The sequence below is a fragment of the Sceloporus undulatus genome, chromosome 5 (genome assembly GCF_019175285.1).
Source record: "Sceloporus undulatus isolate JIND9_A2432 ecotype Alabama chromosome 5, SceUnd_v1.1, whole genome shotgun sequence".
Classification (NCBI taxonomy): domain Eukaryota; kingdom Metazoa; phylum Chordata; class Lepidosauria; order Squamata; family Phrynosomatidae; genus Sceloporus; species Sceloporus undulatus.
In genome coordinates, this window is record NC_056526.1 from 45,150,255 (window position 1) to 45,294,433 (window position 144,179).

General features: G+C 39.4%; 2 protein-coding genes across 9 annotated transcripts; one reads left to right on the forward strand and one right to left on the reverse strand.

The window, feature by feature from the left end:
* Positions 1 to 11,156: 11,156 nt before the first annotated feature.
* Positions 11,157 to 40,016, forward strand: CEP83 (centrosomal protein 83). 5 transcript variants are annotated; one of them, XM_042470024.1, is made up of 18 exons: positions 11,157 to 11,292; positions 12,496 to 12,556; positions 12,860 to 12,991; positions 16,589 to 16,852; positions 17,778 to 17,928; positions 20,091 to 20,183; positions 20,880 to 21,011; positions 21,885 to 22,136; positions 24,492 to 24,623; positions 26,984 to 27,098; positions 28,446 to 28,590; positions 29,221 to 29,370; positions 31,683 to 31,758; positions 32,611 to 32,768; positions 35,794 to 35,923; positions 37,956 to 38,059; positions 38,254 to 38,431; positions 39,232 to 40,016. In XM_042470024.1, the coding sequence occupies exons 4-18, from the start codon at positions 16,701 to 16,703 to the stop codon at positions 39,421 to 39,423; spliced, it is 2,160 nt and encodes a 719-aa protein (XP_042325958.1). In that variant the 5' UTR covers positions 11,157 to 11,292; positions 12,496 to 12,556; positions 12,860 to 12,991; positions 16,589 to 16,700; the 3' UTR covers positions 39,424 to 40,016. The 5 variants fall into 5 exon arrangements, with proteins under 5 accessions (XP_042325958.1, XP_042325961.1, XP_042325960.1 ...); XM_042470027.1 differs by having other exon boundaries at positions 16,696 to 16,852; XM_042470025.1 differs by having other exon boundaries at positions 11,168 to 11,392.
* A 2,614-nt stretch (positions 40,017 to 42,630) lies between these two features.
* Positions 42,631 to 105,939, reverse strand: PLXNC1 (plexin C1). 4 transcript variants are annotated; one of them, XM_042469754.1, is made up of 31 exons: positions 104,724 to 105,938; positions 100,323 to 100,451; positions 99,301 to 99,435; positions 97,075 to 97,175; positions 94,261 to 94,375; positions 91,959 to 92,109; positions 87,442 to 87,517; positions 84,456 to 84,540; positions 84,297 to 84,356; positions 79,064 to 79,200; positions 77,166 to 77,345; positions 74,188 to 74,275; positions 71,067 to 71,273; positions 70,781 to 70,969; positions 66,491 to 66,587; positions 65,119 to 65,220; positions 63,377 to 63,480; positions 61,334 to 61,381; positions 59,473 to 59,597; positions 57,536 to 57,734; positions 56,606 to 56,752; positions 54,678 to 54,855; positions 53,102 to 53,205; positions 49,752 to 49,806; positions 49,049 to 49,089; positions 48,832 to 48,939; positions 47,602 to 47,765; positions 46,994 to 47,141; positions 44,943 to 45,083; positions 44,722 to 44,796; positions 42,631 to 44,086 (listed from the first exon to the last, which is right to left on the reverse strand). In XM_042469754.1, the coding sequence occupies exons 1-31, from the start codon at positions 105,855 to 105,857 to the stop codon at positions 43,964 to 43,966; spliced, it is 4,746 nt and encodes a 1,581-aa protein (XP_042325688.1). In that variant the 5' UTR covers positions 105,858 to 105,938; the 3' UTR covers positions 42,631 to 43,963. The 4 variants fall into 4 exon arrangements, with proteins under 4 accessions (XP_042325688.1, XP_042325689.1, XP_042325690.1 ...); XM_042469755.1 differs by lacking the exon at positions 44,722 to 44,796 and having other exon boundaries at positions 104,724 to 105,939; XM_042469756.1 differs by lacking the exons at positions 97,075 to 97,175; positions 100,323 to 100,451; positions 104,724 to 105,938 and having other exon boundaries at positions 99,301 to 99,426.
* Positions 105,940 to 144,179: the final 38,240 nt, after the last annotated feature.

Consider the following 144,179-nt stretch of genomic DNA (forward strand, 5'->3'; position numbering starts at 1 on the left):
TTGTCCAAGTAGCTGCAGCCAATCCTGGATTCTGGGTAGATGTGTCGAGTGAAGAGAGAGGTTCACACAGACTATTTGAAGAACCAAAGGGCTCAAACAGACAAACCAAAATAAAGCTGCTTAGGGTCACTTTGGAAATGTGCTGTTTAAATGACACATCTGAAGAGGCCAGAAGCTGCGCCAAAGCTGCACTCCAGTCCTTAGGACAAGAGCGTGGCTTTAGCATGGCTTTCAGCCTCTTAGGATGCATGCATCATTTAAACAGCATACCTCCAAAGTGACCCAAAGCAGCTTTAGTTTGGCCTGTGTGTTTGGGCCCAAACTAAAAAAAAAAAAGCCACTGTTCTGTCTCCTAATTAAGACTGTGCTCATTTGTAATATGTTAGAACTTTTTCCCACTTAGATTGATTTTGCATTTACTTTGTGATGTCCTAGTATCTTTATAATGTTTGTGTTTCCAAATGTTGCATGTGTTTGCACTCATATACTGTTTTGATATGTATATGTACACATGTACTCAAGACTTGAAAGTGCTACTTTTGCAGCATCTCTTGATGAACAATAGCTGATTGATTGACTTGTCAGTTATGTAACTTTATCATCTTCTTTGGGTTTTGGCCTTTTAAGGTGTCTTACTCATGGAACTCAATGGTGCTTTCACTTTATCAGATCCTCAATTATAGTTGTTATTGTGCTTCGCTACTGAACATGTTTATACACAGTTTTGACACATCAGGCAACCACAGTTTAAATTTTAAATACAAGTCACTTATTTTAATAGGTATGTCATTTAGCTGCTTCCTAGGAAAAGAACTTTCACAGAAAGCATTGTCATACCAATATGTCTGCCTTGTTTTAAATGAAATTTGACTGTAGATGAGAATGTGCAAAGTAGAACTAAGCAGATAGCATGTTTACATATAACTTAATTCTGCATTAAACAAGATTATTTTTGTCAGGAAAAATGTTCCAAAATTCCTGAAATACTTTAGAAACCTTTCATGACATACAAATGACTGTACAAATCCAGATTTAGATTTAATTGTAGTTTATGGATTTTGGAGACACTGTACATACTGTTAGCATGATGACTGGTTGAACTGTCTTGTAAATTTTTAATTTATTACATATTTGGTGAATTAAGTTGTATTCCAACTATCCTTCTTTTCCTTCTTGTCTCTTGTTTTTTAAGTAATGGCTCTCAAGCACTGTAGGGAAAGTCTGTTTAAAAGTCTACTGAACAGTTCATTTGCACTGAATGGAAAATGTGTCTCTGTGAATGTAACATAAATTGTAACCATACCACTTTCATTGTGTGTGGCATTGTGAAAATATAAATGTATTTGCATATTTTACTGTATCCTGTACATTTCATACAGTCATGACTGTCCCAAGGAACAACCAATTTTTTAAAAATAAATTTTATAAATTTAGTTGGTATTATGTTGAGTTTTTAAAAAGTACATCCTGAACAGTTCGATTCACCAATAATGATTGGACAGCGTCCCCTACACTCCTCAGTTTATAAATACATTTTCATAATAGCAGTATTAGACCAAATGAAAGGGAGGTTAAAATCTGCAGGAGGAGTTAGTATAATGTAATTGGGTAGAAATTCTGTGCACACTAATTTGTGAGTAAGGCCTGTTAACTTCCTGGTCACTTCTGAACAAGATTGTGTATTTAAAAATGAAATACAACCGCCTCTCCGTTTTCTCAGGGATCCGTTCCAGACCCACCCACCCCTTGCAAAAAGGAAAAATCACCAATATTCCAGCCCCATTGGCTTGAATGGCAGCGCACACTCTATTTTGTCCCTCTCCGTTTGCCCCCCCACAAATGGGAGAAGGATGTGGATTTCAAGTTTGCAAAAATGGAGGGGTGACTGTATACTATATAAGATTGAGCTGAAGGACAACTGGTGGCCCTCGAGATGTTGTTGGACTACAATTCCTGGCAGCCTTAGCCAACATGGACAATTACGAGGGACTATAGGACTTGCAGAAAGCCTGTGTGTTGTAGTAATTTGAGCATAAAACTATGACTTTCGGAACCAGGATCCGAATCTGCATTCTGCCTTGGAAGCCTACTGGATGACTTTGGGCAAGTCACACTCTCTTAGTCTCAGAGGAATGCAAGGTCAAACTCCCTCTGAGGAATTCTTGTCAAGAAAACCCCATAATAGGCTTGTTTTAGGGTTGCCTCAAGTTGGAAACGACTTGAAGTCACACAACAACAGTCCAACAACATCTGAAGATTCTTCAAGTTGCTCACTTTTACCTATTTTGGATGCCATAGACTATTTAATATTCCAGGAATACCGTGTTTCAGTGTACTACGTTTTTCAGAGTCTGCAGATGAGATAAATATATATCACATTTTATGTGAACAAAAGGATCATAGTTAGGGATGCCAGTTCAGGATCTCCCCAAGGTCTGAGGTTTTCAGGCCAAGATCTAGGAACAGCTGGTCATTAAGCATTATGCATCAAGTACCAACCACAATTGCTCACAGCTTGTCATTCAAATATACACACAAACATACATAGAGAGAAGATATGTTCCCTTTTGGAAGTTAAAGAAATCTTAACTAAAGTGTTTGTTTCCAGATCAAGGTGAAATGAGTGGTATGTTCTTTCTAAATTTGATTTTCCTGTACCTTCTTCTGAAATATAGCCTACAACGCCTGGTATTTGTTGGCTATTTCCCATCCAGGTAACCAGGGTTCACCCTGATTAGCTTCCAAGATTGTGGAGGGGGGGGAATCTCATGCCCTGTGTGTGTGGATGTACACAAACACACACATGCATACAGTCAGAGTCTGCAAGTTACAGCCAGAAATCATTACACCTTGCAAATTATAGCAAGCTGATGCTCCCCTAATTTCATTGGAGCTTTGCACAGAGCCCATTCCTCTCGCCTGCATCTGAGACTTCCTAAAATGAGAAATGGTAACTATGGGATCAAGTAGATGGGGAGGAAAAATCAGCCCAAAGCTGCTTTTTCAGAGAACACAGTTATTATCCACTAACCGCACCACCCGCTCCCAAGGCAGCTGGTGTGTGCATGTCATGACTGAATCGTGCAGCATCAAGCTGTGCCCTTGGGTACTTTTAAAAAACTTTTTCTCCGCCATCCCTGTGCACCATCACAGGTACATGCTGCTGGCGACTTCCATCCCATTGAATGGCCATCACTTTGAACCTCCGTATAGCCACATGTGCAGCCCTCCACTGGGACAGGGCATTGGATCAGAGCTATGGCCATGAAGACACTAGCAAGGTACAGTCATGCCCTGCCCTCACCCCATGTCCCCGATTGGTTTGTCTGGTTTGCTGATGTTGTGTTGATATCCATTAGAGTTATCATATTTTTGCATCTTTCCATTACTGCCTCCACCTCTGGGGTACGGTTACTCTGTCCTTTTTAAATGCGCACCTGAATCGGTGCATTTATATGCAGGGGTTAAGATAGATCAGGCATTAGTGAGTTTATATGTAGGGTTGAAAGTGCGCACCTTCCAGGATGGAATGGAAAAATTCAGCTTCTTTTTAGTCCAGCTTCCCCCCCCCCCCCCATCCCTTAGAGTGACTTGGGGACATTCAATGTGACAAATGGGTAAAATTAAACTTAGCATCATAATTTTACCTCTTCATTACCAATACCTTTATACATACACACACTGTTCATATAACTAAGACATGGTAGGTAAATATGCTTGACTACAGCTTTTAAATTAACTGATGGCCAGGTAGAAAGTTCAAATTAAATTTTACATTTCCTGTGATGTTCATGTCATTTGTGAAGAGGTATGCTCTTTCCAAATTGCATCATTAGCTCTCAACCTATCATTTTTCACACATTCACATTTGAAATTGATGCTTCCCTACTATTTTAATCTTTCTCACAGCATTTGATCATTATTAATCTGAAGCAATAGGAGGTGATAATTAAAAGTGCTTTTGTAATTTTGGCATGGAGTTTTTAAACAAGTTCTCAAAGCAGTTTCAGCAACCATGAAAAATGTGCCAGTGGATTCTGCTGCTTCAGGAAAAGACCCGAAGATAGGATCCCAGTAGCTAAATCAAAACTGTAATCACAACAAAAACAGAAAAACAGTATCCTAACCTGAGAATTTTTAGAACTGTTTGGCTGAAACATTTTTCTGTTCATTTAAATCCATGTACCTCTGTGGAGAGCTTTGGTATACAGAACAATTATAAAGTAATTTGCTGAATACAGAGATATCGAATAACAAGATAGGGAAAGACATGGCACAGGAAGCTGTCTGGTCAATTTCTAGTGAATCACCTAGTGTAAGCAAAGTACAATAAAATCCAAAACCCACACAACAGTGATACCTTTATTGGCCAACTAAAATGAACAAAATACAAAATGCAAGCTTTCGATGGTCCATTTGCTTCTTCATCAGGCAAAAGTGTTAAAAATCAAACAGGAGAAAGAAAGGGGAAAAAATGACAATTTAGCAGTTACTGTAAACCACAGGTACTATGCCTCATTCCTTCTGACGGCTGCTGTGTCAGCATCAGCCACAGGTTGCAATAGTTGGTTTTCAGACCATAACCTGTGTTGCTTCTCTGCAGCTAGGAAACAGGACTCTTGGCTGACTCAACACAGCTGTGGGTAAGTGACTTCTCCCCTTATACCCATTCCCAGTTTAAAGATCATAAGAGACTTAGCAGAATTCAGAGATATAGTCGTGTTAGTCTGTAGAATCAGTATGTAGAGAGATTTTGTAGCACCTGTGAGACTAAATGAAAGAAAGAAGTTGGCAGCATGAGCTTTCGTAGACTTCAGTCTACTTCCTTAGATGCATATAGTAAGAATTTGTAGTAAATAGAACCCATGCATTCTATGCCGACTTAATGAAAAAAGACAAAGATGTTTATAAATGGACGTGATTTATATTAGTGCAAAACAGAAACTCCTTGTTTGAAGCAGCATACTTTCAATGGCATCAGAATCATGATGCCACCATTACAAAGTTGATGAGCTTTATTGTTAATAAGACTTATTTATAGAGTACTGTAGAGTTTGCACAGTGCTTTACATAGGTGCTTTCTGCACCGGCATTTGGGACGTCCAGAGGACGTCCTATTTTAAAAAAGGGGCGTCTCTTATAGACGCCCCTGTGCCTAATACGGACTCCGTCCGTACAAGATGGCACCGGCCCTTCTACATGGCCGGCGCCATCTTTGCGTATCGGACGCATCGCGTCCGTACGCATCGCGTCCCTTGTGACATAGCGAGTGCGCCCCTGGCGCCTCGCTACGTCGCAAACGCGACTGAAAAAGAAGCTCCATTTTGGAGCTTCTTTTTCTGTCTGCACGGGAGCCGCGCCGTGTGGAGGCTCCGGCTCCCCTGCAGACTAACCGGCGGCGGCGGCAGACCGCCGCAAAGCGGCGGTTTGTATCCCGCCATAGTAAGGATCAAATAAAATCAGGAAAAGAATAAATTTAAAAAACCCTTGCCAAGCAGCATACAATCTAAAACAACAACATTACATGATTAAAATATCTCTAAAATAATACTAACTAGTAGATAATAAAGACAAAGTTTTACAAAGGCTTTACTGGATGCCTGGCCACTGTGGGATCAGAATACTGAGCTAGGCTGAAACTGGGATGCATGCATCTACCTGGGAAAATAATACAGTTTGTTAGCACTTTAACAGTCATGGCTCCATCCTACAGACTCCTGGAATTTGTAGTTTGGTGAGGCACCAGCACTCTTTAGCAGAAAAGGCTAAAGGCATTGTAAAACTACAAATCCCAGGATACCATAGGGTGGAGGTACAGTACTTAAAGTGGGGTCAAGCTGTATTATTCTAGTGTAAATACACCCTTGGTTTGTCCCACCAAGACACTTCTTATATTTAGGCAAGAACATATAGCCAAAAATACACAGAGAAACACACCAGTCATGCTTTAATCATTAAGGTTCTTAGAGTATACACTCTTTCAAAGATTAAAATGTCTGGAACCTTTGAGGTTCTTATATTAAAAAAACAAAGGAAACCATGGCCATCTCAAGACAGGCCAGCCTTAACAGACTTGACATGGATGTAATACTTACAGCAGTTTACGACAAGTTTACTTGCACAGGACAGAAGCAGCGTGGATCTCAAAGGAGGTTTCTTTTTGTGTTGCTAATGGAATTTAATTTTTATTTCACGGGCTTTTCAGCTCTTTATCTAGGAGTGCCCACATAAAGGCCTTTGCCTACATAAATATCTCCCCAAACCATCTTAACTGAGAACAATAACAACATCTTAACATAAAGTAAACCTGTAACTGTTGGAAGATTTTTGCATTCTCTTTCCCTCTCCTTAGATGGATAGGGATTTCCTGCATGCAAACTCTCCTCTCTTTCTCTCTCTCATTCAAACTATGTGACTTACGTCATTCCCCTTTGGGACTAACAGAAATTATCTCAAAGATTTTCTACTGAACAGTTAGTCTTCCTGCTCTCTCAACTTCCTTTGGAAAGATGGGCGAGTTACAAATGGCCCTCAAGGGGCCGTTTTCCCGCCGCCGCCATTCGCTGCGTAGGGAAGCCCCAGCGGCCAGACCGCAAAGCTTCCCTGCGCAGCGAAAAAGGAGCGTCAAAATGGCTCTCCTTTTCGAAACACGGAAGTGGCACCACAAGGGGCGGAGTACGCCCTCGCGGTGTCACTTCTGCCGTGACACGTCTGGACGCACAGCGTCCAAGACGTCAAAATGGCGGCACCCATGTGGATGGGCGCTGCCATTTACGACGCGCTCTGCGCGTACTGGGAGGAAGGGCCGTGAGGAAGGTAAGAACCTTCCTAACCCTAATACGGTCCTTCCTAACCCTAGTACGCGCGGAGCGCGTACTTTATGGCGGTTTGTAACCCGCCATGGTGAGATAAATATTTCTGTTACCTGAACTATTCACTAGCTAGATTAGGATATAGCTTCTATGTAAATATCGATTAAAGCCATTAGTAAATTTTTGGAGATTATCACATTAGGTACAGGGCGTCACTGTCCCATCCTTCCTGCCCGATCGCAGAAAGGACTTTCACAAATAAGTCGCACTTGACCTGGCAGGGAAGTGCGAGTGAAAGTGACCATGCGAATCATTTTCACTCACGAGTATGCTGAAATGTGAGAAACTGATTGCACAAACCACTTTCACATGAAAGTGGGCTGAAAAGTGCTTTCAGCCATCATTTCCAGTCTATTGTAATAATGGAAGAACCTGCAGCTGAAAGCGGTTTTAGCTGAAGCCTGGTAGTGCTTTTCAGCCCACTTTCAGGGATGGGACAAGGACGAGGGAGCGATCCCGTCTCTAGCCCATCCCTGGGTGAAAAACTCCCTTTGTTTTAAACTACAAACTACCTATTTGTTTTTTGGAGTCAGTCTCAGTTCTTAGGAAAGTATAGTTAGACAAAGGCACATTTCTGCTCCCCTGCTAATTTAAAGTTAGAACCTAACAGGCTTGGCTTTGATGTTTTTGATATTCAATATTTTTGTTTCCTTAGCAAAGACTGAAGCCTTAAGAAACTTAAAATACCCTACAGTAACTCAGGTCCAAAACACACTGCAGAAATAATCCAGTTTGAGACTACTTGAACTGCCCTGGGTCAATGCTAAAGATTTCTGGGAACTGTAGTTTTGTGAGACATTTAGCCGCCTTTGGCCCTGTACAGACCGGTCTGAAAGGCTGACCTGGGAGTGGAGTCAGGGTGCCACATCCACATGATACACACCCTGACTCTGCCCTCCAGGGTGCCGTGATACTGCATGTCACTCCACATGGTACGCGGCATCATGGTGCTCCTCTGGTGCTGCGTCTCAACGACGCAGCACCAAAGGAGTGCCATATAGCTGCAGTACAGCGTCTATTGCACCCTTTCCAGGGTGCAAAAAGGAGCTGCTTTTTTCGGCTCCTTTTTGTGTCCTGGAAAGGCAGGATCAGGGCCATGGCGTACAGTTGCCACAGCCCTGATTTTTAACACCTTTGCCTGATGAAGATGCTAGTGGAGCTCTAATAGCTCACAGCATGTATCTGTGCATTTTGGTTGTCTCCATATTTTAAATTGGAATTTTGTAATTGTGCTGGCCAAATGGCTGTAATAAAATTTGTTGTTGTTGTTGTCCCCATAAAGGTATTGTTAGATTTGTGTAGTTTGCTACAGTAATACACTCCAAGTTTATTATATTAGTACTAGATTCACTTCAAGCTTGCAGAGTCGAGTTGAATTTTTGAAATGACCTCTGGATAATGCCAGATTTTCAAATCTTCACTGATGCTTCTGAAAGATCCTTTTCTCCATCATGTACCACACTCTGTAAATAGTGCTTTCTACTGTCATTACAGTGGAGGCATCCATTTTGCTCACACTATCATGTTTGGAAAAAGCATTACCATATGGAGTGACTGGTGCTGTATTTGGAGTTACACTACCCTCTACAGGTATTAGCGCAAACTACAAACTAGTGTTACTAAAACTAGAGAATGGTATGTTATTCAGTGTTTTTGAGATATAAAAACAAACAAAAATTATGTTAAACACTGGCATTTTCCCAATCCATTTGGTTTTTTCTGGCAATAGAGAATTTAGGAAAGTCCTAAGAAGGGATCAACATCTTTTGTTCAAAAACTCTTTAGTTATTGGTTTTCAGTACTTGCAGAAACTGGAAAACATCACCTTTCGCTTAAAGTTTAGGCACATCATTTGCACACCATTTTTTACTTCAGGATCACCCCACATTAAATTCCAGCACACCCTGTGATCAAAAATGTATTAAAGTATTCTGCCAGCAGATGTTGTTCCAGTAAAATTTTGCAACCATTCCTCCCTTAAATTATTTCTTAGATTGTACGCCATAGGCAGGTTTACTCTTTTATATTTATTGTTTTTATGTACAGCACTGTGCAAATCTACAGCGCTATATAAAATAATAATAATAATAATAATAATAATAATAATAATAATAAGCGTTAAGAATCACCTCCTCGTGTTAGACGAAAAAGTCTTTTTCTTTGGGCCATTAGCCAATGTTTTTAGGAACATCCTTTCCTCGCTGGCTCTTCCCCAAACATTCAAGAACTATATGAAGATTCCATTGCATTACCCAAGTGGCTTATTTACACAATTCAATAAAGCGTTGTATGAGACATATATACCTTCTCCATATATATATATATATATATACACACACACACACACATACACATACAGAGAGAGAGAGACTCCTCTTGATAGACTCTTGACTCATTCACACACACACACACACATACACACACACATATATACACACATACATAGATACATATACATACACACATATGCATATGTACAGTATAAATATATACAGACTATCCCTCTACACACACACACACGGGGTGATGAGCATGGCAATCATTCTCATTCATATATTCTAGTTAATTTGTCCGTAGAATATTAATAAATGAGTTAACAGTAATAGCAAATCTAATAGTCATTTTATGAGCAATCTGGGCCTATGTATGTTTATTTAGAAATAGATACAGTGGATTCAGGGTAATTTCCTCCTAGGAAAATTGACATAGGAATCTTATTTTATCTTTTCATGTCCTTCCTGGCAGCTGCAAGGCTGCAATATTGTAATTATGTAAAGGTTGAGCCTCCCTTATCTGAAAGTGTTTTGGATTTAGGTTTTTATTGGATTTCGGAATATTTGTATATGCATAGCGAGGGGTCCTGGTGATGGGGGTGACCAGACACTCTCCTTATCCAGGACATGTCAACATTCCAACCTTCTGCCCAGGAGGAATTTCAAAATGTTCTCCATTTTGAGCATGACCAAGAAGCATTAATTTACATTTATATTAGTGTTTTCAGATTTTATTTGATCTTGTCCCACTTTTTTCCCACTTGAATGTCTGACATTTTGCAGTGTCTTGTCCTCTGTGGTTAGGACATCTGGTTGCCCTGGATGAGACCCAAGTATTGACTACATTGGATTAGGCCTCTGCAGACCAGGGTTCAAATGGTGGCTTGGCTATGGAAACCCACAAGGTGACCTTGAGTGAGTCACACACTCTCAGCCTCAGAGGATGGCATGGCAAACCCCCTCTGATGAAGAAACTTGCCAAGATCGGTTTGCCTTAAGCAAACTTGAAGGAACACAACAACAAAAAATATTTCCTATGTATGGTAAAGCCAACCAGGAAGAGGAGGAGGAAGAGGCAGGCAAACAACAGTTCTACCCAACAGTGGAGACTAGCAGTTCGCTTCAGTTTTGATACTATTCCTTCTCATCTATTTATGTATTTATTCATTAATTCATTCATAAGAATTCAGAAACTGTTCATCCCAAGGCCTTATACACATGGCCTGAAGCTGAAGGTAATGTGAGACACAATAGTTATTAATTTTGTGGCTGGAACAAAGTTTGTGTACTTCAGAAAAGGAAAGGTGTCACTCTCTCAGGTGGCATCCACACTGCATAAATAATCCATTTTGAGCCTGCTTTAACCGCAATGGGTCAAGGCTATGGAACTCTGAGAATGGTAGTTTGTTGAGGCAGGAGGGCAAAGCTCCCAGAATTCCATAGGCTTGAGCTATGGCTGTTAAAGTTTTGGTGCCTTAACAAACTACCATTCCCAGAATCCCATAGCTTTGACCCATGGCCATTAAAGCTCTGATGTCTTAACAAACCATTCCCAGAATTCCATAGCCTTGACCCATGGCAGTTAAAACTCTGGTTCCTCATCAAACTACAGTTCCCAGAATCCCATAGCCTTGAGCTATGACCATTAAAGCTCTGGTGCCTTAACAAACTACAATTCCCAGAATCTCATAGCATTGAGCCATGGCAGTTAAAACGGGCTGAAAACGGATTATTTATGCAGTGAGGACGCAACGTCAACCCCCCCCTCCCGTGTACAATTTCGGGGTGTTTCAGCTTTGAGAACTAGGGATAAAAGGGAGGCTTGTTTATACTGTACACTTTTTATGCTTGTTTATAGGCTTGTTTATACATCTGACATTGAACAGCCTCCTTCACAGAACTGTACAAAGTCTTTGAACTCCTTTCTGAGGTAAAGAGATTGAACCAGAGAAGCCCCGCCCCCTCGCCCGCTATTGGCTCAGCCCTAGGAGGAACAGCAACGGCAGCGCAAGCCCCGCCCCCTCCCAGCGCCTCGCGCCACCCTGGGCCCTGCTCGCGCCTCTTCTCTTCCGCGTTCCCGTGATGCTCTGGGGCCGCCGAAAACCTTGAGCCGAGGTGGGACTGTGCCTCAGGGAGATCATGGCAAGGTAGAGAGGACTCTACGGGTCCCGAGAGGGGTCAGGCGGAGGCGAGCGACGGCGAAAGGGCGGGGCGAGCGGGCTGAGGCGCCATTTTTAAACAGCCCAGGTAACCATGGATCGGTGAGGGATTGAGAGTTACGGGTTAATTGATTCTCACGCGGACCCCGTGACTCGTGTCGGGGCTGGAGGCTTCCCTGCCTGGAGGAGCTCAGCCCTCCCCCTGGCTTTGCGTAGATGCTCCTTTGTGAGTCAGCGGGTGCCGCGGGTTGGCTGGCTCTGGAAGAGGAGAGCTGGGTTCGAATCCTGGTTTGGCCACGGAAACCCACGGGTGACACTCTTTCAGCCTCAGAGGGTGATGGAAAGCCCCATGACACTCGCACAGGCGCCCTCATTTTCCAGGACCTGTCCTCCATTTCAGCCTTATGCCCGGGAGGAATTCTAAAATAGCCTCCATTTGGAGCATGGCGAAGAAGCATTAAGATACACACACACACACACACACATATATATATACATATACATATACATATATAATTGAATTAGCATATATATATGTGTGTGTATTAGTGAAGAAGTATTGAGATATATATATAATTGAAAAAGCATATACTGTACAGGTGTGTATATATATGTATATATATATATATAAGTGAGGAAGCATTCAAATATATATATATTAGTAAAAAGTATTATATATATAGATAAAAAGTACTAATATATATAGATATATACATATATCTTAATGCTTCTTCACTAATATATATACATATATGTGAAGCATTAAGACATATATATATAGTGAAGAAGCATTAAGATATATGTATATATCTATATATATATATATTAGTGACTTTTTAAAGGTTTTGTTTCATCATGCCCTCCCTTTTTTCTTGTCCGTTTTTCCATTGTGGAACATGACTAAGAAACATGAATGTACAGTTATTGTATGAGTGTGGTTTTAGATATTATGTGGCCAGTCATGGCAGTTAAAGTGGTGTCAGACTGCTATATTTCTGCAGTGCAGACACACCCTTGGAGTGTTGACAAATGTCAGGTGACTTTTCTAAGGGGCATAATCTGTATGCTGACACTTTTGTGACAAACAAAAGCTGTACAATGAGCAGTAAGCATAAAGTCAGTCTCTTGTCCTTAATGCTAATTCTACACAATTTTAAAAACTAATCACATATTTCACCTTTCCCTCCCAAGGACCTCAAGGTGGCATACATGACTCTCCTCTCCATTTTTATCCACACAACAGCTTTATGAGGTAGGTTCAACTGGAAGGTTGCCACTGAGCAAAAGCCACCTGGTGAATTTCATTGCTGTGCGTTTGCACCCAGCCCTCCCAGACCTAGCCAACACAAACCACTGGTGGGCAGCCAATTTGGAAGTGTCAGATAGGAATCTTCTTCCCAACCCACTTCAGTTGAATCCATTCTTTGACCTTTCCCCATGAGCTAGATGCTAAGGGGGTCCAATCATACTCCTCATATTGTCCAAAGCACTAGTGGAAAATGCTACCTTTGCTGTGATCCAGCTTCACTTTCTAACCTTTGCCTTCATTTTACAGGGTGACCAAGGTACTTCAGGAGATGCCTGAGTTCTGATCTCCATTGATTGCACTCCATTCCCCTTTCTACATAGGGAAAGGGTGAACCACAAGCTTGGCTAAAGGGTCCTGCTTCACCTCCCTTCTGAGCAGGTGACACTTTGAGGAAGGAATAGTGTGACTCACAAACCTCTGCAGGTTGGATTGGGGAACCCAATGGCTCTCTGAAGCAGGTTATAGGGAGCATATAAGTCCCTTGTTGAAACAGCTCCACTAGCTCCTGTTCCATTTCTGGGCTTATTTCAAAGTGCTGGTTATGACTTTAAAGCCCTAGAACAGGGATTCCCAACCTTATTGACTCACAGAGCCCTTTTTAGAAGCAATCTCTGTGGTTGAGCTCCTAAGAGGCCTACCCTATGTCTTACAAATTAATGGTATTTAGGAGTAGTGTTACTTTTTGTTTCTTGTTCTTTATTTTCATTCAATTTTTATGTCTTTCATTTTCTTGGAGTGGCCACAGAGCACTGGGGAATGCACGCAGAGCACTAAGGGCTCCTCAGAGCAAAGTTTGGGAACTGCTGCTCCAGAGGGTTTGGGTTTAGACTGTCTGCAAGACAGTGGGCCCATACAGACAGGCCAAAATAAAGCTGCTTTGGGTCACATTGGAGGTAAGCTGTTTAAATGATGCATGTGTCCTAAGAATCAGGAAGCCGCGCCAAAGCCACGCTTTTTCTTAGGATGCATGCATCATTTAAACAGCTTACCTCCAATGTGACCCAAAGCAGCTTTATTTGGGTCTGCCTGTGTGGGGCCAGTATTTCCCTGTATGAGCCTACCTTAGCTTTAAGATCTGTGGGGGAGAGCTTTCTCTCCTACCCATCACCATTACAGTCATGGTTGATGAGGACACAGATGAGGGTTTTCTTGGTGGTTCCTCCCAAATTGTGGAACTCCTTTCCCTGAGATGTTGATTGGTCCCCTAATTAGAGAAGTATTTGGGTTTTTTTAGTTTTAGTATGTTGCAACAGAAGGAGATCTTAATGGGAGGTATTGTGTTTCTATTTTATAACATTTTAAATGTTTTTAAAATAGAAGCTGTTTTAATTGTGCTTTATTTTTTGCACTAAGAGTTTTTTAGTTGTGCTTTTAAACGGTTGTACCTACACCGCTTTGAGTCCCATGCTGGGATTAAGGCAGGATATAAATTAAATAAATTCCCTTGTACTACAATTAAATAAATTCCCTTGTACTACACTACAGCATGCTAGAATATTTTTAATTCTAAACTGCAATCATATATGTGCTCATCTGGGAATAAAGCCAACATAGTAAAATATGGCTTACTTCTTAGCTGCTATATACTGTATAAAATTCATGCTACTTCAGATTTATTTCAAAGATATGAGGTGGAGAACTTTCCAAAATGCAAAATTTCCCCAAATACCGTGTTTCTCATGCTATATTTTTCTCTGGAAAATTTTCTACATCTTAGACCCACACGCTTATCCACAGTTGTCTAGGAGCCTGTTGTATTGCAATCAATCTTCCATTGAAACAGAATGTTCAACTAGTTGTACTGAAATCAGATTTTTCTCAACTTGAAATGGAACTGAGTGGGTGAAGCTTGAAGGCATTACTTCGGCAAAAGCAAGCTAAATTTGGGGAGAAATTTTCTATTCTGCTTCTTCAAAAAACAAAACAAACCCCCACACCACTGATTTATTGAGGCATAGGCTTTCACTGACAAACCTTCACTTTTTGTTGAAGGAGTATATGAACGTTTATATTCAATGTGTTAGACTTGGAGGAGCCAGGAAAAGTTTTTTGTAAGCTGTTATTCCGATGTAGCATGTTTGCTGGTCGACTTTGCAGTTACTTACATTTATAGGAATGAACATTCTTATGGTGGCATGCAGGTACAAATAGTTTTACTATATTTAATCTTTGTATATTTCTTAAGGAAAATTGTCCTCTGGTCAGGATTGAACTGTTTGGTTGATTGTCAGTTTGATTGTTGTAAAGCAAATTGCAGGGATTAATGCCATTATGGAGAATGATGTATGTCCTAGAACTCTGTTGTAAAGTGAATCCAAAATGATTTCTTCTCTGCCACTGATGTTATTTCCACCGATATTTAAAAAAACAGATTATTAGACAATACCTTATGGGAATATGTATCTATATTTATAGATAGGTTTTCAAATAAAGTACTGTCTAATAATCTTTATTTTCAAAATCTACGTTTTTTCTCTTTTTGAACATTAATTTACAGTACACTATGTGTGTAAAGTGAAATATTAAGTTGAAAATTATACTTAAAATTGACATCAACGTATTATCTTAATGAATATCTCTGAAGTGTGTTAGAATGTATGGTGTTTCACTCTGCAAAGAAATTGAACTAAAGCTGTTTATGTTGGGGGGGTGTAATAACAAAGAATATGGTGCAATAAGAAAGAAGATGGCCTAATACAGTTGTTAGTCCCAACCAAAGAAAATTTATTGAATCAGTGAAGTTTGTGTAAGTATTCCCATTTGTTCATTAAATGGTGCTACTCTGGTTGGGACTAACAACTGGATTAGGGGAATCGCCCTTACTTCCAATTAGGTGGAGCGCTTTATAAATAAAGGTTAATAATAATAATAATAATAATAATAATAATAATAATAGTAATAATAACACGAAGCAATGACTACCCAGAAAATATCTACTGTAAAGGATATTTGCATGAGAAAATTGGCACCAGGGGCATGCAAACTATCATTCTAGTACTAGAATTTCTATGAAACAACCATGGAGGAATGGTTCTGGAAAGGTCTAGAAAAATGTTTTTCATCTAACTAATAAAAAAGTAGTTATAAAAGCAATTTAAAAAACAGTAATCACATTAAAGAAAATGATTTATGAGGATCCAATATGTATTTTAGGAATTTTCCCACATTTTGTTGCAGTCAAATATTTTAAATATTCTTAACGTTTTAGCTGCATACCTTCTGGATTTTTTTGCTGAACTGTCAGGTTTCTGACAACACTTAGGCCCCTAATTTAAGTGGGCATGCTGAGAGCAGTAGGTGGCGGTGTTGTTTATTTGTTGAACAAAATGCCTGAATTTTAAAAAATGATTACTGAATAGATGTACCTTCTGCTTTTCAAGATAAAAGCCCTCACAAAATGGAAGACAGTTTGCTTTAAAACACGGCATGCAAGGAAAGTTTCTATTTTGAGAAGATTTGAGGCCTTATTGCCTTTTAAAGTGATTCTTTTTGTTGCTCTAGGCAAGTTTAAGCATTTCAGGATGAAGGGAAAGATTTTTTTTTACAATATAGTAAGCTGTAGCTCTCTGCTGCTTCTGTTGATAGGTTAGTTTCAGAGGTAGGAATGGTAAGGAACATGGCTGTTGCACCTATCATTAAATTGGATGCATTTTCATCCAGATGTGGGACAGTTTGACTGGCTTTCACACAGAGCTTCAAAATAAACATTGTCATAGAGGAACAGCTCTGTGTACCAAAGGCGTGGTACAGAAGGAAAGTTCAGGTAATAGGGAGTTATATTCAGTGCTCACAAGTTTATGTATTTTATTTAATGAGATGGTTTTGAGAATGACAACCAACTAAAAATATAATTGTAGCAAAGTTATAAGCTTTGACAAAGAAATTATGAAGTACTTCAGCACAGATAGAAAGAAGAATCTTTTTTTAAACAAGGAATATATGAGCTACTAATTGGGTGCTTTTCTGTTTGTACAGGTAATTTGGCCTCTAGGGATGCCCACAGGAGAGAAAGCAGTCTCTATGACGGTGGTAGGCTTGTGCTGACAGCATTTTTTCCTGATTGTCATCTCATTATCATTCAGTCAGAATGGATACCTTGCCGAATGTCCTTTCTCCAGTGGGTGGAAATGCTGATGTTGCTGGCTCACAGACAGAAGTACAAAAATTGTTAATTGATGAAAGGATACGATGTGAACATCATAAAACTAATTACCAAACACTGAAAGCGGAACATACAAGGTATAGTATGGTTCTTTCTTTCTTTCTTTCTTTCTTTCTTTCTTTCTTTCTTTCTTTTTCACTTGGAGTAAAACCAAGAAAGATTTGCCTGTGCTGTTGTTAACTTTCAGTAATGAAACACCTTCAATACTGAAAGCATGATAGCTATGTAAGTAAATTGGTTGCAGTAATTCTCAGTATTATGAGAAGTGGTGTTTGGTTCACTGTGCTACTGTAAGCTTTTGGGCAATGATTTCCTATCACTTTTGTTTGGTGAAAACAGCCAGATTTATGTCCCAATTAGAGTGGACCCATTGAATGAACTACAGATTAAGTACTAACATCATTCAGCAGTTGATTTCAGTGGCCTGATCTAGCTGGCATTATAAATTGGATTAATGTATTTGAATATTATTTTTCTTGTTTTTTCACTTTGAAGATACAGTCAGCCTTCTATATCCACAAATTCAACCATCTACAGTTTGAAAACATGTTTTAAAAAAATCCAAGTAGTAAAGCTTGATTTTGCCATTGTATATAAGTGACACCATTTTACTAGCCCATTGCAAATAATGAGTCTTGAGCATCCACAAATTTTGGTATCCACGGCATGACCTGGAACCAAATCCAAGTGGATACCAAGGGCCCACCCTACTTATTAGCAGGAAGAGAACAGTAAACCTGGAACTGAATATTACCATGGTTAGTATTTCAATAATATCTCAATTGCCATACTTTCTCCATTTTGTTTCTCTTTCTTCTGTTATCTTCACTATGTTTATCTATTGATGACATGTCCTTGCCCCTGGGAACCCACCCTTTCTCATACTTTGCAAAGTACATGTGTACATGGTGCTATATAGATAGATAGATAGATGTAGATAGATGCGTTGTAGTAGAAAACAAAACAAAATTTGGGTGGGGTTTTTTGTTTGTTTTTTGGCAGGTTACTGGATGAATATACAAAATCACAAAATGAACTCAAACAACTGTTGCACGAAAAACAAACTGTTCATGAAAAATTTCAGTTTCTACTTGCTGAACTCCGAGAGGAACTATTGGGTAAAACTAGAGAAGTAGAGGAATTAAAGATGCAGGTAATTCTTTTGGGAATATCAGATTTCTGAATTAGTGTGTCATGTAAAAATCCCTTCATCCTGTAATTCTTTTGCATTAGTGTGTCATGCAATGTATATAATTCCACTTTATCCCCCATTTTGTCATGTTCTATTGTGCCTGTACTTGTTATTAACATCTTCTTACTATCTAACAAACTGCTTAGGCTCATGCAGGAGTGTGGGTTTAGGCCAATACAAATTTGTCAAGTCGAAGGCTTTCAGGGCCGGCATCCATTGTTTTTTGTGCGGTTTTCAGGCTATGTGGCCATGTTCTAGAAGAGTTTCTTCCTGACATTTCGCCAGCATCTGTGACTGGCATCTTTAGAGAAATCTGAAGATGCCAGCCACAGATCCTGGCAAAACATCAGGAAGAAACTCTTCTAGAACATGGCCACATAGCCTGAAAACCCCACAAAAATCTACAAATTTGTCACTTTTTCTTCTTGGGCATAGAATTCCCACAGTATGCTACAAACCTGTTTCAAATGGGCTTAGTCAAGATTTACTATTTATCATTAAGCATAGATTGCTATTTTAAAGCAAAGCTTAGTCCCATGGAACTAGTTTCATGGGTCTTTGTTAATATAGGCTACAAGGAACTGTTGGTCCATGAGCTAATTTTCTCCAGTTTATATAAATTTCTCAATAAATGTGGAGAGAGATTAAATCAGATAAGAATTATATGCTTCCTAGAAAAGTGCTTCAGGGGTTCTAACACTAATGGTTGAATCCCTTTCTCTGCTCAAGTAGATAGTAGTTGTAATAGGCTATGCAAAAGCTTTGAGAAATATTTCTAGTTCTTGTTGGTCTTAATGCCAATTTAAATTATTGCATGCAGTCACCTTTTTTGAACATTAAAGAGGAATAGTATCAAATTCTTTGTAAATATTTTCTTCATTTTAACAAAGGCCCGTTACAGACCGCCCAAAAGGGGCGGTCTTGGGCCGCTGCCAGTTGCAGCGCAGAGGAGCCGCAGCAGCCAAACCACGCGATTTGTCCGCGCTGCAAAAAAGGAGTGCAGAAATCGCACTCCTTCCAGCAACCCGGAAGAGCCGCCGCAAGTGCCAAAGCGCGCACTCACGATGGCTCTTCCGGGTTTAGACGTCCGGACGCTGCGCGTCCATTACGTCAAGATGGCCATGCCCGTCTGTATAGGGCGCCGCCATCTTGCCGTACGGAATACGCGCGAGGGGCAAGGCGCGTCCGGAAGCGCCGCCCCTCGCGCGTATTCCTGGCGCAACGACGGCACCGCTTAGGCCCGTCTGTAAGGCGCCAAAGTTTATTACCCCACCTTTACATTTGAGGATATTGTAGTTATTTATCGTGTCCTTCTCCCCAGAAGGTCACAGCAGTTGTATTGTTCTCTCTTCCCTCTCACTATGATTTTATTCTATAATCTCCTGTGAGATAGAGTTGGATGACTGGCCCAAAGTTACTCAGTGTGTCTGAACACGGATTTTGAATCTGAGTATCCTGCTTCTACTTCAACATGCTGATTCTCATTATTGATTTTTCTTCAAGCAGAAAGTTTGTGGTGGGAATTGTTTAGTACAATCCATTTGTTCAAAAGTGAGCACCACTTGATTTAGCAAGACTTACTCCCATGAAAGTGTCTTTAGGATTGTAATCTTAGGGGTGAAACACACAGACCGAATGAAGCAGCTTCTAGCTGCTTTGGAAGCATGCCGTTTAGTTGACACATGCTTCCAAAATGTCTAGAAGCCACTCTCTGGTCCTTTGAACTAGAGCAAAAAAAGAGCCAGGATAAACCCACTCCTGATGGTGCTGATCAGCCCCGGGTGCTCAGCCTGCCTTGGGAGCAGGCCATGTGGATAGCGGGGTTCCGACCCACTTCTGGCCTGAACAGACTTGGGCTGCTCTTTTGTGCCCGTTTGCTCCTTCCCTTACTCAGTAACTTCCTTTTGCTCCAGTTAATTTACTCAGTAAAGAAAACCTTGTGTCTGATCAGTGGTTCAAAGAAGGACTCTGTCTCCTTTGTTACTAAGAATGTGTGTAATGTAATGGTGGTAATGAAGTTTTTATTTAGTGATAGCAGGATACGCAGGGTGTCACCTGTTTTCAAATGCATATTTGTTGCAACTGCTGTTCAGTTACTGTGTATTTTTTCCATTGATATGTAGGTAGTAACTCCACAAAAGCTTGAATTATTGAAAGCACAACTACAACAAGACTTAGAAACACCTATGAGAGAGCGCTTTCGAAAGCTGGATGACGTAAGCAGAAAATAAATGACAGAAAATCTGTCCAGACTTTCAGTGTAATGATTTGTTAAAAAACCCTAAACATGAGTTCTTCAGCTCTTCCTCACATGAATTGTTTTTGTGATTTGTTAACTGCCCTTTTAATTTGTCAGTATTTTCTTTGAAATGTAGTGTGTAAATGGAACACAGTATTCTGTACTGGCATGTTATTATATATAGTGTTGTTGGTGCTTGTTTCTGTACTGATACAATGATTCCTGTGGGCTGAAACAAGGGGTTCAGCCTAGTATCCTATGTTGTTAGCTTTTATTTCATAGGAGTTAGAAAAGCTGGGGCAAATCTGCATTAAGAGAAGGGATAGACTTTTTTTGACGCGTGAGTTCAGGCAGTCCAGCTATAACCCATTCAACTGCAGCCACAGGCTTCTCAATGTGGTGCTAGAGCAGTAGCCATGTAAAGTATTGGGCCATTTATATAATTCAGATCTTGGATACTTTCAACAAGAATGTCTGTAATGACATACTGAAGTCATCCACACCTGAGCCATGGTGGAATGACAGTCTGGATCCCAGTTATACAAATAAAAATGAGAGTTTTACTGTTTGTATCCAAAATACTTAATTTGTCCATCTTGTTGGGGGGATGTTTTTATATTCTTTATCCATTTTTGTTCTTCTGTTCATTCACATATATTTTTTTTAAATTTAGGAAGTAGAAAAATACAGAACAGAATATAACAAACTTCGATATGAACATACTTTCCTCAAATCAGAGTTTGAGCATCAGAGAGAAGAGCATGCCCGTATTTTAGAAGAGAATAAATTAAAATATGAATCTGAGGTAATTCATAGCATAAGAAAAGTATTTTAATTTTATTGAATTTTGAAGTTTTACCTTTAAAAATAGCTTTGAATCCAATGATACCAGAAATATTATAATTCATGACTTTGGAATTTTGTTAACTCTCAAAGGAACAGGAAAAAAACCCCAGCATATTCAGCTTACTGTATGATTCTGTACATGTTTACTCAGAAATGAGTCATGCTTTTTACAGCACATACACATCTTGAAATGTTTAAATGGTTTGTTATGTTTTGTTTTATTCCTTTGTTACTGCTGTTGATAACAAAGTGAAAGTATAAAATATTTTGATATAAAAATGCATTGATGTTTCCTGGCTGAAAATCTGTCTTAAATAAGACAAAGATTATCTTATATTCAGTGTCAGAAGGAGGCTGACAAAATAGAGTAGTGTTTTCATTTTGGAACCATTTTTAAATTTTAAAGAGTTCATTAATGTCTCAGGGCTTATCAATTTAATTGGTTTTGTTTCTGATCAGTTGGTTTAACAATATAGTATGTATGGCCTGACTGAATTGGAGTGCTTACACATTGCTTTGTGTGTGATAGATTCTCACTCCTTTAGTCCATGGAATAGGTGTCCCAAATGTGACTTTTATTCTCCACCCACCGTCCGCCTGCACTCTTTGTATACCATGTAGGCTAGTCATCCTTTCGAGTTTGAATGCCTTGCATGGTTGGATGGGAGTGTAGTAAGCATGGATGGATCTCAAATTCCGGCTTGCATTTCCTGAATTGATGCAAATTGGGAGAAGGACTGCATTGAGCCCTGTGGCATTTCTCCATACTTGAGCACTGATCAGTCTCCAGCTGGACTGGATCCATATTTTTTTTATGTTCAACTACTTACAGATAGCAAGACTGGATAAAGATAAAGAAGAATTGCGTAATCAGCTCCTTAGTGTTGATCCTACAAGAGATAACAAACGTGTGGAATCTCTACTAAGAGAGAAGACGCAGCTGCTACAGAAACTAAAAGGATTAGAAGCTGAAGTAGCAGAAATTAGAGCCCAGAGAGAGAATTCTGGTATCCAAGCAGACAATGTTCAGAGATTGCAGGCGCGTCAGCTATCTGAGATGCAAGGAACGATAAGAACCCTTGAGGTAAGAAATTATGTCCTCAGGGCATAAGAAAAGAATGCGTGTCTCTCTCTGTGTGAATATGAATGAACTGGCCATAGACCTGAACTCACATAAGCCATTGGTTCATACTTCACTTTCTCTTTTTAAAGCTTTCTCAGTTTTCTCTCCTGCAATTACACATAAATTTAGTTCCTAACAAAGCGGTACTGAAAATGTACCTTTGCTAATTATTTAGAAGATTTGTTTAATCATAATATTGACAGTAATCATATAGTATAGAATTATGTTAATAAGGTTATTAATACATATGATTTAAATTGAAGTGAGATAATTTTCCAATACTCTGATAAACAAGCATGTTTCTTGAAATAATAAATATATATCTTACTTTGTATCATAAAGTATAAAGTGGGAGGAATTCTACAAGAGAGATCAGCAATAATATATTATAGTGCTGTTTAGACTATTTAGTGCAAGGAAAAATAATATCTAAGGAGAATACAAGAGAACAAAAATGACTTCCCATACTTTCCCCCCTTTCCTTTCTCCTTCCAGTATCACTGACTGCTGTGGTTTCCTTTTTACTTCAGAATATTTATGGCAAGAGTAGGCAGTGTGTGGCCTTCCAAATGTTGTTGACTAACACTCTGATCTAGCCAGCATAGGATGATAAATGCCCCTACCCTAAACAAAGAAGCAAGAGCAAGTTGGTGTTGAACCATATATCAACACATCTATAGGAGTTATGCATCTGTTCAGAGTACCAAAGAGGGGGGAACAGAAACTTTGATATCCCATTCAGATGTAGCAAGTAGAACGGGAGGTACAGGAGGGAAAAGGGACACAAGGAGTCCTTCTTCTGTTGTGCTGTATGCATAGCAAGCAGAGGGGAAAGGATGGGAAACTGAGCTATCCCTAAATAGTGCGGTGAATGTTTTTATTTAAAACCTCACTATATATCTCTGCATGAGTATACCTTCAACTTCTGATTAGTGCCTGTTAACTTATGACAACATTGTGAATTTCATAGGTGTTTCTTAGGAGATAAATACTCAGAAGTGGTTTCCCATTCCTTCCTCTGAAAGAATAGCCTACAGCACCTTGTATTTGATGGTAGTTTTCCTTCCAAGTACTAACCAGGGCTGACCTTGCTTAGCTTCCAAGATCAGATGGGAGCTAATTAGGCAGACTGTATACTTCCTTAATACTTTTCTTATGTACATGTAATAAGATCTTGGACTGAGCAGGCTAGTTCCTTTCTCCATATCCCTTCTTATAAAAAGGGGGCTATTTTCAGCTGTGTGGCTGTATTTGGACATTATGTTAGAACCTAGTTTAGCAGATTTGAACAAACCTGAACAGGCTTTGGATTAATGTCCTCCCCCATTTTCTCTTCCAGTGAGACTGGGAAAAGGGGATCAGAAGTGTTGGTTTTCATTTTCACCTTTTTGTCATTTCTTGCATTAAACCATCTTTACTAGTATCAATTCTTACTTCAGACATAACTAATAACTATGATTAGTTGACAGAGGAAGCAACATTTTTGCTCTTAGTATTGTGGGGAAGGAGGACGAATTTGAACCTAGGAATTATGTACTAAGTACAAAATAATAACTTAATACTGCATAGCACAATAGTATCCAAAATACATAAAGCAGTGATACCTTTATGGAGTCAACCAAAATGCACAATATACATGTTGCAAGAACTGGCTTCATCAGGCAAAGGTGTTAAAAATAATAAAGGGGGGAAAAACCCCTATGAGTTGTACATTTTGTCAAGATGTTGTTCTCAGCTCAGATGGTAAGGAGGGATGTTCATACATGCAAAGCTCCTCCTCCTTCTGGCCATGTAGGTATTATGGGCACATGTGGGTACATGTTGTACCCCACCTTGAACCTTCAGGAGAGGTGGGAAAGAAATAAAAAAAATATTATTATTTTTACTGGGAGACAGAGCATTTCAAAGTTCAGGAAATAAAATTCAAATTCCATTAGCAACACAAAAAGATATTCCCTTTGAGATTCAGTTTGTCTCCATCTTTTGTGAGGCTATAGGTTTGTTAGACAGGGAACATTGAATTTCTCAGGATGCCTCTGTGCTTTTGCAGGAAAACTTTAGATGCTGTTAAGTTAAAACATGGAGAAACTATATACCTTTCCAAAAAAGCATTTCAGTCTAAATTGTATTAATGGGAAATCTTATGATCTGGTGGTACCAAAAAACTTCAACCAGATTTAACTCTAAAAAGGAAATCTAAAAGATACCTATTACAAGAACATATTGATAGCAATCCTTGTGTGCTAAATAGGATTAGGATTACAGTTCAAAAGGCATTTCTCAAGCAATATAAAATTCCTTTTCTTAATTTTTAAGGCAGAAAAACAATCTGTTAAGCTGCTTCTTGAGCGTGTTGAAAAGGAACTGCAGATGAGCAATGAGCAAAATACACTCTTAACAGGCAAGCTGCATAAAGCTGAACGAGAGATCAATGCCTTGACTACTAAAGTAAGTTTTTTATGATGTCTAGACCATATTTTCAGAGATTTTACAGGAAACATTATTGCTAATTGTATTTTTGGAACAAACTATATTCTGTTCTTTCCTTTTATCTTTTCATTATTTAGTATTTGAAAAGCCATATTTGTACGTTCCATTGAGTTTTCTTGAAAACATGCCAACCAATTTGTTCTTTTGATTTCTTTCCTGAAGAATGACACCCACAAGTTACAGTTAATAGTTGTTTTTATTATGAGCAAGATAAACTGCCTTGCGCTGTGTCATAGTCATGGGTTGTTAATTCCTAGATTGTCTAAAGGGTTTCTGGACTGTCCCAATTGTGACAGCAGATGATAGCAAGATAGGGCATGGATTCCATATCTACACCTTTTCAAGGTAATGCTAAAAGAATAACAGTATTGGTACCACTTGCACTCCCCTGCAGAGGATGCTCATAATTTGTGTGCCAGGAAGGCTTCCTGTCTTTTTGACATGTAATGAGCCCAAGGTCTTTAAAGAAGAGACATCTCTGACTGTCTTAAATAATGAACAGGATAGTAAATGGAGAGTTGCTCCTTCAGATGTTTGGATCACAAGCCAGTTAGAGCTTTAAAGGGGAGCACCAGTATCTCGAATTGGGCTCAGAAACAAATAGGCAGCCATTGTTATATGATACTGCCTGGCTGCCCATTTGTTTCTGAGCCCAAGTCAAGAAGCTGGTACTTACCTTTAACTAGCTTGTGACCAAACATGTTACAGTGGGCCCTCGGTATCAGTGGGGGGGATCTATTCTGGATCCCCCTTTGGATATCAAATCCACAGATACTCAACTCCCATTATCCTCTTCCTTGCCCCCGCCTCCTCTTCTCCCCTCGCTGCCACTCTTCCTTCTCATCCTCTTCCCCCCTCTACCTCCACTGCTGCTACCTCACTTCTCCTCTTCCTTCCTTCCTCCTTCTCCCTCTCCTCCCCCCCACTGCCGCCACCTCTTTCTCTACCTCTTTCTTCCTCCTCCTTTGCCGCCCCCCCCCCCCATGTGGGCTTGCTGTCCGTCGATGTTTAAATCTGCGGATGACAAGTCTGCGGATATGGAGTGGATTGTATATGCCTTATATGAATCTGCTTGGCTGTTGTAATTGGCATGTTCTATGCTATCTAAAAAAAGGTGAAGAAATTTGCCAAATCTGCCCATTTTAATTTGAGAATGTGATTGGTATTTCTTCCCACCTCCATCCCAGCATGGCCTTTACTTAAAGAGAAACAACCTCAAAATTACTTTACTAATCAGAGTACTGTAGTGAGAAATGACAGGGTTGTAAATGATTTATTTATTAAACTAATTTCAGATGTAGCTGCTTCTTTAAAAAGAAACATCCAAAGTGCAACAGTAGTTACTTAATCAAAATCTGTCATTCTAAACTTTTTGCAGTTTTCACATGCTAGCAGGTTGTGATTACATTTGACTTTGCAAATGGGATACAAGAGCTTTTCTCTAGCTACTTAGTTCTCACCAACCCTGTAATTACTGTACTGGAAAAGCCTAAACTACATAGTGTTTCAGTTCAGGCAATAATTATCTTTAGTGTTTTGATTTTTCTTTGAAAAGCAGTGGGTTTTTTTAATGAAACAGGCAGATCATTGCATTTAGTTTTAGACTATGTTGGATTTGTAAGGCAGCATTTCTTTTCCAAAGTTAGCAGAGTGACAAAAGAAGATAGATGGTAGCAGTAACTGCCAAATACTGGGCTGATGTTTTAATAGTGTAGTTAAGACTAGCATTTTTCTAGCATAAACACTTGGGTTGTTGAAGTGACAGATTGTCTTGCAGAATGTGTAAACAGAACCGTAGGGAACCACGCAAACTGGGTACATCTGTTTAATTAAAACTGGTGGGCTGAAACTGTCACTAGTTTGGATGCTAAAGCTAACTGAATACAGTCAGACAGCTCCAGCGAATATGATTTTTATATAAAATTGGCCTGCTCTTGCGTGCATATATATGAACGAGTGTGCAAGCAAACCCTGTTTCAAATAGGAAATTCTACACACAAGGTAGCACTTTGTGCAGCATGGGATGACATGTGGTCCTCTCAGGGCCACATGTATCTTAGATCTTGGTTAATGGTGCTTTTAATTTGTATTAGTTGCACACTTGTACAGTGGAAACTAGGCCTGTTCTCATTCATTAACATTTGCTTTAAACGTACCTATGGATTCTCAAAGTATATTTATGCAGAGTCCGTATGGGGATCACACACATATGTCTGATTGGTGGACTGCTCCCAGCAAAATAGGACAATGATTTTGAGAATCCTACCTCTAAAAGAAAGTGGAAGGTATTCCTAAACATCTAAATTTGTTTTCTGTAGGTTGAAGAACTTAGGCATTCACACAAGTTAGAAGTAACAAACATCAAGTTGGAATCAGCAAGAGCTAGGAGTGAGATAGAAAGAGAAAAGAACAAGATTCAAAGTGAAATGGATGGTAACAATTTATTCCTTGATGTTTTGTTAAAGATGCCAGTTTAAAACATTGAAGTTCAACTAATAGTAACAATAAGTATGATCCAGTAAAGTGCTGCCATGCAGCAATTGTATCTGGTGAAAGAAGCAGAGGAAGGAATATTTTCATTATGTCACTGAGAAACTTCTCATGTTAATGCTCTGCATTCAATGTTGTTATTGGTTTTGTCCATATAGTCTCACGACACCCAGCTCTATGTTCATAAAGGCAAACATAATGGGGAGGGCCAGATGATATCAGCAGTTATTCCTGAATTTAGGAGAAACTTCTAGATAACTGAATTTAGGAGAAACTTCTAATGTTTGAATACTTCCTGTGTTTACACTCTGGTGTGGTCTTTTTCTATGGTATGAGGCATATAACAGCATTTTAGCATGAGTGTAGTTGAGTATTTCCTCTTTGCAACTATCATCACAGGAATATGTGGCAATACTTCACCAATGAGAATCAAAATGTTATAAGTATCTGCAATATTATTTATAATTATAGGAATCTACAAATATATGAACATATGTGAATAATTTCAGGACTGATGTGTCTAAGTGTTTTTACCCCTTATGTATATAATACAGCCCAGTCTAAGTTAAAGCAATTTAACTCATACTTTTTCCTCAGGTAATTAGGCTGCAGTCATAGGCAAAAATTACTTGACAGTATACATCACTGAATACTTTTGATATATAATTAAAGTGTTAGGTTCTTAATATTGCCTGAACTGAATTCTAGACTTATTAACTTGAATACAGGTTGAGTATTCCCTTGTCAGGAATTCCGAAATCCAAAATACTCCAAAATCATTCACAAGGGTGGCTGAGAGAGTGATACCTTTGCTTCCTTATGGTGCATTGTACGCAAACTTTTGTTTCATGCACGGTGTTATTAAAAATACCGTATGTATAAAATTATCTTAAGGCTATATGTATAAGGTGTATATGAAAGAAATGAATTTCATGTTTAGACTTGGGTCCCATTTCCATTAGGTAAAGGCAAAATACAAATAATAATAATAATAATAATAATAATAATAATAAACCAAAATCCAAAACACTTCTAGTTCCAAGCATTTTTGATAAGGGAATCTCATCTTATACCTACTAATGGTCATGAGAATCCTCTAAAGCTGTTTTGAAATAAATAGCTGACAAAGACCAGCCAAAGGTGAGCTTTAGAGTAGACAATAAAGTATGGGGTATATAAGTGAGCCTTATGTTTTGTTTTCTCAATTTATACCTAAGGATTTTCAGTTATTTTACATATGCAATATAATTATGAATCCTGGATAGTTACTTTTAAAATATATATGTACAGAATTACGTTCAGATAATGAAATACTTAAGACAACACTTGAGCGGCACAAAGTCCTATTAACAGAAAAGGATCGTGAATTAATACGCAAAGTACAAGCTGCAAAAGAAGAAGAATTCCAGAAACTTGCCTTGTTACAGGAGGAAAAGTAAGTACATTCTTTCCCTTCTTGCTCAGAAATCATAGAATTCTAAGACAATGGTCCAAAACACACTGCAGAAATAATCCAGTTTGAGACCTCTTTAACTGCCCTGGTTCAGTGCTAGAAAATCTGGGGAACTGTAGTTTATTTTGACACCAGATCTCTCTGACAGAAAAGGTTAAATGTCCTGTAAAACTACAGTTCCCAGAATTCCCTAGCATTGAGCCAGGGCAGTTAAAGTGGTCACAAACTAAATTATTTCTGCAGTGTGTTTTGGACCTATGTCACCCAAGCTGATCAGGTGCTCTTTTAGTACAGGAGAAAGATAACGCCAGCCTTCTTTATCCACACATTCTCCATCCATGGATTCAACCAACAATGATTTGAAAATATTCACAAACCCCCCCCCCATTTTATGTAAGAGACGCCATATTACTATGCCTTTATGTATAGTGGGACTTGAGTATCAATGGATTTTGATAACCATGGAGGCTCCTGGAACCAAACTCCAGTGGATACTGAGGGTCCCACTATATACATGCTTTAGTGTGCTGCTGGTAGGGGGTGGGTGGGTGGGTGAACTATAAAATATTTGCATGATATCAGTATGGTTCACAGTTTGAACACTTGTTTCAGGTTAGAACTTGAGACTAAATTGGCAGAACTAGAGAAAGTAAAAGTAGAGCAAGATGCTCAGAGACAATCAGAAAAGGACCAATATGCAGAGAAGCTGTCCACTATGCAGTTAGCAGAGGAGTCTACCAAAAGGGAGATCCAGAATCTTAGGTAATGTATTTTAATTGTATTTAAGAATACACTTCTTCTTTTTAAAAATGTTCATTCTTAAAAAAAAGTTGAGCAAAAGATACAAGTGTGTGTTTAATTAAAAAAATATATTTTTCAGCCTTTTCTGTTCCAATTCAACTAGCTTTCTACATCTGTTTGTAGTACAGAGGTACAGTAATACGTAAACTCAGAGCCTTTGGTAAGCTGGCTTATACACTATAAAGTATTATGAAACTGATATTAAACCACTTTATCACATTTTCCATTATATTTTATTAAAGTTGAGAAAAGTGTGGCTAGCTATCCAACCTGATTTGAAACAAATTTCCATTTCATGGTATTCCATTCTGATCTGGTTCCCTAGCATCGCCCCTGCCTTTTCCTTCAACTTTGTCCCTAGTTTCAACCTGTGAAAAAATTATGTTAAAAGGTTTAAGATCTTGTTGCCAACTTTATTATTTACTTACTTGCTTACTTATTTAACTCAAATGTATGTATCCTGCCCTCTGTCTAAACACCCGAGGGATGCATGCAATAAAATCATCTTTTGATTTTTTTTAATAAATAAACTCAATGATCATTTAATATATTCTGTCCCATGTTCACATCCATCTATACTGCCACATTTTCAGCTAATAGTAAATCAGATGAGCAAGTCATAGGGTATATAAGGGATAGATCAAATAAAAGAAGAGGCTAGAAAATCAAACCTATCACTGCAATTTTTAATGACTTTTTAATATATTCATTTTATACTTGTGACATACATGTCTTTCTGTCTTGTACTTTGTATCTCATATACAAGACAATTACATGCCACTTCCACCATAGCTGCCAGATCCACAATATATATGTCTTGGGTTTTTTTACTTATGTAATAATTGCTTTATTGACCACGTCACCTTTTGTTTGTCCCCTGAATTAGAACTAGCTGGGATATTTCACATATGGCCCCTTTGTAAGCCCACTTGCTAGATGTTCCAAAGACAGGCTGAATTCATTAGCTCATCATCCGTTATTAAAATATTCCATTGCATTCTATGTAGAATCTTATGCTGAATTAATCTTTAAGTTAAAGCTATAAATCTGGAGTGGCAACTGTTAGAGGGGAGGGCCCTGTATTACTCTCCTCAGGAGAATATCACCCATACCAAACATCCTCACAAAAAAAGTTCAAATTGTTTTGCCCTCATGTGTCCCCAGGGGTGTAGAGGCCATTTTCCTTAGGCCATTTAGTCCCAGAAAAGTATTTTTCCCCCTTTCCTTCTTATTTTAAAATAAGGCCTGCTTTCAGTCTCAGGAGCCAAAAATACAACAAAAATCCTCTACAGCTTCTAGAAGCCATTTGGAAGCAAAAAATGGCAAACCCCTGCTGTAAAGGCTGATTTAATATTGGACAAAGCCTCCTTCGATTAGGATCATAGATTCGTAGAGTTGGAAGAGACCACAAGGGCCATCCAGTCCAACCCCCTGCCATGCAGGAACTCTCAGTCAAAGCATCCCCAACAGATGGCCATCCAACTTAATGACCTCCAAGGAAGGAGACTCTACAACACACCGAGGGAGTGTGTTCCACTGTCGAACAGCCCTTACTGTCAGGAAGTTGAGGTGGAATCTTTTTTCCTGTAGCTTGCATCCATTGCTCCGGGTCCTAATCTCTGGAACAGCAGAAAACAAGCTTGTTCCCTCCTCAATATGACATCCCTTCAAATATTTAAACAGGGCTATCATATCACCTCTTAACCTTCTCTTCTCCAGACTAAACATCCCCAGCTCTCTAAGTCGTTCCTCATAGGGCATGGTTTCCAGACCTTTCATCATTTTAGTTGCTCTCCTTTGGACACGCTCCAGTTTCTCAATGTCCTTTTTTAATTGTGGTACCCAGAACTGGACACAGTATTCCAGGTGGGGCTTGACCAAAGCAGAATAGAGTGGCACTATTACTTCCCTAGATCTAGACACTATACTTCTATTGATGCAGCCTAAAATCGCATTGGCCTTGTTAGCTGCTGCGTCGCACCGTTGACTCATGTTCAACTTGTGGTCTAATTGGACTCCTAGATCCCTTTCACATGTAGTCTCATTCAGCCAGGTGTCCCCCATCCTATATCTGTGCATTTCATTTTTCTGCCCCAAGTACAGTACCTTACATTTCTCCATGATGAATTTCATTTTGTTAGCTTTGGCCCAGCTTTGTAGTGTTGGACACGTATTCAATTTGTTAATACACTCTGTATGAGGTACTGTATCAATTTAGTTTGATTTCAGTTTTATAGAAAAGTTTTAAATTTCAATGCTGTCTTGATTTGTAGACTAAAGCTTCAACAGCAAGCTTCAAATGTTGAGGAGCTAGAAAGAGAGAGAAGTGAAAATACAGATCTAAAGCAGGTAATGATTTGGAGTCATGGTCTTCCATTTTCTCAAGATAATTTGTTAGATCATGCTGTGCTGAGTTGCAGCAGCTTATATTGAAACCAGTAGATGCAATATGTACAATTTTATTTGCTTTTTTAAATGCTGGGCTTATCAGTTTTGAATGTGCTTTTCAGGAACCAAAGAAGAGCTTGTTTGTGTCTGGTTGGCCAAAATGGTTCTGGGAAGATTACAGTTAGGAATACAAAGACAGTTTTCCTCCTGAGTTGTTTATCAGCAACAAGTGATGAAGAATATGCTGCCTGTGAAGACAGAAACCTTTTTAGTTACCATGAGAAATAGTTGTTGAGTTGTCCTCTTCTCTTTAGCCCTATTCAGGAGTTCCCTCTAAAACATTCCCCCTTTGCATAAGTGGAAAAAGCAGGAAGAGAGGATTTACTTATATTTTAGTAAGTAAGTAAATAAGTTTTCTGGCCTACCCTACCCTTCAGTGGTGTTGTCCTGCAGTTGGGCATGATTCTGTGTAGCAGGATTCTGGATTCAGTGATGAGCATTCCCCACTGTCCTGGGCTTGGTTCTGCGTGTGTTTACCCTCAATATGTGGAGGGCTGTGGGGCACAAACTAGTGAGAGCATGAGAACAGGATCTTTGTATACTTATGCTTACTTTGAACCTTGTAGAGTTTCCCCTTTTTTTTATTAAGGCACTGACTGTTGACATATTGGCTGTGCACTTGTTCAGACATGTCTGTCCACCTTGAAATCTGACATGATGAAAACAGTTTCTGCATATGCAGTCTCAACTTGATAGACTCTTGAGCCTCATAAAGCCATTAAATCACTTTTGTGAAATATATTTGTTTTCCAGCGCATCCATGACTTGCAGCTCCAAGTGGCTTCACTTTCACAGTCAGAGAATGACTTGGCAGATTCCAATCAGAAACTCAAGGAACTTCTGGAGAGATTAAAACATGAATGTCGGATTGCACGAAGTCAAGCAGAAAGGGCTCAATTAGATTCAGAGAAGTAAGATTTCCTCCTTAATATTCTATTATTATTATTATTATTATTATTATTAAAATTTATAAATAAATTCCCATAAATTTTCTATGTGATGGTAGATCTAAAATACATATTAAGAGTGATTCAGTTTGTTACTTGAAAGTACTGAAAATCATTTTTTTATTTGGTACATGTTCTAGCAGAATTATGAAATGATAATTTAATAACTAGTTTCTCTAGTTTTGTAATGTAGTTCTCTAATTTTTGAACTAGGAAAGCACATTACTCTGTCCTTTTAACGTGTAATTTGTACTATAATGTACTATAACATTAATCCTGATTAAAGATCTCCTACTTTCTCATTTTTCTATGGAATAAGTTCACACAGACATATTCCTGTTAGAACGTCTAGCGATTACTTGCATGTGTATCAGGGGAAAACATGACTCATACTGTACTCGCAAAATATTACTTATTGCCTCTTATATAGTATTTGTTTATCTATCTAGCATATTTTTCCTCTGCCTTTACACTTGAATAGCTCCCAAAATAGTTTAAAATAGGAACAAAGTAATTTGTGGTTTAAGATATTCAAGTAAAAACTGGTTGCAAAACAAAATATGATGGCTGCCCTGCTGACTTCGAGGGGTGTAAGGGACATGACCTGTGCACATTGGATCTTTGCAGCCACACATATTGGGCAGTTATCTTGTTCTTCCACCTGTCTACAAGGCAGATGTTAGAATAAAAATTACCCCCCCCCCCAGACCCGTCAACTTTTTTGCTGTTCTTGCTGAACCAGAGGTGAGCTAAACTGGAAGTATTTCTTGCTGCTTCCTAGGATATCTTTCTCCTTTGATAATGTTGGGAACAATTGGTATGAGAGGGAATCAGAAGATGATCTGGAACATGAAGGACAGTGTGAGGAAACCTGGTTTTCTAGCTCTCTTCTGATAAATTTTGTTTTTCTGGCTTCTCTTCTATTGTGAACAAAATCGTCCTTGAACAAAATCATAATTCATATTCAGCTGTAAGTCATTAAGTGGTCTATATAAATGTGTGGCTCAGCAGCTCTTAGTCATCACTTTCAGGATGATAGCTTGATTAAGTATTTATACTAAGCACTTAAGTATCTTTGACAAGATTTTATTTCTGGTAGTTTTTTTTAATGCCTTTATTGATTTTTTAAAAAGAAACCTGGATAGTGCTTTGTAAGATACAGTATTTGATGCAGTAGTATATACACAGTCCATATTTGCATACAGCCAGTTTTAACTATGGGATGGGTCACATAGGTAGTGTTTCACTTGGGTATTCATAAATTACTTAGAGTGATTTATAATCAAAAGGTATATGCATATGATTCCTTGGAACTTCTTCATTTAATCTTGATGTGTGTGTGTGTGTGTGTATTCTACATGGTTAGATTCACTGTACAGTTGGCCCTCAGTGTCTGTAGATGGCAAGCTCGTGTTGCCCCCAATGGCGGTGCGTATACATGGCTGTGCTGCCATTAGGGACAGCCCCCATAGTCCCATGGCAGCATGTGCACGCACTGCCACAGGACAACGAGGGTATCCCTAATGGCAGTGCGGCCGCATGCACGTGCTGCCATTGGGGGCAACAGAATTTGAGCATCCATGGATTTTGGTATCTCTGAAAGGGAGGGGGGTCGTCTGGAACAGATCCCTCCGCAGATACTGAGGGTTGATTGTATTTGCCACAGAATTAACTTTTGGTGGAGAGATGTCATAGAATTAACTTGGTGACGCATTATTTATGTTTTAGCATATTACTGTAGGAGAAGAACGAAAAATGTGTTAAAAATGTGTGTCACTTTAATTAGATTACATGTCTGGATATTTTATATTTGCTGCTAGTGTTGAAAGGTTTTGAGGATGCTCTCTGACGAATCCCCTCATAACCCCTATAACTGATAATAATGATAGCAGTTGCTTCCCTTCTCTCAGTTGAGTTACTGAGTAAGTGGTGGCAGCAGTAAGGAACATGTCACAACCTGTGGCCTTGGAATGTGTCTAGAGATGCTCAAACCTGAGGTTGATTTTGTTTGCTGCATGGGATACAGTATTTATCTGCTAAGGTGGCTGAGCTGGAATCTCTTGTTACCCAAAAGAGTACAGCTTTCATTTTATACTTGTGGTTTTAATTCATGCTTGGTCTCATAGGCCTACATTCAGCTCTTGAGTTCCAATTGGATTAGACCCATTAAGTCAATGGGAAATTGGTGAGTCAACAAGTCTCATATGAATAGGCTGACATGTTTTACTTTAACATGAGATAAGCCGGCTTCTTCATTGTTTGGGTATTTTGGGCTTACTGGAGCCTTTAATAAATTCCTTTTCTAATGGCATCAGTGTTTGCCACAACCAGGGCTGTGGAGTCAGAATTGCAGAGTCTAAGTTGGAAGCAATTTTGGGTGGAGTCACAGTCAATAGAAATGTCTTGACACTGACTCCAGCTTCAAAATAACAACTTAAAATATTAAATTCCTAGTTTGCGGCATATTTACAGTAATAGGAATTTAGGAAAGTTTTCTTGTTCAGACATTTTAATCAAATAAATATGTTTTATGCTCTATCAGTCTACCAGTAAGTCTGGTGATTCACATCGTGGTGATGAAATGCCTTTTGCTACCATTTCACTACAGTAAATTTGTTATTACTAATTAATATTTTTTTTATATTTATGAAGGAATCAGTCAGAGTTGGGCAGTAAAAAAAAACAGGAGTCAGAGACAAAGGTTTAATGTGCCAACTCCACAACCTTGCCCCAAACACAAATTGTTGGTTGATATTAATACTTGAAATTTTATGCTTAAGAGATTGCTGTTCCCATTGTTCAACACTTTTGCTTAGAAACTATAAGTTACTCTTTCAGACTGTCTGGGCTTCCTCCAACTATTTAAAGCTTACTTATAGCTTAGGTGGGAAGTAAAGTTGGTGATATTACCTGTGGTGATTAACTATATACAGTTTCCCTAGTATGTTGACATGATTTCCAAGGCAACTGTTGCTTCTTTTTCCTTTAGACATTTGGAAGACAAGCGGGTAGAATGGTTAGAAGAAAAACATAAATTTATTCAACGTATTGCAGAAATGGAAGAAAAATATAATCAGACAAAAGAAAAATTGCACAGAGCAGCAATTGCGCAGAAAAAAGTATGTGACTCATAACTTATTCAAAGGAAGCTTTTCATTTTGGGCTATCTGAATTATGCTTTCACCTAAGGGATGGGTGTTTTCAGTGGGTCTGTGATCCATTTGGTCCTGTCTGAGACTCAGAGTGCTGCAGTGCACCACTGCTGTAATTTTAATACTTAGCACTATCAAAATTACAGTAAGAGCAGTAAGAGAAGTGCTTCCACAGGGGTATGTTTCCACTTATAAACAAAGCGTGTGTGTGGGGGGGGGGATATACTTTGTTTAAACAAAAATAGCACTTTCAAAATGAAACCCCACTTTTCTACTGACCACAGTACCAAATTTAGTGGCAAAGTTTACTGTCCTGGGGAGAAACAGAAATGGTTAAGGGGCACATGCTGTGTGTGGGCCATTTGTGGTTTGCTTCCATTCTACACCATGATCTTAACTGCAGCCAACAGAATACGCTTTATCACAGAAATGAAATACTAATTACCCGTTACTAGTACAGCTTAATAATTAAGAGAGAGGCTGTGCAAGAATTAAGAAACAGTATGAACCAAATCATTACCTTCAAATGTAATGTGGATTTTGAGAAAAAAGCCCTGCTACACATTAAAATGATTCATTTAAACTGCTCAAATAAATTCAGAATTAAGTTATTTCCTATATTTTGTAAATTACCAGCTGCTTTCATGTCCTCTCCTGCATATCAAAGAAATGAATGAAACATTTTAAAGAAAGGAAAGCTTTCTCCCGTTATTTGGTAGCATTATAGGCATTGTTGATGTGAATTGCCCAAAACATGCATTCTCTGTTCCAAGCACATATTTTTCAGTAGTGATGTACAGTCGGCCCAATTTTTTCATGGGGAATCCATTCTGGACCCCCCACGAAAATGGAGATTTGCGTATGTTCAAGCCCCATAAGCCTGAATGGGGTGCATGCCTATGAGTGCACACAATGCGCATGCCACGGGGGTGCGCCCCATTGACAATAATAGAGGTCGCTCCTTCTGTGAATATCCATTTTTACTGAATGTGTATGAAAAAATAATAATACTCTGTTTGGGGTATCATATTAAGCCAAGGGGGATGAGTTACCACCGCAAAAGACACTGCACAAATTAATTTCACTTGTGAGTTTTGCAATGTATCTTGATTTTTTTCTATAGTCAAGAAGCTGATTTGTTCAGTATTGTTTCAAGCTGGGCTGATATTAATAAAATGAAATTTGAGACAAATGCAAAATTATACATTTAGATTACAAAAAACCCCAAATGCACAGGTATAGGATGAGCAGTACTACATGTGAAAAGGACCTTGGGATTGCTGTTCATAAATTGAAAATTAGACAACAGTGTGCTACTGCAGCAAACAAGGCAAATGCTACCTTAGCCTGCATTAATAGAGGCATAGTTTCCAAGTGAGGGGAAGCAATCGTCCCAGTATATTCTGTGCAAGCTGGCCCTAATCTGGAGTACTGTATTTAGTTCTGGGATATTTAAAAAGGATATTGATAGGTTGATGTGGGTTCAGAGAAGGGCAACAAAGAAAAAGAGAACAAAATGTATGAAGAGAAGCTGAAGGAGTTGGGCATGTTCAGCTTGGTGAAGAGAAGACTGTTGCAAGGAGGTGGGTGCAGACTTATTCCCTGCTGCTTCAGAGTTCTAATGGTTTTAGGTTACAAGACGGCAGGTTTCAATTGAACATTGAAAGGAACTTCTTGACAGTTCAGCAATGGAGCCATTTCCCTAGAGAAGTGGTGGGGTCTCCTTCTCTGGATTACTTCAAACAGATCCTAGACATGCTGAGGATGTTCCAGGTGGAAATCCTGCATTGAGCAACAGGTTGGATCTGATGGCTTGTAGGGCCCCTTCCAAATCAGTGAATCTTTGATTTTATGATCCTTCATGCTTCTGTGTTGAGTACATGTGGTTGAATTTGGGGGGTTAAAATGCTGTTAGAGCAAATGGAGAAGACAATAAAATTTTGCACAGGAGTCAAATCAGTGTTTCTCTAAGTATATATATGTGCTGTATTATTAACAGAGAAAGACACTTAATGACAATAAGCAGAAGAAATTGCTGAAAAAGATAGAGCTCTTAGAAGCCAAGACAGAAGAACTGGAAACTGAAAACCAGGTGTTAAACAGGTATATGTAGTTATTTTCTGTTTCAGAAATACAATTACTGTCAATATTTTTGAAAGTTAGTATCATTTCCTAAATAATTTGTTGCCCCATTTACTGGTCTTGGTAGCTTTTGCTTGTTTGAGGAAACCAATATTCCATTCTAAAATGTTTTGGTGGAATTTTCCCTGAAATATATCTTTTATTGGTTATTTTAGGCAGAATGTTCCTTTTGAAGAACATATTCGCCTTCAGAAAAGACTAAAGGATTTGCAGCGGAGACATAATGAATTCCGCAGATTAATACTGTTTCCCAGCATTCCAGTGCTGAATCCTGTCAATCTGTTATCATCAACTTTGATTCCTGGACCAGAGGCACCAATTTCCCTTCTGCAAGTAGGTGACCAGTGAATAGACATTACAAAATATACGGTTTCATGTTGTCAAATCACAATATAGATAGTCTTGCAGTAGCAGAGCATTAAAATCTTAGTTAATATGTTTCTGAAAAATACAGATAAGAGAATGTATACAAAAGAATCTACAAAGTAATTAGTGAAATGGAACGGAAAAAGAATTGCAGACCTCTTTATTCTTTTAATAAGTGACGGATTTTAATACTGTAATAGTTTGATTCAATTTTAATGTTCTTTTTTGTATGTATTTCATTGCATTTTTTTTAAATTGAAAGGCGCTTTCAGTCCCAATTTTGGAAAAACCAGGATATTATTATTATTATTATTATTATTATTATTATTATTATTATTATTATCTTATGCTGAGACCTTATTATACTGATATTTGGATACCAGTCTGATTAGTTAACACCTTAGAATTCTATATTCCTTTAGTGAGTCCTTAGGTAGAGTTTAGGTTATCTTTTGGTGTTAAGCTATATGGAAATCTCTATAGCTGGAGTACCTCGTGTGGTAGTACAATATACCAGTAAACTGTAGCCCACAATACATTTTCAGATATTTGCTTGTGCTGCAGATTGTGCCCTGGGAATCAAATAACATCTTCTTTATTCCGCCTGCCTCAATAGCAGAATTTTTGAAATCCAGGAAGATAAAAAGCAACAAGATTGCTTTTTCTATAGTTGATAAATCTATAATATAATTTAAAATGAAAATATTAGTTCTAATGTATATCTACAAACATTTAATGTAATGAATTCTTTCCTCCTTTGGTTCAAGGAGGAACAGCATCAAAGAGAGGTTTCCTTGCTACGCAGGCGTCTGGAAGAACTAGAAACCACACAGAGAAAGCAGTTGCAAGAGTTTGCTTCCTCTACTGACCGTGCTCGGTCAGTAATGAGTAATGATACTAACTCCGACAGAAATAAGCTTGTTGAAGAATATGAACTCCCATCTGGGGATGCCAAATAAAAATTAAAGACTCGGTGTCTGATATTTTCATCCTTTGTCAAACATGCTCACACATGGAAGTGCCTAAATATATATTTTAATCATTTTGTATTCTTTTTCATAAAATATTTTTTTAAGAAATAGCAGATATAATTCAAGTAAAATTACTGTTTTGGGAAAACATTTTATAGTTTTATATTCTAAAAGATAATCATGTTGCACAGAAAGCTTTTTCTAACAAGACCATTCCTGAGCCTTAAGAAAAGACTGGCTGTTTGGAGAAATCCCTGTTTTCCATTTCTTCTCAGTCCTTCATCAATACAGGGACTTTGAGGCTGCCATCATACAGTTAGAAATACTGAAACAATTGGAAACCACCATATGTGGCTACTTGAATTTCAACACTTGATTACAAAGGCAGTGAAATTGCATAATGGCAAGCCATATCATTATATTTGCAAAGAACTTTATTATTTGCACTTTAAATAAATACTATGGGGTATCAAGAGAAAAAGGAATATTTGCTTTTACCTTTACAAAGATAACAGTCTATGTATGTGGTGCAAAACCTTTTCATTTGTGAAGTGATCAAATATATTTATTATATTTTTGTAAAATCTGCTTCCTTGTGTGTTTCATTGAACTACGAATAGCGAGGGAGAGCACTAGTGGGAATGGCTGGATTTTTCTTTATGTCTGGCTTGAATTTGATTGCTATTGTAATAATTTACAAAATTATTTTCTTTTCCATGGTTGTATTTTTGTGAAAGCATATCAGTGTGCTTACAGTAACCTCAACCTTTTTACCATGGAGAAACCTTTGAAATAATTTGTAAGTCTCAGGCGGGTTACAGACGGGCAAAAAGGGGTGTGTTCATGACGTCATGAAGGTGTAGCCTTCAGACGGCTCTTACCTGAATGCCATCATGAACACGCCGCCCGCACGCCCCAAGCGGGAAGAAGCGGCATTAAAAAGGTGCCGCTTTTCCCCACTTTTTTTCTATATACTGCGCAACTGCGCATCTCCGTCTATAAGCTGCTGCACTGGTATGCCTGAATTGTTACGCCGCTAATTTAAGTTGCCCATTTAAAAGCTCCGTGTCTGCTGCATCGCATAAGAAGTCGGGGTCCTGGAACATGCGCAGTTTGCACCGAGGCTCTAATTAGAGTGTCAGATGCCATGCAGATGTGGAAGCTGCAGCACAGCTGCACTCTATTTTAATGCTCGTAACCCTAACCCTAGAGCAACATGTACGCATGCGCTGCTAGAATTGTGGAAAGTTTGGAATTTAAAGTGAACCCCTACACACATTCCTGTGCCATTTTCACCTAACAATAAAAAACCGCTAAAACTTTAAATATTTACATATGTACAAAGGAGGTGATGGGGGATGGCAGGGGGACAGCGGTGGCAGCGGCGACAGCTGTGGCTGTGCATTGCAGATTCAGCAAGAGCGCGGGGACCAAAGGAGAGGAGGCATCCATGATGCTGGTGACACTAGCAACGTGCAAGTGGACAAGGATGCCAACACCAGCTGATCACTAGCTGGCAGGAGACCACCATTGTTCTTGGGTAGGGCGGGGGGAAAAGTTTAAAGGAGCCTGGGCGCTTTAAATGTGCACATACGCTTTCTGCCACTGGTGCTGACTGCCGCAGCTGCGCATCCGCCAGCCGGCAAAAGAAAAAAAAAAAGCCCTGTTTTTGGCTGCCCGTGTGGAAGCTGCCTCTCTCTTTGCAGCGTCCTGCGAGGTGGCGGTATGGAAACTGCGGGCAAGAAACGGCCCCAGGTGAGGCGTCTTCACTACCCCCAGTGTGGAAGCCCCATCCACCTTAGCCATGCCCCAAGGGCAGGCGGTCTGGAGGCTCCGTATTCAGGGGAAGACACCTTCAAGACGTCTTCCCCTGCCTGTCTGTAACCCGCCAAAGTTAACTCCTTCATTTCTAGCTCAAACATGTTTTTTTTAAAAAAATAATGTCTGCTGACACATTCCAGGGACCCCTGGTTGAAATGCCTTTGCAAAGAGTGGGCATACCACTTTTTAACATGTTGGACATCAAGAGTTTTATGTCGAGCACTTACTACCAAAATTCACAACAAACAACTATTACCTTTGAATTTTTACTAGGTATTTTCTCCTAAATCTAATAACCTGTGCTTAATATTGCAGTAGTAGTCTTTGGGATAGAAGAGGTGGCTGATATCTTAAAAGATTTGGATGATTAATAAATTTTTTTGGCCATAATGACTGCCAGTAAAAGTAGCATTTACAAAGAAATGTAAAAAGAGAAGAGAGAGTTAAGTCCACTTTCTTTTATAAGAGGCTTTCCTAATCACTAGGCTTTGGGAAGAAGGGTTTTGACTGAGACAATCACTGTTGCTTCCTCATCCTTTGGTCTTTACGTGGAATGAAAAACGGTTTCTTTTTAAGTATCTTGATTTTCTTTTCTCTCAGTTAACACCTAAAGAGTAATTTGATATGGTTTCATCTGCAAATTGTCACAAATATTGCACTTCACTGTTTCCTCTGGGTTATGCAGCACGCTGTAAATATCAAACCAATCATAGGCAATACATCAATTTGCATTATTGCAGAGACACCCATATTACTTTCTTTGTAAGCTAAAGGAGGTTAATTGGAATGAGCCATTCAGAAAGTCTTAGTCAAACAATTTTGTTGGTTTAAAAAAGGGGTTCTTTTATTTGCCTATTATATATAAAATGCTTACAGTATTAATGATCACTATCCATCCTCTCCAGGGACTTGTAATTATTGGGCTGTGACTACTTGTTGGGAAGTTTGTTAGTCTTGTTATAAGATTCCTAACACATGGTCTCCTCATATGAAATGATGGTGCTACTATTGTTTAGACCAAAGATGGGGAAAGTGTGGCTACTAGGCTACAGACAGGTCGCAAAATTGCTCTGAAGCCCTCTCACATCTTTTTTAAATGGACAATTTATTTAGCCTCCAACCTATGTCTTAACAGCACTTCAGAATATGGTGATTTGATCCCAAGATTCCCACATATCTGCAAAAGTAGGGGGAAAGACCCTTACTTAGTTGAAAACAAAAACAGAAGTGATACAGCATCATTGGATGCACTGGTGCAGTCCCAGGGTGGGGTGCAGGGATGAAAAATGGCTACTGCCTCCTTTGCAGTTGCCCACCCTGGTTTAGAGACTATCAGAGTGTCTCAGAGATTACACAGATGAATTACTCAGACTCTTCTGTTCATTATACATTTATTGTAATTTTGCCATCTCAGATTACTAAAGGAACTGCCCTTGTACTTTCTTCAGAAGAGACAATTTTGCCGCATTACACATTTAATCACCAACTTTTCCAGAAGAAAGATAGAAGGGGAAAACACCAGTATTTTTAAAATACATATTAACAAATCTCTCCAGTTTTTTGGTGTATATTTACAAAGGCTTTTTTTACAAACCATAGACAGACATCGCCAGGCTTCACAATGTGAGCAAGCCCTCTATGTTCCAGTGCTGGAGGCATATATACACCAAATTTGGAAAAAGCAGAAAAATAAAAATAGCTTCAAGATGATTTTATTTTCTTCCTCTTTGCTAAAACCATCTAGATTTGGTAATAGTCCACAAGTTGCCTAATAAGCCAACAGTGTGTCCTAGAGAAAAATGGTAATGGCTTGATCGAGTTTGGCAGACTTGGCTCCTGTGTAACACATACGTACCAGGTAATAGTGCTGTTCTGCCAGGCAAAGTGATGTGGCATGAATCAGGTATAATGTCATATTATATCAAGTACTTGCAAACCTATATATAATTCTTAAGATGGGGATTTTCCCATTTGTGTAGAGTTTCTATTTCAGTTTTATAAAAATTTTGCAAATACCTGTAGGCACAAATCCGTAAAAACAGGAGCACCTCTTCTTTGTTAAAATAAAGTGGAAAAAATATTTGTGTGAGAGCAACACTTTTGAAAACAATTGCCACAGACAGTCAGGAGTGTCTTTTTCCATTGTGTAACAAACTGTTTCACGCCCCCTCTTACAAGTATCCAGGAGCCTGCTACTCATTAAGGCCTTGGCACAGGCTACAAGCAGCAGGAATGTATTTGTGGTTATGATGTAGATCTAATAGCAAAGAACTATGTGATGCATATTGCTGCAGCTCAGTTAGGTCATGGAGACTATTCGACAAACTGGCCTATGTAGCATCACTCTGGAAATGAACTGTGAGCAAGTTGTTTCAGATAGTTTTTTGGCCATGGCTCTTTTGTAAAAATCACAAAGAAATGTGATACCTGTTGTGGTAAAAATATTGTTTGAGTTACTTAATAGCTGGAACCTGGCAAGCAATATCATGCCACCAGCTTATAGTAAAGACGTCCCTTTGGCTGCGTATTTGCAGCAGTGGTGCAGTGTACCAGTCTGTGCTGAACTACTGGAATAAGTCTTTTGACTGAACTGGTTGAATAGCTGCTATGTGCTCCAAGATTCACACTGAGTAGAAATAGACTGGGGACAACACTCTTAATTTGGTGGCCACAACAGTAGCATTTCTTAAGATTCATCCCAGTGCTGTTAGGAATCAGTACATTCTTTAATCCATTTGCAATTTTTCTTTTCTTCAACTAAACTTTTTATATTCAGGAGCTGCTGTTGGGCTTCTTCCAGCCCTCGTTCTTTCTCCAATTTATTCAGTATCTATGGAAACAAAGAAATGTGCTTATTTATTTTAACACGTATTTTCAATGTCAAAGAATAAGCTATGCCTGAACAAACTATTCCCTTCAACACAAGGCTATTTATGCATCTTGTTTTACAAGTCATTATCAATCACAGAACAACACTTCTGCTGTCAACAGCAACCTTAATTAAAAACCACAAATATTTTAATAAATGCAACAGCAGCTGCTTATTGAGAAACAACAAAAGCAGGGAGCTTCTAGTTTAAATGGTCAAAAGAAAATGAGGACTCAATACAGAGAAACTACCCCCACATTAAGGTATCAAAGGCTGAGCAGAAACTTGTACCTGTCAAATGCCATATCACTTATTCCCTAGCTAACCACACATGACCAGATTACACAGCCTGAAACATTTCAGTGTGCAGATTAAACTACAACAATGGAACTTGACAAGAAGATCCAAGATCAGTCATTCACTCAGGTGACTGATAGAATTGGCCGCTGGTTTTTTTAAACAACTTTTATGTCAACACGCTAATTCAAGACAGCCAATGAGTTCAAAGGCTTCACAATCATTGTTTATTATAGATGCCAGCTATTTTGTTTAAGTTAACATGATAAATCAAGGGAAAACAAGAGAAAGAGACTTACTTCATCAAAGTATCTTGCAATGTATTGATAAATTTTCTTCAAGGCCACAGCTTCACTAAATTCATTTTCATGTTTCTAAAGGAGAAAGGAAAAGCAGGCAAAACATATATATATATATATGTTAGTATTAATAACATAAATAGGAATAAATTATAATAATACTGATGGCGGAAGGTTTAATGGGCGAGTTTCAAAGACAGCAACAAAAAACTGAGTTATACCTTTGATTCCTGAGTTAAAAAATCTTCTATTTCTGAAGTGGACAAGGGAGGCAACTCCTTTATTGCTTTATAGAAAGCTTTAACCTCTTCTTTGTAAAGTGGGATATCCTTAGCATAGAGGAGTTTATTTGTTGGTGCTTCCTTTGAAAAAAATAAAAAATAAAGATCTTTTAAATATGTGGCAAAAGTGATTTTTTAAACATTCTATATATTTGCTAAAGTTGCAGGGAAGTTCATAATACCAACCAATATTATTTTTGCAGTAAATTAAGACACAGAATGAAACAGAATAATGACATTAAAAGTATTTAAGTGTGTGGAAAAAATGAAAAAGATCTTCACTTGACACCTGAGAACAAAGTATCTTGAAAGTAGTTTATCACAACTGCGAAAACCCTCTCCTTAGTTCCACCTGCTTTAGTTCAGATGGCAAGGGCACCCATAGGAAGAGAATCTCAGTGTATGGATATCTTAATTCCTCAGATTTTGTCCCCCCGTTTTAAGTTACGGTGCCAAATGGGAAGAAGTCTCCAAAATTAAAACCTAATTTGTCTGTACATTAAAATAATACAATATAGCTATTATATACATCCCAGGCTACAATGTGTAATGCCATGCCCTCTTTGTTATCAACTTCCTGCCTAGAAGTGCTATGCGCGCACGCACACACAGGGTGGACCAAAGGTCATGACCCACAGGTTATTTATTATATAAATTAAATGTTCTAATTGGTTGCTACTTTCTTCCAAACACTTTCTTGCTTGAACATTCCTAAGTAAAAAATTTACCTGATATTTACAAATTTGACTGTGATTGGTCCCTTAGACCATCTAAAATGTCTATGATGCATGATTTTTGGCACACACTTGAGCCACAATATGTGGCTTGTGGATTCTACTCAGCCTCCTGGATCACAACGGGTGTGTGTAACTGAAGTAGTACAACCAAAAGTATGAACCAGTAGGAAGTGAAGCGAAAGCACAAGTGTTGTTACATAGCAATTGCTAGAGTTGTGTCACCAAGGTATTTGTCAGGACCATGTGAACATATGGGGGCCCTTTTAAAAGCAAAAGGGATATGTAGTGCTTGTGTTCATACACAATCTCTAAAATGAATGACAATAAAGACCAACCAGGAAAGTCTGGTACTTGTGAATACTTATTTAACAATAATGCAAAACTTTATTAAACCATAAATTGCATGTGTTTACTACAATAATACAATTTTATTGCAGTAAACACATGCAATTTATAGTTTAGTAAGTTTTTCAGTTATTGTTAAATAACTATTCACATGTACCATACTTTCCTGATTAGTATTTTTGGCCCTTTTTAAAAGCCCATGCAGCTGTCTGTTTGTACAGTTTGGAGCATCTTTGATATTTCCACCACAACCATTTACAGAATCAAAATGGGAAGCTTTTCTGATTTTCATTAGAATTTAAAACTTAAAATCTTTTACAGTTATAATATGTAACCTTTAGCATCTGCTGCTTTATATAAGGCATCCAACTGCAGTGAAAACCTCAGATACCTCAACTTTTCAGAAATTTCCTTTACTGTTTACACCTGTTGTTCCTGTGGTTAAATTTCAAAGTGCATAGCAAGTGCTTCATTTATGTGGTACTTTTTATTCACATTTTCAAGAAAATTTTAAAACAAGAAATTGATCTAATCAAGTGTCACTATGGTGTTACATGGACTATCTCTGGATGCCAGTTAGAGAAAAGGCAAACTGAACATGAACTTGATTTGGTGCTCTACTTTCTCAAAATTCAGCCCAAGAGGCAGGTTTTTTTACCCTATAGGTCACCCTTTTGTGTACATGAAGCTAATCCCACAAGGGAATCTTAGTTGGAGCAGGACATATATTTTCTGTGGAGTTAGAAACCAACTGAAACCAATTGTTTTACTCCAGATCATTCTTGAAGAATGATTAGGAATGGTCTGGAGTAAAACAATTGGCTTCAACAGTAATAGTATTCTGGAGCAGTTAACTAGAAAACATAGTTAAGGGAGAGGACGTTGTAAAACATGAAAATGAAACACTACCTTTCCCAATTGTTGTTCTGATACAGAAAAGGCATCCATAAATGCTTGTGCAATTACTGACAAACAGCCGTCTATATGTGGAGTCTTTTTAATATCAAAAACAAATTGAGGGTTCTTCAATATATTCACCCAGAATCGAAGCGGAAGACTAGTTAGAGATAAAGGAAATAGAAAAGCAAGTTAAACAAGCCTACTCAAAATGTTGGCACTATTCATTGAAGTTGCAGTCTAATAAGTATACCAAACCTCACATAAAAATAATTACAGTGGGTCCTTGGTATCTGCTGGGGTTTGGTTTCAGGATTCCTCATGGGTACCAAAATGTGTGGATGCTCAAGTCCCACTATATACAATGGTGTCGTAAAATGGTGTGCTTTGTAAGAACTGGCAAAAATCAAGATTTGCTTTTTGGAATTTTTATTTTAAAATTTTCATGCCATGAATGGTGGAATCTGTGGAGGCAGAATCAAGGGATACAGAGGCTAACTATCCTCAGTTTATGCTATTATTTTCAGTGTGTTCTGCAATGCTGAACAAGTTGCCAATTTTTGGACTACTCCCAGAACTGAATGCTTATGTTTAAAGTAAAGACATACATAAAAGTATACCTATTCGTTTTCCATATATGAACTACATCAGGATCTGTAATTTTTTTATTTTCAGCCTGAGTATCCAAAAAGTCAAAAAAATATTTGATAGCAATTGGAGCTTTATTGTTAGGTAAAGTCCAAATGCTCCTGAAGAGTTTCTCAACAACTGAGTGAACTGCAACCTGTGAAGGAACAAGATAAGACTGCATTAACGGCATGCAAACAGACAAAAGTTCATTGAGCTATAAGTTAAGAAATAATCTATGGCGCTTTACAGACGAGGCCTTTTGGCCGCCGTCATTATGTGCGAGGGGCGGCGCTTCCTGAAGCACCTTGCCCCTCACATGTAACGAGGGCGTCAAAATGGTGGTGCTCTATACAGATGGCCGCCACCATTTTGATGTGATGCGTCCACACGTCTTGGCGCCCTTGTGATGTCGCAAGGGTGCCATTGGCACCTTGCAGCGTCAGAACTGCGCCGCAAGAAGAACCTGCTTTTTGCGGGTTCTTTTTGCTGCGCGGGGGCCCTCGTGCAGCAAACAAGGGTGGCGGCAGATAGTCTGTAAAACGCTTATGAGTGACATTTTGAACACCAAGATTGAAATCTAGGACTGTCCAATCAGGCCTAACACACACAAAAATGAATCTAGAATTCAGAATGTTATACAGAAAGTATGACAGAATATGTCCCATTATTTCTGCAATTACCACTCTTTGAACCATATTCCCTGTGTGGATAAACATCTTCAATCAAATTGTTGTTGTGTACCTTCAAGTCATTTACAGTTTATGGGAACTCTAAGGCAAATCTATCACAGGGTTTTCTTGGCAAGATTTGCGCTTGCTTTCCTCTGAGGTTGAGAAGAATGTGACTTATCCAAGGTCTCCCACTGGATTTCCGCGGCTGAGCGGAAGTTCGTACCCTGATCTCCAGAGTCGTAGTCCAACGCTCAAACTACGACACCACACTAGCTCTCTGCTTCAATCAATATGACTCTGTATAAAGCATACTATTATTGTCTGTGCCTTGGGTTGATATTTCTGCACCTTTTTTCTCCTATATAAATGAACTGAGAAGCCTCCTGAAACTGCTCCTGTGCCATCAGGAAATAAATGGGCATCTGTAGATGGCTGTGACCTATTGCATTGCTTAGTGTATTCAGTCATAATGTGAAGCAGCTAAACTAGATCAACAAAAAACATGATCCTTTACAAACAAGGGCTTCAATTACCCACCTTAAGACTTACCTTGGTAGACAAGAGCTTGGTGAGATACATTTCCTTCACTTTAAATTTTTGTTTTCCTTTATGTTTTGCACTTTGTGTGTCTTTGGCTGCTTCTGAATCTGGCAGTATCTATTAAAAATATTTACACAAATATTCATGCAGATGCAAGGATTTGCTGTAGGTGGGATGGGGTGGTGGTGTTAAAGAAATTACAAATTGCTATGTACTGGTGACTTACTAGGTGGCAATAGTTATCAGAGTATTCCTCATCTGAACAACCTGTTAAAAGGAAGAAAAATAAAGAAAGGGGTAAAAAAGTAAAGTGAATTAACTTGTTGCCTAGAGAGCAAGAATGCCAGATTCAACTATATTCCCATTTAAGGTACTCAGATATTATAATTCCTTCCAATCAAAATGAACCGTAATGCAGGTTGATCAGTATAACTGGTTTTGCCCCTTCCTTTCTTCAGCTAATTAAGGAGATGTGGATGCTACTTTACCCTGCTCACAAGGTATTAATGCAGTCATTTGTAGGCAGGAGAAAAGCGAGGTTGAAAAATTACCCATAACATACGTTTAAATGTCTAATTACTAATTTTTCCTCTATGAAATTTAATTTGGCCCACATTCAGAGGTAGGATGTCTTTGAATCCCATATGTTGGAGACAAACAGTAAGGGATAGATATTGTCATGAGTTGTACCATGTAAGCTTTGCTTTTAAGTACTGTATCTGACTTCCCACTGCTGGAACAAAATACCCAATGTACTTTATGATCTAATTACTTCTTATCCCATCCTTCTGCTTCTGATTTTATACCAAGCAAGACTGGACAAACATTCCCCATTCATATGAACTTGAACTACAGTTCAGATGGTCCACTGTGAACTAAAATCTCTATGAAACCATGACAGTCAGATACTGTAAAAGCGCTTTCAGTACCTGATATAATTGTTTCTTCCTTCTTGAAGACTTTAATAGTTGCTCCATCTGAAATCTGCAAATGTAGTAAAACAGTTTCTTGTTAAAAATACGCTGTTCTAGAAATACGTGCCTGCAAATTACTCAGTAGCACACAAAAAAGTGTTTACTCAAAATCATATTCAAAACAGTTTATTAGGAAGGATCATATGGTGTTAATAAAATAAAATAAATTTCTAAAGTGAAAATGAGACACATTTATTCGGACACTCCAAAAAGAGCCAGAATTGGCTACAACTTTCAACTAGTACGCCTAGTTGGAAATCCAGGTTTGCTTCATCAATAAGATCTGTTGAAACAGAAATCTTCATGTGCTGCTGCTAAGTTTAGGAATAAAAAAAATGGTATCTGAAATCGGAGACAGATTTTTAAAAAATGAAGTAATAAGAGATGTGAGGTACAAAATCATTTAGCTGGTAGGAAAATACAATATAAATAAATAAAAATAAAGAAGAGGAGGAGGATAGTAATGATAACAATAAACAAGGATCACAGATAAGAATGCAAGGGGGATACTGTATGGGTATAAAAATGAAAGAGGTTAAAAAACTTAACTGTAGCGCAACCAGTTTTTTCCATGACTGATATGGTACTATAGAGTTTGTAGACATTAGCAACATCTAAGAAACATAGGGTGTTTCATTTTTGGCGTAATTTGAATTGTGCACCCTGCCTGTCTGTCCTTAGTTTTAACTAAGTTAACCGTTCATGATTGTGAAAAATTAAGTGTTTTGTTTTTGGCGTGATTTGAGTTGTGCATCCTGCCTGTCTGTCCTTAGTTTTAACTTTGGCCCTGTACAAACAGGCAGGAAGGGGTGGCGAGACACCGCCCCTTTCTGCCCCGGATCGGTGCCTCGGCAAACGCATGCTGCTGCACTGATCCAGCCCCCACAGAGCACAAAAAGGAGCCATTTTTTCTGGCTCCTTTTTGTGCCTGCGAAGAGACACCATAGCCACTGCCGGGCGGCTTGACCACACCCCTTTGGCGTGACACCATTTGGGCAGCCAAAGCAATGTCATCATTGCGCACGCCATCTGAACGGCTGCATGCCAAGATGGCGCCTGGGCAGCGAAGGGTGGGCTCTGAGCATGGGGATACTCAGCCCTCACCCCGTCCGCACGATAGTGCTTTTTGCCTTTCTGTACTGGGCCAAAGTTAACTTTTCATGATTGTGAAGAAACACTGTGCTGGAAGATTTACCAAACATGAACTTTTTTGAAAAATGTGCCTTTGGGCCCAAGGCAGCTTACAAATACTAAAACAAGAAAAAATCTAAAAACATGATAATAAAAATGTTTAAAAACATCTAAATGCATTAAATTTAAATGCCATCAATTCTTTTAAAAGTGTAAAATTTAAAAACATAACAATAAAATTAAAAACAACATATCCACCTGTAAAATAACTCCTTGCAACTAATTATTCGCTAAATGTCTGTTTGAATAGCAAAAATGTTTGAATGTTGGTTTGCTAGCAAAAGGACAGCAGAGGGAGCCAGTCCCATCTCCAGATGAGCATTCTGCAGCAAGACTTTTTTTTCACCAAATTTTGCAATTTAAATATTTAGGGGAAAGAATTAATTGATCATTTTTAAATTTTTAATATTTTTCAAAGTTTCTAAAGCAACCAAGGTTGTTTAGATATTGTAAATATGTCACAATTTAGGAAGCATCCTGGAGATGCCTGACAACACCTTGCTTTCCACTTATATATACTGTGGTTCTTCAGAATGCACTGGTGAACCACATTGTTAATGTCAATGAATAAACCCAAAGCTATTCCAGCTGAGCATGGCAATATTGAGCAGCTGAATACTATGGGTTTTCCAAGTGCCAACACAGCTTGCTCTTCAATGACTGAAATAGGATAGGACACTTGCCAAAACTGGGGAACAGCAGATATGTATTTTAGTGTATGGCAGCCAGCCAAGTGGGAACTGGTTTGCTATTGAGTCACTTTTATAGAAAGCATGTCCCTAGCCAAAAGAATCTTTCAGTTATACCAAATGGGATGAAGTCCAAGAAGTCATAGATTTAGTTCAGCTAATGAGTATGTGGTAGACTGAAACAGGAAACAGCAAAAATGGAAATCAAGGAGAGCATACTAAGCTGCTCTTTACTATCAGACCACTGGCCATTTGAACCAAGTATTGCTTTCTCTGATTAGTAGGTTGATCCAATTCTCAGGCAGATGTTTTTCTCAACCCTGTTGCTGAGATCTTTTTAATTGAAGACAGCAGTGGCTGAAGCTGGAACCCTGCACATACAAAGCGTAAGCTCTTAACACTGAACACTGGGGATTTCCCCAAATGTCAGGAAAAGAGAGAACAGGAAGAGACAAAATAAAAATAGCAAAGAAAAAAAGATAAGAGTGAAGCAAGAAACACAAGGGTAAAGGACAGGTAGTTAGGGAAGAGAATGTTTTATTAGAGAAAATGTCTGATGTCAAGTTAGTAAACAGTATTCATGTGGAAAAGATTCTGTTAATATATTCACTTCTTTGTACTATAAAGTGATGTACTTTATTGAAAAACGGTAAAATGGGGTAAACTATTACACTTTGGCAAGTGTAACCATCTTACATTGCAAGAACATAAATTAAGAGAATGTAGGGATGCTTTTGTCACTTCTAATGAGTGAATAATCACCTGGGAAAGTATTAAATAAGCAGTTTGATAATGGCTGGGCACCTGACTGCAGTAAGTGAATGAAGTAATCCAAAGTTCTAGCAGATGCTCAGTTATTTCTAATGGGAAGTTGCAATTAAGCCTGCAATACTATATACTCTTACTTGTATGTAAATGTGGCTTAACTTGCTCCTGGGTAACATTATTTTAATTGTGTTGCCCAACTGTGTTCTGCTGTTGAAGAAATAAAATCCCACTTTTACTGGAAGCAATGTATGAGTGAGCATTAAAATGCTTAATATTTGGACACATCATCCTAGTTAATATGACTTCACTAAATTTGCCATACAAAGGGTTCCAATTTTTATCTTTTTTATTCAAAAAATACTGTTTATTATAATATTTACAAAATGAAACCTTCATTATACACTACTTTTTATTCAAGTTTGCATGAATAATAAGCTCAGGTGACAATGCTGTCCTATATGGTCCACTTTCTACAGCACAGAAGGGATGAGGCTGGAGGGATTGACACAGGAAGAAAGAAAGGAGAAAGTCCATAATGGATAGAATCTGGTAAACCTAGATTCAACCAAACATGTCTGAGATAGCTTACTATAAGACTCTTCTTTACAAACTAAAATCTTCAATATATCAAAGTGTTTTTTGTTTGTTTGTTGTTACCTCATAATGGCCTATGGTGTTCAGCTTGATAATTCCATCTTCCAGAATCACAGAGGAGCTATCCACATCTAAAAGTTCTTTCATATACACACCTGACTGAAGAGCTGCCAAACAATTGCATGGAAAAAGAATAAACAAGGTATTTTTATTCTGTGCTCAGATTTGTGAAAGGCAAGCATTAAAACAAATGAAACATGTAGTGACTACACACACACCCTTCATGGGGAGGCATATGTCATAACACTTGGGCTCCACAACACAAAGGAGAAACAACCCAGAATTTCACTGCACCAAGGTTTATTGCCTCCAAAGCATTACACAGCCTAAGAATGCTTACTTCCCACCCTGCCTTCCAAGACACAAGCTTATATAACAGAGTAAGTCTTCCTGAGTTACTCCCCTAGGTAACATGCAGGATCACCAGCCTTTAATGCCACCTCAACATCAGCCATCACAGGAAAGGTAAGTCTGTGCAGGATCAACATTGCTTCAGCCTCAAGACTGAGCAGGATTAGGTCCCTGGAGGCTATGCAGATCCAGGCCCTCAGATTACTCACCTATACTGAGACAACAAGTATGACAGAAAGGCCCTTTCACCTGAAGCTCTCATACAAGTAAACCATAAAAATTGCCTGTCTGTTACAATTCTCATAATAGGAAGTGCATTTGTGCACAGCTTGCAGTTATATCCCATTCCTTCACTGTAACATTCATTTTCCATCAATGTCTAAATCAATAAGACTTTGTGCATAGTTAGTAAGCCAATCTAGTGATCTGGCTATTGTTATTGCTGTTATGGTTATTCCCAGTAAAATATTTTGAGCTAGCAACACTGCAACGTAGATTGTGGTGCTGTGCTAACACAGTCTTTCTTTCGCCCATTCCTATTGTTCTTCTTTGTGGAATGTAGCACCCTAACAGAGTGCTTCCTGAGCTATCTGATGTGGGGAATCAGCAATTATTTTTCAAATGTGCCAGGCAACCCTTCCATATTTATGCCCATTTGGCTAAACTGTCCTGGAAACTTAATAGGAACTGGCAGCTGATGCCTCTTGGGCCAGCATTGTTCCCTGGGCCATCACTTTGAATAGCACTGCCTTACCCAATAGCACCAAAAAAAAATTCAGAAAACATCCAGGGGTAGCCATGTTAGCCATACAGCAAATGCAATAAAAAATCCACCAAACAGTGATACCTTTTATTGGCAAGCAAAATGCACAATATACATGCTGCAAGATTTTGAAGCTTCACTGGCTTCTTCATCAGGCATGGTGTTACAAATCAAACAAGAGGGGAAACAAACTGGAGATGTTAGTCATAGGCCTGCATTTTGGTTGGCAAATAAAGGTATCACTGTTTGGTGGATTTTTGAAAGAAATTAGAATTTATGACTTGGCGGTCATTACTCTCAACAGTGCTCGCTGTTCATCTATTAACAACAAATGAAGAAATATTCATTTGTGGCTTGTAAAATTTTTGAATACATTTAAAACAACTGCTGTTTTAAGTATAATTAAAACACAGCAATGACTAATTACAACATAATGGCAAATAAAGGGCAAGAGCAATGGCTTACCAAGGCCCATCTCACTGAGTTGGAGGCCATAAAGAGCGCCATTCTTGTTTAGAAAAGCTTGGAGGATCTTCTCTTTGGCTTGTCCTATGGTGTCACAATCCAAGGCATTAACCTGGATGTTCTGTGTAGTGCCTTCACCTTCGTTTTCTTGGATATTTTCAAAAACAACATTTAATGCCTAAAAGAGTACAATTTTTTAAACTTGAAAACCACAGTTAGACATACTTTTATGCAAAAGATTAGAATGCTCAGGAACAACAACAGAGAAAATTCACATAGGACCTGGTCATGAGTATTATTATACTGCTGTCCTGGGATTTGAGAAATCCATGTTCAAGTCTATCTGAGACATGAAACTCAATGGATGCCTTTTTTCACTCTATCAGTCAATTCTAACTCACAGGGCTGTTGAGAAGAGAGGGAGAGAGCCATGTGTACTGTCTTGAGCTCACTGAAGGAAAGGCAGGGTAGAAATGAGCAAAACAATATACATTTTTACTATTTTCACTTCTACTAACTTCTGAGATAAGACTGTATTTGGGCCAAGGGAAACAGAGTTCAGAACTCACACCCAAGTCAGTTAAAATACAGTTGAGCTTTACAAGGCCTATCCCTTCCCTCTATTCTCCCCCTGCTCATGTGATTTGAAATAACTGGTGGCTAATTTGGTATTCAGCAGTGGGAATTTTAAATTATTTTTAAAAATATATGTTTATTAGAATACATTACTACACTTCATTACTACAACACTGTTTTCATATTTACATTTTACAAATGTTTTGTGCCTTCAAGTTATTTCTGACATGGTGACCGTAAGGCAAACCTATTATGGGGTTTTCTTAGCAAGTTTCTTCCCATCTGGATACTGGCTTTACATTATTCCGCATGTCTTTCAGTTCTGAGCTTCTTCTGATCACCCAACAGAAAAGCTAATTCTTAACCCTTCTTATTATATCACCTCTATATATTCTATAATCTCTTTAATTTTTTTAAAGTATGCGAACTATGAAGTAGGCTGAGATAATTATTTTACAACAAAACTCACTTCTTATCAGTAGCAGAATAGTTGTGCTTTACTTTTTAATGTTGTCATTAAGCCAAAGACCACACTGACCATAGTTAAGTTGTTATCTTTCCAATAAGTTACAAGAAAAGAGGAAGCACAACTCTTTTTTCATCTTCTCTTGCCACACGAAGTGCAAGATATGTTATCAACAAAAACTGTGTGGGCTTATTTCCTGTTCCATCATTACAGATAACAGCAATATTTTCATCTCCCTCTCATTACTCTGTTATATGTGTCTCTCTGAATTGCGACACTGAATCAGAATAATGATGAAAACAGGTTGGGAGCATGAACACTATTTAGGTGAGGTCCATAGTAAGAAAGGGGTGTCTACCTTAGCCTTCCCAATCCTGTTGACCGCCAGCTATTTTGGATTTCAACTACCAACACCCTCAAATAGTACAGAAAACTATAAGGGCAACTGGGAGCTGTAGTTCCAAACATCTGAAGCTAATGAAAAGCTGGTGTGTTTGGGTCTCCTGTCAAAACATTGGGTATGTAAAAGTTGCACATCACCAAATGTAAGTCTAGAAAGTAGAATTAGACAGCCCTTCATTACATTTTCATGTGTTTGTTTTTTTCTGAAACAAGTATTGTTGCCACAATAGGTGTGAATACATTTCTTAAAGAAATGAGTGTGCTGCAGAGGGTTTTTCATACCTTGCATGATGCCATTCTTCATGACTCTCTGAAGCAGAAGTATGTAAACTAAACACATGGATGCAAATTACTTTAGGTTGTAGGTTTTTCTTTAGGTTTTCTTGGCATTATATTTTTAGGCACATAATCCAGAGACTACTGACCATAATATCCAATTCCTTAAGCACAAAGCGAATTGTAGAATGTAAATTTACAAACCTACCACTGTATTAAATTCAGTTACTTGCCACAGTAACCAGTCTTCATTTAGTGTGTACAGGGCCTTGCAAGTTATTACATCCACAGGACCCTTGATCATCCTTTGATTTAGAGTAGTCACAAGCAAATAGAACGGTTCTCCAACTGTTTCCTAAGAAAGTGAGTGAAACAAATATAATGCATGCGTTTTTTCATTTTTCTCTCTGAATTTTTGTGTATTAGAAATTAGTTACTGCAAAGTCAAAGAGAAACTAGATGGAAAAGTGCTAAGAGACACTATTTAATCAATTGTCATGGTCTAATTCTTTTCCAAATGATATTCATATGGAAATCCACACACTAACTGCACCATGTAATTATTTTTCTTACATGTATATGTGCATTACAAACCTGCAGTTAAATGCAGCCTCCAAGCGTGTATACTGTATATCTATTTGAGAATAGACACATGTGCAGTCACTGCAACCTATGACTGACACACAGGTCTTACATTTCCCCTAAGCTGAACTGCCTTCTACATGAAATATGTTGTAGTATTTGAAATAATGGACATCACAGATGCCTCTAGATAGGCAGTTCCTTTCCTCCACCAACTTTGAATCATACCAACACTGGCAACCTGTGGTCCAGGTTGAGGTGGGAACCCTCATTCTATCACAGCAGGATAAGGAGCCCTTGCTCCTCAGAACATGGGGTGCTGAAATGGATTTCTCATTTCTTCAATGAAAGATCTGTAGTTGCTCAGATCCAGGCTTCCCATTTATTTCATGCACTTTATAAAATGGCACCAAAGCTGACTCTGTTGAACTGACTTGAGCAGTCCCAACAGGGAACTCTGCATTCAAACAGATAACTCAGGGAGCTGCTATGAATACGTATCACAAAAATAACCCTACTTCTTCAGTCTTTAGTTCTGAAAGGCTATAATACTTGCCCGAAGAAAACCAGAGAGGCAAACAGACATCCAATTCGTCAGCAGTTTTTCTACTACTGATTCTGTACGTCTTAGCATCAGCTTAGGTTGAGCATTGCTAGACTGGTCCATCAAATCTCTTGTCAAAACTTCCAGAATATCAGTTAAGTAGACAAGGTTTGTTTGTAGTGCAATTGTCAAGAAAGAAGCAAAAAGGCATCTGTTTATGAAAGAATGTATATGTAAATAACAAAAAAGAGGGACTGAAAGTTCCAATAAAACCATCTAATGGCTTCAGTACAACATCTCTCCACAGCATAGCATAAAGATCTGCATGCAGACATACACTAGGTTGAGCCATATACTCCTCTTTCTTACTGTAAAGCTCCAAAGCTACCTTGCACAGCTATTCCATGCTTCATGGTGAAAGAACTAAAGAATGACCCCTTGTTCTAACAGATCTGCAACAAGTCTATTAACTCCATGACTTCAGCAGGTTTTGACTGGATGGATAGCAAGGACCATCCTGCTGTAGAAATGTTGTACCTGTAGCCAGGTACAAAGTGATCAGAGCAGCACTGAGACTGCTGGAAGACACCTTTAGACCTCAGCTTTGCAGTTATTATTGTACATTTGGCTATGGGAGGGTATCCAGATACTTCTTTGATCTTGCCTTCTTGTTGTGAAGCATGGAATGTCATGTGAGGTGGCTTTGGGGCTTTACAGTAAGTTGGGGGGGTATTTGGCCATTGTGCAGAGAGGAATATCAACCCCCACAGCACCTGAAAAAGAACCTCTGCACATGTAAAGGGCACTCAACATATGTAGATGTCACTTACTGAGTCCTAGCCACTGTCCTTACAATACTAGCTTAATTTATATACTTTCAAAGCTATATCTTGCCAGCTGCCACACAAGGTAATGAAGAACTACTTGCTATATATGTAGCACAACTCGATGCTTTCTATAGATAAGGACAGAAGCAAAATGAATTATGTGAGTAATATGAGAGATGCCACAGAAAATACATTCTTAAGGCAGCATGGTATGTACTGAGCATAGACAGTCCATACAAACAAGGTCTTGGGTGTGCAGAGCATGAAAATAGGTCGGAAGCATTACAATGACTATAATGCCTCCAGATACTGTTAGAATGAAGTTTGTGTAATTACTCATTACTGACTATACTGGGCAGGGCTGATGGTGGCTGTTACAGTCCAAGAGCATCTTAGAGGCTGTTAAGTTCCCAGCCTTTTCTATAGACCACTAAACACATGTGTGACCAACACAGCTCCAGTGATAGAAATTTATAGCGGGAACCCACACAAGAGAGAAATTAAGAAAAACAGCATCTATCCTAGGTCACAGAAGGATGCAATGTATATAAACTATGCAGCTAAGGAGAAAACAACATATAGCCATGTCAATCACCTGGACCTTATATGACATTGTGGGAGATGACATAAACCTTTTATTTGATTTATCATTTCAGTATGGGAACACTCCACTCTCACACAAATGTAAGAGCAAGGGCATATTAACTGTCCTTTTCTGACTCAATCTTACCAATTTTAGCACAATATCAGAACTTAGGCGCTTCTTCTGTTCACTGAAGGACTTAAAAGTCTACAAGTATTCATAAAAGGGTAGTAATCTTTGCCTATAAACATGTGAATTTCATTCTACAAAGGAGTACCTTCTAATGTAATTTATTCAGCATTTAGTATCCTAAATTACTGAACAGCTGACATAGGCATTATTTCTATTTTATGTTTTCACTACAACATTTCTGTAATTAACTGAAGGACCAGATACATTTTTTCTATATGCTTATTAAAGGAGAACCAAGTAGCTGTGGTTCTAAGAAAGGGAAAAATAAAAAAAGATACTTCCGTGGGTATATATTGTCACACTTAACCATTTCTATGTCTTGAAAAATATAAATTTTTATATCATACCTGTCTCTTACAGAGAAAGTTTTCTGTTTTTCCAGAGTGTGAATTAGAGTAACAAGGAATTTTTTGTTACAAATTAACTTAGACAATTCTGTAATGCTTTCATCCTTTTGACTTGGACTTCTACTCTGCAATGGTTGAAAAGATATGAATTATATCTCTGTGTGTTTGGCTTTATGGTAGTACACACTTAATTCTTCATTAAAGTTGCAATAATCATAATCAGAAATCTAGATTAAATACTTGGTTATTAATACCAACTCTTGCCCTCTAAATGTTAGGTAGTTTTTCATACCCACTACACTCCTTACCTGGAGGCCTAAGTTAACATCATATGTATTTTTGGTCACCGTGGAGGTTGGTATTCCATTCATCCCATTGCAATGACCAAAGACACCCCTCCAGACTTACCACAGAGCCACTGACCCCTCTCCCATTGTCCTTGCTTCCTTGATGGAGTATAGTAGAAGAATCTGGCTATGCCCCCATTTCCAGGTGTGAAATAATTACACAAGACCTCCAGAAGGCTCCAGCACACCTTGCAGGGTGATACCAGTTCACACTTGGCTATGGGGACATGATCTCCACCAAGCATATTAATGGTTGTGGGATGGAAGAGGGCTTCAGAGGCTTTACACTAGGTCCAGGGAGTGGTACATGGCTCTTCATAGCATAGTTCCACACACAGAAGTACTACACTATGCTGAATTATGCAAGGCTGGAGCTCTTATTTCCTGAATAAGAAACCTGTGATGAAGATTAAAAGTTACTGTATTCTTTTCTTTCTTTAGGTCAACAATTTGCAGACATAAGTATCCTCTTATTTTCTAATATTTAATGCATTTAGATGTTATAATCTTTAGAATAAATGTGTGTGTGTGTGTGTGTGTGTGTGTGCCTTCATGTCACCTGTCAACCTATGGCGACCCCACATTTCAAATGTTTTCTTAGGCAAGCAATCCTCAGATGTGTTTTTTTCCAGTTCCTTCCTCTAAAATATAGCCTAGATCACCTGGAGCCCTGGTTAACTGCCAGTACTGCAGCTACAAGGTTCTGAGTTCAATCCCAGGGGCTCCAAGGTTGACTCAGCCTTCCTTTCTTTCATTGCTTGGTAAAATGGGTACCCAGGTTGTTGGGGCAATTAGCTTACAGATTATAAACAGTTTAGAGAATGCAGAGTTCACTGATAAGCAGTATAGAAATGTTCATACTATTGCTTTGGTATTCATTGGCAGTCTCCCATCCTAGCACTAACCAGGGCTAGCACTGCTTAGCTTCCAAAATAATCACTCTAATAAAATCAACCCAGTTACACTACAATATATCATTGCATCACATCACTCTGGTTAATCATCATTCATCCCCAGCCAGCAAATGTAGTGCTAATAATCACTACATAAAGAAACACTTTTTTTCCTAGAAGAAAACTATTTTTTATATGGCATGGCGTTGCAAGGTTTTTTACATTTAATGAAGGATAAAGACAGTGTTTAAAATACAGACAAAATAGAAAACAGGACCCAGCAGAAAAATTGTGTAGGATGGCACAGTATGTCCAGGATTGTGCCTGTATCTTCACATTTAAAGGCAACAGTATTGAAATGTAAGTGATTTATGTTTCCCATCAAAGACAATTTGCCACCTGTCATCTTAATGAACACAAAACATCTGTATATGTATATCACCTGCTATTCTGTTTATCTGTTGCATCTCTCAATAGTATTGTAATTCAAAGCAAAAAGCAATATAAAATCTCAATAATTTTGACTAGAAACACTATAAATATTACTGTCAAAGTGCTCCTTTCTACTGAAGAGGTTGCCTGACTTTGCAAGACAGGTAAAAGAACATCTAAAATACTTACAAGTAGTGCACTGGAGTCTTCAATAAAAATAAATGGATTGCCTCCAGGCTAAAATAGATTAATAGAAGATTATTTTTACCACTAGATACCTCAGATACTGTAACTTGAAACTAAACAAAATATATTAATTTAAAAAAATAAATGGAGGTAGAAGCATTAGTATTTTGTCACAAATATACCACAAAATTTACAAAGGTCCAAAACACACTGCAGAAATAGTCCAGTTTGATTCTGCTTTATTTGCCCCGGCTCAATGCTAGGGAATCCTTGGAACTGTAGTTTTGTGAGACATTCATCCTTCTCTGTCAGAGAACTCTAGTGCCACAATAAACTACAATTCCCAGGATTCCATAGCACTGAGCCAGGGCAGTTAAAATGGTCTCAAAGTGGATTATTTCTGTAATGTGTTTTGGGCCAATGAGATCTTGTAGCCCATTTGAGACTGAGTCAAAGACGTTGCAGCATAAGCTTTTGTAGTCTCAGGCTACTTCTTCAGATCAGTCTACAAAAGCCTATACTACACCTTCTTTTGTACTATTAGTCACAAAAGTGCTATTGATATTGCAGTTTAACATGGAATTATACCACCACAGAATTTGTCATGCTGTTTTGGACTGCAACCCATTTCATCAGTTACATTTGACAAAATGGTCTAAGTACATGCAAGTTTATTCCAAATAAAACTTGTTTGTCTTTAAGGTGTCACAAAACTCATTGTTATTAATGCAATGAAGATTTGGGAGCAGTCCTGTGTTTAAAGTGCAAATATTTTACAATAAGAATAACTGGGTTGGCCTAAATTGTGTCTGTACGCAGAAGAGAAATGTTAACTCAAGGCACAAATTATTTTTTAAAGGAGGACCTTAGTATACATTTCCCCATATTATTCAAGCTCAGATCATAAGCAAATGGATAGTTGATTTACAGAATACATTTTGTGGTTCACCCTGAATTGATTTTTTAATGGATGTCCGCATCACTTGAGGTAATGTGGTGATATGGTCTTCTCAGATTGTTTCCCCCTGTAGACTGTAGACCAACATGCCCTGAAAAATCTTTGAAGAGTAGATAGAACACAGTTTTGTTGTGTTATGTTGTTCACATGATGAAAACCATGAATATAGCACATACAAAACCCTTTTTTTTAAAAAAAAAAATCAAATTCAACAAATTCAAAACAGAAAATGGAATCAGCAGTTAATGTGAATTCATTCTTATTCATAATATAAAATTATTTGCACAAGATGGGTAGCTGAGCCTGATGTCTACTGTGAATTACATTTAGAGTAGATAAATTCAGTAAACAGTAACTTGGCAAGTCAATACATATGCAAGTTCTATTGATTCAATGAGTCTACTGCTGATGGGATTAACAATGGAATTTAAGCCCTGGTAATTTAGCAGCAGTGAAACAGACTGACCCTTTTTGCTACATAAACATCAACTACACATAATGATGACATGTGGGAAAGAAGTGCTGACATCCTGTTAATGGCACATAATATGCACATGCAGGGCTACATCTACACTGCAGAATTCATGCATTTTGATACTGCTTTATTTGCCATGGCTCAATGTGATGTAATTCTGGGATTTGTAGATTTGTGAGATATTTGGCTATCTCTGTCAGAGAACTCTGATGTTACAATAAACTACAAATCCCAGGATTTCATGGGGCAATTAAAGCAGTGCCAAAGTGTATTAATTCTGGAGTGTGGCAGCAGCCTAAGTTTTCCATATTTATGTTTCCTCCAAGACTTCTGGTTTGCTATTTGCATTTTGTTTTAACCACAAAGAAATAGCTTGGCAGAACCAAGGGCCTAGTGGCACTAGGTTCTCTGGCTTTGGTGCTCCAGGGCACCATAAGAAGGCCTTGTAACTTTATGGATAACTCCAGAGCAATTCCTAACCTCAAATGTTGCAATCAACCAGATGTTCAAGCAATTCCCTTTTAAAGTCATTATTATTAACCGTGTGGAAAAAATAATTAATTGTGTTAACTATTTGGGACATTTCAATTACCAAGAGACTAGCAGTATTTACCTCTGGGAAGAAAGTCCTAAGAACAAAGTGTTTGTAGTCAAGGAAGGGAATCGTTCCAAAATTATTAACCACATCCAGCTTTTCCATCTGTAGTTCAACAAATCCTGCAACCAACAAAGATCCCCTGGAGTGGTAGTTTTTACAATATAGGATTATCTTAATTATAGCTTTCAATATGATTGTGCAAAGCGATTATCAGAGACAGTTCCCAAAGCAGACATTATCTTTACGTTTTTCATGACAAGTGAAACAGATGGTGAATATGCTTTTCAATATCCCATTTTCTTGGATTAAATTGCTATACACAGTGCAATGGCAGCCAAATAAAGTGGACTGATCACAATAGACCGTAGTTGCCGTGAAGTGATGACCAGCTCTATACTGGATACTGTGAGATGGAAGCAGAGGTAAGAACACCTGGGCCAGGTATGTAGCTACTAAATGGCTAGTAGCACACAGCCCAAGTTGATGATGTCAGTGCCTTATGCCCACCTTGGGTGCTGCTGTTGCTGGCTAATTAACACCAGCCTTTCTACATAATGTTAGCAACAGCAATAGCAAAGTACATTTTGTACCACTTAGCAGTGAACTAACACTCCCTAAGCAGTTTACAATGTGTAAGCTAATTGCCTCTAACAAGCTCGGTACTCATTTTAGTGACCTATAGAAGAATGCAAGGCTTCCTAGAGCCTTGCCTGGGACTGAACTCTCTTTGGGGTCCCTTTTGGCTGGGGCCCTGAGACGGTGCCCCGGTTGCCCCAGCCTAACTACAAGCCTGGGCGGCATGAAGCCGCCCATTTCAACACATTGGGGCTGTGGCAACCGCATGCTGATCTGGCCTTTGCGGGGCACAAAAAGGTACCACAAAAAGCGCTTCCATTTTGAACCCTGCAAAGGGTGCAATAACTGCATTGCCACGGCTTGGCGGTACTATTTCGGCATTGTGTCATCTGTACACAGTGCCAGAGGAGCACTGTGATGCTGTGTGGTGCAGTGCATGGTGTCACGCCACCTTGGGGGAGGAGCTGGAGCATGTGTTGTGGAGATGCTACATCCCGACTCTGTCCCCAAGCTAGCCCAAACTGCTGGTCTGAACAACTCCTGAGATACTTCCTACTTTTAGCACCACTACATTGCAACCGCCTAATCTCTGGTCTCTATTCAGTGATAGCATATAATTACTAACACCTTTCCCAGCTCACCGGCCACTACTGACATAACTGGCATCTTATCATACTGGCTGTAATACTTATTTGCTAATAACAATTCAATAGGAAATCTATATTTTATAACTTTGAGAACTACTGTATAGAAAGTAATGGTCCCTCCACATTTGCAGGGATTTCGGGTGAAGGACCCCTGTGAATGTGGAAAAACCGCAAATAAAAGAACATTATTCTTTTTACCTAAGATAACATCTCTCTAGGAATTTCCAGTCCTCCAGTGCAACTCTGATCAACATCTGTCAGAAGTTGGTCATAGAATCATGCTAGAGGACCTACAAATGCCCAGAGAAATGTTTTCTCTAGGAACTTCTAGGTTCAACTCTATGGTCAACTTCTGCTAGTTGTGCTGGAGGACCTAGAGATAACATATTAATTAAAACCACAAACAATCAAATCTGCAAAGTCAAAGCTGCAAATGTGGAGGGCTGACAGTACATGTCTTTAAATGGAATTAAAGACCCCCTCACTTAGGCATGCAAGAGTCAATCCATTTTCCTCGTACATAGGGAAACCCACCTTCACGTATTTCTTTACGAATTTCACATTCCAAAAGCTCCAAGTGTGCACTCAGTTTTCTATTTAACTGCTTGGATTTTCGTTGAGTCACAAGAACTGCAGCTGAAAAATGGTGAGTGCTTTAATTAATCCAGAAATAGGAATAAGCCTTCTACACATTTGTATTCATTTAGCAACAAAAAGTGTCTCAGCACGTATTTACAATCTATATCCATGCCCCTGGTGCCCTTCAGATGTTTTGCACCTCAAATCCCATGAATACTAAATAGTCAGAAAATGTAGCCCAATATATATGTAGCACATGGGGAAGGCTCTGTGTATGAAAAGACATAGGTTGCACCCTAATGCTCCAGAGGGGTGGTAGTTTCACTGAGCTTCATTTAGGGCCAGTAATGGGAATTCTGGAAATCTTCCAATGCCACAGTTGTCATGAGATTTTGGGAGGGACTTGGCCAAATGCCATATTCCCCATGTCCTCTTGACCTGGATTTTGTCAACTCAGAGATTTCATGCTTTGACAGTGATTGATCTATGGCATTGTAATTACATTAAAGTTGCAGCCTTTTAAGAACCCGTAATATACTGTCCAACTGGTGGACTAAGCAAAGTTGAGGAATAGTAAACAGAGCATAATTCAGTACTAGAGGTTATAGTGAAACATGTTGTGAATGTAACTTTATAAAAATATATAAAATAAAACTTTTATTTCTATCCCGCTTTTTGTTAAAACAATCAAAGTGGCTTACAAGAGTTGAAATACATCCATATATACAAAATATCCACCCCCTTAAAAGACAATTAAACAATATAGAATTTAAAATTACATAACAATTAAAACCAATAAAAGTGGCAGAGTCATAGTATATATATGGGGGGGGGGCAATCACCACATGGCCGAGTAGTAAAAAAAATAATTTCCATTGCTCATTCCTCCCACTTCAGCTCTTGCAGTTCCTGAAATCTGAATTAGTACGTTACCCCGAGTTTCAAAGTCAAATATTGCAGGGGAGAGAAAAGCATGAAGGGATGTAATCAATCCCACTGACAGATGCCATTCTGTCAGCAGTATATGGGTCTTCCCTGTTCATGGCAAAGCTGAGTCTACAACACAGCTGCCAGTTGCAAGAGCACTCTTAGAGGTAGCATGTGGGGTAATGGAGCTTCACCTGACAAAGGGGATTATCAACTGGGAGGATGAGGAATTCCCAGGTCTTAGGAGATGGGTGGGGCACCTCCAGATCTTGCATAGGTTGGACTGAGATCACTCCTTTTTCTTGATCTAAGCTCCTCTCCTTCAGTCTACTCTCCTTGACTCTTATTGCATATCCATGCTGCATTTTAGGACACAAAACCAATTTATGCTGTTACTTACCTACAATTACTATAGGGATTATTAAGAAAAGGATGTACAGATATACATAGCCGTGTGTTTCATTTGGGACTTCATGCACAAAGTTTCCCACCTTGACCTAGCAGATTAACAAGAAACCGAATGAGCAAAAGGAACTGTAGACCTTCCACATTTGTAGCAGACTAGTGTCAGTAAATAAACAAACTTGCCTATGAATATAAACAGAAACATCATGTTTTTACTGTTCCCTGAACCAATAGTAATTCACAAAGAGAGAGGCTACTGTTAACAAAAATTAAATTACTAAAAGTGGACTTTGCCAGTACATAATGGAAACTGATATGAACACAAGACTCAAGTAAGGATGGATTCTTGCAGGTGTGAAATGTCCACCAAGTGAGGCTCACTTGTCTCCGACGTTGCTATCTTTTAGAAGTCAAGAACCTCCTATTTATCTGGGATTTAAAATATTAGCTGAGATCTATTTAACTATGTAGCATCTCCCAGTCTACCCACCACCTCTGCTTTGCTGGAAATCAGCTACAGTGAGTGACCGAAGTCTGTTCTCCTGTGGATTGAGACAAAGCAAACTGACATTACCAATCCCTCCCAACAGCAATCTCCAGTGTGACACTCAGAATCCCTGTGGAAATTCCTCTTTGCACTTGAGATTTCTGAAATGAGGGAATGGAAATGTCAGTCTGCTGCACTCCATTGGCAGGTATATTTCAGAGGAAGGAGCTGGCAAAAACACCTCTGACTATTCCTTGCTTAAGGAAATCCAATGAAATTCATGACGCTGCCATAAGTCAACAGATGACTTGATGGCACATACATACACACACATGACTAGAGTCTTAGGTACTTCTCACTACACACACACACACACACACACGAGAGAGAGATTAAGCTTTATGTGTGATCTGACCAGTTACCACTTATGTCTAATCTGCAAATGTAAAACAAACCTAACTGGGGGAAGGGGAAACTGGCAAAATGCTGCTGATCTACTGATTCAACACATTTTTTTAAAAATTAAAAAGCGTTTAATGCCACCATATTCTGTCTAGATGCTTTCTTGCCTGTTAAAATGCTAAACTCCAAATAGGGAAGTGAAGTTATATAATTTATTTGCTAAACCTAAGTTTGTAAATCACATGTATGGTGTGGATGCACAGATCCATTGAGCAGACTTAGGTCCAAAACACACTGTGGAAATAATCCAGTTTGACACCGCTTTAACTGCCCTAGTGTTATTGATTATCGATTATTATTTTAAAACCAGAATTTTAACCAGAAATCAGCAGGGAGACCAAGGAGTCAATTGGAAAGGAAACATAGTTTATTTAGCTGCAGCATTGTTCCCAGAGGACATTCATATTCCAAATTCTGGGACCACGATTCTAAAACGAACCTAGTTTTTATAGTATTTTGAACAAAGGAAACTACAAATCACATTTTCATTGGTTACATTGAATTAAACCCTATATATTCATTGGATATCCTAGGATATGCCTCTATCCCACGTCAATCAATCTTTTATCTATATGTTTTGTTTCAACGTCCCCAAACTGTCTGTGCAGGTCTTTCTTTTGTTTGGGTTAGCAATTCAAATATGGAGCCATTCAAAGTTGTTTACATTCCAAAATTTGTCATGACCTGAATAACAAACTTTGCTCTTATTTCAGCACTATAATTTTTAACTTCTGAGCATAAGTAAAATTCAAAATTTGAACCACTTACCGCACTAGCTCAATGCTAGGCAAAGTTGAGATTTGTAATGTTTGTGAGACAAAATCCAAAGGACAGCTGGGTTCATGTCTGGGTATTTGTCCAGGCATCGTAAATTAATTTATTTTGTACAGGGATTCACAAGTGAATTCTTTCCAACATATTTAATTAATGTTGTACTAGCTCTTTTTCTATATTACTGACTGACTTTACAATACCAGTGAACTGAGCACTGATATTTCATTCTTGTTTCTCCTCACACTACTGTTGTTTTTTCATCCTTTGCTCTATCCTCTCTTCTAGAAAACAAAATGTCATGCAGCTGCATCTGACAAGACCTAAATGGTATTAAATGCAAATGCAAACACACAAACACACACTTGACCTGAAGTCACTATAGGACAAATGCTAAATGTAATCAATTTGAAGTGAAATTGACACCAAACATGAACATATTTACATCCCTCTGAGCACGCTCTCTGAGTTTGCTGTGCCTCGAAGCACAAATTACTGGATTCTATATATAGAAGCAATGCAGGAAAGGAGAAAGCTCACAATGATATCTAACCAAAGACTAAATTGTGTAAGTTCCCCAATCTGAAAGGCAGGGGAACAGAAAAGTAATATTCATTTTGTGTTCTCCACAAATGAAATTGAAACAAATTGGAAAATTCAAAAAAGTATTTTCCTCATATTAATTTCAATTTTTTTGCTTTTAAAATAATTTTGGACCAGATACCTTTCTCCCTATACTAGTTTTTAAACTGTAGCCACTAGTATATGATTCTACTTTAATATATTAACATCTCAGATGAAGATGTTTAAAAGATGGGTATTATTCATTAAATTACAATTGCACCTTACTGGCTTTGCTTGTTGATTTTTTTCTAGCTAGCCTAAGCCCCAGTATTGATAGAGTCCCCCAAATATTCATTAAAATGATCAAACATTGGTACCACCATTATTACAAAATTAAACAATGAAAGCAAGCATGTTTCATGTTTGAAGGATCTTTGGAAGGAAAAACAGAAACAGATTTGGCTTGATAGATTACACTGAAGATGCATGTTCTCTAATGTTCTGCAGCTGCAAAGTCATTTTACAGGGTGTCATGGGCACATATTTTAATTGGGCAGTGGTTCACAATCTGCCCAAATGATCTATTTCTTCACAGAATGAAGTGCTCAGCCTGCAGCCCTCAAGGCCTCAAAAACACCCCCCCAGGAGTCCCCTGGCATGCATATGTGCATGCATACGCATACACACACACACACACACACACACACACACCAGTCATTGCCAAATTCCACACGTCACCAATGTTATGCACATCTTTTTTTTTTATTGTGCTGCTCCTGGAAGTGAAGGTTGAGCAATTTTTGACCAAAAATGGTAATGTAGCCCTACTCTAAGATGTTGCTACACTACAAATTCAACCTAGATAATGAGGAAATCAAAATAGTTAAAGAGTTGACCCCAGAGTCAAATACTGTACTGATCAAAATGGTGACTGCAGTCAAGGAATAAGAAGAAGACTAGGAATAGGGAGGGCAACTATGAAAGAACTAGAAAAGATCCTAAAGAGTAAAGATATACAGTCGCCCCTCCTAATGCACGGATTTGAGATCCGCACCCTTGAAAATACACAGAGGGACAACCTCCACTATTTGCAATGGTGCACACGCCCTTGCCATGCGCACAGAGGTGCACTCCATTCAAGCCTATGAGGCTTGAATAAGTATGAGCCTCTGTTTTCATGGGGGGGGGGGGTCTGGAATGGATCAACCGTGAAAACAGAGGGCCAACTGTATATCTATGAACTAAAGTTAGAATCATCCAGGCCATTGTATTCCCCATCATCATGTACAGATGCAAGAGCTGGTCAGTAAAGAAATCAGAAAGAAAGAAAATCAATCAGGGAGGTCACAGAAATGAATTTGCAGGAATTAAGCTGAACACTGGAGGACAGGGAATCTTGGCGATGTCTCATTCACATGATCACCATGAGTCAGAGTCGACTTGAGGGCAGTTAACAAAAAAGTTTGTCTGGCTTGAATATACAGTAATGCTAAACTGTGATTGCTCAAAAAGGAAAGCAGAAGTTTCTCAGCAATTCACAGCTGTCCTGGAAAAAAGCAGAAGAACGGTAAAAGCCTGGAAGTCTCCTAGGCTTCTTCCATAATTATACTGTAGTTTGTTGTTAACATTTGAAGATCTCTGAAGTGGTCAGAACCTCAGATTTACATACAGAAACTGAAAAGTGCCTCTCAAACCCTACTGAATAAAGAATACATCAGACAAATTCCCCCAGCTTTGAGGAGTTGCAGTAGTTTTGTGGCCTCCAGTTTTTATAGTGCTTTCAGAAGCACCAGCAAACACAGTGTAATTTCTTCATGAGATCCAAAATAGCCTACAGCACTAATGCTACACAATTATAAACCAACTGATCATAATCCTACAGATTGTTTTCCAGACAGACTACACGAAACCTGGCTGGCATATTCACAATATGGAGTGGTCACAACTATGGAATACATTTAAAATACAACTCACATACACAAAAAAATTCATTTTACTTACATAAACTTTCACACTGGATCTATCAATCTTGATACCAGAATTTTTGGCTCTGCTGTGTATAATGCTACGATCCTCAGTGTTTGAAATATTTTGGACAGTGAAAGTTATATTCACCAATTCTTTATTAACCACATGAGACAGAAAAATTTCAATTTCACTTCTTGATATATTTAGTGAATCGTTTTTTTTCTGGAAAGAATGGAAATAATTAGAATGAAACAGAATAAAATACAAAGGAGGACATTTTTAAATGGAGAGATTCGTTTTCTTTTTTAAAAAAACTTACATGTATTTTTAACTCCAAGTCGGGTTCCAAATCTGTTGTCAGTTCATAATGAATAAATTCAGGATCTGGATCATACTGAAGTTTAATACAAGGTACATGCCTCTCTTCAATTGTTAGGACAATAGCAGCCATTTTCATCATTTTTTCAGGTTTAATAGCTGGTGTTGTAAAATTACATTCAACACTATTTGTGTGACATGTAAAGTGCTAAAAAAGGTAAACAATACTAAACTATAAAACATGGTAAAATTTATACAGCAGGCATTAGTAAAATGTACTCAAAATAACTTTAGCTGTGGTTCTATTGATATATATGCTACTCACCTTAGAAGAATTTCAGTTAGTACTTACATTTATTTAGCTCACAAATAAAAATATAAAGCACAATATTTATTTGAACACTTAAGATGAAGTATTACAAATACTCTACCCAAAGTAACTGCATAGGTGCTTCCTATGGAATCCTAAATTTGTAGTTTAGAAGCACTGTTTAAAATTCTCAGCAAGAGAGCTCTAGTACCTCACCAAACTACAAACCTCAGAATTACTAATGATTTACATCTCATTTGGGAGAAAAGCAGGATATATATCAAATAAATAAAAAGGACACAGCCAGGATAAAGTGGAATCATAGCCAACTGCCCAAATATATGACGAGATATTAGATCTGTGCCTTTAAATTTTCGCAATTCCTTTCTTTTCTACAGAATTTAGATATTTTGATATGGATTGTGCATGACCTTATTATATACTTTCCAATGTAATGTAATATAATATAAGTGCCTTCATGCTGCCTGTCAACTTATAATAACCTCATAAGTTCAATAGGGTTTTCTTAGTGAAGGAGTACTTAGAGGTGATTTGTTATTGTCTTCCCTTCTACTGTATATATTTTCTACAGTAGCTACGGAAAGTATTCTATGATTAAAAGATGAATTCCAACGCTAATACTAGATACGTATTTCCTACGTTCAAAAATATAAAGTCTTCCAGGGACTAGCTATGTTCAATTTCTTGTCTTCTTTATATCTGTAATTATAGAGTTCTGTAATTACAGAATTAGAGAACTCTTCCACAACATTGTAAAAGTTCAGTCACAAATGGACAGCAGGGAAAACTGAAGAAGAGCAAACTGTTCCATGCACAGTAGTGTTTTAAAATGGTGGAAATTTGGGACTGCTCCCAAATATAGAGGTAAATTAAACATGTTAAATTGCATACTGTGTGAGGAAACTGTAAAAGGCTATTGATGAAGGTATGTTCTATGGGGGTAGCATGTTGTGTCTGTGGCTACTGCCACACTGCAGAATTAATGCATGACATGACTCCATTCTATGGAATCCTGAGATTTGTAATTTATTGTGTTACCAGAGCACTCTGATAAAAAAAGGCTAAGTATCTCACAAAACTACAAACCCCAGAATCCTGCAGCCATGAACCATGGCAGTTAATGCAGTGTCAAACTGCATTAATTCTTCAGTGCAAATATCGTTTTAAACATTTGTTGGGATGCAAGAACTGTTAGCTATGCTTAGTGATGGTCTCAATATTTCCCCTCTGTCAATTATTCTGCCATAAAGCTGACAGTGATAACTCTTACTAGCATCACAACAACATTATGTAGAGTGTAGACAGTGTTCTGTGTTACGTCACATCCCTGGTAAAATGCCCAAGGTTGCATTAGTGTTCCAGTTCTTGTACTCATAACTTAAGCATTTATATATTGAAGTAGACAGATCCATTAATGTGACTGAAAATACATACTGTGGTATCAGATACACAACATATAACAACTGTGTGTGTTCATTAATAGAAAATATTATCTGTGCCTTTCTATGTATTAAAAAAAACCCGAAGGCATTTGCACCCAACATAAATTAAAGCAATAAACCTAACTATTAATTTCTATAGCAACATACACTTAATTATCATAATTAAAACCATAGGGCATAAACAATAATTAAGCAATGAAGTCTTTATTTACCAGTAGTATCATATAGACGTCAACAGCCATAAGTCCTCATGCTTCTATAACACCTAATAAGGGTGTTCCATAACACCCTTATGCTTCCATAACACCTTGTTTGTTTGTTTTTTACTCTTCATCAAATGGCCAAAAATTAGAAACGCAAGAGAAAGAAATTTCCAAAGCATGGAGCTGTATTAGTGGCAACTAATTAGCAGGAAAAGTGTTAAGAGATTATATTGTTCCTCTTACTGTTTCCCAAATTTTGGTCTACCGGATATTTTGGACTTCAATTCCCAGGAGTCCTAGGAAGTTTGGCTAACAATCAGGAATTCTGGGAGCTGAAGTAAAAAAATAATCATCTAAAAGATCAAAGTTTGGAACCACTGCTCTAGAGCAACTCTCTAGGAAAAAACTGCACTGGCAGCCAAAGGAGTTTGGATAGGTGCATTCTGCCGCTGCAGCCCATTTTTCTTGTGCAAACATGTGTTTTGTTCCCAAATGTTCCCCAAAGCAATTGTCTTGATTTAAAAATGGGGAGGGGATGTGGAATCACATTTGGCTTTATTACACCCCACTCCTATATTAGTGGTTGCCTGTTCTCTTAGTAGTTGGACAAATGCTAACAAAACAACTACTCCAAGGAACAACTAGCATGAGTTATAATGAACTGTGAAAGTACTTTTGTAATAGGCTACAGAATTGTTTGCACAAGAAATAGCAAAATTTCACATGTGTGGACTACAAAACAATTAATCTGTATTTCTAGAAGCTATACAAATTTTACACAAGCAGAGAAATTCCAGAGTACAGAAATCAATAAATAGAAAATCCAATAGTTTCTAGCAATTATGTTATCTATTGGTAGAACTGCAGCCAAAAGAATATTCAGACTCTTGTCTATGTACTAATCAAAACTGAATTTGCAACAAGGGCAGGGAACTTGTGGCCCTGGACTGCAGCTCTCATGATTCCTCATCATTGGTTATGTTAGCTAGAGCTAATGGAAATTTCAGTTCAACATCTAGAAGCCACGAGGTGCCCACACCACAAGCTTTATAAGCACCTTCAATTTGTCTGGCCATTACTTCATTGGGAAAAAAATCAATTTAAATGGAAGATCTGGAAAAACAACAACAAATGGACAACACTTACAATCAAGGTTTGTTCCATCTCATCTACAATAAGAACTGAATCTGTAATATTCAAGTATCTCCCATGTATAATTATGTTGCGTCCTCCACTGCAAAAAAATAAAAATAAAGTAAAAAATAGAATAAAACTGTGGGACAGGAGGTAAAAAGAGTTTTAAAACTGATATTTGTCTGTAAATATTATGAAGTCACTTTTACTAGAGTGAATGTAACATTCTTACTTTCTCAAAATTTGAATGGAAAGCATGAAATGCCAGTATAAAATGATGTAGCAACCTCCAAAGATGGGCTTCAGTATTGAGACTTGTCATACAGAAACAATCCAGCCACTACGATACACTACAGCCACTGAGAAGTGATATCATGGCGCAAGTTAGTAAGTCTTATCTACTCTCTTATCTGCTCTTATCTACTATCAGCACTGACCATCTTCCATCTTTTTTTCTTTCCAATGGGAAAAAAAACTAAGGATAGAAAAGTGGAACAGCTAAACAATCCCTACTGACTGGCAATATTAGGAGCTATCTACCTAGACACACACTCAGGGATTGATCCTCTAAATCTGTTCAGCTCCTTCCAGCCATATTGGGTATACTAAATACAATATGAGAAACGAAAATCAACCATAAATGGGTGGACAGTGCTCCTAACAAGTGGACTTCGTTTTTAGTGCCACTGTTGCTTACTGGGTATTATTATTATTATCCTGTATTTATAAAGAGCTGTAAATACAATCTTTTTAATTAGATGGTTCCCTGCCCTCAGGCTTATAATCTAAAAAGACACGACACAAAAGGAGAAGGGAGTGGTGTTGGGGAAGGGGATCAGGTCCAGCAGTTCTTCTCTACCTCCGAGGCCTGGCCCAAGGCAGATGGACTGGAGGGAGGGCTTAGATTCTTAATGGATAATTAAAATGAGCCATCCTGGGGCAGAGAGGGGCTCACAACAAACATACTGAATAACCAAAAGAAAAACAAATGTATTCTGTGCAGAAAGAAAATATAGCTAGAAAAAGGTGCCAAGCAGGAAAAAAAAGCATCACAGCATACTCAAGAGAATGTGTGAAGAAAATTTTCACAAGTTCAGTGAGTTAGCCAAATTGTGGTGCCTGACATTAAGGACCAGCAACAGAAGTGTGGAAGCAAGGCTGGTGAAGGGAAGCCTTTGTTACTTACTTGGGTGAATATATATGCTGCCCTTTCAATGAAAACACAATATTCAATTATAATTATTTATATCTTCATATATATATATATATTACAGAAATTAAATTTTCTCTCTACTTGCTTACCACTAGTTCTTGAAAGGCAGCCCAAAGAATACAGCTATTCTAGACAGTAGATTGCTACTTTAGAGGGCTTTTAGAAGAAGGGAATTTTACAACTGGCACTTAAGACTTGGCATATATGTGGTACCAAACTTGGAGATAAAATGTTACAAACAACAACATCACCTGTAACATGTTACTTTTAGTTTAACAACTAACAAATTGTTAAGAGAATGCCTACTAATATTTAAGGCCCAAATTCAGTTGCTCAACGGTACTCAAATTTTTACCGTTAGGACCCTCTTTCATCTACATGCAGACATTATGCCTCCCATTTGATGCAGTATATGAATAAAGGTATTTTATTTATTTAGTTTGGGTATTTTCATTCAGACATATGTGTATTCATATTTTAACATTTTATAAGGAAATAACGTTGTTCCAATTATAATGGTTTTATTTAGAGTAAGTTCAATATTTAGCGCAATGGCTATGTACATTTTACACATTAAAAAGTTTAAGAGGAGGAGGAGGAGGGAGGATCAAGGCTTCCGAGTTTCATGCTCCTCCTGGAGGTCTTTCCCCACAGTTTGAGAGCCACTGCTGTTGCTAGTTGCAGTTAGAACAGAGCAACAGAATCAGTTCCATTAAGATAACTAAATTTCCCACTGAATCTACTCTAGTTGGCACTTACAACTGAACTTAGGGCTTAAATGCCTTTATGTATTTATCATTCATCTCCACACTTAGTGCTTTCAGTTGCAAAATAAAAATTGCTTTGAGTCACTAGCAAAGAGTTCTTTCTTATCCAGAGAAAGCCTATGTCCATGAGTCCATGAATCTATTTCCATGCATCTGCTTTAAAATCAGAGGTCTTTGGTTCTAGCAATGAAAATCCTGACAACACAAGGCTGCCCATGGCAACATGTTAGAAATTAACTGGAGCTTTTTAATTTCTGCCACAATTTTATTGTTTCAACAATAAAAATTGACAGCTTGTTTGTTTGGAAGGGATTGCAGCCAATTTAGTCTTCTATTTAATTGCAAGCTTTGTCATAATAATAATAGCAGTTATTGTTAATATTATTTTCTATAACACACTTTTATTGATATACCCCAAGTAGCCAACAAAAAACAACACAGAGGATAATAATAAAATGCAACGCTAAGAAGCAATTAGAAAAAGAAAACAAAGTATTACAGATCATACATTACTCCTGTAAAATCATGATTAAAATCAGGCAACAGCTGTAGTCAAGAGCTAAAATTATACAGAAGGAGCCTGCTAAAATTAAAACTGATTCAAATTCTGGCAAAACAAACACTTAGAAGAGGTCTGACCAGAGGCTAGAAAAGTTACTTTTTTGGACTGCCATCCCCAGTACTCCCATGTTGCATGGACATGTTGGCTAAAGGATTCTGTGAGATGCACGCCATTAAAAAAATCTTCCAAGTCCTGTCCTTGACTGGAAGAATGATTTGGAGCCAGCTACAGTTATGTTTATACTGAATATTTTAATAGGGCACCAAGAACTGTGATTATGGAGGTGATTTTAGTTCAAGGGGTTTGGACAGACAAGAAGCTTGGCATTACGTTAATGAAGGATTGTCTGCTGTTAATAATCTACTGTTTTTGTTAGTTAAATGAATGATTTAACATTAATACATGATTAATTACTTTTTCAAAAGAAATGAAATAATTCAGAAATTACCTCCTCCATGTAATATTTGGAAAGATCTCAGAACACTTTGGGAGAGAGACATAATGTAATGGTACAGGATGTGAGCATTGGAACCCACTTTCCTTTATGCATACGCTCTTGACTTCTTTGCGACTTGGTGGTAAACAGAATTTCATATGTGTGTGATTTAGCACCTTAGTGACAGATATCCTGAAGGAAGAAGAAGGAAATAACCTTAAATCATTTTTAGCAATAGCTATCATTTTGTCCCAAGACAAAATGTATTTATTCAAAAGCAGTTAAAGAGCATTTGTGAACCATGTAGATAGGTTTTAATGATTATTTATGGATTCACAACCCACAATTTATAAAGCCATGAACTTAATCTGTTTGCCCTAAATCTTCTACCATCCTGTGATATAGGAAAGTTAACATGAAAATCTAGGTTTGCATTAAGACAGAGAATTCACTATAGCAGCATCTATAAGATAGGCTTTAAGACAAACCAGAAAAATAAGTCAGAATCCTTGTTTGCCAGCGATGGTATGGCCAGGACAGGAAGCTTTTTGACTAGTCTGTGGAGTTTATCACATGGGAGGAATTTCTCTAAATTTCTAATGAAAAGAAAGTGGGACCAGAATTCATTCATGTGAATTCAGTAGTTCAGCAAATTTATGTGAATGCAAATTGTGTTCAAACTGGCTCCCCATTGCCTGAAAATAGCATGCTATTGCCTGAATTTGCATGTGGTAGTCTATCACGCAATAACATGAAACCCCATGATTGTGTTCAGACTGACTTCCCATTGCCTGAATTTGCGTGTAGTGGGTTCTCACGCAATAACATTAAACCCCATGATTGCGTTTAAATTTACATTGGATTATACTTCCAATTTCCCTTGTCTGATAAACTCCTGAGACAAGAGTGAGAAGAGAATACTGGTGGAAGGAGTGTTTGTTTCCAATCTCCATCAAGAGCTTTCAAAACCACAACTGACAAAGACACTTGAGTAATTGTCCAAACTGGATGTATGGATCTAAGAGTTCAATGAGATCTCATACTGCTAAGGTGGTTTAGAAAGCATTTTAAATAGTCAGTGCGCATTTTGTACAATTTTGCTTTCTTACTCAATTTACAGATGTGGAAAATTCAAAAATCATTTTAAAAGATACATTAGTAGTGAAAATGGAAAAAAAAGAGATTAAACAATATCCATTCTATTGTGGAACAGGATGGCACCTTGAAACAGTTGAAAAACCCACTTTTCTGACACAGGAGCCAGGAGCTCTCTCAATATGTTTCATCTTTTTTCGGGGATCATTTATATTCTATAATATTAATAGGAATCATTAACATTTATTCTCTGATAAATAACCATGCTCATTAACACCAGCATTGTGTAACCCACAAAAATGTGGACCAGCATCCAAATAATGCACCAAATTTCAAATTTGACCCACCAACTCTCTTAGAATGGACTACTGCTGATCCCAAAGAACAAAGATTCATAGAGACAGAAATAAAATATAATGGGAAAATGGTAGATGTCTTGTGTCACTAGTGATCATTATTCACATTATGAATAAAAATATCTGAACCAGAGCTTGTAAAAGTTACTTTCTTGAACTACAATTTCCTCAATTCCCAATTCAGTAGTGGGTAAGCTCTGATCTGAACTTACTCTTCCAAAGATGTTATATGCAAGCTAAGAGCAAAAACATCCATCTTCATCAATCCCATTCCCCTGTTATTTTCAAACTGATACTCTATGGACTATTTTAATAAACAACAGTATCAGACCTAATTGCGAGGTTCAGGCCAATACATACAAGGAAATTTACATCCCCAGTAACCCTCCTGGTTCCAGTACACTTCAATGTAGAGTTGTGTCCTTTTCAAAGATAAAACTATTGTTTGTTGTGACTTACTCATCTGGCTTACAACTACTGGTTCCACTTATTTCCATCAAAATGTTTGATCCTGTGAAGTTTTCTCCTATGACTAGCACTTCACTTTTGCCCAGTGTTGATATCCATGCTGGTTTAATGGAAGTAATGATCATGGGCTATTGGAAACAAAGAAAAACTAGATTTTAAAATCTAGGCTGTAGAATTAAGTAGAATGATGGAATCATACATTTATGAATACTTTTATAACATATATGGCTTGTGATCTGTTATAGGTTAAAGAATTTTTACTACACAATTTTAATTGGTTTCTGCTTGTTTCAGGAAGGAATATAAAAAACTGAGAAGCAAGGAAATACTCGCGGAGCCCTAAGGGCTCCTCAGAGCACAGGTTGGTAACCATTGTATTAGAGTCTATGGCTGGAGCAGCCGCAAACTACTCTCACCATCCCTCATCAACCTTAGTCGCAGTTTAGCATAGCACACGATTTACCATTATCCATGATCCATAGTTAATATTAACCATAGTTACCTTCCCTTTTAAATCAGATATAAAAACTTAGACAGAAACATGAATGGTAGCATTAACATTGTAGTATTGTTAATCATGGGTAGCATCAATATAGATGTAATTAATTAAAAAAACATAATTAAGATAGACAAAAGATGAGAAGGAAAACCCATGCCAGAGACAGTTGAGATGGAAACTGCCAGGAGAAGGGTCCATATTAGCTCTCAAGGAGATATTGGACTGCTGCTCCTACACCCACAAAAAAAAAAAAAAAAAAAAAAAAAAAAAATTGTTTTTTAACCCCTAAATGCACTCTAGGGAACATTTTCACCATGATTTGGGGCCTTTGTGGTAGGCCCAGGAGAGGCCCTTTTTAACAACAACAAATGAGCCACTTCTTGTTTCAGATTGGCCCAGTATGAGCCACATGCCAGGTAGAAATGCCTCCCATAGCCCCCAGAAGACATTTTGGGGCAAAACAGATTTTGGGCATGTTTTCAAATAAAAATAAAAATAAAAATAAAAACATTTGGTTGGTCTATGAGGGGCTTTCAATCCTGGTGGAAATGCTCCTGACATTTCCTAGAGGGCTTTTGTAAGCACTTCAGAGCAAAATTACTTTTTTAAAAAATCTTTTGCTATTTTTGATCTGGGAAGCCACAAAAATGGCCTTGGGCTGTTCTTTGCCTCGTCCTATTCTAAAGGGCAGTCCCTGACCTAGAAACTACAGAAAGCAGAAAATCAAATGTTTATGTCTGCAATTGGTGCTGTCGGTCCAAAAGGAACCAGCGATTTGAGAATGCTGTTTCTTTTTCTTAAATGTCATACCTGTAACACTATACATACAAATGTATTTATTATATGTATTTATTTACTGGCTTTCCTGGCCTAAGTGAATTTGTCAAACTGTTTCTATTGAAGTAATCAAGCTGTTTGCGGGCCTGAACAGAAGGGTCAAAAAGCCGGCATGACGCACACCTCCCAAGATATGCAGAAGATGGGCCAAAGCTGCGCTCAGGTCATTGAAATCCAGCCCAAAAAGGAGTGTGGTTTTTCCACTCCAATTTGAGCCTGTGGCAGAGGGTGGTGAGCTTGGGATCACAGCATGTGGTTGCTCTGGTCCCAAGGCATCTTGGGCAGGGGCAGCTTCAAGCTGCTCTGTCATGCCAGTCTGTTTTAAGTTATATCATATAACTTCTCTCTCTCTATTAGTCAGAACCACAACTTGGAAAACTGACTTTTTAGAGGTACAACTCCCAGAATACCCCAGCTACCCTCAGAAAATAATTATAATCCGAAAAGTAACATGCTGGTTGAGGAATTTTGGAAGCTGCAGTACAAAAAAGGTAACACTTTCTAGCAACATCAATTACATATCAGTGGAAACTGGTAAGTATATGTGTTTTTCAGTGGTCTTCACACACAATAGTTTTACTTTCTTTCCTACCATCTGCTGAACAGCACTGCTTCAGTGTTTCTGCAGTTTTTATTCTCTTCAAGATCACTTAAATTAAATTTCAGTCAAATTTCTCAAAAATGTATACATTTACATCATGCAAGCCCTGTAGCTTTATTTTTATTTATTTTTTAAAATATAATTTAAGAAGCCAATTTTTTAATTTCTCTTTTAAATAACAATAACAATTCTTATTGAAATTATTATTCAAGAATAATATTCAAAGAGCAAAAATAGTCTCATCACGACACCATCATAACCAACAGTCACTGTGGCACAAGAATGTGTGGGCCAAACTCCCTTTCATCAAATACTTGAAATGGCTATATGATGACTACAGAGAAAACAAAGACATACTAATACATTCAATAAAATAGATGGGTTTGTTTTTACAAGCTGAAGACAAGCAATAGAAAAAAGCAGTCGTATTTGCGATACTACTATGAAATGAATGCAAGTTGCAATTTTAATCTCATGTGATTTGATCCCCTAAAATCCTTGAGACCCCCCACCCAAAGTTATTGTTTGTCTTCAGATGTTTATGTAACCTATTTGTGAGTTTATTACTGGTAAGGGTGTGGCTCATTTTGTGCTGGTGAGATTTTCTTGATTTCATTGTATCTTGCATCTACTTATCTGTGCTCTTACACAGAACTGGGACAAACCTACACATATCTTTTGCATCGCTTCCTATCAACAGGCAGAAGGTGTGTGTGCTCTGACAGAAGAGAAGGAAGTGAACAGTTCTGAAGCTGTTACTGCTTTAACCACAATGTTCCAGCAACAGTGACCTCAAAAGTGGGAATCCTCAATCCTACTGTGCCAGGACCTCTTCCTGGACCCCTTCTTCCACCCCCCCAGGCCCTATACTATACTAGGTATGAGTTAAATGGATATTGCTTATTGCAGAGAAAAAACGCCTTATACCGAGACTATCACTCTATGCAGACCAGTATAGTCAATGCTCAGTGCCATGGCTCTCTGAGGTTTCATATGATCCATAGTATTATCTGATTGGTCTCCATCCAAACATTAATCAGATGTGGTCTTCTTTAGCTTGTGAAATCAGATTAAACAGGGTGTTTTCAGAGTGGCATGGTGGGATATGCATATTCCACGCACATAAGGATTGCAAGTAGAGGCCGCACAAAAATAATGTTGTGCTTCCCAAATGTGTGCAATTTGCATGTAAGCTCTAGTATTAAGTAGCCATTTGGTAAACCACAACAATCTATGTGTCTATATTCCAGTTATGTGTATAAGTACTGCTATTCATACAGAGGATGAAGCTAAGGAAGACTGTTCCTTTGGGATCTGAATTCTTCCATGAAGCTGAAGGGAAAGAACTTGAAGTCAGATGATAGGATTCAAACTTTGGCAATAGTTAGCAAAGATATAGAGACCTCAGTCATTTATTATATTGAGTCTCATTTATTCAGTGGCTTTCCCATACGCGTGGCTAAGTTTGGATTCAATCCAATGATTTGTATGTGTGCGGAAGAAAATTCATGTCCCCAAAGATCTCTGGGAGTTAACAGCAATAGAAAGAGATCAAAGTACTTCAAGGAAGTGATAGACTAATAGATTGAAAACTTTTTTGCAAACCAAGCATTACAGGAAAGGAAGTAAATGAATGAAGTGGTGGATGGCCATGTATATGTTTGATTATATTTGTTTGTTACATTAATCTATTATTTGATGTTTGTTTTTATTAGAGAAAAAATGAGTTGTATCTCAATAATAATAATAATAATAATAATAATGAAAAAAACTGCATAATAGATAAAGTTTAGAACTGAATCCAAGAAAACATATATTTTGAGTGTTTCAAAAGGCTATGTTGGCAATTTTATTCTGGAAGTTTTATGATTTTGTACAATAGTCCATATTCCTATTCTACCTAAGTGTATACACATTTAACAAAATGTAATCTGTAAACATTTTGTAATAATAATTTATGGGATTCTTAATTCCATTTGACAATGTATCTCTCTTTCAATTATATAAGAATGTTCATATTCTGAATCCCTTTATTCTGGAATTTCAACTAGAGCTCTCTGAATTTAGAATTAGAACTTCCCTCTAATTAATTATCTCTAGACCCCACAGAAATTAACAGCAACAGGACTGTAGGTACCAAAACTATGAAAATGCCACATACCTGATTAAGATTAATGACTTTTGGAATCTGGATTCTTGATGAATCCTTAAATAACATCCAGACAAATTCTGTCTCAAGTATAGTATGCTAGCTCAAGAATAGTACTTCACCTATATTGTTGTCTACACTCTGTAACTCTCCTGTATTTCATCTATCATTTCTTCCACTTTTATTTTCTTTCCACAAAAAAAGTCTTTTTAAAGGAAACAAATAATGAACAACTACTTTTTAATTGGTTATCCTAGAAGGCTTCCATTTGGAAGCTCCCACAAGAGCATTTCTAACCTTTTAATTCAATTCATATCAGAGACTTAAAATACCCTGTAGTTATACCTTGAGTTGCCTGGATAGTTTGACATTTAGGTTGCTACCATAGTCCAGAATTAACGCAGTTTATCACTGCTTTAACAGCCATCACTCCATCCTATGGAATCCCGGGATTTGTAGTTTGTGGTGGAACCACAGCTCACTGACAGAGAAGGCTAAATCTCTCAAAAAAACTACAAATCCCAGGATCCCATAGTATTGAGCCATGGCAGTTAAAATGCTGTCAAACTGCATTAATTCTGCAGTGTACATGCAGCCTTAGATATAAGTGAAAAAAATCTAAATCTTAAGGCCTAGGATCCCAGGAAGCTTGTAACTGGTCATAATATATTATACTACAATACTGTATAATATCCCATCCCTGATTATTCCTCTTTTTCTCCCATGCTGAAACTTGGATTTTATCTTCTTCTTGGCAGGGACTTGTTGTACTCTATAAAGCATGGAGATTGATGGCACATCATTGAGGACAACATCTACACTATACACCCAAAGGGCTTTATGAACTGCATCCTAATTCCATACAGTTATTCCCATTTGAAACCAAAACAGTGGAAAAATAACTCTGGAGGTTCATAAACCCTATCTCAAATGAAGCAGAATCCCTGAACTGAAATGCAAACTACAGAAGAATTTCCACCTACTTTGGCAGTAGTGAAAGAGATATTGTTGCATTGTAGGCAGCATATGAGTAATAGTCAGCTGAGTAAGATACAGGAGAAAATGTACCACAAACATATATCTTTTCCTATAATTTCTGCTTTTACTGCTTTAAACTGGTATCAGAGTATTTGCTGACCTTTGATCTTTGCAAAGTAACATTCCTACTTGGTGTACTGATAATCTCATCACAGTTAACCTGAAAAAACAAACAAACCACGAAACCATTATTTTAACCCCAAAACACACAGTTAATCAAAAATTTTAAAACTGAATGTAAAAAGCCACAAATGCTTACCTTTCTTTTGCAAGTGTCAGTGGAGACAACACATCTGTTTTCTCTAGCATCCCAGCTGCAGCCAAGCCGCTTACATTCTGAGCATCTAGCAATATATGCAGAGGAAGAGCTAATTAATTAAATTTGCAGGGATTAACAAGGCCCAAGGGAGAAGGGAGTGTCAGCCAAGATAAGAATCTAAAGGAGGGATGGGAATCATGTGGCCCTCCAGATATTGTTGGATAGCATCTCCCAGCATTCCTTATCACTGGCATTTGCTGAATTGAGCTGCTAGGAGTTACAGTCCAACAACATCTCGAAGGGTATGCAATTTCTACCCCTGATCTAATAAAGGAGCAGAAGGAGATACAGTTATACCTTTTCAACAGGTGGCTTACATACCTCACAAGTTTTTTTTAATTAAAGGCATTTGACACGGGAAAGCACAATACTTCATAATGACATTTCTGTTTATTAGACCAAAGGTCCCTAGAGTCCAATATCCTTTCTCCCACAGTGGAGGACTGGAAAGTCCATATGGACTAGGAAGTTCATAAAGAAGACATGAACTCATCTGTTGGGCAAACCTTCTCTTTGTTCAACACCCTCACTGGCACATCTGGTAGGAACATGGGAGAGTGTCTTCTTGCTGGCTTCCCTAGGACGTTATCACACGTAGGTCCTATGTGTTTCCATCCCAAAAATGGTTTAAGTGGTGGCATCCCAGAAAAGCAAGCCCATTTGCTATTGGTTATCACACACAGAGCACAACAAGGGGTTAAAAGCACATTAAAGTGGGTCCAATGTGGATTTGGCTATCAAAAGGAGTCAAACAAATCCCCATTGACAGCGTAGAAATACCTTTTCTGAGCATGCTCAAAACTGTCATTTCCACAAGTGCCCCCCCACATGCTCCAGGGAGGGGAGGGGAGGAGATATGGGGGGATCCTATTTGCCACAGAAACCCCAAAAAGTGTTTCCCTTTGCAAACTCCAAAACCACACACACACACAAGGCATGTCTTCCATCGCCCCACGCCCTGTCCAGGAGGACTTCCAAAATGCCCTCTCTCTCTCTCTTTGCGAAGTCCAAAACAACACACAGGGTCCATAAGCCTGTCTAATTCCATGCCCTCCTTTCCCAGGGCATGTCCTCCATTTCTCCCTCCTGTCCAGGAGGACTTCCAAAATGCCTGCTCTTCCCTTAATTAGTGGAGGAAGCAGCTGGGAAGCCTAAAGAGGGGAGTGTGTGTGTGTATCCCCTTAAGAGATGAGAGGATTCTCCCTCTTTGGCACAGGAAGGTGAACAAAGAGAAAGGGAAATTAAGTCATTTGAGGCTTGCCTTCCACATGGCTGGCATCAGGGACGTAACCAGGATTTTGGGAAAGGGGGGGTCCAGACTAAGTGCCACCATTATAATGGGGCTTGGGTGCAGTGGCGCGGCAGCACACACTATTCATTTTATCTAACGGAAGGGGGGTCCGGACCCCAAGAACCCCCCCCCCTTTGGCTATGTCCCTGCTGGCATGACATGAAGAGAGTCAGTTTGCAGACAAAATGGACATCCAGTAGTTTTGCAAATTTACTTATTTCTTGATTGACCTCACATTCACCCTGTAATTTCGTCTAATTGCATGCAGCATCATGGGAAAAGCAGCTGCAAACTGGTCCCTAAATCCTGGAAGACCCTGCATTGGCCCCACTTCAAAGTTACATTTTTGACCCGTGTGATAACATCCCTAGGCTCTAAAATCCCCTTCCCAGAGAGGTCAGACTGGCACCCTTCCTACTCTTTTCCAAAAAAAAGGTGAAGACCTTTCAGTTTTGGCAAGCCTTTGAGGACTGAGCGTACAAGGCCCGTACCACGTCCTAAACAATATAGTGGACCTTCTAGCTTCTATTTTGTTGTGCTGTTTTTATATAACTGGTATTAATCTCTTGATAGTTTATTTTATCTTTTAACTTCTGTATTTCATTAACTATGTGTTTTTTATATGTTGCAAGCCACCTTTAACCCAAACTGGAAAAAGGCCAGATACAAATATAATAATAAAAATATTACCCAGAATCCTATATCAGCTGCTTAGTTAAGTTTAGTAAACAGCTAATGTAGGATTCCGGCCAATATTATTATTATATTTATTTATTTATTTATATCCTATCTTTAGTTAAGTATACTTAACTAAGCAGCGTCCAGCTCAACTTCTCCAAACCTGATGGAAACATCATCATTGGCAGAATGGATTTCTCTCTCATCATGCTGCCAATGTCTGGTAAAGCAGGTTAAGAGGGAAGGATCATGGCAACAGTGTCAAAATAGTGAATAAGCAATGATCATAAATATGTAATAGTTACAGATGCGCTATTTAGTGACAATTTTGATACTATTGCCATGATCACAACTTCTCCCTCAATCTATTTTGCCAGTCGTCATCTGCATGAAAAGGAGGTCCAGTCTGTCAATGATTGGAGCATGGCTGCATGATATTTCCATCAGGTTTGGGGTCTGAGTGGGCCAGGAGAAATTATTTATTTAAGTATACTCAACTGACTAATCGTTCACTGTGCTTTTAATTTATTTTATATGCTGTGAATTTAATTTTGCTGGATTGCTGGATTGTAATAAAGGTCCAGAGATCCAGTCAGGGTTTGTCACACCTGGAAATGCTAGCGACTGGACCTGGCACTTTCTGCATACATCACATACACACTGCTAAGTAAATCCCTCCTTCCCAATCCCCGCAAAACAACAACACACAGTACAAAATTATATTTATCTGTTCTCTTCCTTCCAAAGAAATCAATTGTTGTTGCTTTTTAAGACAGAAAGGAAAGAGAAATGGTCTCTACAGAGAAGGGAAATTTTTATTATGATGCCATGTAAATGACCAACAAAAAGGGAGACAATTCAGAACAGAAATTAAAACAAACACACACATAGTTCAGAAATCTCCTGAAAAAGGTTTAGAAGTCACACTCTCCCAAATCACTAGTAAGAATATCTTACGTTTTCTGTGATGGGCACGCATTAAATTCAAGCATTTCTGTTAACTGCCAGGAACCAGAGACGACTGATACTCTAACTGGAAAAGAATAACAACAAAACATTTTAATACATGAGTCCTTCTGAGGCAACACAAAATGCATAATTAAGAAACAACTTAAAATGAAAAAAAGTTACACCATGACTAAGGCTGTATTAGTAAATAATGTGCCCTACATGGTCACCCCACTGTGAAAAATGTAATATAATAGGGATACATGATATTCCCTTGTGCCCACTGGGGCCTGATAATGTCGTCCATGGTTTAGTCTTAGAGGTTCTACAACCCATTTTCTTTTTTATGGCCCTAGTTAGTTAATTTTCTTAAGCACTTTTCTTTCTAAGATGGTTGGAACTTATGAATATGCAGAAAATGCTCTGATCTTATCAAAAGAAAGCTGAGAATTCAGGTCTGAGTTGAGAGAAGTTGATTTTTATCTCATGAAACAAATGTCAAACAGTTAAGACAAATTCCCCAATCTAGTGCACACCAGATGGACATGTAAAAACAACAAAATGGGACTCAGGTTTCCTTACACTTTAACCACAAACACTGCCTAGCCACCTCTCTTTCCTCTTGCCACTCACAAGCAGCATACTAAACCACACAGATTCAGAACTAATGTCTTCAAAGCCAGAGAAGTGTAATTTCTTTTCAGCAACCAGCACCACTGTAAGTAAGGCTGCAAATAAATCTGTCGACCATCTGTCTTGGTTGGAATGGAAACTTAAATATCACCACCACTTTTCTTCTCCTCCATCCTGCTATGCCCTAACCAAGGATATGTGTATTTGAGAGAGAATGTACAAATTTATTTGTTTTAGTCAATAAACTCTACACAAATTTAAAAATTGCTGTGGAATCAAGAGGTTGTTTTCTTCCATGATTGTTGGGATATATTAACTACCTGGACAACCAGGCATATTTAAAGAACTTTTTTATCCTGGTGGATGCTTCACATACAACAAAGAGCAAGGCGCATACATACACACACACACACACTCAACTTTATTCCATGCCAGCATTCTCTGAAGCTGCCAGCCACAGATGCTGGTGAAACATCAGGAATAAACTCTTCTAGAACATGGCCACATAGCGTGAAAAACCCACAAAAAACTCACACTTTGACTACAATTAGGGTCAATTTAATGTTACATCCAAAATGTACATCAGGAAGGGCAATTGTTGAAGGTATGAGGTCCACTTCCCTTCTCCTGGTACTCTACAAAGTACATAAGGGACTGCCAAAAATCAGCAAAAATCAGCAAAACAAACAAAAACTGGAAATCTACTTGATTTGCAAAAACTGATATATTTTCATGTTAAATAGTGCAGAAGGGAATGGCTGATATTCATTTAAAAAGTTAATTGCCACTCCTGGAACCTTCTAATTCAGTCTGATTTTGGTGGGCCAGAAAAAGGGCTGACCAGGGAGTCTGTAAGGGTTGCAAGCCACAAAAACATCCTTGAGGCTACATGTTACTCGAGAACCATACATTGCCCACTGCTGTCCTAAACTTTGCTTAACGCTAACTATGGTGTATAGCAGTAAGTCAGAATTGTAAACCATGAATTGAATGTTATTGTTTATTTAGGGAAAGAAACCATGTTGGTTAAGGAAACTTAGGCTAATCACACTTTGTTCAGGTTAAGACATAATAATTAACCAGAGCTGGTTAAAAATGGCTGGGAATGCTTCTGGGGCTCTTTCACACCACACAATTATAGTGCTATATTCTGCTTTAACTAGCAACAACCAATGGAATCCCGTTTGTTGACACACTAAGCCTATCTGGAATTCTAAACACTGCTCCCTAAATTGCAAATCCCAATATTCCATAGGCTGTTGCCATGGCAGTAGAATTACAGTGTTATGAGTGTGTTGTGTGAAAAGGTTCAGACCTCCTTCTCACAGCCACAGCAAAGGAGCAAAAGAAAAGGAGGTGCATAAAAGCCTGATGCTTGTGTTTATATAATGCTAAACTTCAGTTGTGCATTAAATTCTGATAAAGCCTTAACACCTCCAGTTAACACAAACTATGGTTGAACAGTCAACATAAACCAACCCCTAGTTTTTGTTTAGGTACTAATTTTGAAGTGTAGGTACAAGTGACTACTTCTGTGTAATGAAAATTGTCTCCTTATCCCTTAGAATATGGTGGCCTCTGCCTGATTCAGGCCCCTCTCCCTTGGAAATCAGAGTGAGAGCACAACCATAGTTATAGCAACAACAAACATATTTCTCAACATGTTTGCCAGTTTCTAAGGTAAACAGGGGACTAGCTGGGTTTGCAAAAGAGGAACTGCAGGCAGGAGAAGGGTTATGCAACACTTTCCTACCCACCACTTCTCACTAAAAATTTCCCCTGAAATTTCTCCTAAAATAACTTTAGAAGGGAAACATCATGTTGTATTGGTTTCAATGCAAGAAAACTAGTGCAGCCTTCTGTACCTCTCCCATGTCATTTTACCAATAGTAATCCCAGTACTCGCAACTCTAGGCCTAAAGGAAAAGAGAGCTTCCCTGACCAGAAACTTCCCTGAACAGCTCAGAAGCATTTTAACTCCAGTTTAGGAGATATAACAATAGGATTTATTCAAAATAAGCATTTTTTTTAAAATCATGCAATACTATCACATAGCAATGCATAATAAATTATGTATTCATGGATATATCTACTGTAGTAGTAACTGCATGGAGCTTTAAAAGCCAGCTCATCCTAGACAATGACAAAACACCAGCAAAAATAAAGGCAGAAAAGCAAAGAGTTGGAAAAATACCATGACATGATGGAAAGTGGGGTCTGTTCTGTTAAGAAATGTATGTGCTAGTAAACTAAAATGTTCTTAGGGTTGCTAACAAATGATAGGTAAAGTAAAAGAAAGTATAATCACAGCTGCAAGTGAGATAAATAGCAGAACAGAAAATCCTCAAAAGCAAACACTAGTTCATTAAGAAAGAGTTGCTCTGGCAAAAAGAGAGTTTTGCTGTGCCAAGACCAGCATGCTGTTAGCTGCCAGGAACTCAGATTTCTTTAAAGTGGTAGCAGGTGACCCAGACTGCAAGAAATGAACAAGCAATTTTTGGCAATTTTCCTTCCTTCTGAAAAAGGTATGGTAATTGGGATTGAAAGGCTCCAAACATCAGGGTGGCAGAACTGGTAGCAAAACTGGAAGTAAACCAAAATACTGTTTTGGCAAAGAAGTTCCATCTGCCTTCCAGGAATAAACACAGTGTCTTTGTTGACTGTGAAAAAATTTACTTTAACAATCTTCACAACAAATTTTGCTTTGCAACCTCTTCTTTGTGTCTGTTTTACATCCTATTGTCTAAAGAAAAGCTTTCCAGTAAAAGCCAGAATAGTCAGTGTATAGATACACAGAATATGAGATAACATAATCTTGTTCTGAGAAGCCGTTACCCAAAATGCTGGAGTACTGGGAGCCTACTCACAATTGTACTCAATAGGGGAATATATTTAGCTCAGCAGGAAGCAGTAAGAGGGCTTCAGGTAACACTTTAGAAGCTAGAATCTAATTTATGGATAATGATTCCAAATCAATGAACTCCAGACTACAGAATCCACATTAGTTTAGTTTTATTTATAACAACTAAGGAAAATCAACTTTCGAAGAAAATATACACTCACACACATACAAGAATCAACTACTGTAAAAGCAGTAATGGATAGCAAATTGGAGGGTTTAGCAGAAGGCACTTTTGTGACAAAAAGGTGCCAAAACATAGCACATTCCCTTTCTGCACACTTTATTTTAATGTTTATGTAATTTTAATCCTTAACTGTTTAATTCTTTTTAAGGGAGGGAGATACTGTATATATATTGTTGTATTATTTTAATGATGTATGACACTTTGATTGTCTTAACAAAAAGAGGGATATAAATAAAAGTTTTATTATTATTATTATTATTTTATTTGTTATTACCCCATTGTTTCTAAATCGACCCAAAATTCTTTCCCCCCAATGCAAAAACAGGGGAAAAAAACACAAGAAGTACAAACTGGAAGTATATTTCTGGGTAGTTCTGGATCACATCTGTTAGCCAATATTTGGCTGAAATGACTTATTCCAATATCTCTGGAGGGGTCCTGACAGTGCTGACAGAGTTTTCGAAGACCAGATACCAGGGTGGAACAAAGTTTCACAATGGCATTGCCCATTGTGAGACTGGGTGTAATCTGGAGCAGTTACTGAGATCTCAAGACTTTCAAATCTCATGAGACTTGGAAGTGGGATTTGTTGCCCTTATATCGGCCTGACTACATGGTTTCAGCCATTCAATTCACATCATGGTGTCCGGCCTCTGGTCTTGGGTGTAAATGTAGCATTGCAGCCCACTATGAGGGTGGGTGCTAAATTTTCTCAAATCCCACTACAGTTACCTACTCCTGCTCTAAATGTTTGTATATAAAGAAGGACAGAAAAATCTGTCAGGTGACATCACTAATGTAACATACCTTTGTCTATTAGATCTGCAGTCTTTAGCTGACAGGTACAGTTGATGCCTGGATGCTTACAAAGAACTTTGCTTGTCTTTGCATTTATCATTGTACAAGTGGAAAATCCTTCAGAAAGAGCCAAAGAATCTCCACTGGCTGTGACAGAAATCTAAATGAACATGAAAAGTGAAAATGGTAATATTTTTTCAGCTCTAGGTAGACAGTCTGGAGAAAGTTAAAAAAGAATGAATTAAAAGGCAAATATTAATCAGCCACTAAAAAGACTAAATGGGAGAAAAATCAAGTTACAAAATATGATGTGAAATTATTTTGTACCATTCTATTAACAATTTTGTAGGTAGCTGCACAACTCCATTTACTACATCTAAAAATCCTACTACAAAGTACAGCATTTACCTACATTCTCCCTCCCCTTGCTTTCCAACATTAGTTTTTCTCTACATCTGCAACACAAACATAACTTCTGACTGCTTCTGAACACTAATTTCCTCTTCACTGCTATTCCTTTTTCATGTTTCAGGCAGACTGCTCAATTTTATTGTTTTTAAAATGTCTCACTTTTAAGTAGTATTTTTATACACTATATATACGGTATTTTTAAAATTGCCCAAAAAAGTGCAATATAAAGGTTTTCAGCCTGATACAGACAGGCCAAAATAAAGCTGTTTTGAGTCACTTTGCAAGTATGCTGTTTAAATGATACATGCATCCTAAGTTCCAAAGACTGGAGTGCAGCTTTGGTGCAGCTTCCAGACTCTTAGGACGCATGCATCATTGAAACACCATACCTCCAAAGTGACCTGAAGCAGCTTTATTTTGGCCTGTCTGTATAGGGCCATAAATTACTGTAAATTTGTGATATAAATCTCTGGTCTACATTTAGAGATATAAATCTCAGGGCTGTTAGCAACAGGATCTCTTGGAAATCTCTCATTCATAAAGTTACCATGGATTGATGTCTTCTTAATGGCAAAAAACAACAAGTAAATGTATACGCATTTACATAACAGATCTGTTTATCTAGATTAGGATAGGTAATTTGGCACCTTGGATTTTTTTAAAAAAATTAGTTATTAAAGTATTTTTAATCAGAAAATTGGCTTATAAAGAATAAAGAATGGAAAATTCTGGCATGTTTGACTATTGTCTTGTTAATTAAAAAAATTATAGCACAGCTAGCAGCTTTGTTTTGAACCACTCATTTAGGTGCTAAAGAAAAAGGAGAGTTCTGCAAGAATATCTATAGGGCTAGTATCCTGACTTGGCAAGTCAAGCACATCCACACAGCTCTGTGTCATTAAGAATATATTTCCCTACTTTATCATATAGTCACATTCTACTTATTTTTCTCCTCTATTCTTTGTTTCTTTGCATCTCGCACTACCTAACTTGTGACAATTGTAGGAACAAGAGCCGCTGCTCTGAGGTTCAGGGGGCCAATATAGTTTGCTGCTGTAAGAGGCAGACCTGACTCTCTTACAGATTTGTGAGAGCAGTGAAGAGTGGCAGAGAATGGAGAGGCAAGTGTGGCAGCTGTAAGGGTGGATACAGTGGTTTTCTTGGACTAGGAGGCTTAAGAGAGGGAAGCACAGTGCCTGCAAAAATTGCAATGGTTTTGGCAGATCTATTTGGGGTGGCTGAGTACAGGAGAAGACAAGTGAGGAGAGAGGACTAGACAGAAAAACTGTGGTGCTTAAAGTGATGGCACTTTCTATGCAAGCAGGAAACAAAAAGCCCACAAGGGTTACACTGCTCAATTGTGATTTAGGATGGGGTGAAAGGCATTATTAGTAGATGCCATATTTTGCCCACTGTCTTCAACACTGTCTACAGAACTTAGCACAACTTTGCTAAGTAAGGATTTCCTTCAAAGTCCTGACAAAGACATATCAATGATATTGCTGGTATATCGAGATAACTCTTATGTTTCTGTGTGCCTTCAAGTCATTTCCAACTTATGGCACTCCCAAGGTTGCCACAACCTATGATGGGTTTTTCTTCGGAATATTTGTTCAGAGGGAGGTTGCATTTGCCTTCATCTGAGGCTGAGAGAGTGTGACTTGTCCAAGGTCACCAGGTTCACCATGGCTGAGTGGGGATTCAAACCTTGTTCTCTAGAGTTCTAGTCCAATGCTTGAACCACTACACTACTCTGGCTCTCTGAGATAACTCTGTATGAGTTCATTTATTAAAATTATGGATGAATTGGTAACCTAACTACTATCTTTACCTATCCTACCTGTTCTTAATAGCCTTATACTATACATAATTAAATGCAAATAAAATATGTATAACATACCTCACCTCTGTCAGGATTAGATGTGTAGATTTTCAGGCATTTATCAGTTCCATATAAAATGCTTGTCCAATTTAACGACTTCTCTAAAAATGGACATTCTCCTTTTAAAGTACAGCTGAAGAAAATGTGAAATGATGTGTGACAGAAATATAAATAAGTTTGTTTTTCTATACAGAAATTTCCATTAATTTCAATTCACTAGCCAAACTGTGGCTGCTCTGCCTATGTATTTCTTATACTGCCTACTTAACTTTCAGGTAGTATTCTATACATACATAGTCTGGGCAAAGGTAATTCAAAACATTTACAGCTAACTTACTATTTTTCTTTAACCCAGTTATTCCATTATGTCTGCTAGCTATGCATTCTGATTCCATGACCAATTATTTTTTAATTGGAAACAATTCTTTAACAATTCTTGATTCACAGTTTCACAATTCCTGATTTCACAATTCCTGATTCAATCTCAAGTTTGTCACTATGTAGAAGCAATGGGTTTTATATGGGATGGGTATTGTAGTGTTATTGTGATTTTCATGTTTGTAATTTTATATAGTTTTTAGCTGATGTTTTAATTGTTTTATGGCACTATGTTTTTAGAATTGTTATTGTGTGCCGCCTTGGGTCCCTTTCAGGAGAAAGGCAGGATAGAAATAAATTAAATAGATTAAATAAATAAATAAAAAAGAAGACTACTTTGACTGGCAACAATGTTAAAAAAATAAATAAAATGTATTCTTATTGTTATTATTGTTTACCCAAACATGGATGACATTTTGAAACAAAAATGGGGAGAGTTTAAAGACTCCCACTCATGTACAAATAAGCTCCACACTTCATATATATATATATCCCCTAAAGATCTCACTACATATTACATTTTAAATATCAAAGACAAGACAAAAAAACTGTGGTGCTTAAAGTGATGGCACGTTCTATGCAAGCATGAAACAAAAAGCCAACAAGGGTTACACTGCTCAATTGTGATTTAGGATGAGGTGTAAGGCATTATTAGTAGATGCCATATTTTGCTCACTGTCTTCAACTCTGTCTACAGAACTATACAACCTTTTGAAGATATATGACCATCGTCACATTTTACATCTTTCTACATCTGATTCCACTTTAAGCCCACCCCCCACAACAATGCAAACATCTGTGGTTTTAATATCACCCCACCAAAGCATCGGAAGAAATGGACTGAAATCCACAAAAGCTCATGCTAAAATAAATCACTCATTGCTAAAGATGCTGCTCAAATTCCTTCTCTCTTTCTCTCCCCAACATTTCCTTTTTGTGCTGAACCAAAGTAACATACAGTTGGCCCTCCTTACCCACAGATTTTTTTATCCACAGATTCAAGCGTCCACAGCTTGAAAATATTAAAAAATATATAAATTCCAAATAGCAAACCCTGATTTTTGCCATTTTATATCAGGGACACCATTTTTCTATGCCTTTGTATTTATTGGGACTTTAGCAGCCACCAGGAGTCCTGAAACCAAACCCCAGTGGATAACAAGGGCCCAGTGTAGCAATCTCTTTGAAAAGTACTGCATACTGCATGAAGCATTTACCCCTACTCAGGGGCCACATGTTGCCCACTCCAGTTCAAAGAAAATTCTTGTCCCCTTCATTGATTTCACTGATGTTTAGTGCCATATAAACACACAACAGAATTGCAGCATATGGGAGACAGCAGAAGGAACAAATTGAGGAAGGGTCAGCAAGAGGGGTGGGAAGGAGAGAGAGCGTGCCTGCCACCAACTTGAGAGAACTCTTGCTTGTCAGGGTGGGTGGGAATTAAGAGAATGTGTAGGCATTTTAATATTGTTTTTATTTTAGACAGCTAGATAGATGCAGGTTTGCACCACAGATTCCATTCTGTTCAAATTGAAATATTTGTTCAAACTGAACGGATTACTAATTTACTTGGACAAAACGTGCAAATAAATAATTGAAGTCTTTTTCCAGGAGAAGTAAGACATAAAAGAGGAAAGGCCTCCATATAGCACTGGATGAAAGGCTTATATCCTCCAGAGCATAGACCACAAGAAACAGAAGAGCTGCAAATGTGGTGGGGAAGAGTGCTGCATTGACTCCCCCTAAAAACATCCCATTAATATCAAATAAAACTCTAGAGATATAGCTGGTAGACTGCCCAACCATCATCTTTGCACTACTTGGGGGCCAAAATGAGATCAATGACATACTTCACTGGATCATCCTTCTGAACAAGCAAATGAATTTAAGGGTGCAAAATCAGCCTTATGTTCAATAGCATTAGCAAGTAGCAGGTACATTTCTATGCCACTTATCAGTGTGCTTAAGAACTCCCTAAGCGGTTTGGAATGTGTAAACTAATTGCTCCCAATAAGCTGGGTAATCATTTTAGTGACCTAAGGAAGGATGCAAGGCTGAGTGGACCCTGGAGCCCTGCCTGAGATCGAACTCACAACCTTGTGGCTGTGAATGGCTGCAGTACAGGCATTTAACCACTGTGCCACCAGTGCTCTTGCTGATTTCTTTGGGGCCCATGCAGGAGATCTTCACAGTGAATTGGACTCCAGGATTCTGCTTGCCAGCTCTGTGAAAATATTAACATTGACAACTATTTGAGAGAACTTTGTGTTCCCTTTAGCTACTACATTAATAGCAAAAGGCACCTTAGAGAGAGCTGCAGTGAAACATGATCTTAAAGTGACCCAAGGTTTCTTTATGAAAACTCTGAGCACAGTCTTAAGCTATTAGGAATGAAAGATTAATGATAATGAAACATTTATTTGTATGATCCCGATAAGCACAAAGAAATACCTGCTCTTCAAATGGCACCATCCACAGTGTGGGTCCAATGCAGATAAACATTCTTTACAGGAAACATATTTGCTGCAATTTGCAACTTGTATTCTTCTTATCTAAAATCCAGAAACAGATTGTTTTTTTCACATTTTTAATCAACCTTTTCAGGAGGTCAAATAAACCACCACTTCACACCAGTAATATGTGTGGGCATGTGGAAGCAGGAGGACACATTCAGATGTGTTCTCTTACAGAACTGTAACAAACGCATTATGGCATTGTTTGTGTCCTATCATAGAACTTGTGACTAAAATTACCTTATTAATTTATTAAGATTTGTATGCTAAGTCAAGAAACATACTAGTGATCATTTGGGAAATAGGCCTGTACCAATCCTGGATGATAAAAACAAACAGCAGCCCTCTTCTGGCTGTACTTATGTTGTGGTTCCTTCAGAGACAACAGGGTGATAAATGGATTGAAAAGTAATTTGGATGCAGATTCCCAGCCAGCTTCCCTTCATTTCTAAGAAATGTTGTTAAATTGAGTGGTTGTCCTGTTATATTTTAAAACAATAGTCTTTTTGGATACCTGCTGGTTTGATTTTTGGCTTGGAAGGATTTTGCTTGTGGTAATTCATGATGATATCTGACCAGAAAATGTTAAGGGCAACTGCACTCTATTAATCATATTAAATATTTCTAAAGTCTTTGACATCACAGTATACCAATGATAATGCCATAGGAGATTTGATGTGATAGGAGCTATCCGAGAAACATGGCAATGTCTAATACATTCCTGTAGGCTGGGTGGGAGCTGTGCACCCTTCCCCAAACACTGATTGAACTGTAGCTTTCAGAAGTTCTAGACAGCAGAACCAACGGTGAAAAATACTGAGTAGCAGTTCAATAACATTTGGAGCTTCCCACAATTCCTATCCCTAGTGTTGCTGTTCATAGGTAGCCATGGTGGTGCAGTGGTTAAATGCCGATACTGCAGGCACAAGGTTATGAGTTCGGTCCCAGGGGCTCCAAGGTTGACTCAGCCTTCCATCTTTTTGTTGGTTGGTAAAATGAGTACCCAGCTTGTTGGGGGCAATTAGCTTACAGAGTGTAAACTCCTTAGAGTGTTCTGAGTTCACTGATAAGCAGTATAGAAATGTACATGCTATTGCTATTCATTTTGTACCCCTTCAGTTTTAATGAACAACCAAAAGTTATATGAAGACATCTATTTTAAAGCCATCACTATGTGGATACTGTTGTGAACCTAGCCTTTTCTCGTTTTCATCAGCTTGGCCTTAAAAGTCCAATTAGTCACAGAAGACAATGTAATTCTGTTACACAATGGGAAATGGTGTGATAGCTAATCTCTTAAATTACAAAGAGCTAATTAAATCACTTGTAGAGTCTAGATTTTCTTCCTTCCATAAATCTCTCTCTTGATGTTCAAGACCATTTTCTACAGAACAATAGTCACGTCTTGCAATACATTTGGTGGGCTCCAGTTAATCAGAACTTGGTTGTGATAGCCAATTATGAAAGTGTCACGTTTATTGTGTGTGTTTAAAAGTTACTGTATTACAGAAATCTAAAGAATTCTGGTTATTGTGAATGAGACAGCATGCCTCCTGCCTGACCACTACAGCTCAACAAATAGTGGATTTTCCATCTATTTCTTATTGTGATTTCTAATCACAATACATGCCTTGCCTTCAACAAATCAGAAGCCTATCCCATGGCTTTTCCAGAACTTGTGATTCTAGATTTACAGGGGAGAGAAAAGCCACAATGCCAGGTTCAGACATCACAATAAAGAAACCACAGGCAGCAGGGCCATTGTTTATTTTCCGTTCTTGATTCTTGTTGCATACCTCCTGTTTACCTGAATTGCTCATTGATGTGTTGTTATATGCCTTCAAGTAATTTCAGACTTATGGTGACCCTAAGGCAACCCTATAATGGCATCTTCTGATTTATTCAGAGGCGGTATGTCTTTGCCTACCTCTGAGGCTGAGAGAGTGTGATTGGCAAAAGGTCACCCATTAAGTTTTTATGGACAAGCAGAGATTCAAACCACAGTCTCCAGTCCAACATTCAAACCACTATACCATGCTGACTCTCTATGCTGATGAATGCTGCCCATGAATTATATGGCATGGCTACCCCAAAATTTTAGCTTGTCACAACATATCAGGCAGGCATTTGATTCCCCAACGGTGTTAAGTAGTAGTCAGCAAACCTCATTATTAGATGGCAGATAGATGTATTCCTCGTTCACAGGATCAAGTTCAAGTTTGTGAAAAACTGGTGATTCATCTTCTATTTCATATAAAATTTCTGGGCAATTTGACTTCATGTTATCATCAAGAATAACCTAAAAGGACAGGATATAAAAAATTAACTATCACAGACCTGCAAATAGTTATAAAGGGGACAGAAGCTCATCTCTGTTCACAAACATCCACCGTCCTCACTTTTTTCTCCCTAAAGGGCTACTGTTTTATTTATAAGGGTAGAAAGAGCAAGCAAAGCTTTCCATACACATGCTGTGGTACACATATTTGTTTCTTTATCTGCACATATGGATCTTGGTTTGTTTATTCTAGGTTAGAGAGCTTCTAGGACTGTGAAGTGAGAGAAACGGAAGAAAGAAAGAAAATTCTATGTGAAGCTTCCATAGCCTGTGGTTATTGAACTAAAATATTAAGGGTTTTAATTTGTATGTATGCATCTATACAAATACACACATAAGACGCACTAGCAATATAATCACATAGATTTTTATTATTCTTATCATGCTTCCGTCTCTCTCTTCTGCAAAGGGATCTTATAGCCCCTTTGAGACTAACTCAGGGAAAGAAGTTTGCAGCATAAGCTTTTGTAGAATGGGTCTCCATCTTCAATATCATGTGAAATAGATACATAGAAAACTGCAGCGATGCTGTTTGCTGTTTTTTAATCAGACCATTTACTCTTTGAAAAGGCATACATTGTCTCTAAACAACTCTAAAAGTCACAGATGCATAATGCAGAATTCCCTATTTTAATGGAGAAATAGGGAAAACAGCGTATATGTAATCTCTGTGAGTTTCTTTTAATGAACTTAATACAGACTTTGCCTGTTCATTATGAATGATACAGATTTTCTGAGAGGAAAAAAAACAAAGCATATGGTAGCAACTTTTCATGACTTGGATTTATGAACTGATGAAAAGAACAACAGTTCATGTAAGAAAAACAAAAAACAAACCACAATCCTACCTTAAGTAATTGCCCGTTTTGTGTCCCCAAAAACAAAACTGTCTTGTTCAAAACTACAGTGGCATAAACAGACACCAAACCGGAGTGAGTCAGTAAAGTTGAGTTGTTTAATGGCCATGCAATCTCCTCCTGAAAAATCCAACACAGAAACAAACACAATTATGACTATACATCATTAAATGAAATCTGCAAGGTTTAGGAAGGAGAGCCGGCTCTTTAACATCCCAGGCCTCTCACAGCCTCCAGGTGTCCAGCGTGGCCCCTTCCCTTCATCCTCTGAACAGAAGCAGCCCTTTAACACCCCAGGGCCCCCTAATAACATCCTTTCTCCTCTGGCGGCAGAGTTTTATTCTAATTTGTTTAATTTAAATCTTCTTTTGATCTTGCCGGTTTAGCTGTTTAAATTTGTTTTTAATTAGTTCCTGGTTTTATACACCCCTGTTCTATGAAATTTTCAAGCAGTTATCAACAGGTGCTGCAAGCGTGTTTAGCAGATTATATATATATATATATATATATATATATATATATATATTTCATGTATTATTATTAATTTAATTTATATTCTGATTTTCTTCTACACTGAACCCAAGATGACTCTCATATGAATTAAGACAAACTACAGGAACTATAAAGTAACACACAGGTGGTTTTTTTTAAAACCAATCAATTTAGCTGCCATATTAAAATATCAGTTCCTTAAAATAATGTAGCATAATTTAATCAGATTACCAATTTGGGTTGTAGTTTTCTATTTCTAGAGTTCTTCGACACAGTATTGCAAAAAGCACAGCTCATCATTACAAGAATGAATGTAGCCTGTTCCTCATCAAACACAGGGATGGGAAGGAGAATTTCATACATTTTTGCTTTAACTTAAACACAAACTGTCATGTTTTTCTGACTCAGACAAAGCTGGCATGCTTCAGCTGACCATATTTCATTGACACATGAAAGTGCAGTTCATGGAAGAAGAAACTTTCAGCTTCCTCCTTGCAGGTGAATCAGAGCAGAAGAGAGGGAAGCAGTATTACAAACCCAGGAAGTGGCTGGGCTTATTCTTGGCTTAGGATAACACCTGAACATGGCATCATGTACTCACTTGGGTACTCTATGGTTAATATATGATTATTTATTGGCCTGGATATTGAAAAGAACAAGTCACATTATACAAAAAATTTGTGACATGTTATTTATTATCAAGGGAGTCAATAACTTAGTATTAAACTAGATGTATTATTAAGGGAGCCTGTGGTCTGAGTGTTGAGTCCTTGTTTGGACCCAAGGAAACTAAGGTTTGAATTCCCACCCAGCCATAGAAACCCACTTGGTGATTTTGGGCAAGTCACACTCTTTCTGTCTTAGAGCTGCACACCTCAACTAAATAAATCTTGCCAAGAAAACCCTTTGATCGTGTTCCTAAAAGATTTGAAGGCACATTACAACAACCATTTTTACCAAGGCTGCACATGAATGATTAGACCCAAAAAAAAAGATCTAATCTAATATGAAAGTTCTTGTTCAGACCAGTCAAGTAACCCATATAAGCCCACAAATCACCTGATTTAAAGTAAAAAATTATTACAATTTAAAACCCCAAAGAGGTTAAAGAGAAGGTGGCTTAACCTTTGGCTCCTGCAAGAAAACTGATTAGAATATGGGGCAGAGCAGACTGTTCTCTGCAATACAAGGAGGCAGATACCTGCCTACTGTCAGTGGCATCACTGGGGCTGGTGTCACCCAGTGTGGCAACTCATGGTGTTACCCTCATGGACCTCCTCCATGGTGAAGGGCGGTAGTCGTGGGAAATGAGGAGCCCACATGCATGTGCACAATGCCACACAACCCCCACCACCACAGGTTGGATTCTCCATGTCAAGAGCATGCACCAGGTATCAAGAGAAGCCATAATGGTCCTTAATGGTTTCATGTAAAAAAGTAAATTAAAAAACCAACATCTGTGAGCAAGATGGAATTGAGTTGCAAAAGGCCCCAGAGTATCTTTGTGAGATGTAACAGAAAACCACAACTGTGGTTCCTGCTCCAGCATAAATGATCCAATTGTGGTTCATGGTGTTGAAAACAACAAGAGAAGTCCAGAAGAACTCTACACCCTGGAAAAGAAATACAATTTGGGATAAATATTGCTACCCTTTTCTAGGCTAAAGTGCAGATTCTGGAGGACAGACTCCCAAATACCTCAGTGCACCTTGTTTATATTTTGAGCAGATGTCATCTGAGTCATGTCAAGTGGAAGCTTCCTCTTGCTTGCTTGAGAAATAAGGTCAACTAACTTTGGGACACTGAAGAGGCATGTGACGGAGCAGTAGTGCTTTGTAATCATGGCATTTCTCATCTACACAAGCACTTTCTGCGTCGTAGTGATGACACAAATCTTACTGGTTTCAGTGGGGCACACTTTTAAGAAAGCAGGAATTAAAATTCACTGCTAACAGAACTGTTCCACTGTTCTGCCCTGAAAGTCATTTTAGGTAATAGACATTACAGCAGCAAATTGTTCCTTGACTCAAGAGCGGTTGCAGCCATTTACGCTTTAATACTTAATAAAGGATGCGTCTTAATGCACAATTGGCATTCCCCCCCATTTTGTCACATGAGCATAAACCTTAACATACAGTTTTAACTTGAAAAGCCTTCTTTGTACAATTGTTGTGTAACTATTTTGCCACTGCAAACCAAGCTCCTGCTTCCTATTTTGAGCAATGTCACAAGATCTTCTTTTACAAAAGTCCAGCAAGCTGGGTATCATTTCTTGGGAACTCTGTTTTTGAGTCAGCCAACAGTAAGCATTTCAAGGCCTGCTGACTGCAACAAGAAAGTTGAGCATGTCCTAAAATAGTGCTTACTGTTGGCTGTTTTATACCATTTCTGCAGTCATGCTCCTTAAGGATCTAAAAGTTCAATATCTAAGCAAATTTCAGCTTCTTTATAATTTTGAAGGAGTACTAAAAATCAGACTAGTTACAAACTGTAAGGGGGAAATGGCTACAGATTAAAGTGATGAAGTAGACATCTTATATATCAGGGATGAGGGAGCTTTGGTCCTCCAAATGTTTGGAGCGGTTCACAAGATGACTATGATTATGGATTATCCCTGATCTATTACTTTTTGTCTATTACTTTTGATACTACACTTGTTTGGCAGTTAATACTATTAATATACTAATAAAGGTGTGGCGGAAGTTGAGGACAACGACAGAACTACCTTCACTCCTGTTCCTGTCTTGTTGGAAAATGCCAGAATGATCAGCCAACTACTGGTTGTTCTCCTTTGGGAATTTCCTACAAGGTTACTAAATCCCCACCATGAATTTTAAAACCTATGTGAAACACGTCACCAATATTACTGTAAGGGGAAGGCCATGGCAAACCTCCGCTGGACCAATCTTGCTATGATAGGGTTTTAAAGTGCCATAGGCCACACTGGTTCCCAAACTTTGTTCTTCCAAATGTACTGGACTTTAACTCCCAGAATTCCTAACTCTTGGCCAAGCTGGTTGGGGCTTCTGGGAGTTAAAGTCTAAAAGATCTGGAGGACCAAAGTTTAGGAACTGAACCATAAGTTGGAAAAGATTTGAAGGCACACAAAAGGAGAGCTGTTTGACAGTGGAGCACATTCCCTTGGAGTGAGTGGCGTCTCCTTCTTTGGAGGTTTTTAAGCAGAGGCTGGCTCTCCTTCTGTCGGGGTGCTTTGCTTGGGACTTCCTGCATGGCAGAATGGGCTTCGACTGGGCAGAGGCCCTTGGGCTCTCTGCCACATTCATTTTTGTTTATTTCATTTCTAAGCCACCTTTCTGCCAGAAAGGGAGCCCAAGTGGCTCACAAACTCTTCTGTGACTCTAACAGCAGCAACAGCAGCAGCGGGGGCCAAATGGCCCTTCAGCCCCTTTAGAGCACCTGAACCTGGGCTTTAGTGCGAGTCTTGCCTTTCCGTCTCTCCTCAGACATGCGATGCTGGGACTAAGCTCCATGGCGGAGAGCACCTGAAGCTCTCCCATCATCCCCTGACTGTCGGCCAAGATGGCCGAGGCTTCTGGGAGCTGACATCCATCTGGGGAACCAAAGGCTGAGAACCACTGTCCTAAGCTCCTCCAGATCTCCTGGGACCATTGCAGGCTTCGGGCAGCAGGGGTTCTCCACTTTGGGTTCCCCAGAGGTCAGTTCCTCGACGCCCTCTCTTCCCTGGCAGAGGCTTCTTCTGCCTTAGCAGCAGCGCCAGGAGTCGGAAAGGGCTGGAAGGCATCCAGCAGCAGCAGCAGCAGCAGCTGGGGCCACCTGGAGTCCCCTGAGCCTTGCCCTCTGAGAGGCTCCAGGGAGGAGGGCGCCTGAAACTCCCTTCTCCCCAACTCTCTCCCCGCGGGCCCTCCTCCTCCTACTCACGCAGGGCGAGGCCGTGTCCATCCAGGAGGGCGGCTCGAACTCGGCGCCGGGTCCGAAGCTGCAGCCTCCGAGGCGCCGGAGGAGGCCCTGGAGGGGGAAGAGGCAGAGGGCGCTGGCCTCGGGGCGGCCCTGGTGCCCCCGGGGCTCCTCTCCGAAGAGGCCGATCCAGAGGAGCCGGGCGCGGAGGAAGTGGGAGGCCCGGAGGGCGGCGTGGCCCAGGCAGCGGAGGGCCTTCTGGCCCCGAGGGCGCAGCTGGTCCTGGGCCAGGTCCCGCTGGAGGACCAGCATCTTGGGCGCCAGGCGGCGGTTGGGGTGCCAGAAGGGGAAGAAGAAGTGTCCCTGGGCCAGGAAGGCCTCGGCGAAGGCCAGGGGCCCCTGCTGCTCTCCTCCTTCCCCGGCGGAGGAGGCCAGGAAGAGGGCCTGCTCCTCGCCCACCCGGCCCTCCCGCTGCCTGCCGCTCAGGGAGACCGCCGTCCGGGCCGTGCTCTCCGACACCTCCTCCGCCTTGTCTTTCTCCGAGCATCGCGAGCGGGAGCCCGGTCGGAGCAAGGACTGGTGGCTGGTGGCCAGGACCAGGAGCCACTCGGAGAGCCCGGGGCTGAAGTAGAGGCACCCGGCCGAGCGAGAGTCCGAGAAGGAGCTCACCAGCTCCCTCCCGAAGCGGATCGACGGCGAAGCAGCCGGGGAACCGCCGGGCGCCTCCGGCAGCAGCTCCTGGAGGATGCAGCCGCAGTCGGGCTTGGTCCAGCAGCTGAGCAGCCGCCAGCCCTTGCCGTCTCCGTCCCCCTCCGCTTCCCCTCCGAAGGGCAGCAGCAGCTGGTTGTGGGCCTCCTCCTCCTCCTCCTTCTCCCCCTGGGCCTGGGTCTGGCACCGGCCCTCCGACTTCCAGGCCAAGGAAGGCGGCGCCTCGTACCAGCAAGGACCGCTGGCCACCAGCACCCGGCCCCCCGCCACCGCCAGCGCCGACACCGGCGCCGGGAAGGAGAGCACCGTCGGGGCAGCAGCAGCAGCAGCAGCAGAGCCCCCCGAGGCCGCCCACAGCAGCCAGGCAGCCAGGGCCAGCGCCCGCGCCATGCAGAGAGCGGCCGCCAGGGTCTTCGGCTCCTCCGGCTGCTGCTTCGGGGGCAGCAGCATCTGCAACAAGCCTCAAGGCAAGCCCCGGAGCACAGCTGGAGCATCCCGCGGAAGGCAGAAGGCGGGAACCCACGCCCCACTAAGGCCGCCTCCTCCTCCTCCTCCTCCCTCCCTCCCTCTCTTCCTCCTCCTCCTCCTCCTCTTTTTCTCTCCTGCTGGGGCTGCCCCTGAGGGAGAAGGAGGCCTCCAGTTCCCCTTGGACCCCTTTCTCCTCTCTCTCTCTCTCTGGGGAAGAGTTTGCTCCTGAGGCTTCGCCTGCAGCAGCTGTGGCTGCCATCTCCCGAAGGAACCGGAGTATCGTCCAAAGGAGGAAGGGCCTGGAAACCTATGAGGAACAAGACCCAGGGAACTAGGGGTGTTGAGCCTGGAGAAGAGAAGGCTAAGAGGTGATAGGAGAGCCCTGTTTAGACGTTTGAAGGGATGTGGCATTGAGGCCTCTTCCAACCCCATGATTCTATGATCTATGCCAAAGCCACAGAGGCTGGTGAAACGTCAGGAACAAACTCTTCTGGAACATGGCCCCCCAAACCCCACAAAAATCGATGGATGCTGGCCATGAAAGCCTTCGACTTCACCCAGGCTCCTCTTTCTTTGCTCACCCCTTTCCCCTCAGCCACCTGCTTTTTGTCCCTCTCAGCCTTTCTTTCTGTATCTTGAAATCCTCCCCACCCCAAAGAAACCATCTGGGGCAGCCAGCAAATCAGGGAAGGCCTGCCAGAAAAGATCCGTCTTAACTGCCTTTTTAAAGGCTTCATGGTTATCAATCTGATGGATCTCATCTGGCAGGACATTCCACAGTTTTGGACCGGCTGATGAAAAGGTCCTCTGGGAAGCTGTAGTCAGCCTGGTCTTCTTTGGCTGCAGAAGATTCCTCCCAGACGACTTAAGAGTGTGGGGTGGATTATATGGGAAGAGATGTTCCCCCAGCCATGGAGAGCTTTATAGGTAATAACCAATACCTTGTATCATGCCTGGAAGCTCATCAGCAGCCAGTGAAGAGCTTTTAAGATAGCTGTTATATTGTTTGGTATAATAATAATAATAATAATAGCCAAAGCATCTGAGGAAGTAGACTGGGGTCTATGAAAGCTGATGCTGCCAATTTCTTTCTTTCACTTATTCCCAAAGGTGCTACGTACTGATTCTACAGATTGACCCGCTATCGCTTTGATTTCTTTCTCTTGTTGTGTTCTCTCTCTCTCTCTCTCTCTTTCCCATTCTCCTCAGGGCGCCTGAGTCAGAGAGAGAGAGGCGGTCAACCCAAGGCACGTGCTGCCTTTCTCCTTCTTCTTTTCCCTGCCCTCATCATGCCGCCCAAATTGGAAAGCCCAGCTCTGGAAGAAGGCAAAGAGACTGCAGAGCCTGGTTGGGTTGGCAAAGCAGCCTCCGAAGGAACTTCGAAGAGAAAGGAAAGAGAAAGAGAAGGAAGGAGCTAGGTAGAGCTGAGCCTACTTCCTCGGAGGGATGTTTGGTTGGATGTTTGATTGGAGGGGAGATCCTGAGATTTCAAGGTCTGTGACTCTGAACGAAAGGAGCGCAAAGATATAGCCATGTTAGTCTGCAGAATCAGTCTGTAGAGAGGTCTTGTAGCACCTTTGAGAGTCACTGAAAGGAAGAAGTTGGCAGCATGAGCTTTCCTAGACTTCAGCCTACTTCCTCAGATGCTTTTGGTATCATCATCATCATCATCATCATCATCATCATCGCTATTATTATTATGTAGAGAGATCTTGTAGCCCCTTTGAGACTAACTAAAAAGAAGAAGTTGGCAGTATGAGCTTTCATAGACTAAAGTCTACTTCTTCAGATACTTTTGGTATTTATTATTATTATTATCATCATTATTATTATTATGTGGAGAGATCTTGTAGCACTCTTTGCAGACTTCAGTCTACTTCACTCCACTGAATCCACTCCACTAAATGCATCGGAGGAGGTAGACTTAAGTCTATGAAAGCTCATGCTGCCAACTTCTTCCTTTCTGTTAGTCTCAAGGATGCTAAATGATCTCCCTACATAATAATAATAGTAATAATAATAATAATAATAATAATAATATCAATAATTCCAAAAACCTGCAGGGGTAGCTGTGTTGTAAACAAAATCCATCTGTGATACCTTTATTGGCCAATTAAAATGCACAATATACTTGTTGCAAGCTTTCAAAGCTCCATAATACCAGCTGCACCTGAGGAAGGAGGCTGATGTCTATGAAAGCTCATGCTGTGAACTTCTTTCTAACAGTGAGTCTCAAAAGGTGCTACAAGATCTCTCTAAATAATAATAATAATAATAATAATAATAATAATAATAATAATAGTAATAATACCAAAAGCATCTGAGGAAGTATGCTGAAATCTATGAAAACTCATGTTGCCAACTTCTTTCTTTCATTTGGTCTCAAAGGTGCTACAAGATCTCTCTGCATACTAAAAGAAAAGAGTTGGTAGGGTGAGCTTTGGTAGACTTGAGCCTCCTTCTTCAGAGGCATGTTTGAAGGGGAGGATCCAGAGACAGACCCTGAAACTAACTGAAAGAAAGAAGCTGGGAGCATGAACTTTGGTAGACTTCAGCGTTTGAAGCTCAACATGTCCAAGACCAAGACGGAGCTTCTTGTCTTTCCTCCTAAGCCCAACCTTCAACACTCCTTTTCTGTCTCTGTGGACAACATTTCTATTCAACCAGTCCAGCAAGCCTGCAGTCTTGGTTTTATCTATGACTCTTCTCTGTCGTGTATCCCTCAGATCCAGACCACAGCCAAGGCTTGTAGATTCTTCTTATACAATATTGCCAAAATCCGACCATATCTCTCCGCCTCTACTGCCAAGATCCTGGTCCATGCCCTAGTGATCTCACGACTTGATTACTGTAACATCCTCCTGGCTGGGCTTCCTCTTTCTCACCTCCGTCCTTTAATCTCCGTCCAGCATTCAGCTTCATGCATTATCACTTCCACCCACCGCTCTGACCACATCTCTCCTGTGTTGGCATCCCTTCACTGGCTCCCTTTCTGCATTCAGTATAAGCTCCTGCTGTCGACATTCAAAGCCCTCCATGGACTGGCCCCTCCTTACTTATCAGACCTTCTTTCTCCTCACCTTCCAACCAGGGCCCTCCGTTCTGGTAGTCAAGGGTTCCTGTCCCAGCCCAGGATTTTCTCTGCCCCATCTCGGATTCGCCCCTTTTCACTCGCTGCCCCTCACTCCTGGAACTTTCTTCCCTCACGAACAAGAGCCATCACTTCCTTAACCAGCTTCAAAACGGAGTTGAAAACCATCCTGTTCAGAGTAGCCTTCCCAGGCATTGCATAATTGTCGCTTGCTATTTGGTGTTCTTTTGTTGTCTGTTTATCAAACCATTTCCTGTATTGCATGTATTGTATATGTATTGTATATGTATTATCCTACTTGAGAGTATGTATTTTCCTTGGAAGAAGATTAACCATCCATTATGAAGCCTCGCCCTCCCTCCACTCCATCTGCCTTGGTCCAGGCCTCGGAGGTAGAGAGAAACTGCTGGACCTCTTACCCTTTCCCGCCACCACTCCCTTCTCCTTCTGTGTCATGTCTTTTTAGATTGTAAGCCCGAGGGCAGGGAACCGTCTAACTAAAAAGATTGTATGTACAGTGCTGTGTAAATTTACAGCGCTTCATAAATAAAGGTTAATAATAAATAATAATAATAGACTTAAGGCAACTTCCTCAGATCGATATTTAGAGGGGAGAATCTTGAGACAGAGTTTAAGGTCTGCAGCTAACTGAAAAAAAGGAGCTAGTGGCATGAGATTTAGTAGACTTGAGCCTATTTCTTCAGATGCATGTTTGAAGGGGAGGATCCAGAGGTCGATCCTTAAGGAAAATCAGTATGCAAAGGGATCCTGCAACACCTTTGAGGCTAATTATAAGGTAAGGAAAGAGCGGGGAGCATGAGCTTTCCTAAACTTGAGACTGCTTCCTCAGATGCATCTTTGGAAGGGAGGATCTAGAGACAAACCTTTGAGACTGAAATAAGGGAGTTGGGAGCATGAGCTTTGGTAGACTTGAGGCAGCTTCCTCAGATACATATTTGGAGTTGAGAATACAGAGACAGGCCTTAAAGTCTGAAACTAACTGAAAGAAAACTGCTGGTAGGATAAGCTTTGGGTAGACTTGAGCCTACTTCCTCAGATGCATGTTTATGCATGTCATAGTATGTAAAGCATATTACACTTTGTGATCTTCTTCTTCTTTTTCCTTAGCCATCTCTCCCTATGGGTTGAGCCAGAGAAAATACATCACATAACATCAGTTGAAAACACCAGTTAAAAGCACATAACATCAGTTTAAAAGAACATATAAGATGAACACATATTAAAACAATCCATCTGTACTTTAATTTAAATTTCATAATTGGAAAATCATCTGGATAGGCCTGTTGGAAGAAGCTGCTCTTTAATGTTGTTTTTAAATTCATACAGTGTATTCAGCTGTCGAATCGCTTCCTAGAGGTCTTTCCACAGTCTAGGGGCAGCTGAAGAAAAGGTCCTCTGGGTATTGGATTATAGGGTATGATAAGAGGAAAAGTGTGGTTTGGAAAATATGTGAAATTGGGATAGAGTGAAGTTAGGCTAGAAGAGGGATAAAATATTACCCAAATTTGCATATAGATGGAGGAGAAGGTGAGAGTGGGGGACACTATAAGAATTACCGATATGTGATGAAGGTGAGGATAAGAGGCAGAAAAGATGAGGATTTGGATGAAAGCAGAGAGGGGGGGAGCTGGGTGAGAGTGAGTTGTGCATGAGGAGTAATTTATAGTTATAAAACAAACTATTGACCTGTGTTGAAAAAAAAGGTACTATTTCTTCAACATGGCCATCCCTGCAAACCCTGGTAGCTAGTCTCCCAGCAGGGTTAGAGTTTCAACGCTTTTTTAAAAACAGCCATTATAAAAACTTTATACTAAACTTGAAGCAGATTCAGAGAAGACATTATATCCTTAGGGTTTCTAAGGTGACAGGGATGATCACCATATAGAGGAATTATCAAAAAAACAAATGACTTCTAAAACCTGACAAAATTCTATGCTCAGGGCATGAATGAGAGAGGAGTGAGTGTGGCATTGAGAAATAAATCTACTGAATGGTTTGCAGTCACAGAGTCAGAAGGATCACAAGGATGTCTAAGTCAAACCTTTGACCTCCAGAAATAAACAGCTAAAGCACTCCCTAAAGATGATCACCCAAATTCTGGACTTTATCACACTGGGAAAAAAGACAGGAGCATAGCAGGACACTCCTGTCAGTATCACACTATTTGAGAAAGATTATCACATGAATTTGCGTGACATTGCAAATATCCCATGATTATCTTGTGAATAAAGAGGAATTATAGCACCACTTTTTTTTCACAGGATTTTCTGTTTACAGAACTCCAATGAAGGAGAGTCCACCACTCTCTTAAACAATCTGCCACACTCTTAACAGCAGGTACTGTTAGGAAGTTCTGCCTTTTCTTGCAATTTGGAGCCATTAGTTAGTGTCCTAGGTCTACTCTGCCTGCAGAAATAATGTAGTTTGACACAATTTTAACAGTTATTGCTCCTGCGATTTGTAGTGGCTCCAGAGCTGTTTGAACAGAGAAGGCTAAATAGCTCACAAAACTACAAATCCCAGAATTCCATAGCAGTTAAAGCAGTATCGAACTGCATTAATTCTGCAGTGCTGATTAAATCTTATCAGCAGAAAACAAGCTTGCTCCATCTTCTACATGATGTCTCTTCAAATATTTAAAGATGCCTATCATATTCTCTCTGTCTTCTCCAAGTCTCCAGTTGTTCACCATCATTCTTTCCTAACTCATTCTCTCGCTCTCTCTCTCTCTCTCTCCTTTCTTTCTTTCCTCTTCTAGCACAGCGAGGGGGACTGAACTCATTCACTGCACCACTCCAAGGGAAAGCATAGAGAACAGGGAGGCTGTACTGTCTCTGCCCATGCCCACGTACATGCTCCCTTCAGCAGAGATGACAGTGTAGATGAACTCAGTAAACCCAGTCCGCTATTCTGTACTACTAACTAAAAAACAAAACAAAAACCCACAGAGCTGGGTACCCAAAACTTCCTGGGTGCAAGTGGGTTTTCTCAATATATGTAGGACCTCAACACCTTCTGTGTTCCTTTCTGCCATCCTGAGTAATATTTCTTCAAAATTCAAACATCTAGAAAAGGCTTACAGTGAATCTACAAAATGCAACATTTTGTATTATATTTAATGGAACTTGAGATTCTCCTGTTGGAAATGTATGAACTTTGGCTAAATGGATAGCATTCATTGTCAACTCTGAGAGTGCCAGAATTCCTCAGTGTGTGGGTGAGTGTGATCAGCATGGTTGGGAAAGTTTATGGTAATCTGCTCAGGAGGAGAAATGTTAGTCTGACCCACTGTGGAAAGAAGCATCTGTACAGTACTAATGTTGTCATCGTTTCAAGAGATCTAATTTTACAAATGTTGAAACGTTAAACTTCTCAGTCCTAGGCTTCCTTTGCAAACCCCCCTCTGATTGTGACAAAAGCCTCATTCATTGCACAAATACTTTTTTGTGTTTACATGATTAATATTTGATCGTTATTGATAATTCAGTTGTGAGAGCATAGATTTCGGTTTTGTGCAGATCGTAGAGAAAGTGCCAAGTAGATACTCATAGGCCCTACCTGTGAACTTGGCTACCCTTTCCCTTTGAAATGCTGTTTTTTTAGAAAATGAATAACCACAAGTCTTCAAAACACTGAGGATGGCAATTTAAGCTTTCTGCCCAATAAATGTACAGAGTGTGGCACTGTGAAAGAAATATTGACTGTTTTGTGATGCACATAAATTAAATTATAGTTGATACCTTCAGGTATCTTTTTTTATTCTCTCTCTCTCTCTCTCAAATGCACACATGTGCACAAACTGTTTGTCTTTCCCTTGGGAAGCATTATGTGACAGCGGCTTTCGATACCATTGACCATGGTATCCTTCTGGAACGCCTGAAGGAGTTAGGTATTAGGGACACTGCACTCCAGTGGTTCCGTTCCTACCTCTCGGGTAGATTCCAGATGGTGCAGCTGGGGGACTGTCGTTCCGATAAGAGAGCCCTTACATCTGGTGTCCCTCAGGGAGCGATTTTGTCTCCCATGCTATTTAACATTTACATGAAACCGCTGGGAGAGATCATCCGGAGACATGGGGCGCGGTGTTATCAGTACGCTGATGACACCCAAATATGTTTCTCTGTGTCTCCGACTGATGCAGTGACTAGGGATGGCATCTCTCCTCTAAATGCCTGCTTGGAGTCGGTAATGGGCTGGATGAGGGAAAACAAACTCACTGTGAATCCAGGGAAAACGGAAGTACTGGTGATAGGTTCCCCAGATCTGGGTGGTGAGATTTGCCATCCTGTCCTGAACGGGGTCACGCTCCCCTTGAAGGACTCGGTCCGCAGCTTGGGAGTGCTCTTGGACTCTTCGCTCCAGTTGTCATCTCAGGTGGATGCAGTCGTCAGGAGCGCTTGTTATCAGCTTCGGCTGATACGCCAGCTGAGTCCCTACCTAGACCGGGGGGAAACTGTAGTACATGCTCTGGTAACCTCTTGATTGGATTTCTGTAATGTGCTCTACATGGGGCAACCCTTGTGCCAAACCCGGAAGCTACAGTTGGTGCAGAATATGGCAGCGAGATTGGTCGCTGGTTGTTCCAGATCTGACCATATAACTCCCATCTTGAAAGATCTTCATTGGCTGCCTATTCACTTCTGAGCTCAATACAAGGTGTTGGTAATGACCTATAAAGCCTTAAATGGCTTGGGCCCAGGGTACTTGGAGGACCGCCTCTCCCCATATAATCTGCCCCGCACACTCCGGTCAACAGGGATGAAATTGTTGGAGGTCCCAGCGACACGCTATGTGAGGACCTCACAGAGGGCATTTTCTGTCATGGCCCCAAAATTCTGGAATAGTCTCCCAGACGAGCTCCGCTCCACCACATCTTTAGGTCCTTTTAAAAAGAACTTGAAGACATATTTCTTTTTCCAAGCCTTCCCACCATGAAAAATAATTCTTTCCCTTACCCCTTTTCATTGACGACCCTGGATTGTATATATTGACTTCTCCCTTTTCTCTGGCCCTTTGCTGTTAGTGTTGTTGTATTGTTTTTAATACTGTTTTTAACTGATTTTATTGGAATGTTTTTATATGCTGTTGTTCGCCGCATTGATCAGGTTTTGGAAAAGTGGGATACAAATAAACTATATTATTATATTATTATTATTATTTCATTTGAGATTCAAGCAATTCCTTTGAAGTAGGTTAGGATAAGAGATACTGACTTGACCAATATAATTAGTAAGTGACTGTATAGTGAATCAAACCCTAATTTCCCCACTATGTATCCGATGCTGTACACTATACCATGCTGGATCATTAAAATAAAGAGGATACCTAGAGCCAGCATAATGTAGTGGTTTGAGTGTTGGACTATGATGGTGGAGACCAGGGTTCAGATCCCAACTCTGCCATAGAAACCCACTGGGTGACCATGGGCAAGTGCTAATACTCCAGAGGACAGGATCAAGATTCAAAATGACCTGAACAGACTAGAAAACTGGGCCAAAGCTAACAAAATGAAATTCAACACGGAGAAATGTAAGGTACTGCACTTAGGGCGGAAAAATGAAAAGCACAGATATAGGATGGGGGACACCTGGCTGAATTAAACTACGTGTGAAAGGGATCTAGGAGTCCAAGTAGACCACAAGTTGAACATGAGTCAACAGTGTGATGTGGCAGCTAACAAGGCCAATGCGATTTTAGGCTGCATCAATAGAAGTATAGTGTCTAGATCCAGGGAAGTAATAGTGCCACTCTATTTTGCTTTGGTTAGGCCCCACCTGGAATACTGTGTCCAGTTCTGGGTACCATAATTAAAAAAGGACATTGAGAAACTGGAGCGTGTCCAAAGGACAGTGACTAAAATGGTGAAGGGTCTGGAAACCATGCCCTATGAGGAAAGACTCAGGGAGCTGGGGATGTTTAGTCTGGAGAAGAGAAGGTTAAGAGGTGATATGATAGCCCTGTTTAAATATTTGAAGGGATGTCATACTGAGGAAGGAGCAAGCTTGTTTTCTGCTGCTCCAGAGGCTAGGACCCGGAGCAATGGATGCAAGCTGCAGGAAAAGAGATTCCACCTCAACATTAGGAGGAACTTCCTGACAGAGCTGTTCAGCAGTGGAACAAACTCCCTCGAAGTGTAGTGGAGTCTCCTTTCTTAGAGGTCTTCAAACAGAGGCTGGATGGCCATCTGTCGGGGATGCTTTGATTGTGATTTCCTGCATGGCAGGGGGTTGGACTGGATGGCCCTTGTGGTCTCTTCCAACTCTACGATTCTATGATTCTATGATTCTATGCTCTCTCAGCCTTGGAGAGAGGCAAAGGCAAACATGCTTTGAACGATCTTGCCAAGAAAGCCCAAGGAATAGGTTTGTCTTAGGGTTACCATAACTTGGAAATTACTTCAAGACCCAGAACAACAGCAAATTTATCTACAGAATGGTCAGCATAACTTCTTGCAATCTGTGTAGAAGAAATGTAGCCCCACAATATTTATGATACAAAAAACTTTTTGTTTGCTCACAATTCAACTTATTTTAATGGGAGATAGGGCTGCAACAGTACGGTCTAACTCTAACCATGTTTATTTTGAAGTTAGTGGTAAATCCATTTGAAGTTAATGGAATTTACATAGAAGGAGATGTGCTCAGAATTGCAGCCTCTCTCTGAGTGAATCTCCACATTTTCGGTCATCTTTCTGCAAAAAGATGCCAATAGATATATCCCTCTTCCTTAAAAAGAACTAAATGTAAACTCTTATTTTAGAAAATAGAGATATTATGGTAGACAATTTTAAATATGGCCTGTTGTGGTGGTTCTAGTTTCTGTAAGCAGGAAACAAAGTACTGTAGAACAAAATACTGTACTGTACTATATATTCAGTGAGAGGCAAAAAGTGCCTGCTCTATGGAAAGAAAAGAATCACAAAAGGATCTGAAATATTTTCCTGGAGTTTTCCATGGGACACAAACTTAAGTAACAACATTATTTATTGCAATGCTCTTAGCAAACTATGCCATTCTGAAGCAACCACAGTGCATGGAAAGGGAAGAGCACATGCTGTCTGAGAGATCTGAAGGACTAAGGACAGGGATGTAGCCAGGATTTTAGGAAGGGGGGGTCCAGACTAAGTGCCACCATTATAATGGAGTTTGGGTGCAGTGGCGCAGCAGCACACACCATTCATTTTTCTAATGGAAGGGGGGGTCTGGACCCCAAGATCCCCCCCCCTTGGCTACATCCCTGCTAAGGAGGTTATACAGAAATTCTCAGAGAACAGGGTTCATTTTAGTACACATTTTGTTGTTAATGTTTTATTCGGTTTCCCCGGTTCTCAACACAACAATTCACATCCCACTTCTCCTGCTACTTTATCCCCTGCACATCCTGGTTTTCCCACCCCTTCTTCATATATCCCCATATTTGTAAAGTGAGATATCCTGGAATGAGAATATTCTGGATTGAGAATAGCATAGTTGAGCAAAAGTGAAACATAAATATATTGGCTGTTGCTCAGGGGAGTCATTAACCATCATAAATTATTATTTAGTTTCAGCTGATCAGGAGGATGAGTGCCTATGCCTTTGGGCCTCATGTTGTGCATCATTCCCACATGCCCTTGAAAAAAAACATGCCTCTACTTTGGCGTCTGAGCATACTATTCTTTATGAGTGGAAAAAATAATAATTGGGGCAATACCCCATGAGTGAAACTTTTGTACATCACCAGCATATCAGGTTAACATCTTTGGGTTAACTGACTCATGATAACCCCATGAGTGAGACAACTCCAAGTCTCTATCTTGAACTACTCTGTTCAGGACCTGCAGGCTCAGGTCTGTGGCTTCTTTGTTGTCCGGGAAAGCAGCCAAAGGACTGATAAGGCAGCTAGTTCTCAAACAAACAAACCGCCTCCCAGCACAGCAAAGTCAGTGTAAGCTACACAGTCCTGGAGATTCACAGTAGTTCTACCAAAAGGGATTACCAAGAGAATTGTCAGACGGTCCGAGGTTCAGGGTAACAGATAGTCAGGTCGATAAGCAGTCCAAGGTCAAGGTTTCCGGGTAGTCAAGACAAGACGCCAATGGGCCAGAGCAGAGGTCTTTCCTCTAAAAGAGTCAGATATCCACTGGCAAAGAACCACCACATGCTCCAGGTGCTTAAGAAGGCAAGGAGCCAGCCTTCAGCTGCGTCTGATTACGAAAACGCTTCTGATAAAGCCCCGAGATCGTCGAAGGCCCTCTCTTCTGTTCGATGCTCCTTGAAGGTAGGCACAACTGCCCAATCCTCCTCCATGTCCACAGCCTCGGCCAGGCAACTTGACTGCTGAACCTCTGGAGGGGCACACACGACTCTGCTCCAGCAGAACTAGGGCCAGCCTCTGGCTCCTCCATTACAGGTTCAAGCTCGCAGGGGGGCTCTGGCTCCTCCATTACAGGTTCAGGTCCCAGGGGCTCTAGCTCATCCTCTGCAAGTCCTCCAAGCGTCCTCCAGGCTGGGCATGACATTTGTTGTCTGTCCATCCATTGTGTACCTTCCTCTCTTTCCACTTGATGATTATTTTCTATCATTATTGCCTTTTCTAGTGAGTCACATCTTCTCAAAGTTTGTTGTTGTGCCTTCAAGTCATTTCCAACTTATGACAACCCTAAACTTTAAATGGATTTTTTCTTGGCACAATTTGTTCAGAGAAGTTTTCCATTGCATTCCCTTGAGGCTGAGAGGCATGTGACTTGCCCAAGGTCCACCCAGTGGGTTTCATGGCCGAACTGGAAATCGAACCGTGGTCTCCCAGAGTCATAGTACAACCCTCAAACCATAACGCCATGCTGGTCTCATTCTCATAAATTAGATCATTCCAACATTCCCCTCCAAATTTGTGAAAACATATCCAGTAATTTGTATGTGATACAGTAACACATACAAATTACTGGATATGGTTTTCACAAAATTGGAGGGAATGTTTGGATATGATTGTACTATGACTCTGGAGACCACGGTTCGATTTCCAGTTCGGCCATGAACTAATATATATTAGTTTTCTTTAAAGAATTATAGCAACATTGCCAAAAAGAAAGAAATTTGAATGTAGCTGGTCAGTCTTTCAAACAATATGCCACACTGCTCTGTATGAATGACTACTTTGGGGCTTGTTAGTTTCCTGTTTTCTTGAAGATGTTTGTATATTATTGAGATGGTTTGGATGCTGTGTCAGCATCCTGATCCAGAAGTTAAGCTGAGCTAAATTGCATTCTCAGTTCAGCACACTGCATTCGGCCAAATACCCAATTTCCTGTTGTTAGTTCTTTCAAGTCTCTATCATAATCCAATCTAGATATAATAACTATGTATACAGGATTCTCAGCTATTATTTGGTAGCTGTCCTACCAATTTATTTTACTCACATTATATGTTTGTAATTTGTGGTACAAATGGCAATGGAGTCTTTTTTAACCAAATGCTGTGTTAGAGAAAAAAGACTAGTGAATGTAAAATTAACCCAACATCTGACTGTAGGAGGCGAGGAGGCCAGATGTAACTGAAGGAGAACATGTTGCAAAATTATTCACTTTTAACTGCCATGGTCCCATCCTATAGAATCCTAGGATTTGTAGTTTTGTGAAGCAACAGCACTCTATGGCAGAGGAGGTGGAAGACCCTGTAAAACTACAAATCCCAGGATTCCATAGGATGGACCTATGGCACTTACAGTGGTGTCAAACTGCAGTATTCCTACAGTGTTGATGCACCCTCAGATACCAAAATAACTTGGGTGACTTTTGGTACTATGCACCAAAAGGTGTGGAGGGAGAAGAGGAGTGGGTACCATTTCCGAATCCACCTCTACTAGCAAAATGTCTTGGGTTGGCCCCTCAGATGTGTTTATTAAAGTACAGTCAGATCTTGATTTCAGCTGGTAGATCAATTATTCAAAATGTGATGGGATGATGGATAGAGCTTGGACAAGTTGATAGGACTGCAGCATCTGCTTTCTAAAGCAGGTCATTACTCCTTTTTGAGAGTCAGGTCTGGTCCAAACAAAAGGCATCTCAGGATATAAAAGCTATAGAGACAACCAAGAAGAACCCATTTGTTCAAGCGACAAGAAGGAATCAATACTCAATAAGCTAAGAAAAAAAATAAAATAAACTGCTCCATGGTATTACTGTGGTTGGAAATAACTAGGCTGATACATAAGAAGAGGTGGAGGAGAGATATTATTACTAGACAAAATTCTGAGGGTGGTCTTGACAGGGAGAAGGTAATGTTAGTGAGCAAGAGTCAACAAAGAAGAACGTGTGATTTTAGCTATGCTCACACTGATAGGATAAACCTATGTTTGAGTCAGAACAAAGATGGCAAATTGCAAGACACAATACCTGATTCTGCTGTAGAAGAATTAATCATAGCACTGATAGGCAGAAAGAAAACTCCCGACTTCTCAGTGACAGAGAATTAAGGCTCCCTAAACTGATCAGGATCATAATTACATTAAATGCCGCACAATTCTCTGTATATGTGGAAAGTCATCCAAAATATTCAAAATTCACACCTCTCCCTCTCTCTCTCCAACTCACACAAATTTTTCTTTACATTAACTTTACACACCAGTTTTCAAGAGCAGTATCAAAGATAAATTCAATTGGAAACATTTCAATCATGCATATTGAAACAGTAAGTCACATCCAGATTTTATGGTGGTGTTATAGGTATTAATCTTGATCAACCTTATTAATATTTATCCCAATGAGCTTATAATTAATTAATAATAATTAATATTTTCAATTAATAATTTAAAAAGAAAATCAAAATGAATAAATGCCCACAAGGTAGTTTTAAATGAAGGGTGTTTCCATGCAATATTCAGGGCATAATTGCCACATGCTTTGCTGTGCCAAAAGAAAATTGCTAGCAATGGCCACTCAATAGATAATGAATTTAGTCTAGGCCTCTGAGTTTTAAAATATCTGGCCAAGATCCAGTTGTTTATTTCTACTGAATCCCACTGCTTCCATTATAATTGGTGCACCATCTCCCTCCTGCAGTGCTCTGCATCCCGTGCTCCTCAGAAAACGTCTATGGGAAGCAGGGAAACCCTTTTTACTGCCACTGAAGGAGAGTAAGAAAGTCTTGTTTCCTATGGCATTGGAAAATAGAAGACCATTGGTTTGTGTGGACGTTATCAGACAAGGGAGTATAATCCAATGGCAATCTGAACACAATCATGAGGTTTAATGTTATTGTGTGATAGACTATCACATGCAATTTCAGGCAATGAGAAGTCAGTCTGAATGCAATCATGGGGTTTCACATTATTGCGTGAGAGGTGATCACACACAATTTCGGGCAATGGCAAGCTATTTTCGGGCAATAGGAAGTCAGTTCAAATGCAATTCGAATTCACATAAATTCACTGACCTAGTGAATTCACGTAAATGTGTTCTGGCCCCACTTTCTTTTCATTCAAAATTAAGAGAAATTCCTCCCATTTGATAAACTCATTAGTGTTGAGTCTCTTTCATACTACACACTTATAGCACTTTGATACCACTTTCACTGTCCTGGCACCATCCTATACAATCCTGGAATTTGTAGTTTGGTGGGGTACTTAGAATTTTCCGCTGGAGTATGCTTAGAGCTATCTAGCAGAGAATTCTATCTCCTCCAATTATTACACAGATGAAAACTGGGACACATCTGGCCAAGCAATATGAGAGTGTGGTCAAGATAGCAAAACTTATTATGGAGGAAGAGCAGAGAAACTAGCAGAGACTGCAATAGTTTGCTTTGTCTCATCCTACTGGAAAGGGCAAGATTCCATTCCCTCCTATGTTAATTGAAAGCAAATTATATTTAATATTTGTTTACTGTAAGCAACCCAAATAACTTTATGCTATTGTGAAGACTACAACTCTTATAAATACAAAGAATTTTGTGTGACATCTTTGTACTTGGCATTCAAAGAACAATGCTACTCCTTAGATTTGTTATGATCACTATTTTTAAAAAAGCAGGCTGAAGAAAACATCCTCTTCTGAAAGGATGGTAAATGAAGCACTTTCCGTTGGTGTGGTTGATGTACTCAGTGATATACTGCATTGGGCAAGTGAACTACTATTTCAGCATACTGTCATGGTTCCTTTTAAAAGCTGTTCCATTTTTATTGCTATTTTCTTATTAAACATAGATAATCGATCTTTTTCAGCTGTGTGTTTAAAATATGAAAAGATTAATGAAATATTTTAAGAGGGTTATAACATTCATTAACAAACGATAGTTTAAAATCTTGGTACCTCACCAAGCAATAACATTTTAGCCAAGTATTATTATTTTCCCCCTGATCTGTAGATTTGCCCTAACATACTTCCATACATATAAAAACAATTTTATAATGTTTTCATAAGTCCTAAAAGTAATTTCCCAATTCTATTTAATTATTGCAGATTAAATTATTTCTCGCATATGATACATTTAACAAAACAAAACAAAAAAACCCTGCTCAAATGAATTATTGTACCTTTCCCATGACTAGTTTTATGAATGGAGCAGAACAGTCCCAAGAAATACTAATTGATAGCCAAGAAAAGAAAAGGGCAAACCCCTCCAAATCCAAGAAACAGAAGGGAGATTAGACTGGCTTCCTCTCTGTTGCCCAGCAGGCAAAGATTTTCTGCTCAGGCAGGCTTTCAATTGACTGCTAAAGAAGGCCCTTTTAATGGACTGATGTGATACTGTTTAGTTTTAAACAGTGTGTTTTCAATTTAATATTAGTATAATAATTTAATTGCAATTTAATATTATAACTTATTTATTTTTATGCTTTTAACTTTACCTCATACCCTCCTCCAAGAGAGCCAGTGTAGGACTCTGGAGACCAGTGTTTGATTCCCACTCATCCATGAAACCCACTTGGTGACATTGGGCAAGCCACATGTTCTCAGCCTATAGGACACCACTACACCCATGTGGTATCATAATAAGAGAATCATAGAGTTGGAAGAAACCACAAGAGCCATCCAGTCCATCCCCCTGCCATGCAGGAAATCTCAATCAAAGTATCCCCAACAGGTGGCCATCCAGCCTCTGTTTAAAGACCTCCAAAGAAGGAGACTTCACCACTTTTCAAGGGAGTGTGTTCCATTGTCAAACAGCCCTTACTGTCAGGACGTTAATTCTAATGTTGAGGTGGGATCTCTGTTCCTGTAGCTTGCATCCATTTTTCCAGATCGTATTCTCTGGAGCAGCATAAAGTTGTATCAAAATGTTGTAGTTGTGCAGTGTAATGGAGAATAATTACCTTACCAATAATGATGGCAGCTAAAGATCTGCTTTGCCTCCTGGAAGGAAAAAAAAAAAGTAGAATAAGACTATATTAAATCAGTTGAAAGGCAGATCAGATAATAAGCATTCAGCTTGTGCTGGGTGGGTGACGCTCCACCTGAAAACACGACTTCACAACTTGGGTGTACTCCTGAACTGAGCCCTAAGCCTGGAAGCTCAGTTTTCAGTGGTGGGCTGGAGTGTATTTGCATGATTAAGGTGTGTGTGCCAGCTTTGTCCATTCCTTGAGATTTCAGTTTTGGCTGTGGTGACACATGCCATAGTTACCTCCCATCTGGATTTCAGTAACACCTTCTGCATGGGACTGCTTTTGAAGAGTGTTTGCAAACTTCAGCTGGTCCAAGGAGCTGCAACCACATTGTCAACTGAAGGGAGCACACAACCACCTTGTTGCAGTAGCTCCACTGGCTGCCTGTGAGTTCCTGAGCACAATTTAAAGTGTTGGTTATAAGCTATAAAGCCTCTATGGCTTGGGTGCAAGTTATCTGAAGAGCCTGTATTTGGAGCTTGCTTGCTTTTTTTCTTTTTAATGGTCTATTGTTAGTTTGCTAATTTAATTATAATTTTAATTTTTGTATGATATAAATGTTAAAGCAGTATTTATTCATCTTTGTAAGCTTCCTTGAGCCTTGAACTGGAAAAAGATAGGATAACAGCAGAAGTAGCAGCCGCTAACAATAGTTCCTATTTATGGCATCATGCGATGACTGCCTCTCTCTGTCTAATCATTCATTCTGGGTTCAACCAGTGGTCTGGAAACTTTAAAAAATAAAATAAAATGACAGCCAGCAGTTTCTCTTCCTGAATTCATTGGCATACAGGGGTCAGAAAAAATCCACAGAATGAGTCAACAACAACAATAAAATAATTGCAGCCTCTGCCCATAGATAGGGGATGTTTTCACTACCACTCTTCAAATAGGTACAAATGAGACATAGTATACCCTTTTCATTCAGACTCCATGACCAGACTAACTAATCTATTAAAACAATACATCATAGAATCTAGTTACACCACAGCTTCTGTTTATTGTGTACAGCCATCCTCCTTAACATATTTACTCAGAGATAAGCCCAGCAAAGTTCAATTTGGCTTACTTCTAAGTAAGTTTCCATATGATTGCAGCCTCAGATGCCTCTATGATATCTTCAGCGAAGTAACAAACACATCTTTGACAACTTTAGGCCCAGATAAGATACATTTATTACAATGGTGTTGGGCCTATCCTTTCACTCCCTCCAAGGTCAAAACATGATTCAAAACCGATACTAAATAGTAATTTAAAAATATATATATCCAGAGCCACTGAACCAAGTTTTTTGAGCAAATGAGGCTTTTTTCAGAAGCAAGATGGCAAATCTGTTAATGATACCTGTCATTTCAGGACTGATCACTATGATTCTTAGAAGTAGCTATGAACCGGTAATCATTACTAACTGATTCTTATTTTGTCTACCGTATCCATTACTTTGAAGTTTGTTGCTGATGTTTTGAATTGAGCAAATATTTTTTAAAAATAATCCCCAATAAGTAAAGTATCCAGTAAACAAGACATCTGAAAGACAAAAACACATTTTAAACACATTTTTCAATTTTAAACAGATTTTAAGCAGCAAATATAGTTTCAGAACAGAATATTTGTCACAGGTTTCTCCAATCAGCTGCCCACAAATGTATCTTAAAGGGTTAAGGTTTCCCCTTTGACATGATTGTCAAGTCATGTCCAACTGTAGGGGAAAGTGCTCATCTCCATTATTAAGCTGAAAAGCCAGCGTTGTCAAAAACAACTCTGTGATCATGTGGCCAAAATGACTGCATGGAACGCCGTTTATCTTCTTGTGGTTTTACATGCTTTTAAACTGCTAGGTTGGCAGAAGCTGGGACTAGTAGCGGGAGTTCACTTTGTCACGTGGCACCTGGCCCTTGAACTGGTGATCATCATTGTAATCATCAGAGTTGGCATCTTAACTGCTGAGCCACCCCGTCCTGTACAAAAGTGCCTCCCATAATGTATTGGCTTGTGATTGTCCAACACATATGGAGGTTATTGGGATGATGGAATCATCATTTATTATTACTATTATTAACCTTTATTTATAAAGCGCTGTAAATTTACACAGCGCTGTACATACAATCTTTTTAATTGGACGCTTCCCTGCCCTCAGGCTTACAATCTAGAAAGACACGACACAGAGGGAGTGGTGGTGGGGAAGGGGCATCTCTAGTAGGATAATACATATAAAATACATAGCAATACAGGAAATGATTCAATAAAACAGGCAACAAAAGAACATCAAATAGCAAGTGACAATTATACAACGCCTGGGAACGCTGCCCTGAACAGAATGGTCTTCAACTCCGTTTTGAAGCTGGTTAAAGAAGTGATGGCTCTTGCTCGCGGGGGAAGAAGGTTCCAGGAGTGAGGGGCAGCAAGTGAAAAGGGGCGAATCCGGGATGGGGCAGAGGGAATCCTGGGCTGTGACAGCAGGCCTTGACTACCAGAACGGAGGGTCCTAGTGGGAAGGTGAGGAGAAATAAGGTCTGATAAGTAAGGGGGGGCCAGCCCATGGAGGGCTTTAAACGTCGACAGCAGAAGCTTGTACTGAATGCGGAAAGGGAGGAGGAGCCAGTGAAGGGATGCCAAGACAGGAGAGAAGTGGTCAGAGCAGTGGGTGGAAGTGATAATGCATGCAGCTGAATGCTGGACGGAGATTAAAGGACGGAGGTAAGAAAGAGGAAGCTCAGCCAGGAGGACATTACAGTAATCAAGTCGTGAGATCACTAGGGCATGGACCAGGATCTTGGCAGTAGAGGCAGAGAGATATGGTCAGATTTTGGCAATATTATACAAAAAGAATCTACAAGCCTTGGCTGTGGTTTGGAACTGAGGGATACACGACAGGGAAGAGTCAAAGATAAAACCAAGACTGCGGGCTTGCTGGACTGGTTGAATAGAAATGTTGTCCACAGAGACAGAAAATGAGAGTTGAAGGGTGGGCTTAGGAGGAAAGACAAGAAGCTCCGTCTTGGACATGTTGAGCTTCAAACGCCGATGGCGCATCCACTGCGAGACAGCTGTGAGGCAGGATGAGACTTGCTGTTCAAGCCTTGGAGAAAGGTCAGGGGTGGAAAGATATAACTGGGTGTCATCGGCATAGAGATGGTAGGAAAAACCAAAAGAGCTAATGAGTTTACCTAAGGACAGTGTGTAGAGAAAAAACAGAAGGGGACCCAGAACAGAGCCCTGGGGAACTCCAACAGATAAGGGAACAGGAGAAGAAGTCAGACCCCCTGCAACTACTGCAAAAGATCTGCCAGACAAGTAAGATCTAAACCAGTCGAGAACAGAGTCTGAGAACCCAAGGTCAGAGAGTATGTCAATTAGGAGACAGTGATCAACAGTGTCAAAGGCTGCAGACAAATCGAGAAGGATGAGAACAGAGTAAAGGCCATTAGCCTTGGCCTGTAAAAGGTCATTCGAGATCTTAGTGAGAGCTGTCTCTGTGGAATGCCTTGGGCGGAAACCAGACTGAAAGGGATCAAGGATGGAGTTGGTTTCAAGAAACTCAAGACAGCGAGAATAAACAACCCGTTCCAAAACCTTAGAAAGAAAGGGGAGAAGAGAAATCGGACGATAGCTAGACAAAGAGGAGGGGTCAAGAGAAGGTTTTTTCAGAATTGGGAAAATGAGAGCATGTTTGAAGTCCGACGGGAAGGAGCCTGTAGAGAGAGAGAGATTGAAGATATGGAGAAGTGAGGGCAGAAAAGAGGGAGCTACAGAAATTAGAAGACGAGTAGGAATTGGATCAAGAGGACAGGTAGCAGGTTTGGAAGAGTTCAGAAGTGTAGAGAGTTCATCCAAAGAGGCAGGAGGAAACACAGAAAATTTGTTAGGGGAGGGCGAAAGAAGATTATGAGCGGAAGAGGAATCAGGAGCGACTATCTCAGAGCGAATGGTGGTAATCTTAGAGACGAAATAATTAGCAAAGTCATTAGGAGAGAATGATGAAGAGACAGGAGGAGAAGGAGGTTTAAGCAATGAGTTGAAGATGGAGAACAAACGCTGCGGGCGCTTCTCATTGGCGGAGATCAATGATTTGTAATAAGTTTGTTTAACATAGAGAGGGCGCGTGAGAGGGAAGAAAGAACAAATTTGAAATGTGTACATCCCTACAAGGACAAAAGATGACATACACAGGTGCTAATTCATTTTGTTCTGATTTACAGAGCAATTCTAACTCAAAAATATTTTAACTCTAAGGAGTTGTTGCTGTTGTTAGCTGCCCTCGAGTCAGTTCCAACTCATGGCAACCTCGTGGATGAGACATCTCCAATGATTTGGTAAATGACCTTCTGCTAACAGAAACCCTTTTCTGTCAGCAGAATCTTCAACCCAGCTGATCTCAGATCTCCTGAGAGAGCAATCTGCCAGCAAAACGGCTCTGGCAGAAGAGCCAAAAATGTATATCAGAACTTGTGAGATGAGAAAGGAGACAGGCTTCCTCCAGCCCAGGGACACAACCACAAGCCTGGTGCAAAGTTATGGTAGGGTAAAGGTCTTAAGTAATTTACCATTCCCTTAGATTGAGCGGGGGTTTGAGTCAGTCCTGATTTAGCTAGCCTAGTATCAGCTCGTTCTTGGACACTTGGCCGGTTAGGATTCAGGCCAAATTCTATCAGAAGCAAGAATCTTAAAGACAGTGACTTTTTCAAAACTACTCCATGAGTTTTAAAATTCAGGGAGTGGGGTGGGGGATTAACATGGAAGAATTGCCATGCTTCAGGGGTTGTTGGTCAATGGGACATTTATTGTCCTTTCTGGTTGATAGTCCAAATAATATATTCCTTGTGCCTTTCCATTTAACCTGAATATGTGACATTAACCATGGCTTGTTCATGTAATAATAAATCCAACAATTTAAAGCAAAATGATTTGATATGGTGCATTTCTTCATGTGTTTCTTTCAGCTGTAAAGTTGCTTTGGGGATGTGTCCTGTTGGGTGAGGAGGTGACTATGGGGGTCTACCTCTTTTTCTGTCCTCCACTTTTCCCTCTTCCAGCATAATTTCTGGTTTTCTGTGAGGAACATACCAAGAAGAATTTACTGTGTTTGAATTAGGAATCCTGGCTTGCAGCTCCAGAACAAAACAGAAATTCCATGCAAACCATTCTCTGTCTCCTATACTAGATTGGCTCGGAGGATTCAGACTGTGGTATATCTGGGCAAAACTATACCATGGAAGGTTGTTTGGGGATATTTTTCTAAATCGCTAATAAAGATATAAAAATTGCAATTCTTGGATAATTATACTGGATAATCAAATACAGTAATTTGAAATTACTAACTTGTCTATCAGATGATAGAAACATGAATAGTGTTCTGATTCTGTCACACTGCTTTGACATCGTAAGCCTTTTCCGTAAGCTTTTATTGATGTAAAAATACACTACAGGATACATTTTTATAATGGACACTATACATGCAGCAAAGAATCTCCTGGGAGCCATTGCTTTTTGATTATGCTTTGGTATATCTGTGCATTAGTTAAAGCTCTTGGTGAATTCCGTTGTTAACAACAACATCAGAATCAAGAGAGCTATCACATTATACTTCAGATCACTTCTGTCTGTTAGTTTCAAAATATCTGCTGTTGCAGATTCCCGGTTTATGTCCACTTCCCAAGACTGCAAAGTGGATATTGATTCTTCTTTCTAAAACTGGAAATGCTGCATGTGTAAAATGTGTGCAATTTACTTCTACACCTATGCGAACTCTGATAAACCAAGAAATAAGCTGTGGCTAAAGCATTAAGCAAACTCTGAGTAAGTGTTGTACTGAGGTTTATTTGTGGCTAAAAGAAATTAACAGATAGCAAGAGGTCTGTGTTAATAGTTGTAAAGTGGAGTTCATTAACCACTGAACAAACAACCAAAAAAGCAAAAATGACCCAAAGAGACACTGATGATGGGGTATGACCAGATAAATAGGATGGACAAGGGATAGAGCTGTCTAGACCAGACAGGAAAAATAGCCCAAGAAGTAAAGCAGAGATCAGTGATCACTATGGATTGGAAGCTGAGTGACTATAGGCAGATACCTTCACTAACAGAGTCTTATTAAAATCTCCTAGAACCCAAAGCAATATCTAATAATTTTTTAAAAAACCCAAACTTAACTAAATAAGCCCCTGAATTATCCTGCTCTTTGAGGAGGTAATTCAGATCCCTCATTGTTGTTGTTGCTGGATGTATTCCCTTTTGCTCCAGACGGTCTGCTAGGTTTGAAATATTTGTAGCTTGACACTTTCAGAGGCAATACACAACACAAAAGTGTTTTTTTTCCAAATTACCCCAAGGATATATCACACAAAGATTTGGTAAGTCACCACAGTCATCTTGATTTCCTTTGGTCTCTTCTTGCTTTCCATCACCTTATTCATATCACTTCATATGTTCTTCAACACATCCTATTGTTTGTTTCAGTACGATTTTATCAGTAAATTACTTCACACATTATAATTTGAAATTATATATGGAAGGCTGCATCCACACTGCAGAAATAATCCAAACTGACACCATTTTAACTGCCATGGCTCAATGCTATGGAATTCTGGGAATTGTAGTCTGTTGTGGCATCAGAGCTCTCTGACAGAGAAGGCTAAAAGTCTCACAAAACTACAATTTCTAGAATTCTATTGCATTGAGCCATGGCAGTTAAAGTGGCGCCAACATGGATTATTTCTGCAGTGAAGATGGAGCCTCCCAGACTTAACTTGTTGTTGTTGTTGCCTTCAAGTCAACTCTGACTTATAGTGACCCTGAAAGAAAGAAGTTAGTAGCATGAGCATTCTTAGACTTGAGTCTATTTCCTGAGATGCATGTGGAAGTAGGCTCAAGTCTAAGAAAGCTCATGCAACCAACTTCTTTCTTTCAGGGTCACTATAAGTCAGAAAGATGCTACAAGATCCCTCTGCAAATGGTTTTCCAGACTAACATGGCTAGGTCTTTGAATTATAGTGACCCTGTTCTAGGATTTTCTTGGCAAGATTTATTCAGAAGAAACAAAGTATAAATTGTCTAAGGTCACCCAGTGCATTTCCATGGATGAGCAGAGATTAAAACCCTGGTCTCACACAGTCCTAGTCCAGCATATAAACCACTGCACCACATTGGCTCTAGACCTAAATGTCATTCCTGCTAAAATATAGCATTTCAAGGGCATATACTTTTCTTGCTTCAGGTACATCTTTAGAAACATGGTACAGGGACCCCACAGCGTCCTGGTGTGTGGTCCCCCCACCCCCCCGTAATATATATGGCTTGGCGTATATGTGCTTCATACTGATGGTGATTGGTTGTTCTCATTCAGTGACATGGAGAATCTGCTCCGAGATTAATTCAAATTTGGAAAGAGCAATTCAAAGTCTGGAAACTATTTTAGGGATAGGGTTCAGGCCCTTAAGACTGCATTTAAAGTTCATGCTAAAAAAATGAGAGTGGAGATGCTGTTGCCTCAGCATAGGACAGAAGTCACCAGCTGATTTTATGAGATCCCATAAAAATGGCAATCGTGACCAGTTTCATCACAATTTAGGTTTTGAAATTATCAATAAAGATAAAAATATGAACACAATTCCTCAGTCTGTTAATAAAACCATGTTGGCAAACTATAAATATATGTCAAATCAGGCACTCAAAGTGTAGCCCCTTTTAATAATAATAATAATAATAATAATAATAATAGGATTATTTATATGCTGCCCAATCACAGGGAATCCTGGCGGCTTACAACAGAGGGGATAATAGACGGTTCCCTGCCCTCAGGCTTACAATCTAAAAAGACACAACACAAAAGGAGAAGGGAATGGTGGGGGTGAGGGCTCTTCCTCTTTAGGCCCGATGTCGTTGGGCCTGTCCTTTCATTCCCTCCAAGGCCAAAACATGTAGAACATGAAATAGCAAAGAATTCTTATTATAATGTTGAAATATACACAGATGTTAACTATTACCAGGTAAAAGGATTGAGAATGTCAAAAGCCTTTTTCATAGGTCAAACTAAACAAATTCCAAACAGACAATATTGTATTGGAAAACAAAACATTTCCATCACATTGTTTTGTTCATTTTTGCAATGGAGATGTTTTGTTTTCCAGCAGCTGACATTAATTATTGTTGCAATAAGCACTTTTTTTTATATTTTCATCTTTATTAACTTTAGTATTTATGTAAGCATTTCATGTTTGTAGACAGCCCAATTAAGGAATTCTTCCTGAAACTCACTGTGAGTTGTAGAGCAATGCAAAGTGTAAGAACACCACCAGCAGCAGGTGGCTTCCATATCGGAGAGGTAATGAATCTTCTCCAAGTTTTAGTCTAAAGGAGCCATGCTAGGGGTCCATGCTATTTTAGGATAAGTTTTAGCATCTTGGATATTTCCATTAAAGGTTTTACTAAAAGCAGACTCATGTCCCCACTGACATGGAAGCCTCTAGCCATTGTACAGGGTGGAGACAGGATTCCGGGAGTTGCAATTTATGGCTGAAATCCTGTTAGGAAGTTAGGAAAGTGATAGCTCTATATTCATAGTGCTGCCCAGTAAATCTTATTCCAGTTTTTCCATATCTCCAGTTACCAAGCAGCAGTGACTGCAATCGATAGAAGTTACAGCAGAGAGCATGTTAAGCATCACATAATCATTGTCCAAGAATGCTGTCAATGCACACTCACACGGTTGATAAGAGCCTGCTCGGCAAAAGGAAACCACACCGAACTGTCAAGCAGCAGATCCTCAAGCAACAATGCCAAACAACATCCAATTAGAATAAGCCACTAGCCAGTCCAAAGTTCAAGATTACAGAGAGCAATACTACCAGTCCAGTCCGAGGTCACGAGTGCCAGGGAACTGGTTAAGGTGTCCGGTCCAAGGATTCAGGCAGTCAAAGGTCTAGGAGGCAAGGAATCAGATCCAGCAGCGTTCGCTAATGAGAACAAATAGTCTCTGACAAGAGAGCTAAGCGTCTGCCAGGTGTCTTATATCTAGCTCCCTTATTACAGCTGCTGAGTAGCTAATGAGTAGCTAAGCCTCTTGGAACATGAAGGCGCGCTCTTTCTAATCTCCTCTGGCTGAAGGTAGGAACCTCAATGCTCTACTCTCTATGTCTCCCAAGTCTGGAACTTCTACTGGGGCAAGGCTGGGCTGCTGAGCCTTAGGCTCCACTGGAGAAGATCCCACAGAGTTAGGGTCTGCCTGAGCCAAATCCACTGGGGCTGAGAGAGCAGAGCTGGGACCTGGCAGGGCAGAACTGGAGCCTGGCATAACCTCAGGTTCCTCCTGTACCTGAGGAGCTGAGTCCTCCTCATCGTCCTCCTCATGGCTGGCCATGACAATTATGGTATAATTCAGTTAACAGAAAGGATATTCTTAAAGAAACTGAATGAGACTAATCTATCTTTGAGCTTTGTTACATTCCAAATATAGCTCTTACATACAATATTTGCAGGCAAATCTGATTGATATATCATGTATACTGTTTGTACAGTGATGTTTCCTGTAACAAACATCTAAATCATTACACAAGAGCAAGTGTCCAATTTCACAAGGTTTGCAGGGTGACTGGAAGGTGAGATAGATATTAAACATCTCTCTCTCCTTCCTCCATTAGAGCATGTGACCCTGCCATTACCATACCTCCCTCTGTACAACTCCTAGTTTCCCTTTTCAAAACCAGAAAAACAAAGCACTCTAAACAACTCTTAAAACAGGGCTATCTGTCAGTGGGAATAGTATCCAGTCAATGGGACTGGTTAGCTGGCTGATCTAGCAGACCCTTACTCACACTAGGTGATGCCTTGTAGCCAGCTAGATGGTTCTGGGCTGTCTTGCCACCACTGCCCAATCTTTCAGCTGGCACTCTCACTCCCAGATGGCTCAAAATTCTCCTAAAGTTTTTTCTTATCCACATAAGCTGACAGCAATTTTTAAAAACAATTTTAAAACAACACAATGAAATAAATGAGCACTCTGCCTACTACACACTCAAGTCTTCAATTTTTGCTTTGCACATAAAATTAAATTAGGGGTAGACAAAATGGTGTTGCCCTCAGACCCCAGTCTAAGCCATTTCCTGCTTTCTGTGGTATGCTCTTCATACAGGTAAAGATCACCCTCTTTAAATCCCTTAAACTCTGCTATCCAATTTTCATATCTCCATTTCTGTTAGCTCTGAATGCTGTTCTTGTTTGAATTACTATTGTGTGTGTGATTGCACTCTTGAATATTTCTAGATAAAACCTTATTAATTCACTTGGAGTCCTCCCCAGTGAGTAGTGATATACACAGGTGCCAATGATCCTACTCAGCCTCTTGCAAGCCTAAGATAATTCCCCTAACATTTAAGGAGAAGCTGATACACTTGGTATGTAATTTCTCCCAGTCCATCACATTTCTTTGGGTAATACTGTTTTGAAGCCTTGTCATACATATCTTCTTCACTTTCATTATTTTAAACACTGTATTACTGTTTTTGTAGGAGCATGTACACTGTGTCCAGTTCTGGGCACCACAATTTAAGAAGTAAATTGACAAGCTGGAGCATTCCCAGAAGAGGGTGACCAAAATGGTGAAAGACCTGGAAACCAAGCACTATAAGGGGCAACTTAGAGTGCTGGGTATGTTGAGTCTGGAGAAGAGAAAGTTAAGAAGTGACATGATAGCCATGTTTAAATATTCAAAGGGATGTCATATTGAAGATGGAACGAGCTTGTTTTCTGCTGCTCCAAATACTAGGAACGGAGCAATAGATTCAAGATACAGGAAAAGGAATTTAGCCTAAACATTAGGAAGAACTCTTGGCAGTAAAAGCTTTCAACAGTGGAATATGCTGCCTTGGAGTGTGTGTGGTGGAGTCTCTTTCTTTGGAGGTTTTTAAACAGAGGCTGGATAGCCATCTGTCAGGGGTGTTTTGATAGTGTATTCCTACATAGCAGAGGGTTGAACTGGAGGACATTGTCCATCTGTAACCATGCTATTACTAGAGGGTTTGTCGTATTACAGATCTGAATCTCTCAGGTTTTTTTCTGAATAAATTAATCAAGTTAGCATTTTTAGTTTACAGTACAGACATATCAAAAAGGATTTTATAAACAAATATGCTTTCTATTGCATCAAGGGCAAGGTTTTATTTAATTTTTTGTACTTTTAGTCAAACCTATACTTTTTTCAAAAGAGCCAGTGTGGTGTAATGGAGTGAGATTGGACTACAACTCTGGAGGCAAGGGACTGTATCCCTACTCAGCCATGGAAACTCCTGAATAACCATGTGTAAGTCACAGTCTCTCACTTGTCTAAATCACACTCTCTCAGCCTCAGAGGAGGGTAAAAGCAAACCCACTCTGAGTAGTCTCTGTCAAGAAAACCCAGGAAGGATTCACCGTTACGGTCACCGTACGTTGGATACAACTTGAAGGCACACAACAACAATATTTGTTTTCTTTTATTTCTGCCCTTGATTTACCTTTATGGGTTCAATTCAGTAGCGTCACCGAGGCAGGTGTGGGGGGTGAGGCCCACACCGGGTGACTCCGCAGAAGGGGGGATGACACCACAGAATGGGGTCTCCCTGCCCCCGCAGGCGTTGTTTTGGCCTGTGCGGGCACTGCTCCACCCCATGGGGGGGTTCTACTTCCCACGGGAGCGCCTCAGGCCCATGCGGGCATATCTTGGCCCAGTGGGTGCTCCAAGGACCTGCATGGAAACTCCTTGGGCTGCATTGGCTCTCCCTGGGCCTGTGCTGACTCTTTCCAGGCTGGCATGGGCTCTCTCCGAGCCCAAGCAAGTGCTCCTTTGGCCACACCAATGCTCCTCACTGGTGCTCCTTGGGCCATGAGGGTGCTCCTTGGGCCTGTGTGGGCAGTCCCTGGGACTGCATAGGTGCTCTCTGGCCCTGTGTGGATGCAGCTGTGGCCTGTGGGGGCATGGGTACAGCCGTCATGAAAGTCCTTCCAGCCCCAGACCTCTGGAATCCCCTCCAGAAGTCCAGGGCCAGAAGTCCTTCCCCTTGCACTGGGTGTCACCGATGTGGGAACACCACTGGTTCAACTCACATCTTTAATTCAAAGAGGAAAAAAGAAACCCACAAGTGAAACAGAAGAGAAAGACCATCTAACTAGAGACATCCATTTTAAACTTCCTTTGAGAGGTTTGACCACTGGGTGTCACCAGTTACTCATTCTTAGAAATTAGTTTAAGATTCTGAGACTACTGTGCCTTGCTATCAGAGGAAAAATAATATTTTAAACTGATTTATAGAAAACACATGTTTAAAATTGCATTTAAATATATTTCTAAATAAGGTTTCTATCTTTGATTCTAGGAGTGGGTCTATTAAAGCCAATGGGATTTTCTTAGATGTAACCAGGCATAGGAACAGAATGTAAGGCGACAATCCTATACATGCTTACTCAGGAGTAAATAAAAGTGGATACATTGGACTTACTGGTGAGAAAATACGTACATAATTGCACTGCAAGAGTAGTCCAAGTTTAGTTGCATTCGTTTATGTAATTTATACAATAATGTTATTTAGAAAGAGCACAATTAATGAGGGTAGAATAACAACTTCATAAATATTTTTAATAGGTCAAACAGGGAATACGATCAAAAATTAAACTCAAATATCCAGTATAATAGGGTTGAGAAAACATTTTCCTCCAGATGTTTTGGACTGCAGCTTTCATGATTCCTCACCATTTACTGGGGCCTCTGGGAGGTGGAAATCCAAAACATCTGGAGTGCCAAAGGCTTCTCACTCCTGCTGTATGGCAATGCAAAATACATTTATGAGCTGTAAACAAAAGGCTTGAAATACATACAATCTTGAATTCCTAGCAGCATGTGGCTTTTGAACATACCCATCTGTTGGTGGGACAGGAAACTTGTATCTCTCTGAACTGCAGCTCCCATCAACCTGAACAAGCACATTCAATGAGAGATAATGGCCCCATACAGACAGGTCAAAATAAAGCTGCTTCAGGTCACTTTGGAGGCATGCTGTTTCAATTATGCATGTGTACTAAGAATCCAAAAGCCGCGCAAAAGCCACAATCCAGTCCTAAGGACTAGAGCGCAGCTTTGGCGCAGCTTCCAGACTCTTAGGATGCAGGCATCATTGAAACAGCTTACTTCCAAAGTGACCCGAAACAGCTTTATTTTGGCCTGTCTGTATGGGGCCCATGGGAGCTTTATCCAATAATATCTGCAGGGCCACACCTTTCCAATGCCTTAAATCTTAAGGCTTAGCTTTTCTTTCTTTTTTGTGGGAAAAAGCCCCCCCCCTTCAAGGATGTTTTCCATTTTTCTGTACCCCTAAAACAATCCTGCTTCCTCAACATTCATTAGGTCTGCATCACACTGATGTTTGATCCCATTTTAATTCTTGTGAATCCATCCTGTGGACTCTACTCACCTCTGTGAGCACATCCTCTATTTACAATGGTAGAAGCTCCATACTACATTATGGGCCATGGGGTGTTGTGGCATAAGGAGACTCTAAATTTGCTTCCTATTTGAGGAGAATGATACAAGATCAGTTACGAAAAACACACAGCAACATGGATTACTAGGAATATACTGTTTGCCCTTTTTGGCACCTTTTCCAGCTTTATAATATCCAATTTTTTGAGGCAGCTGATCTGAAGGTGAAATGCTTCAGTGAAAGCAGCATCTCTCAGCAGGGTTGACATTCTCCATTTCTTGCTTCACCCTCCCATGTCTCACCCCACATCCACTGAACCATGGGGAGTTGCTGGGGTACATTGGGCACATTTTCAGGCCTTTTTGCTTTAGCATATCCTCCAAATGTCTCAGTTCAGCAGGGACAGGCCAAATTAAACCTTTGTCGCCCACTTTTGTAGCAGCTTTTAAAACATACCAGTTTCACTTTCTTTCTTCTGCTTTCTCTTTTTGTCACCAGCTTACTTCAGTTGCTACAAATTGAGTTCAAAGTGCAAAAGTGCATTCAGTTGTCTCAATGGAAGAGAGGACAGAAGTGGGCAGAATCTTACCAGTAGGCTCAGGCAAAAAGAAACAGCTGCAGCCTATCTTAGCTTGTATTCTTCCTCATTAATGATGTTGGCTATCTTGACCATACTCTGTTGTTCCTTATCCAGATGTGTCCCAGTTTTCCTATGTGAAATGGTGGAATGTATGCATCAGACATGGAGAACATGAACAGGGTTTTTTTTGTTTGTTCTGTTTCAAAGATACATCTGTCCTATCATCCTTAGTCACTAAAGTTCAGCTCTACAAATGCAAGCATGTTGCATTTTTATTAAGGCTGAGGTAAGTATTCACAAGTATGTATTTGTATAAAAATATTAAGATCTGTGACCTTGTCACACTTTCTTAGCAAATCACAGCCTCAGAGGAAAGCGAAGGCAACCCCCTTCTGAACAAATCTTGCCAAGAAAACCCCATGATAGGGGTCCCTTAGCATCACCATAAGTCAAAAATACATGTGTATCCTCAAGGATCCTCAGGGATCCTCAAGCACTTGGGAAAAAGGAAGGGAGAAGGAAGGAGACAAAAAAGGAGCAGAGGACATGCAAACAGCGTTAGCAGTTGCAGAGATGTGGAGAAAAATGGGAGAGAAGAGAAAAAAATACACGAGGGACAGTGACAGAGAAAGTGGGGGTGGAAACTATAGAATGAAGGGAGCTGTGGAAATGGTGCAGAGGGAAGGATGTGACCAGAAGTGGGTTTAGACTGAGATTAGTGAATGAGTGATAAGTGCAGGGAACTTTGCAAAAAAGGCCAGGTTATGGCCTCCAAAACAGAATAGACTTCAGTTAAAGTTCATACACAACTGGGCATAAAAGAAAAACTTTGGAGTGTCATAGAAAAGACAAAGTAAGTAAAGTGGAGGAAAACTTGATTCAAAGGAGTAATTACTGTGAGTTTGGGTCGGAAAGATGTTTGTGTCATATGCACTAAAAGCAGCCATACTGATCTAAGTGCTTTTAAAAAATAATGTCGATCTGATCTACAGCTTTATCCATAACTGTTTTTACCAGTGTGTGCTGCTGTGCTGCTCCAGTTAGAATATCTGTTTTTTCATAAACTGCCCTGAAGCTAGTACTTGGCAGGTAGTTGAAATAAGGGATTAACACTTACCTCTGACAATAGTTCAGGAGCTTTCAGTTAGGTTATGAACTTGCTGTTTGTTAATCAGACATGTCTTGTTTGTAAATTGAAGAATGCATCTGCCTGTACAAAGTGAAACTTCCAAATATTAGCCATGTGCTTGCTCTTCTGATTCAATTTAGCCCTTCACATTGATTTAGCCTTCTTTCCTCAGCCCTGTTTAATATGCCACCATTGGGTGCCTACATGCTTGCAGTATTCACCCACTCAGTAGACAGATGGATAAATGGTTTGGGGTCTTCAATCCCATCTTGGGAGAAAGGCAGTATATAAATCAAATAAATAAATAAATAAATAAATAAATAAATAAGAAGTGACCTACATAAGTGTGGCTGTGAATGAAACCACACCTCTACCATATATATAATGATCATATATTTATATGTATGTAAGCACATGGCAGTAAGAGGGATGGCTAGAGATAGGGCCAGTCAGGCTGTCAAAAACCAGATAGAAAACTTAGTTTGATAGGATGTAAGAGTGGAAAGAGTTACAAATGTTGTATTGCTAATGGGCCCAGATAAATTCTTGATGTTTAATTTGCTGCACAATCATTCTTTACTATTGTTATGTTACCTTGGATGTATCTAGACCTGTCCAAAAAGGACACTCAAAGACCAACATATGTTTAGGAAAACTGCATTTTAGCTCAAAAGTAGTAACACCTAGAGGCCAGTTAACTTAGCCAAAGAACCAATCTCTTTGTATTCCAAATCCAGAGGTGTATAGAACTCCAGGAGCAAATTTCCAATGATAACAAGTTTTTATTTAAAAAAGAGAAGTAACAACCTCACACAATAAACAGAAACACACACACACACACTGAACAGGCAAATGAAATCAAGGATAGAAGGTTAGGATAGAAGTGAGGCATCCCTCATGGTATATGATACCTGAATGGCTCTTGTCTCCATTTGCTGGGGTTCTGGATGAAATGGATGACTTGACCACTCCCAGGACACAGTGGGGGTGGGAAACAAAAGAGGAGCTAGCCTGACAAACTGCCTGCATGTTAGATTAAGCTGAAGATACAATTGAAAGGTACCCATATTTATACAAAGATAATGCTTTAGGGCAATTCTAAGGTACTGAGATGACCAAAAGGGTCTTGTGATTCTTTGAAATGGGTTTTGAAGTACTTGGAAATGTTCAAAGATCTTTGAAGTAGTCTCCCAAGGTGGTGACACTAAGGTGTAACTGGCCAGCAATGAGTGCACATTTCAGGCAGAGAGGATTAGCGTGCCAGATTGTGAGTGCTTTGTTTATACGTATTAAATCTACAGCCCATTGATCTTTAAATCTGGGTTTCCCCACTTTCTCAGAATGTCTGGAACTGATCCATCAAAGCTGGGGGCCTTCATGCAACTCTTAATGCTAGCTTACATGTGAGGCTGTTTTCTAGTAATGGGGTTTACATCAGGGTTGCCCAGCCTATGCTTTATTGAGATTCTAATATCAAAAGAGGACAGATGATGAAAGACACTTCCCTATGGGCCTAACGCTGTTTTACTTTTAAACATTTCTGTCTGGATATCTTTTCATTTAGGAATTATATGGACATTACCAAGCTGAACACAAAAATGAACACACCCATATATCCAGTGTAGTGATCACCTTGGTAGCAGATCCAAGGAAGGATTTTAAGAGTAAAAGGGCATGGTGACTGATAGGAGCCCAAGGCTGGAACTCTCCAACCTGGAGAGAGGAGTTGTTACAATATTCTTTAATCAGAATGCATTAGATATTTAGTTTTTTTTTGAGTAAATATTCTAGGTAAAAGTTTAAAGCTCATTTCTCTTCTTACTTTATTTTTTTTTTTTTTGGCATTTCCCCTACTTGTGGTGAGTCATCATTCACCACAAACAGAAGGTGCCAACTTTGTATACCACACCCATCCCAAAGGAAGATAGTGGGAAGAGGTGTGTAGTGGTATGCAAAACTAGCCACTTCTGTTTGTGGTGAATGAGTCATGTGGCTCAGTCCCCCTGAGCCCAGCCATTGGCTTGTCACGACTCCTTGGCTAAGAAACAAAGCAGGGCCACTTCACAATTGTCAGGCTTGTGAAGTAGCCCTTCCTCTTTGAAATCATATACTCAGAGGAAAGCAAGGGCAAACCCCCTTTGAACAAATCTGGCCAAGAAAATCCCATGATAGGTTCACCTTGGGGTCACTATGTCAGAAACAACTTGAAGGCACACAAGAACAACAACAGTGTAGGAAGAAACTCCACAGAGGTTCTCATGTGGAATGAAAACAAAAGAAACTGGATTGCTTAAATTTTGACCATCCTTTTTTATTTTATGCATCCTTACCAAAACATGAAGAATCTCACAAAAATTATGCTGGGGAATAAGAGGAGCAGATTATAGACCAATATAGCCATTTTTCATTTCATTTGCTATGTTCTTTACTCTGGTAGCTAAAGGGATGTTGCAGAAATTACATAACTGATGAGAGCCAGCATGGTGGTGTGGTTTGAATGCTGGTCTATGACTCTGGGAGACCAGGGTTCAAATCCTCACTCAGTCGCAATATCCCACTGGGTGACCCTGGGATAGTCACACACTCTTGAGTCTCAGAGGAAGGCAAGAAGGAGCCTTTTCCAAACATTTTCCATACTTCAGCTCAGCTAAATACCAGTAAAAAGTAGACAATATAGATAAATAGACAGTGCTATTGCCACTCTTCACTATACTTACACCTCCATCCAACAGCATTGGGTCAGTGGCATCATTAGGTGTGTGAAGTGGGAGTGGATCACACCAGGTGACTACCTAAGGTGGGGGTCACACCATTGCTACTCAAACACCTGCCTTTTGGCAGAAACAGCCTGGGGCATTTGCCTGTGTCCATTTAAAATGCCAAAGAGATGGTGTGAGTGGGGTGAGGCTCAGTGGGGTGAGAAAGGAGAGTTCCCAAGATTTTTTTAAAAATAAAATTTCAAATTAAAAAATAATTTTTACTTTTAATAAAATATGTTTTAATAAAATATATTATATTTTCTTTAAAAAACACCACCAAGTGTTTACTTTTAAGCACATGAAACTACATATAGGTAAATACATTTAAGCTGTGTGTATGATAATGTAATTTAAAAGTGTGGTTTTAATTTTGCTAGTTATTTATGTCACAACTATAGCCATTACATTCAGTGATATATGGGAATTACGATTGATGAATAACTTTAGTACAAGGGATTCTGTATAGTGTGGTATGAAAACAGCTGAATGTGTGTGTGTGTGTGGGGGGGGTTTTGACACCATGAGTTACTGCACCGGGTGACACCTACCCTAGTGATGCCACTGCCATGGATGTGGGTTTCAGATAAAGGATTACAGTTGCTAAACAGCTACTAGATGGTCTCACAATGGTTTACTTTGGACATGCCTTCTGGTCCACCTGAAAGAGAATGGAGGGAAGCCGTGGCATTGGGTGGGAGAGACAATGGGATAGAGGAGAGAAAGGAAGACAGGAGCTAATACAGTCAGTCCTCCACATTTACAGCTTTGACATATGTGGATCTGGTTATTCACGGTTTTGATTAATATGTTCTCTCTGAGAATCTCTAGGTCTTCCAGTGTGATTCTATGGCCAACTTTTGTCAGACATCACACTTCTCTAGGCATATTCTCTAAGGTAAAAAAAGTGTATTTTTATTAGCAATTTCCCCACTTTCACAGGAGACCTGCATTCCTAATCCCAGCAAATGCTGAGGGCCCAGTGTATATACACAAGCCATTAGGGTATAAGTTATGGTCTGTCATCCCTTCTATTTTCTAGTTAGTACACGTTACAAGGTTTACAAAACATATTTTCCTGGCTGGAGAAGTGCTGTTGGACAAACATATTAGTGTGAGCAAGAATATCACTAAATTAGTCCTCCTGAATGTTATATGGTGCAGTGTGCTTTCTGGAGAGCTCTGCAACTCTTTGCTGTTGCTCCTGAGAGACTCTTGCAAATGCCACAGATGGAAAGCAGCTGGCAAAGTCCACTAGAACCCACCAGTGTCATAATCTGGAGAATGAACTGGATCAGATGCTTTCCTGCTCTAGAATGATCAGGGGAGCTTTGGTTGGCAGTTGTGTGAAATTTGCAACCCCAAACAGTTGTGTGAAATTTGCAATCTAAATAGAGGCATGAACTGTCGAGAGCAGTATCATCTCCCTGACCACTAATAAGATGCAGAGATTTTCTTGGACTCATTCTGGTTGGATTTTGATATAACCCATGGATAAGTCAAGCATAAAACTTATGGGCATGTAACAAAGAAGGTTAAAGATGAAGCAAAGGAAAAGGATGCCAAAGAATATAGAAATTTCAGGCAGGCATAACTGGTTTGTGCCTGAAGGTTGGATGAATGAGGCGGGAACTATGGCAAATGGTGGCTGTCTGATGGGGGTAGTGGTGACCAGGTATGGACGGGGCTAAGAAAACACCTGCATGCCTCTAGTTATATCATATACTATGGGGGGGGGACCTGATGAATTGGACCAAAGATCTCTATTGTCTATCATTGTTCCTTTCAGTATCTAATCAGAAATTTTACACAGCCCACAAAGATTTAGTATTTAATCAGAAATCTAATCTGAAATCTACAAAAATCCCAACAAATATTCCATCATAGGCACAATTGCAATCAAGCAAGGTGTAAGTATTTGTTTTGTACAGAAATCACAACTAAAGGGCTTAGCTTTTACAGTGGACTAAGAAAAGTGATAGAAATTAGTACATGTGATATCAATTTATGTCTGGAATTTATTGGGAAAGCAACACCTATTACAGAAAATGAAACATGCTGTTGTTAAAATGTTCAGGTGTACTTTTGTGGAACAACAGACTATTACTATAGAAACATAAAACTCCACATCAAAATTCTTGGAAATTAAAAGATCTGAATGTATTTTTGGACCCAATAACATGTTACTCAAAACCACAAATGAGTGGTCATTTGGAGATTTTGCCAAGAAAGCAATGAAAAACTGACTAAGCCAAAATATGATTGGTTTGTAAAGTCATTGTTCACTGGAAAGGAACATTTGTAAATTACACAATTAGTTTACAGGCTTTTGGTTCTGAGGCTCAGAATGCATAGATGAGTATTCACTTTTCCCCAGTCTCCTAGACTTCCTGTATTACATCAGTAAATAGCCACTTTCAATCTTCTTCAGTCTGAATTAGCTCTCTTTCCCTTCTTTATTAACTATGAAAAACATCAGCATTTCTTTATCTCAAGTGGAGAAAAATGCTTTAAAATGTCTGTAGTAATTATGTCCTTGTAACTCTTCCAAGCATATGCAAGTATAATCTTTATGATAGTTTGATATCTGTTTTGTACCCCAGAACATAGTTTGAAAAAGTGACTTTTTAGACCTGAGGTACCATTATTTGTTTGTTTGTTGAATTTAATACTGTACTATGTTATTGTGATACAAACAGCAAAAAACTGGTTTGCATTTGAGTTATCTTGAGAACAACAGGACCTTCATTGTGACTTTGACTGAAATATGATATAACTGCAACCCCAGTCTAGTCTTATGTATTTCCACACCCAATCAACAGTCCAGACAAAATGAATTGCATTTAAGCCCCATAAAGCTCCTATTAAGTCACATTGGCCTGTTACAGGCTGGTTACAGACCGCCATATAGTACGCGCTCTGTGCGTACTAGGGTTAGGAAGGGCCGTACTAGGGTTAGGAAGGGTCTTACCTTCCTCATGGCCCTTCTCCCTAGTACGCGCGGAGCACGCACTAAATGGCAGCACCCATCCACATGGGCGCTGCCATTATTACGTAGTGGACGCACAGCATCCAGACGTGTTGCGGTGGAAGTGACGCTGTGAAAGCATGCCTTGCGCTTTGTGGCACCACTTCCGGGGCCCAGGAAGGAGCATGATTTCCGCGCTCCTTCCTCGGAGCGTCTAGGAGCCTTGCGGTTTGGCCGCTACGGCTCCTGGACGCTGCAAGTGGTGGCAGAGGGAGACCAGCCACCGGAGGGCGGTCTGTAACCCGCCACAGACTGCCAAAATAAAGCTGCTTCGGGTCTCTTTGGAGGTATGCTATTTAAATGATGCATGCATCCTAAGAATCCGGAAGCTGCACCAAAGCTGCACTTCAGTGCTTAGGAATGGAGTGTGGCTTTGGCGTGACCTCTGGACTCTTAGGACCCATGCATCATTTAAATAGCATACCTCCAAAGAGACCTGAAGCAGCTTTATTTTGGCAGTCTGTAACAGGCCACTGATTCAGGGATAATCCAGATGTAGATTCCTGCACTGGTAGGAAGAGGAACTAAACTAGAGGATCCATGGGATCCTTCCCAGTGGTTTGGTTCTATGATTCTGCAGTGGTTATGTGTGCTTAGGTGTCCCATGCAAGTGGGCTTAATAGAATCCAAGTTTAATTGATATTGTATTTACATATGATTTTAAAAGATAATGTCCCTTCCACAACTGACAAGCCAACTATGGATGCACCATAAGATAATATGGAAGCTGATGATAATATGCATACCTGTTTATGTTTTGGTTGGTCAGGGGTGTCACTAGGGGTGGGGTATATGGACAAAAATGGGTCACCCCCTAAGGGGAGGGATTACACAAATGCTCTCCAAATGACTGCCTTTTAGCAGAAATGGGCTGTGGCATTAGCCCATATCC

What these genes read in the sequence shown, in the direction of transcription:
- CEP83 (XM_042470024.1), top strand. Translation starts at nt 16,701, where the DNA reads ATGGATACCTTGCCGAATGTCCTTTCTCCAGTGGGTGGAAATGCTGAT. An exon ending in GATTCAAAGTGAAATGGATG is followed by an intron (nt 27,099 to 28,445) that starts GTAACAATTTAT and finishes ATATATGTACAG; the next exon opens with AATTACGTTCAGATAATGAA. An exon ending in GCCTTGTTACAGGAGGAAAA is followed by an intron (nt 28,591 to 29,220) that starts GTAAGTACATTC and finishes CACTTGTTTCAG; the next exon opens with GTTAGAACTTGAGACTAAAT.
- PLXNC1 (XM_042469754.1), bottom strand. Translation starts at nt 105,857, where the DNA reads ATGCTGCTGCCCCCGAAGCAGCAGCCGGAGGAGCCGAAGACCCTGGCG. An exon ending in TGGACACGGCCTCGCCCTGC is followed by an intron (nt 100,452 to 104,723) that starts GTGAGTAGGAGG and finishes TGGATTTTTCAG; the next exon opens with GAGGAGATTGCATGGCCATT. An exon ending in GATCCAGTGTGAAAGTTTAT is followed by an intron (nt 66,588 to 70,780) that starts GTAAGTAAAATG and finishes TTAATCTGCTAG; the next exon opens with GTCAAGGTGGGAAACTTTGT.